The sequence below is a fragment of the Argiope bruennichi genome, chromosome 9 (genome assembly GCF_947563725.1).
Source record: "Argiope bruennichi chromosome 9, qqArgBrue1.1, whole genome shotgun sequence".
Taxonomy (NCBI): domain Eukaryota; kingdom Metazoa; phylum Arthropoda; class Arachnida; order Araneae; family Araneidae; genus Argiope; species Argiope bruennichi.
In genome coordinates, this window is record NC_079159.1 from 118,972,940 (window position 1) to 119,117,118 (window position 144,179).

The 144,179-nt window shown below is 30.0% G+C and overlaps 6 protein-coding genes and 1 long non-coding RNA gene across 9 annotated transcripts; 2 read left to right on the plus strand and 5 right to left on the minus strand.

Annotated features, from left to right (window-relative positions):
* Positions 1-398: 398 nt before the first annotated feature.
* LOC129983674 (uncharacterized) lies at positions 399-1,910 on the minus strand. Its single transcript, XR_008785435.1, has 3 exons — positions 1,758-1,910; positions 560-783; positions 399-470 (listed from the first exon to the last, which is right to left on the minus strand). It is a non-coding gene; the product is annotated as an uncharacterized LOC129983674 (long non-coding RNA).
* A 10,514-nt stretch (positions 1,911-12,424) lies between these two features.
* Positions 12,425-19,750, plus strand: LOC129983578 (synaptic vesicle glycoprotein 2C-like). 3 transcript variants are annotated; one of them, XR_008785421.1, is made up of 4 exons: positions 12,425-12,643; positions 13,816-14,110; positions 17,675-17,886; positions 18,510-19,750. XR_008785421.1 is itself a non-coding variant. In XM_056093109.1 (4 exons), the coding sequence occupies exons 2-4, from the start codon at positions 14,019-14,021 to the stop codon at positions 18,688-18,690; spliced, it is 351 nt and encodes a 116-aa protein (XP_055949084.1). In that variant the 5' UTR covers positions 12,425-12,643; positions 13,816-14,018; the 3' UTR covers positions 18,691-19,750. The 3 variants fall into 3 exon arrangements, 1 of the variants encoding a protein (XP_055949084.1); XM_056093109.1 differs by having other exon boundaries at positions 13,816-14,031; positions 17,675-17,831; XR_008785422.1 differs by having other exon boundaries at positions 12,427-12,643; positions 13,816-13,929.
* Positions 19,751-22,381: 2,631 nt separating this feature from the next.
* On the minus strand, positions 22,382-23,590 carry LOC129985067 (glutamate receptor ionotropic, delta-1-like). The gene has a single exon (XM_056094988.1). The coding sequence runs from the start codon at positions 23,588-23,590 to the stop codon at positions 22,382-22,384; it is 1,209 nt and encodes a 402-aa protein (XP_055950963.1).
* A 20,481-nt stretch (positions 23,591-44,071) lies between these two features.
* LOC129985068 (abnormal spindle-like microcephaly-associated protein homolog) lies at positions 44,072-48,313 on the minus strand. The gene is made up of 3 exons (XM_056094989.1): positions 48,146-48,313; positions 46,500-46,652; positions 44,072-44,352 (listed from the first exon to the last, which is right to left on the minus strand). Exons 1-3 carry the CDS (start codon positions 48,311-48,313, stop codon positions 44,212-44,214), a joined length of 462 nt encoding a protein of 153 aa, XP_055950964.1. The 3' UTR covers positions 44,072-44,211.
* A 15,864-nt stretch (positions 48,314-64,177) lies between these two features.
* LOC129984019 (heat shock protein 70 B2-like) lies at positions 64,178-66,433 on the plus strand. The gene has a single exon (XM_056093772.1). The coding sequence runs from the start codon at positions 64,370-64,372 to the stop codon at positions 66,284-66,286; it is 1,917 nt and encodes a 638-aa protein (XP_055949747.1). The 5' UTR covers positions 64,178-64,369; the 3' UTR covers positions 66,287-66,433.
* A 2,173-nt stretch (positions 66,434-68,606) lies between these two features.
* On the minus strand, positions 68,607-114,818 carry LOC129984728 (structural maintenance of chromosomes protein 4-like). The gene is made up of 27 exons (XM_056094673.1): positions 114,685-114,818; positions 111,338-111,422; positions 109,841-109,983; positions 108,139-108,330; positions 104,811-104,984; positions 103,502-103,666; positions 99,331-99,458; positions 98,255-98,395; positions 96,062-96,212; positions 94,351-94,464; positions 94,128-94,235; positions 91,939-92,060; positions 90,274-90,382; positions 89,316-89,447; positions 87,091-87,252; positions 86,726-86,766; positions 84,415-84,602; positions 84,023-84,258; positions 83,280-83,406; positions 82,177-82,228; positions 80,591-80,728; positions 79,121-79,265; positions 78,668-78,841; positions 77,185-77,361; positions 73,485-73,717; positions 72,562-72,745; positions 68,607-70,925 (listed from the first exon to the last, which is right to left on the minus strand). The coding sequence occupies exons 2-27, from the start codon at positions 111,408-111,410 to the stop codon at positions 70,350-70,352; spliced, it is 4,185 nt and encodes a 1,394-aa protein (XP_055950648.1). The 5' UTR covers positions 111,411-111,422; positions 114,685-114,818; the 3' UTR covers positions 68,607-70,349.
* An 18,488-nt stretch (positions 114,819-133,306) lies between these two features.
* LOC129985069 (uncharacterized) lies at positions 133,307-136,889 on the minus strand. Its single transcript, XM_056094990.1, has 2 exons — positions 134,614-136,889; positions 133,307-134,528 (listed from the first exon to the last, which is right to left on the minus strand). Exons 1-2 carry the CDS (start codon positions 136,887-136,889, stop codon positions 133,307-133,309), a joined length of 3,498 nt encoding a protein of 1,165 aa, XP_055950965.1.
* Between the last annotated feature and the right edge of the window lie 7,290 nt (positions 136,890-144,179).

A 144,179-nucleotide genomic window follows, 5' to 3' on the forward strand; every position in this document is an offset into this window, starting at 1 on the left:
GGCTTCAATTTGCGTCATACCCTTGAAGAACTTATTTTCAAAGCTATAAAATTAAGCATACCATGTTTTGGTAATTGTTATTAAAATGCATTAGCTTACTGTATTTTTCTATTTCGGTTTCATCTGTAGCATTTCCTGTATCCAATATAAATCGTGTCAATTCATGAAGAATGAGTTGTAAATGTAGTCAGTCTTCTGGTTGTAGATGGCAAGCCTTTATTCAACAAAATAATTCAAGAACGTAAGACCTACAACATATGAATATGAATTTGAAGAATTTCCATTTCAAAATTTTCATAGCTTTATTATTAAAATTTTAGCAATTTCATTATTAAAAAGATTATACCCGATATTCATTGATTTATGACAGTTATAAAAATTATAGCAACTAACCGATTTCCCAAGTTGGTATCCAAGAGATTATATATGACAATCCAGATTGCTACTCTCCGTAGAATTTATGTCAGGAACTGAAATTAAAGAATGCATAAATGTCTAATCTCTTGTACTTAAAATCGAAATTCTCTGAGACGTATAGAAATCTAAAAATATTGCTTACCACACGGGTATAGAATTTGCACAGTTGAGAGGAATTTTATATTAATAATTCAGTTCTGTAGATCTTTATTCGTTATCAGACATTTTTAGCACGATATAAATCGATACAGATTGTCAGCTGTATCTGTGGGCTCTCCATCCATAATTGGAAAATATAATCCCAAAATGCGGTCGACGAGAGTTATTTCGCTGTCCTAATTTCGGTTAAGTCATATTAGCAGACATCTGAAAGAGTATTAAATATGTAAATGAACAAATTCGAATCCGTGAAACGCAATAGAATGAAAGAGCAAAAAATTATTTAAACTACACAGATAATTTGAAGTATTAAAAAGGAATTTTATTCCGATAACCTTATTTATGGAGCTAAATACTTATCCACGTTTCTAATTATGAAATGTTTTGAAAGCTCGGAACATCTGTTGGCAGTAAAAATATCGCAGTATTAAACACATTTGTAAAACGATTTGTCTAAACGTGCTATTTTAATATAGAGCCAGTACCTCCATTTTTCTACATTTATATGCAGATTTAAAATAATTTGCACTAATTAAGAGCCAGGAACTACTTAAGTTTAAAAATTCAAAATGTCCTCCAAATGGACACTGCCTTGCATACAAACGCAATATGAAGTTTCGTTAAAAACATTCAATTTTCATTTTGTAGCTTAGGGAAAATTAAGGATCGCCATGTTCAGATACGCGATTACATTTCAGTAGCTTCATTAATTTATGAATACGTTTACTACTACAATATTGAAGGAGTTGACAGAATATTTATCGATACCAATATTAATACAATTTGTTCGTTTCTCAGAAAATAACTTGCCTTCAGGCCGTACAGAAAAGCAAAACAAATTTACCCGAAACATTTTTTGTACTAACTGATTCAACTACCGAAGAGGTTCCCAATTGAACACATGGATGTCACATGCCGATTCCATTCTCAGGTTCTGGATTACTTCAGCCCTCTATATACATAGAACGTTCTCTGAAAATACGTACATTCTGTGCGTACATACGTGCTTGAATTCCTTCGTATTTGATGTGAAAGTAGAATGCACTGTAACTGAAAAAGTGTTTTCAGATCACAATGATTTGAATTTCTTTCCAGCATTTGGAAAATTTGCTTCCTAGAAGAACAAATAAAGCACTTTAAAAATGCCATGCAATTTAATATAATTTATAATAGTTGTTTACCTGATCTTGAATTTCTATTAGTACAAGTCATCTTAAAACTTTTTTGAATCCAGTAGAAGTGACAGTTCATAAATCATATGGAACTTAAAAAGCAGTCTTGCTCCTTGTGGTAGATGGCATGCCTTTATTCAGCAGAAAAGCAAAAATGCAGGTTCTAATTTTCCTAACCTATAAATACCAAATAACAACCTTTTGAAAAATTCTAATTATGTAACAATTGACGGAATTGTACATAATTGAAACAAAGTGTTCGGTATGAGAATTATAATTCGCGAAAACTTACCAATATCATTTCAGTATATCGTGAAATATGTTTTCTTTGCTATCCAGTTATCTGCTTTCAATAAAATGTTTGTCTCCAGGTAGAACAGCAGCATTCAAAGTGACATTGGATATTGTCACTTTCCCATTAAATAGTACCCATTTCAACTAACAATGAATCCAGATGAATCAATAGGAAAATGTTTGGTGTAAATAATACAGTACAAACTGAAGATAATATAAGTTGCTATTTTTTCCCAAAAGAAGTTGCCACATTCATATTTCTTCTTTCTTTCTTTCTTTTCTTTAATAGCAGATGACAATAGCAAAGATTCTCTCATCTACTACATTAGACAATACCAAATAATGACCACATAATTGTAGCAATCTAGCCGCTTAGAGGTCGCTTGCATAGGATATTCGAAGATTACGAAGATTACTTTCGCATTTTATGGAGGATATCAAATATTAATTAGAATGTATTCTGAAGGCTTTCACATCTTAAAGAGATAAACGAGAAAGTTATCAGAAGTGAATTTCCAATTGAGTAAGAAAACCTAATAGAATCTATTCGATACTGCACCACTGAGAAATTTTAAAGACACAATTTTTTAACTATTTAAAATAGGAATTCCATCATCTCGTAATTTTAAAATATTCATCCTAAAATCCACTGCCGATTTGAGCCGGACGAAACTTATTTCATGCCCTTCTCCACTTGAAGACCAAATTTGTTCAAGCAGCATAAATTATTTCATTTTAATCGGAACAAATTGTTTCCAGTTTCCTTTTAAATACCTGCCCTATTTTATAATGGTTACAGTATATATTTACATATGTAAACACATAGATAAAATGCAACACTAATTTTGTCCAAAACATTTTTGAAAATCCAGAATAGTTTCATGTTGGAACATTTTTTATTGAGACTGAAAGCATCGTCCAACAAAATAGCATTTGTTAAAATTTAAATTTAGTTTACTTCTGCCAATTTCGCTGTTTGAAGTATATTTTTTATTCAATATGTTTTCATTGTAACTTCTACTTACAAGTTGCCATATGAAAGTCTGAGTTTTTAAATTGGTGCGAAATTGCATTTGTTAGATTAGAAGTGTGAATATTACAGCAGTCTCCACTACTTTCCGAAAAGGCAAATGCAATTATTAATCCCCTTTGTTAGTTTGTTTTTAAAGTTTAATAATACGCACGACATAGACTAGAATTTGAGAGATCATGAATTATTTCGTTATTTAGAAACAATAAAGATGAAAACCAAAACAAAGACTTGCTAGATAATCTTGCTATATAGATAAAAGAATTTAATTCCGAGATTATGAAAAAAAAAAGAATTAAATCTACAAAATTTCAGAACATTTCAGATTATAATGAAGGTAAAATATACATCTTCAAAAAGGAGGGTATTGCATTTCTAGTTAATAAGTGGGATTAGGAATTTAAACTTTATTAAGGCGACAGTTTCTTTCATCAAATGTGCAGAAGTTTTAGAACAATCCATGATTAAATAAAATACTGCCATTTTTGAAAGCTACAATAAGGAAGGGGGAGGGGGTAAGATATTATAATCAGAAGAAACTAAAAGCTATTAGTCTTTTTTTTATCCGACTCCTTTACGAGATTGCAAATCAATGGATGCTTTTAGTTGGAGCACATGAATTTCAACAAAAATACTTGTTCTGTCAATCAAGGAAGAAAAATTCAAATACTATTGCTTATCGATTCTTCCTCAACAATAGCCTTTTCGATTATTGGTTTCGATCATTATGAATTACAATTGTTGTGGAAGTGTTGCAATTTCGAGGGTCTAAAATACCTTTGAAAGAGTTGCAGCAGTTGAGTTGATTTATTAATTTCGTCGCAACCTATCTACAACCCACCAATTAATTAGAGCAGTAGAATTCATTGAGGAAGGTTTTGAAAATAAACAAAAAACTGCAGCGGTATTCCTTGACATTCAGAAAGCTTTTGACAGAGTTTGGCAAGATGGCCTTATTTACAAGCTAATTAATTACAGCATACCCCCACACCTAATCAAAATTCTAATTTCTTACCTTAGTTACAGATCCTTCAAAATCAAAATAAACAATGAATTTTCTGAAGTAAAACCTATTCTTGCAGGTGTACCTCAAGGATCTAAACTAGGGCCAATTTTATTTTCCTTGTTTATTAATGATATCCCCAAGCAATTTAACACTATGTTGTGCATGTACGCTGATGACACTGCAATACTCGCTAGAAACAAAAATCAAAATTTCATTACCATAGCTTTAAACCGACATATTAAATCTCTTGAGGACTGGTTCGTCGAATTGAAAATTGAAATAAATGCTAGTAAAACTGAAGCTATAGTTTTTAATAAAAACAACTGTAAAAAGAATTTCTCCCCAGTTAAAATTAAAAATCAAATTATCCCGTGGTCTAAGGAATGCAAATATTTATTCGTTATTCTAGACAGTAAATTAACTTGGAAACCCCACTTTATTTACACAGCTAAAAAGTTTCGAGACCTAACTCGTAAATTTTATCCTTTCATTTCTCGAAACTCCAAAATGAGTAAACAAAATAAAATGCTTATTTACTCTGCCTACTTGCGTCCAGTATTAACTTATGCCTGCCCTGTGTGGGGATATGCTGCCAAGACTAATCTTAGACTTATTGAACGCCAGCAAAATAACTTAATTAGAAGTTTCTGCAATATGAAATACTACATGTCCATTACAAATATGTATTTACGCCTAGGCTATCCCCCTCTTAAAAAATTCATTAAAAATCTAGCCACTAACTTCTTTAAAAACTTGGATAAGAATGAAAATGAAGCAATAGCTAAAATCCCTAAATATAAACCATCTACAAACTCTAGAAGACCCCGGAATATACTACTTTAATTTATCTCAGCCCTTTAGTTTTTCTTCCTAACTTTTATTTTTTCAAACTCAAATTAAACAGTATCTCAATAGCCAATTCTAGCTCACAAGCAGTAAAAACTTACTAAGCCCAACGGCAGCGTACCCCTCCCCCCCCACCCTCACCCTAATATCAGACATTCACAATGAGTCCTGCCACTCGCCATCTCCAAATCTCTTCGAAGACGGCCACGGCAAAGTATAGACAGCAAAGAACTGTTAAGTCTCTCCTTACCGGGGATAAACCCCTGCCGGGGCTAGGCGCCCCGTCAACCCAACCATCAAGTTGATTTATTAATTCGATCTTGTATTCACTCAAATAAAAATACATCTGACGAATTTGTGGGATTTAAATTCAAACGAGCATTAATTTTTTTTTAAATTATCAACAGAATTCTCTTAAAATGTTAAATCCGGTCGGTATTAAAACTGATAATACGTTATAATCATTCCTTTATTTTCCTACTGAAACTGAATGCGCCAAACTCTTCACAGCATCGTTGCTCCGATATTATATGCTTCAAAAAATTGACTCAAAGAAGCAATCATTCAAGTCACATTACAAGCTAGTAAACCTTTGTACAGACATGCAGCAGCGATATTTTTTACTCATTTTGCTTAAATTACCCAGGCTTCCGAGCCGACCACAATTCCACAGCTCTCTCTCACACACATGCATTACCCAGGCTTCCGAGCCGACCACAATTCCACAGCTCTCTCTCACACACATGCATTACCCAGGCTTCCGAGCCGACCACAATTCCACAGCTCTCTCTCACACACATGCATTACCCAGGCTTCCGAGCCGACCACAATTCCACAGCTCTCACACACACATGCATTACCCAGGCTTCCGAGCCGACCACAATTCCACAGCTCTCACACACACATGCATTACCCAGGCTTCCGAGCCGACCACAATTCCACAGCTCTCTCTCACACACATGCATTACCCAGGCTTCCGAGCCGACCACAATTCCACAGCTCTCTCTCACACACATGCATTACCCAGGCTTCCGAGCCGACCACAATTCCACAGCTCTCTCTCACACACATGCATTACCCAGGCTTCCGAGCCGACCACAATTCCACAGCTCTCTCTCACACACATGCATTACCCAGGCTTCCGAGCCGACCACAATTCCACAGCTCTCTCTCACACACATGCATTACCCAGGCTTCCGAGCCGACCACAATTCCACAGCTCTCTCACACACACATGCATTACCCAGGCTTCCGAGCCGACCACAATTCCACAGCTCTCTCACACACATGCATTACCCAGGCTTCCGAGCCGACCACAATTCCACAGCTCTCTCACACACATGCATTACCCAGGCTTCCGAGCCGACCACAATTCCACAGCTCTCTCTCACACACATGCATTACCCAGGCTTCCGAGCCGACCACAATTCCACAGCTCTCTCACACACATGCATTACCCAGGCTTCCGAGCCGACCACAATTCCACAGCTCTCACACACATGCATTACCCAGGCTTCCGAGCCGACCACAATTCCACAGCTCTCACACACACATGCATTACCCAGGCTTCCGAGCCGACCACAATTCTACAGCTCTCTCTCACACACATGCATTACCCAGGCTTCCGAGCTGACCACAATTCCACAGCTCTCTCTCACACACATGCATTACCCACGCTTCCGAGCCGACCACAATTCCACAGCTCTCACACGCATTACCCGCGCCGCCAGCAAAAACGCAATTCCACTACTCATACATAGTGCCCATGTTTTCGACCCCACCAGGATTCCATAACTTTCACATACATTGCCTACGCCGCCAAAACCACAAATCCGCACTGCTAAACATTACATTCAACATCCAATTCACCATGAGGATGCATTTCTTTTCACTAACCCACAGCGGAAAATCGCTCAGTTTTAGAACACATACTGCCTACTTCCGCATTACTCTTATGCTGAAAATCCTATCCGTATACCGAGACACCGTACAGATTACGTTGCTCGCACAGCTACCAATTATTACTTCATACATCACATCGGATTTTTGTAATGCACATCAAAAGGTAGTTTCTCATTCGAATAATACATCTCTACCAGATAATAGAATTTATCCCACCGCCCAACTTCGCCAAATGGGCCAAATTATCAGCCTTGGTATGGATACATGAAGACTATTTTTAAAAAATACACATCCAGCACCGCTTATGCCACCTTTGATGAGCGAGAAGTCGAGTTAATGAAAGGTAATAAGTCAAGCATGCAAAGTTAATTAAACTTTGCAAATTCCATTAAAATATTTTCTATATTCGGTGCCATACAACAAGCTCGGCGCCAACTTTGTCATTCTGAAAGCAGTTAATCCTTTGTCATTTCTATTGTACCTTGCGACTGACTACTATCAAAACAAGTTATGAATGAAATCGTAGCTTCATATCAAATAGTGCGATTTAATTCTATTCAAATGTGGTATTTGAATGCAAGAATTGGTTTTAAGACGTATAGAATTATTGAAAGTTTTTCTATGACATTCTTACGGTTTGCATTTTAATTTGAAATTGGTTATCCGAGAGCTTTATACTACCTATAAAGAGGTGGATACAAAACTGTAGAAAATAAAGGACATTTTTTCTAAATTTCAACCAAAATTTCGAAAGTTAGTCAACTTGCGTCTATTTTAGGCTAGAATCAATTGGAATTAGGAATTTTTACTGTAGTAACATGTCCGACAATTTAGAATTTGGTCACGCTATGGAAATAGATATTAACTACAGAACTAATAAAATATACAATTACTACTTAAATTTACTCGGTTAATGAAGTTGAATACGAATGATCTTAACCCCTACGCATACAACGAGGTACCCGAGATGTGCATCGTATTAAGTGTGTATCTGCATTTAAGTGAAAGTAATCAAAAGTCGCAAGACCATCAATGCTTCAAATTCCTTGTATATTATAATTAAATTGGTATGCTATTTGGGATATTTATAGCTATCTAATTAGAAAGTCTAGGAATTAATATAAATAGGAAATGAAGACTAATTACACAAACTATTAATAAAAATCAATTATATTTTATTAGAGTTATACAAGAAAACATTTGCAAATTCAAACGAAAAGGGAATTTCTTTAGGATTTCGAAGCGTGATTTGAAGAGGCATAACGCATAAATTAGCGATACTGTCTAAATATAACAAACTTGAGTTTCGTTTAATATATAAAGCGGCTATTAAAATTGGTCAGAATTAGAATACTACTAACTTAAAATTAAGGTTACTTTAGTGAATAAATTAAATTAGAGAATCAGTTCTAAAATTTCTTAGTCGTCAGGGGGGAAAATATATGCATCATTCTTTAGCAAGTTATCACTAGTTTATTTCAAAAGTAATTCCCTCCCCCCAAAAATGCAAGTCTAACTTAAAATTAACTATCTTAAACGTAAATCTAGAAGATTTCATGCATATTTTAAACTTTATCCGAAATGTCGGAGTATTTACATAATCACTTATAGATGTATATATTTAAAAACTTTTTCAATCTAACGCAGAAGTTTAAAATGGTTTGTTATTTGAAAATAAATCCGCTTTTACTGCATTAAATATTTGTGATAATCGGATTTTCCAGATGCAATATCTGCAATCTGCCTTTCTAATTAACTGAACGCAGTCGGAATAAATTCCTTTTTGCAGATTTACAAATTTAATTTATATTCAGTAACCTGAAATTTACAGCATTATACAACATCACCAAGTAGCGATTTGTACCGAATCACTTACGATTAAATGTACCTAATTGAACAAAAGCCAGGCACCAGTAATTTTAAATACGTTGGATGGAGAATCCGAATGTAATAAGACATCCCAAAATGAAGGAATTAAAAAAAAACGTTTAGGTCAAAGTTTGAATCGATATCTAATGAACTGATTATGTTAAGCCTCAAAAATTCACAGACTTTTCTACAACAAGCTTGAAAGTCATTTTCAACTTTTTATTTGGATTCAATTTTGAAAATTCATTTACCTAGAGCTTACATCAGAAGTATTCTTTCCAACTCCGAGGAAATTCACTGCCGCATTAATCGCAATTCGCCATTAACTTTTGAGAGAAAACTTGCCATTTTAAAAATGGAACTATTAATCTTAGGATTAGAAATAGATTAAAATCCGAAGCTACTTTCCTGAATGAATATTAAACAATATTAATAATCACCGAATATTCCACACAAGCAGCCTCTGAGGAGCTAGGGTACCGCAATTATGTAGACATACCTATATCGTCCGATGCAACAGAAGGCAATCTACATGAAAATACTTCCCATTAACCATAAGCGACTCAAATGGCATGGCAAGGTGTACTTTGTGGTGATCCAGATGGTGTTCTCGAGCCAAAAGGAAACGAGTACTGGATTTTGTCAAACTGGAAAAATGCCACTCGCAGCGATAATACCATCAGCGCATTCTTTCGCATAAACAAGCATGAAAGTGAAGCTGCCCACTTAATTCCAGAGCATCTTCTGAATGTGATCTGTAAGAAAATTGCAATCAGTTATGGTGCAGATTATGAATGGTTATTAGCCTTTCATGAAACATGAAATTTTATATAATGGTTTGATAGAAAATTTAACAGTTTGCACCATACACAAGTATAATAAGAAAATATGCAATAAGTTCCAAATATTAAAATACAAATTGTTTTGAATGTTTGAATGAAATATGTTGGTATTTTAACGATAAAGAACATTTCTCATTTTCTAATTCTTTACACGTCATAATATTTCATGGCTTTTGCCAAGAGCCTTAAATGGTAACCATTTGGAATATTGATATTCTGTTTCGCGAGAAGAGCCACTTCAAGATGGACTGATTTTGTACCACGATCAGAAAAAATGAACGACAACCGATACAGCACACCTTCCCTTTTCCAAAATAGCTTCCGCATGAGAGAGAGGAATACTAAATAATTAAAACTAAGTCTGGTAAAATATCATCTCATTAATTTAGGCAATACAACCTTGTTAATGGAACTGGAACACTCAATGAAAATTCTATACAGGATTCAATATAGCGATACAATCATGTTGAAAATGTAAAATCATTAAAAAACTTTGAAAAGGTAGGGTATAACAATGCGTGTGCATTTTCTACATTTTAATTTGTAGCACCACATTCTATTTTTTTAATAGCATTTTCTTAAAAATATATTTTATTAATTTTTTAGCTATGAAAATACAAAAAAGAAAATAGTGCAAAAGGTTTTTCCAAACTTCAATTTAACAATCCGGAACTATGAAAAGATAACCATTCGAAATTTGAAGGAGTGCTTTATGTCCTACATTACAGCGGATTAAATATTACGCATACTCTCCATACATTGCGAGATGTAATGCAACTCGTTATCTACAAAATTCAACGCTAATAGGCAAGTAGAATTGCCAAATTTGCCCTATAATGGCCTTTGGAGGAAAAAGTAATCATGATGGAAGTCTTAAAGGCTAAATTTTTAATAAAAAAATTCGTTGGATAAATTTTTGGATGTAAATATAAAATCTTTTTAGATATATTTTCCAGTCGGTTAAAGAATAGAAATTAAAATTTCATTAACAGTTCTAATCAAGAATAGCATGAATATATTTCTTGCACTCTTTAACAGTAGAGATGTTGCACTGTCTAAAAGTTAACACAAAATTTGTATACATTTCTTCAGCATATCACTTTATGTAGAATGAGAATTCTAAATGTGTAACTCTTGCGATGTAGAAATATACATAAAATTATCGCTAAAGGTTAAACAATTTTGAAACTTTTCTCAGAACACGTCTTGCATAGTAGAACTGAAAGGCCAAACAAGTTTTACTTCAATATTATAATTCTGCTCATTTTTTGAAATGAATTTGACACAAAAATAAAATTTCTCAGCATATATTAAGTTTTATATTCTTGTGTTTTAGAAATAATTTCCACATTTAAAATCAACCTTTTCACTTAACAAACGACATGCAATTCATAAAGAAGGAGTCGTCATCAATAACATAAATGAGGAAATGCATTTGGTTGTCTAAGAAAACCTTGTTTAAGATAACATTAAAAGCTTTAGGAAGAAGAATTTATTGTTAATAGATATTTCATGCAAAAAATTTTCTAACTTACAATAAATATTAAGCGAAAGAATCGAATCGTAAATGAATGAGAGACTTTTAAAAAATGCAAATGAACTTACCCAATATTAATTAAAATTATAACATAACTATATATCAACGTTTATCCTCTCTACGTCATTACTCAATCACAAAAAGAAACTACTAAATTTTAATATCTATCGATTTCAGCTGTACCGAGGTTATTTAAGCTCATACTATAATCATAAAAAAAAAAAAAATTACCAATCTTTAGAGCTTTTATAAGGTAACAAGAAGATGGGCGTTGATATAAATCGTCCTCTTCTTCCAAATATTTGTACAAGGTGGTTGATCAGCAAGCACAAGGATTTTAAGGCGTTAAAAAACTACTTATTCAAATTCGAATCCTAAAGAAGCATGTATAAGATATATAAATGATGTTAAATAAACCGCAATTAATGCGATAAATATAAAAATAATTTTTCCACTGTTGGAAAACGTGAAATAAAGGTGGTCAATCATCAATTTAGCAGACATGATGATCAGTTTAGATACTATCTACCGGGATTTTATCTGAATAACCAAAATAATGCTCCGAAATCATAAATGATAGTGAAGGGAAAAAGAATTAAATATTTGGATGCGAATCGTGGCTAATCTTTACAGAAATATTCGAACACGATGTCGTTCAAAAAAGCCAATTATGTGGTTCGAAATTTACTTTTAATGGCGTCTCTTTTTCATATACAACAAACGGGACATAAAAAGAGAAAGTAATTTAATCATCATAAAACTCAATAAATCTTTCGGTTTATATATGTTCATATGTATGCTGCTGAACCATTACTTTTGAATGGTCGTAAAATAAAAATCATTTTGATAGAGTTTAAACTAATTAGTATGCTTGTTGAATGAATGCTAGGTTACCTTTCTTCACTTTTTACGAAAACTGGCAGATTTCATTTTTAATTTATCGCAATTATTCTTGTTTAGTTAAGAATATTTATATTCCCATTCCTTTATTAATATCTAGGCTGCTGGGCCATTACCTACTGTTTGTTCCTGAAATAAAAATCTCACAAATAGTATTTGAAGACATCACTATGTTTGCAGAATGAATGGAAGCCACGTTTTTTATAACCTTGTCCAATTTTTTTAGGAATGCTGGCAGATTTATTGTTTCATTTATGAAATATTTGTTGTTTATTCAACATCATTTATAAATTTTATGCATGTCTTTTACGGATTCAAACTTCGAAACTACTTTTGTACTATTTATATCTCAATGCTTGTTGAACGACCACTTCGTATGGATCTTTGGAAGAAGAGGACTTGCTAATACTAATTTATTTACAACTTTATAAAGGCTCAAAAAGTTATTCATTTTCCATTATGCATCCATAGTTCTTCATAAGACATGGTAGGTTTCTATTAAGGAAATTTTAAGACGCCTGTTTTTAAGTATAACTGAATTAGACTTTTTTTTTTTTAACCGCTTAGAAGTTTCTTTAATGAAGCTGAATTACAGTTTAGTTATCTGTTGGTATTAGATACAATATTGCCTCCAGAACTGCTTTCTATTGATATTCTGGTTAATAATGGGTAAGCTGCACTTTTTTTTTTCTTCGCATAAATCCGAAAGTCGACTATGAATACTTAATTCGTTTTTTATCTATCTAAAATAAGTAGGCTTTTTTCACTGAAATATATCTTTTCAATAAGTTTATTTCGGAAAGGCTTATAATATTTTGAACCGGAATTTTTTTCGAAAATCGATACCTTTTATAATCTAAATTACCGTTTGAACAAGATTATTGCGCGAGTGAGTGCATTAATTTTGATTTCAGTAATCGTCTTTTTTTATTTATCATGGAAATTTGTTAGTTTAAATGAACGAGAAATCCAACTTTGTACAAATATTATATCATTGAAAATCGCTGGAAATTATTTATATTTTAAATCTGTTTCTATGTATTGCATGAAGGCAAAATAAATCTAGTTTTTTCAGTTACGATGCATAAAATTTTATCGACAGCGGAATCTTACCAGAATTGAAGAATAGTTCATGAGATTTTATAAGCATGTCCGCATCAAAGAGAAATAGTATAGTCATTTAATAGTTATTAAACATAAAATGTTATACTTGGAATAAGTCCAAAATTTATGAATGTTTTGTTTGCATAATGATGTTACTCCAACGGTTTGGAGAATACATAAAACGCGTATTCGAGTGCATTTTTAATAAAGCTGTTATTGAAACTGTTGCATATTCCCACATCTACGAGATAGTCTGCTTCATTTTTTAAAACTTTCATTTATTTTCTTTGGTTTAGAATGGCATTTCTATCAAAAATCTACATATTATAGTAATCTGTCATTGCAGCTAGCCGTTTGACTATACGTTCGTTGTTCTTATTTCATTCATTTATATTTGATTCACGAGTTAATTTCTACTGTCAATGCAATTCATTTTAGTGCTAAAGAATAGCTTTATAGTGTTGAAAATAGTCTATAATGTATCAAAATTTGCAGCACTATGTTCTTAAATTTTTACTTGAATTATATTCGCCTTTCGGTTCCAGTGTCTTTGCACTTTCCTTCAACGTCTGAGAATAAAATTTTATATTTATGAAGACTTCGAAAAGAGAAGAATAGAGGATACTTCTCTATTCTGTGCATACAGTTTCGTATTTTATGAAACAATTTCTTAATTTTGTAATATTCTACATACCCGGATACTATTACTTAAAATTAATAATCCATTTTTTTTTCAGATCGCAATTTCGCAGAAGATCATCTGGAATATAAAGTGGCATTTGCACCTTTATGAACAACCTGCCTTGTTTGATGGAATGTGCGCATGTTGGCAGAAAGTCGTAGCAAGTGACGTACGTTGCTTGGTTAAAACCCAATGCTAGTTCCCTCGATGACTCGACAAAACACAATCACACCATGTTAGGTTGTTTAAGGATAACGGATGAAACTTTTAGGTATTCTCTTCTGTAGCACTGGATTTCGCTGGATAATTTTGGTTCCTTAGCTGCTGGGAGACTTCTTCTGCAGATATTCGTAAACTATGAATATTTCTTCCCTGTTCATTCAAAATACTCGAGTTCCAGTTTTAATGCGTTCAAATCTTTCGTTTAGTTCAAAATGCCATATAATTCATACATTCACTCTCGGATAGGGGTAAGAATCGTAAAATTTGCAGTAAGAGAAATTCTCTAAAACTAAAAAAGAGAATTATTTCCCTATTTGAAATTATCTCTCAATATGAATAAAGATAATTTTCCAAAAGGAATCTTATTTAAAAAATAAAATTTAATTTTATTCTTAACGATGAATTCTAAAGTATTTGATAGTTGAGTGAAAAGTTCCATTAAATATTGTTTTACTTTGTTCAAATTATTTCATTTAATTTCGCGTATAATTTCATCTCGCGCCACTCTTGACGCATCCCGAATGCTTCAATTTATTTAAATTTTTTGTGTTTAGAGTTTAGCTTTCCCCGCGCTTAGTTTCTACAAATGAAATAGAAACCTTCAGTGCACGTCGCTATTCAAAATTTCATTTATGAGCCGATCTAGCAAATTTCAGGTTACTTAATGAAAACTATATTGAATTCGCAACCTGTTTAAGTTTATCATCAGTTTATTCAGTTATTTTATTAAAATGCGATATAAATTATTGTATTCTAAGAATTTCTATAATTTCAAACTACTTTATTGAACGCATTTGTAGCTGCATATAATTATCATATTAATTAAGCAAGTTACAGAATGCTGTTAGAAATGCTCAGTAAGCTTGCCTTGCCACCAAGAACTCCAATCAGTCAATGAAAAATATCACGATAGAAATAACTTCAAAGCTTAATCCAACATGAAATTTTAACCGTTATTAAATAGTTAATCGGTATATCTTGCTTTGTTAAAACATGAAATTCTTTATTTCGTACAATACAAACTATTTTATAAAGTAACTATTAATCTTAATTTAACTATTATACCTTTTAACAGAAAATAGGCATTTTAATTTGTCTGAGCAGTAATTTGCAATACATGGATTCCATTTAATTCATAATTTTCATGCCATAAATGTGTAATCTTAATGTATTCCATATGAATAGTTTAATGGTCGGAAAAATCAATATTAAATAGAGAAAGGTGTTTGTCAATGGCGACCAGATAGTTGAATAAAGGAAAATATCAAAATTTTGACCTTTACCTTTCATAGGATGTTAAATGAAGTTGCCTAATGCTTATATATTCTATGTAGATTTATAGTATACTTGTATAGTATGCATTTGAATTAATCCCGCTAATTCACCTGTGCAATTCCTTGTGCATCTTATCACCGCTCGGAAAATTTAGGAAATTACTTTTGCTGTTCGAAATAATTCGTTATGGTTTTAGGATTTTTAGTAGCATAAAAACTCATTCCTTTTTACTAGTAGTTTGTGTTCAGCTTTCAACTTCCTATTTATGTCAATTCTTTGATCAATAAATATAACTTTCTAATTGGATAACACCTTTTTACTATTTTAATTCCTATTATGAGTGGTATTTGAGATATTCTAGTATCTGATATTTTAATTTAAAAAATACTTAATCGATTCACTTAATTGCGGAGTTAAAATTAAAATATTACTAATTCGATGCGCGTGTTAGACTCCTTTTGCGTGAAGGGGTTTGATATCATCCGTATTTTCATTAATTGATTTATATTAACATTCTATATTTTTTGAGTGCCGCTTTCATTACGAACGTAAATCAGGAATTCTGATATGCTATTACATAACACTTCAGTCGAAGTGTATTGCATTATAACAAATTTATTTTTGAAATTTAGAAAAGTATATTTGAGCTTGCATCAATTTTTTTTGTCGCAATTTAACACCAAATCAAAGAAATGAAGGATACGGTATGTGTTAAGCCAGACTCGTGAATTCAAATATAGCTTTCAAATTTATTACGTTGAATAAAATCACTCGTACATATAATTGATACAAATTATACTTAATCCTACTTATATTCATAATGCATTTTTATTTAAATCAACCTAACTATCATGACGGGGAGTTTACAGCTGTCGCTACTTGCGCAACTATGGGAAAACTTCTTAAATTGATACATTGAAGTTACCCAGAATGCAAGTCTTTATATGGAAATTGCATAACTATGGCTTTTGAGCAAATCGTACGTCCTGAATTACTATTAACCTCCTTTAACTCGACGTACCGGTCATCGAAACTATAATTATCGGCGCTCTGGGTTTTTGAACATTTTCAATTGTAAATGTGGACATAAAATGCTCATCGTTTCGAATTTGGGTAGTAAGGTTCATTTTATTCTATTGAGAAATGCATAGTTAATGGGGAAATTACACTGCATTATGCATTAAGAAAGCTGTCATGCGGTCTTGCGCATGGATGCGATGTATGGAATTAAATCAAAATACTTACTTGATATTTGTTTATGAAACGATATCCGTGAGATAACACGCTGTGAAAGTACAGACTCCACATACTATATATAACGTGGAGCGAAAGAACTATGGATTACTTGGACGCACTCAAAAGTGGTGGGGTAAGTCTGGTATGGGTGGATGGATTTAAGTGTGGTAAGGATCTGGAATTAAAAATGTGGCTGTGAAAATCACTTACTCCGGAATTTTATATTGCATGCAACTAGGAGTGAGTTATTGTGGAGTGGGAAATGTCTGAGCTAAGGATTCGTTATGGTGGTGGTAGAGACGGCTTGGGTAATATGAGAACTGGAGAATCGTATCGGGATAAGCTGCATGGTAAATGTGTGTGCGAGTTGGGGAGTCGTCATGGTGGCTGTGGCGTGGGGAATGTGTGTGTGCAAATTGGAAATAAAATAAAATTAATGTAATTTAATAAAATGAAATTAATTTTTTAATCCACAAAAGAGCACGATTAATAAATAGGGATACAGGCGGAACACATCTATTCAACCCAGAACATAAGAACGTAAGAGTGCGAATTTTCCCTCAATGCTTTTACTAAGAGATTCTCTAAAATTTAATTTCTTTGACACGTGTCGAATGAGGAAAGGGAATCTTGAGTATCTCTGGAAGTTATGCCATGGACGTTAGGTACTTTCATCCCTTCGCTTGTAGCCCGAGATTTACAGACTCGGCCATTTTTTAGAGCTCGTGTTAGAAATAATTAAACAAAAAAAGGATTTGAATCGGGAAATAACAGAATATTTTAAAATAAAGTAATATGGGCTAATTTAAGATACAAATTAGGAAATTAACTAAAATGTAAATTAGGTTAAGATACATCATTATACATACATATGTGACAATTTTGCAAATGATCTTTTTTCTGATTCTTATAAAATGATATGTTTAAGTTTTATTAGCGAACTATTTTTCATTGTTAAATATTATTTGGCATCAAGATTTCACTAATCACAACCTGTTTGTCTTTTAATTATCATAAAAACAAAATGAGGATTTGACATGAAAGAATCTTTTCACTAAAGCAGTCTTCCGTTAAGGAATTTTTTTTTTTTTTTTTGTCTACGTCTCGTGACATTTAGCTAGAATTCAGGAAGAATCTAATCTTTTCAAACACTAAAGTTTGTCTTCTTTTTCTTCGTGCAGTGACGTCTCTATTTCTGACAAGCGCGAGCGCCTTTATATGGTTCTTGGACACCCGGACGACTGTGATTGCTTTCGAGGCGCTCTTCCACTTCATCTCCATTTCCGGTTGGAACGCCGTTGACGTCATCACTACAGAGTCCTATCCGGCAACACTCGGGTAACACTTATGGGATAGGATTATATATTACTAACAGAGTGCTAGAATTATTAATGTGAGTAAGACAATTTATAGTTATACCCACGCGACTTTTTACTGATAAGGGAGACTACAATTAACCTAGCAATTGAAGAGTTATATAGATATATAAATATAGCGAGAACATAAATCTTCAAACTTTTTAATGTTTTTAAGACTTGTTCATATTAAGTCAAGAAATCTTCCATCACTGAGAAACTTCATTCTAATTTTTTCATACACATTGCCATCTTTTAACGTCTGACAGATATATGGGCAATGTCCCCCCCACCCCAAATTCCAGCACTTGTACAAAGGCATCACTGTTTTCTTGCTAGTAGACTGTCATCTAACTTCTATTAAAGTTTGTTTTCCAATCATTACTGCGGATTTTCGTATGTCAAGTTAAAAATAATCAAGAGTAAAGATTTTCTTTGCCATTAATTGGCAAACATTCCTGAAAAACAAGAATGAAAAACATAGCAAAAGAAATTAATCAAGCAGTGACGTTATTAAATGCAGCAATCAACTGTGTAAAAAGTTACCTCAGATTTAAATTCATTATGACGCTTAACTTCTTTGAATAAATATAAATGCTCTAAAAATGCCCTGCTCTAAAAAATACTAATCTCGCCTTTTTTTTTCCCTTCTATCCTCCAGGAGTACTGGTTACGGTTTTCTGAGCGCCGTAAGTCGTCTAGCAGCCATCCTCGGCAACCTGACCTTCGCCCACTACATCAGTGTTTCCAAAGCCCTTCCCGTCCTGACCACAGCCACCGTCCTCATGGTGGGAGCTCTGGCCGCCCTCAAACTTAAGGAAACAAAGGACAACCTCATGTGAGAGTCGTGACAACATACGCAACATACGTGAGACCATACAACATGCGCAAGATGTGTTGAGTGGAAGCACCGCTTTTGTATATTTGTGTGAGCCAGTTTTGGCTAAAGGACATCGGTGTACGCGAGACAAAAAGGGATCTTTGGATCACAAAGGACTTAGTTTGTCTTCAAAGAATCGTTGTGTTGCAAATCTATGTGAAAAATCCGAAATACAGAGAGATTCACCCTTGCTTTAGCTAAAATTCATCTGCAGGTGCCAGTCGTAGTAAATAAGATGTCTCGTTGCTTTTTCCGGATCATGCAATGAAGCTGTATGACATATCCTCCAAACAAAATAGCTTCTGGTTTTGAGTTTGAAAAAAAGGAAAATGGTCAAGAAAGGTTTATTTGTCAGATAATAACTGTGGAAGTATCCAATGGAGATGTAAAAAAAGAAGAGCGAATCTCTAGCGGCTTCAAACGAAGATTCAAATCCTTCTCCCGTAGTCTCAGATAATGTAAAGAAATCATTCTTGTGTAGAAATAATCAGAAATGAAGGTGAAAATTTCTGATGTATGAGCTGATGTTTGGTGCCCCAGAGACTTAAAAAAAATAAAAAAAAATCTTGAAAGGTTTATATATGGAATTTAAATTAGAATTCCATTAATAAATCTTTAATATTATCGTATTGATCAAAGTAGAGAAAAATGAGGGATAGTGCGCAAATGAAGGAATTGGAAACAATGAACGGTCTGTCACGTGTCTTCAGACTACGAAAGCCTGCAGATGGAAACGAGAGAGCTTTCCGAAATCCTTTGTTACATAAACGTGACAGCGTAGCAGTCCTTCCATATGAAACTATCGAAAGTGAAGCGCACACAGATTTATAAATATGGGAAATAAAGAGCAGTAAATATTTTCGTTGAATCTGACGTTCCAGTTTTGAAAAAAGATTCTATTTGTAATATTGTCTATAACCTATCTATATAATAGAGAAAATAACATTTTATGTCGCTTGTGAGATTGGAAAATGTACGATGTATCAAAGTGTGTATTAAATGTTATGCACTTGAAAACTTCATTTCTGAATGTCTCATTTCTTACCACGATTTCAACTATTAGAAAATGATTGGGATATTTGGATTCATAACAGGTTTCATCAATTAAATATAACTATTACAAAACAATACAGTAAGAGAGCTTACAGTTGAAACGAACAGAGAGAATAAATTCAAATTCCACATGATAATGTTCTGACAATAAATTTCTCCAAATCATGAACGATGCACCTTGGCATAGGAAAAGTAATATTATTCATCATGAATTAAAAATGGGAAAATTTGAAGATTTAATCCAGAAGTGTCGAGTTATTATTTTAATCCACTCAAGGATAATTCAAACCAAATCCTCATCTCTTCACCCGCAATAAAGAGAAACATACACCAATAGACAAAAAGCGAATATAAAATAGTCCCTTCTTCATTGCCTAGTTTAAATTTTGTTTAAAGTTTTATACAGCAAATTCGAAAATATTAAATATTTCTTCATAATAAATCGTTTCCCAACTTACTAATTAGATTGCCTAGATTACTGATTTTTTAATTTAATATGGAATATATTTTTAAATTATTTTTGTTTGATAAAATTGAAAAACTTGAATTCAGTTGAATTATTTTGCTGCAAATTAAAAAATGATGTATACGAAATAAAATCGGTTGTGAAAATTCTATTACGATGTTAATAATTGGCAATCACGCGACTGAATGTTTTGATGGTTGAATTTGAATACCTCCATATTATATCAAAATAGATTGTATATTAAATTTAATTAAAAAATATTAAAATTAAGGGGAAATTGTACGGACATGAAATTGATATTATTAAATAGTTAATTTTTTTAGTCTTAAGATAATACAAACATCCTTTAAATATAGACCCCTTTTGACACGAAAATATGAACATCAATCTCCAAGTGCAAGTTATAGAAGATTACGCATTTGACGACGATTAAGCCTATTTTCATACTCAATTAAACTTTCTACCTGAAGCCTGTTTCTTGATTTCTTTTATATCTTCTTTCCTCAGACTGAATGGAATCTTTAGTGAACAGCAAATCCTTTCCAGAACATTTCTAATAATATTTTGTAGTGCCATTTCTTCAGTAAATAAGGAGTTAGATTCAACGCAATTGTAAAAACATTCAATGAAGAAGTCTGTAATTCGTACGACGGTTTGTTTACATCTGATTTTTGCCCTTAGTTACTTCCATTCTGTTGCTGAGTGGGAAGAATGGATGCATAAGTCGTGCCGTAATGTGAAGTAATTTTGCATTTATCATTCATTTACTTTCACTTTCATCATTTTGCATTCATTTCGGAGCAACTCGGTTATTCAGACTAACATATGCCACAGCACGGCTGAGGTAGCTACTTTGTAGTTATTATTATTATATAATCTGGAACCTCTCTTAACAAGAACAATTCGTTTCTAAATAGTACTCGTATTGCGAAACATTTGTTAAATGAAGCATTTTTAAATAAGTAAATAAATAATAAATTTTAAATAATAAATTAAAAAAATACATTCTCATAAAATATTTTTGTGAGACACTAATTTTAGAAGATATCAAAGAAAGAAGCTAAAATCTTCATTAATTTTTAATTGATTTAAATACTATTGAACTTTTAAAAATTGAATTTCTATTTGGTTCTTGTTTTGAATAATATATTAGTGCAAATTTTTAATAAGATAAATTTTTAAAAAATGTAGAATTATATATGAAACAAATAGTATTCATCTTTTTTTATATTGATACCAATAAAAATTTTATGCTGAATTAATAACAAACAAGTCAAATAAGATTTTGAATTTGATTTAGTCGTATTCCAATTCTTATGCAACAAATTCTAACATGAAATACTAGTACCACTTTCTTGTCTTGCTTCTAAGATTAAGTAACAAATTTCTATTCATGATAAAAGAAAAGGATGTAGAGATAGATGACTGTGTGGTGATGTTCGGCCAGACAGACCGTTCAATCAGTAGAACATACTATGAAGAATGTAACATATTCCTCAATACCACATATCTGGATGGATAACCTTATATTTCACCTCGACGATTTTCTTACAAGTTTTGGTCTCTATAACTAAAAGGGCCTCTATCTATTCAGACGAAACCCATTAAAATTTTATATGCATGCATTTGATGATAAACCCCAAGCATTTAATACATGCCGCATAAAACTGTCTAATAAATTAAAGCAAATAGAGGATAGTCAATACTTAGAAAAGCACATTTCAATAGCATGTAAACGTTTTCATATTACTTTACAAGAAAATAAATTTGTAGAAATGTTCAATAGGTCTAATCAAAACACTGTTGAAGTTGGTTTTAATTATTTCATACCAGAAAAATAATACTCATTAAACAAAAGTTTGCTTTGAGTTAATTTCATGCATGGGAGACTACATATGCTGGAGAATAAATATAAAACTAAACTGACTATAATCATAAAGATTTTATTTAAGAAAATAAAATTGTATAACATAATTGCAGCATATAATATTACTTGATAGAAAAGTTAATATAAATACAAGAACGATATTTTAATTTCTTCAGGAAAATAAGAAAATGCAAATAAATAAAATAAAATAAATCGACTTCCTTAAAAACAAATTTTATATTGCATTACAACATAATTTCATTTCCATTACGGTTGCATTTCCTCTCTGGTGCATCGGTTATAAATTCGCTCTATTATTAATATCAAAAATGATATAATGTAGCCTAACATGAGCAAGAAGAAACTCCCTGACAATTCTTCTAGCCCTAATTTTCTAACACCTGAATCAGGTAATTTTCTCGAAAAAAGCTTATACTGCTGCTGAAAAGCTTCGTCATCTAATATTTTCTGGTAGAGTCCGCCATTATTGATTCTCAATATTGCCGTGTTAATATTCTCCAAACAACAAAATCCTTTTCTTATCACTACCCCTGCGCTCCAAATTCCAAACGAATCGTCGGCAACAGAAACAGTAGAAAAGGGTGGTTTCCCATATTTTATGTGAAAAATGGCGCGAGCTTCTTCAATGGCTTTTCCTTCTCCAATTTTCTCGTTTCTGTACTCGAGAACTTCCATCCAATTATTTTTCTGTATCGCCAATCCAATTGTTCGGAAGTCTTCGGAGTCGCTCTGTGCCAAGAATTCGGCATTGAGGCTTCCCGCAGGAACATAGAATCTGAAAGTTCCTTTTCGGACAGCCTCGGCAAGTTCTGGGATCGTCTTAATTCCTTTCGGCATTGGACGAACAGTCAGGAAAGACAAAACTACCGATGTATAAACGAATCGCGCGATGGTCTGGAACATCAGCCAAGATCCATACAAAATTCTACGCTTTACAGAATTTCTCATTTCTGGTGGTGCTCTTTTAAACAGGTTGGTAAAGGGCTTTGAAAGTTGCTGTCTTTGGAAAACCCCTTTATCTAAAATTATTGGGAGAATTAGAAATGTCGCAAGTGCTATCCAAACATCTGGTTGGAATGGCCTTAACAGGACTGTATAATTAGGCTGAGAGTGAGGAAGGTCTGTGGCAAATGTTTTTTCAAGTGTATAGTAAGGAAGGCTAAAATCTAACACAGGCATTCGCTCCTCTATTATCGGCGAGTAAAGTGTTGATATGTCCACTTCACCTCTTTGCAGCATCCCCGTGACACCAGTCCAAGATCCATTTTCGTAAAGTATTCCATACCTGCCGTCATCCTTTGGCAGAAAAATAGTATATTCGAAATTAAGTTTTTCAGTCAAAAGTTGGAGCAGCTTGATGTCGATTCCTGTAGCTATATAGCCATTTTCTGTTTCTATCACTTTTGAAGATCCAGCTGTGGTGGTAGCAACTTTCAGATACTTTGGAAATTTCATGTTCGGGTTCGGATCTGTGATTAGTGTCTTCGTGAAAGTAATTATGTTTATGCTTCAAACTGGAGAAACTTTATCTCCTGATAAACTTTTGAAATAGATGAAAAAGTGATAAAGTCAAATGAATGGATGTGTATTGGTTCACAGCTATTAGTTAAGAATTTTCGAATCTGCTTTTTTGCTGTAACATTTTCTTCACCTATCAGTATGCTTTTTCGGCACTGGAAAGAAAAAAAAAATAACCCTTAGAAATATATTTATATGACTCTATAATAACTGTATTATAATAATCTCTTAAAAATACAAAATTCTAAAAACAATACTGTCATTGTAATGTAATTTTAGCTGCTAATTAATTATGTTGGCCACCATTAATTTTCTATTAACAAGAAAATCACTGTTGACTTTTCATAAAATAAATAATTCCAAAAAATAAATTCAGTTTATTAAAAATTAAGCAAAGCTTAGTTTTTTTTTTGATAATTACCTGAAAAATTATCCCACAAAAATAATTTTTACACTGTTTTAAAATTCAAATATTTTTTAATAATACCAATTTCGTTTGGTACAAAAAAAATCTTAAATTGCCATCTTGTACCGTTTTTACGCTAATTTTAATAAATTTTTAATGATTTTATTTATTAGTTATAATATTTTTCATCCGATAAAAATCAAATCAGTTTCATAGTTTGATAATGAAGCATCAGCCTTGTTTGATTCGCCGGATTGTTTTATGATTCATTCATGTTGCAAGGCGATACTTTATTTTCCGTAATGATTGTTGTACATGAACCCATGTATTGTTGTTGGCGTTACCAATTATGATAATTACATGAATTTATTTTGGTTTCGATTGTTTAGTTAATAAATATTTTTCATCAAAGCACTTTTTCTATTCTAAAAATTACAAAATAAATAAATTAGAAAACAGTTTACTTCTTTTGATACTTCATCGAATTACAGGAACTCCAAAGTAGATTTTCATTTACTTGTAATTTGTTATATTCTTTTTAAAATGTATATCTCTAACTCAAGTTCATTGAACAATGCGATTTTTATTTCATTTGATCAGCTTAAACATAACATAAGCATGACATAATGAAATATATTCTTGCACCAAATAAAAGTTTACACTTTCATCAATAAAAGGCAAATAATAGCCATCGTTGTCATTTATCGCCTAATCTTTCACGTCTTTATAATATCAAACATCAGAAAAAAAATGATTGAAATTATTGCAGGAATGGCAGGACATTTTCTTATCTCATGCTTTCTGTTACTCTTCCATCAGGAACTAATTATCTCGCCTTTTCTACTCTTTTGAATGTTGTCATCGGTTGTATATTTGTCTCTGTAGCACCTCTTTTCCCCTTTGAGCAAAGAGCTCCCCCTTGTGGCGTTTTACAGAAGACAAGCAGTTGAATGGCAGATCTGCATCCTGAGGTCGACTTTTTCCCCATGCGCAACCCTTGTGCTAACGCCGAATGCTTTCGGCAGGAAACTGTGGAATCCCTCCACCATACTGTTCTTCAACTTAATTTTCTATGTGTGTCTATTGTAATAAGTGTTTGTGAATTTTGTAGTGTAGCTGTGTTTGTGTAGATTAATAATAGTATATTTAAAACCGGGCAGTTCCTTTGAAAACCACAACAATCTCTAAAATTCACCTTCGCCTCATGTGATGTTGCTAATTTTTGTGGCACTGGTGTCTTTTAATACAATCAATACCTTTGCATTGAACTGTTTATGCTTGAAGTTAAGTCAATTCAGGAGTTTTGCATCAATCAATGACTTTCTCTAAAATTAAATCTGACTCTCTTAACGTCCTTTCTTATAGAAACATGTCGCTAATTACTTAAGGTGTACGTACACACTTGAAGATTTTTTGAAAAATTTTAACTTTAAAAATCCAGTTTTTTTACAGTAGGTTATTAATATATGTTTAAACTCATTTCAAGTGAGAAAAAACCATATTACACTAATTATTAATTAATTAAATAATATTTAATGAGCTAATTAGCCTATTTTTTTTAACATGATATCTTAAATTCTAATTTGTACAGACACACAATTCTAGTTGGAAATGATGCCTAATATTAGTCTTCATGTTGCCTGCCTCAAACAAGTTATAAAAATGTATAGTTTTTTTTAAAAACAATTTTTTCATCAAAGATGAATAGAAAAAGCGAGATTTTTTCTGTCATTTTAACTTTTAAGCAGTTATTAAAAATTTATTTCTATAAATATAACTTTGATTGAGACACAAAACATCCGCTATTTCATACAGATTATTTTGATATATAAATAACTGTATTTGGTCAATTTCTTGTTGAGTTATGATTGTTTGAATGAAGCAACATAGTGGAAAAGTATCATTCTTCATAAAATGAGTTTTAAAAACACCGCAAATAGAATTTTTAATGAAAGCACCTCGAGAAATATAATTATAACTCGAGAAATATTTCGAATATTGACATCTTGGTATCGTTTGAAAGCTAAAGGATCAGAAAACATTATTAAGCAATAAAAAAAAATATTCGATATTTTGAACGATTTTCGAAGCTTCAAGTGTGTACCTTAAGTAATTCTGCAATAAAGGATGAAATTGGACTGATCTCAAAATTCACAGGATTTCACCGGTTTCTTTAAATCTGTAATGTCTTGCCTTCTTCTTGATGATGCTTAGATCAGTCAAATAATATTTTTACATGGAAAAATACACAACAACAATTTTATCGGTTAAAATGTTAGTTATCCAAAGTAAACCATTATATTTGCACCCAAATAAAGGGAGAAAAGAGGAGTTGAAATACTGTTTGAATAAAAAGCTATTAATCTAAGAGAAAATTTTTAAGTTAAAAGGTTATAAATATTAAAAAAATATCCTAGGAGATTAGCTGTTAAACTTTATAATAGCTTAATCAGTTAAAGATTAAAATGTGCAAATTAAGAACGATAGCCATGATCTCACATTTTAGTTTGAATGGATTTAATGTAGTGAGTTTTGACTTAAAAAATGTTCCTGCAATATTTTAATGATTTCTATATGAGGTTCTCAGAGGAATGGATTTTGTTTTTACTTTTTCAAACAATATACCTTATTTTATTCAGCAGCAAGGAAGAACACAAAATTCGCTTTAAATTAGTTCAAGAATGATTGTATTTTTTGGCTTAAGAATCGATATTTCGAAATCTGCATTTGCTATTCAAGAAAAGAAATTTTTTGGATATATAAATATGCCCCGGTGTTCCAGTCCTTTGCCAGGAAAGAGTTCAAATTAACAGTAACAACAAACAATTCGGAAATATTCAAACACTAGACACTTTCAAGGAATTTGTATCGCCATTATGTATCACTAAGAATCAAATATTGTTACATGAATATCTGAAAGTTTCAAAAGAGAAAGATTGGAGAAAAAGACAGGGAACTGAAGGAGTTGAAAAACAAATTGCAAAAACGTAAAACGGCATAAGAGAATAAGCCTAAAGGTCTTAGACAGATATCTAGAAGGAAATCCGCTACTAAATGTGAAGGAGCTTGTTCTTATAATAACGCTTGAATGCAGTTTTGTAAATATCATATTATTTTTATTTGCCAATTATCATAGCTTTAATATTTTCATCATTTTTCAATGTTATTGATTAAGCGAAAATCATTGGATTGACGAAAATTATCTTCAGTTGACAAAAGTAATAAGAAAAAGAATCAATATAATAAAGAAATACTTACTCAAACCGTTCTTGTTTTCATCTACCAATTACTTTTAGCTCTTTAAAGTACTAATTATCTAATAAATAAAGCAAAACTTAGATTTATTAAAGTGTATGAAAGTCCGACCACGGTGCAAATGCATTTGAAATTGGTTACCTCCTTATTTTGTTTTCGTGGTTCAACTAGAATGCAAATTTAGAAATGACAGTTCTTAGTGTCCACACAGAAAACATCAAAAAATAATGCTTTTTGATACTTTTTGTCCTCATTTATTATTCATCTTGAAGAAACTGACTTTTGCTATAATGTTTCGATTCCTTTTACTTTAAATAAGCCGAAAAAATACGCGTCTTGTATTTCAACTTTTACCACACAACAAATATCCATTAAGGCAGTCATTTTCAACCACCGCACACTGACTCGTATACTTTTCAAAATCGGCATTTTGAGTTTCATATAAAAATAAAAGCGTTGGAAATCGCACTTGTTTAGGAAATGTTCCATAAAAATGTTTTGAAAGTTTTCAGTTTTACAACAATAAAGGCATCCATTAAATCAGTTCTCCAGTCGGTTCGGTTATTGGGGGCGTATTTTTCTGAGGTTTTTTTTTTTTTCTGTTACATTTAAAAATCGAAAGAGACGGAAATCACACCCGGTTTGGTCACACGATTCCCTATTAAAATGTGGCCAAAAGTTTCAAGTTTTAACATTCCGAACAACTCACGCAAAATAGCAAGAATTTCGAGTTTGTATATCGTTATCGTAAGAATATGTTTAAATACCGCTAAATAAAACGTTTATGCAAATCTCTTTTCATTTAAACTAGACTATGAATCTTTTTTATTGTAAAGACAAAAACGCGCAAAATCAGATTTGTTGAATAAACAGCAAATAAATTAAGAGAACATTTATTTAGAAATTCTATTACAAATAAGTTGTTAAAGCAAAGTGCAAAAATTACATAAACTAGGGAGAAAAGCTAGCAGCCATGGAAACTAATTATTTAGCCATTCGGATACAAACCAATGGACATTGAAGTGTTGACTAACTACCGGCATTTAATATATTCAGAGTTAACTAAACTGTTTATTTAAGAAACTGTGAAATGCATTTGCATAAGCTGACTTGTCTTTTATCTAATCATTGCACGATTTTAAAATTCTTTTGAACTACGTTACTATCAAAGAAAAAGGAATTTGTTTTAATGAGATATACAAAGATTCTGCGGATTAAGAATTCTTTTCAATTCTGGATAAAACAGACGTTGTCTCTACAAATATGCGTATATCATACTAAATAACAGGTTTAATTCAATTCTGGTCATTTCTTTTTACGAAGTATTTTCGTATATATTATTCACTGTCAATCATTTTTTTAACTCTCTAGCAACCAGCAGAAGTGGTTGCACAAAAACTTTCTCGCATATACTCTCTAATAAATGTACTTTTGTATTATTAATTGCTTTCAACGAATAATAGTTACAAAGGAGGCTATAAACGTGCGATCTTCGGCGATTAATCACTGATATGCGGTAAATTTACCAGGATACCGAAGGACCAGAATACCGAATGTGTATTTGAGCGCCTTTTATCTGACCAATTAAAACCAAATTTGACATTTATAGCCCCAAAATTTCATACCTTTAATCGCGTTTTGAGTTATCGCGTTTTTGAGTTATCTCGTTTCTGGACTTGTGAAAGAAATGACGCACATGTCCTAGAAGGGTTTGGTCTCAAATTCCATAAGTATCCCTAATTTATATTTTTAATGTGTAGCAAATATTATCCAACTGGCTTTTTTCATTGTGTAGTTATCGTATAAACTAATACTCGGTAGCCAGACTTCTTCTGAATGGATTTCGTTCCAAAATTTGATAGAGGTTTGCAAATTCGGTGTAAAGACCATATACCAAATTTCATTCATCTAGATCAAATCGTTTTTGAGTTATCCACAGATAGATACATATCATCCCTAAAATGTGGAATTAAGTCCCAAATTTTCTGTCTCGGGAGGTCTGAAATGCTGAGTTCGTCAAAATTTCGACTTTTTGGTGATTACAATAGTTGTATGCGAGAAAGTAAAAACATTACGCGTATATACAAAGGATAGTTTGTTTTGTGATTTCTTGAAACCAAATGGACATTTTCCCGCAAAGTAAGTTTTGGTAATGTTATGGATGTAGTTCTCTAGATATCAAACCTACGATGCACTCCCTCATTGTATTCCTAAATAGTTCCTTGTTTTATGGGTGAAAAATTCCCCATCAGATAATTTGAAAGGAATGGATTAGAGCAATAATTTTGCATTTTCTTAATACGAATACTTTATATTTACCTTTTAATATAACATCATGAAAAGGAATTTTTGACACACCAGTTTTTAATTTCGAGAAAATGAAACTTAAAATAACAGATACTGTATCTACTATCCTGTATTGGATATTAGACAATACGTAATGAAACTTAAAATACTGTATTACATTTTTCAACCTACGAGAATGAAAACAATGGTATTTTTAGTTGCAATTGGTCTTATTATAGATTCCATAGTAAGCTTTCTCGAATTAACATTATAAATGTATTAAAAGCTCTGATAAATAATGTTTGGATGTCATCATCTGAATACCAGTATTCTTCCTAGTTTGTTTTCATGGTTTTATTTGTATTCGAATTACAGAGCTCTAAGAAAATATCCTTGCATGAATCCATAATTTATAATTTCTTTGTTTATTAATATTATTTTTAAAAAATAATTTTTCTTTTATTTTGCCAATTCTTCTGAGTTCTTTTTGATGTTGAATAGTGCCAATCATTAATCCTTTGAAAGCTCTAGTGGCCTGTTCGGTAGCATAATCAGAAAGCCATGGGATCTGACAGTGGCTAAAAATGCCCTCATCTGTTAAAAATGGGCATTTGTCAAAGATAAACATAGAGCAAAATTTTTCTTCTTCGGCTTTATGCTAATACTAACATTTAATTCGCCAGAAAATATTAGAAACTGGACTTCGTATCTTTTTTCAGTAGACCACAAGGAAGAAAAAAGAATGAATAAAACGGAGAAAAACTGCACCAGAGCTATCTAATTATTACGAGCAATCCGTGTAAATTATATTTCGTAATTAGAAGTTTCTCTTCTGAAGTAATCAATAGGGTATATAATTTTTAATTTCATTTTCTATAAAAAGAAGAGGATGCATAAAGTTTTTCAGACATTTGTGCTTTTTTCAGCTAAGCAGAAGCATATAAAAAAAGTTATTCGATTCCAATGAACAAATGAATATCATGAAGAATATGGTTTATGAAATAAACAGAGAAAAATTTTAAGCTGATTTTTATCGTTGTACTAGCAGTACCCGTACAGCGTTGCCCGTGGCATAACATCCAAGAGGAAAAATTAACTTTAAACTTAAGTCTAGCTTCCACCCGATATGGGCATGTCATGCAACATCAAACAAACATAAAAATATATTTAAATATCATCAAAAATAACTACAATATAATTTTTATAGCAAATGATTAGAAATATTTAGACTGTTGAAAAGGCAAAAATATGATATATTCATAGACAAAGCAGTTCAGCGAATAATATACAATAAAAATATACAATAGAAAAGATGTTTTAGAATTTAAAAATATACAAATAAATCATTGCACCCACTGTTCTACACTTTATTAACTCAATATAATCTGATATGAAAATAAAATTTAGGTTGCTTTATAATATTTCTTTGTAAACTATACTGGTTGGGCGATCACTTAGCTCCTCATGAGATTCATTCTGTTTCTGTAATTCAATTGCAGTGCGATTCAAAGAAAGATGGTTACTTCGCTCAACAGAAGACCCTCCTTCCCTAAGTGTGGACATTCTTTCTCTGACATTCGCTAACCAAAAGTTTGTTTCCTCTACATTTTCCTTATCGAGCAACAAACGAAGCGTTTTGGCATTTAATGCGCATCGGCCAAGATTGGATTTCCTTTTTTGGGGGTATAATAAGTTTTGAATCTCTGTTTAAAATCAGACGTAAACAAAGAAATGTATCGCATATGCATATCACAGCTTTTGCTGTTTGCACATGCGCAGTTTGAGATTTCCGCATATGCGAGGATAAGTGCATGCGTAAAACAGATACTGCTGTTTTACGCATGCTCGAATCGTAGTAGGAAAATAATTAAAATGTCAATTATAAAACTCCTTTTTTATTTTGATATGACTTCAATATACTAAAACCTTCCCCAATAAATTCTCTATAAAATGGTACAAATATCTCCAAAATCAGTTAAGTATTTCTCGAATTTTTTTCTTTCAAACATACAGACGCTTTGAGGAGACTTTATTTTATAATATGTATAGATTAAAAGGTTGACACAATTCTTATTTAAATTATTTTCTGCTTTCTTAGTCTTTATTTTTTAACTCCTTATCATAAATATTAAAAAAATTTGTAATCTTTTTTTTTAATTCGTTACAAGATGATGCCACTCGTAGGAAATCAAAATTTATTGATTTATTGATATGAATCAATTATCTAATAATTAAATTCTAAAAATTTTAAAGCAGAGTATTGTCATCATGAATAAAACTGTAAACAAAATTTTAAAACTTTAACAAATGAGTAAGTAAGTGAGGCATCATTAGAAAGCTCTTTAGAAAGGTGAAACGAGCTGAGTTGAATTAAAGTGAGCTTATTCCACTATTTATGTTATTTTTTCCCGTTATTTACAGCAGTCTTTCTTTTGAAGCGGTTATCAGTTTTCAGGGAAAATTCGTTTGTACTTTTGAGAATAGCAAAAGCACACCAACAGCTAAAGTGAGTCGTGATTCTGCAAACGTGTACACGTAGTGCATTTTAAAATCAAAACGCTTAAGCCAATATGTTAAAAATTTCACTTTGGGATGATAATCATTAAATTTGCGTTTAAATACTTTTGTAACAATTGAGGATTTAAGCGCTTTGAGGCCTTTCTCTTGATAAAATAGTCAATTTAGTTTCATATTTTAGCACATTTATTTTAATCAACATGTTAATTATATAGTTAGATTATTTTTTATTTGTTTATAAGATTCATTATTGCATAACATCTAAGCCCTCACACAATTTATATTATAGGTAGAAGTTTGATGTTTATAAATACTGTAAATAATTAAGAGAGCAGAATGATATATCCATACATAACTACTACGATCCACCCTGATGCACATAAAAAAATCAGAATAACCGGAGCTGCGACAGCATTGATGAGAGATAAGGTTGAGTCCTGAGGGCCGGTACCGGCAAAGGTACAACCCCTCCAGTAGGAGGCAATACAACATACAAGCAAACGTTTATAGTCCTTCTATATAATCATCAGTGATGTGGAATGTGTAGAATGCTACTATTCTATTCTTAGTGAGTAGAATACCAAATTCTAAGCATATAGTGCGAATATCATATCCATCATAGACATATGATAAGCAGGATATTACGCCATTACTATTTTCATTCTCCTCTTTGTGCGTAGTACATAGGGATTGCAATACCGGACCAAAATTTCAATACCGGTATTCTTTTATTTTTTAAATCTTAATACCGGGATACCGGTTTTAATACCGGTATTAGAAATTTTAGAAAAAGAAAGAAAACACAGGGGGGGGGGGGTTGTGTTTTATTTGCCAGTTTGATTAGAAAGGGTAAATATCACAAAAAATAATTTGTAATTTATAAATTATAACAGTATATAAAGAATTCCAAAAAAGTAAAGGAACAACTTATTTATTTAAATCACAAAAAATTGTTAATATCACTATTCAGTCTGTGGTACTAATACAAATTTTTGAAATGTGATCTTAAAAAACATAATGCATCAATTGTACTGTCATTGAGCCTGGAAAGTATTTTTGTGCAAAAATTACTAGCTGTCGAAAACGCTCTTTCGGCATCTATGATAGTTAGTGGTACTGTTAGCAATGCACGATATACTTTTTCCAAGTATTTACCTCTAAATCCCTCATCTTCAAATAAATCGATTTCTTATCGGGTGGTTTTGGATATAGCTGATTTCTGTATTGTATTTTGGTTCGTTGAAATTTTCTTATTTATCGCTAATTCTAATTTTTGTTCAAGAGACAATTCCTTTTCACTATCAGCATTAGTGTCATCATAATCTTAGATAACTGAACCGAATACTTTTGAATGTGAATAGGTTTGAGGGCAAAAAATTTTAAGAAAATTTACTATAAACTTAATCAGATTTGAATTGGTTATTTTCTTTTCTTCTTTTTTATTTTCATTTTTTAAATCATTATAATTATGTAAATACCATAACACATTTTCTATTTCGATATGTCTTTCTTCTGTGCGATTTTTCAATGTAATATATAATCTTCAGATAGTGATGTGTGCTGGTCTAGTGTGATGTGTGCTGTTAGAAGTAAACGGTTCCAACGTGTTTTAAAATCTATTATTAACATATATTCTGTTTTATTTTCAGTTAGTATGTTGTTTGTTTGTTTGTTGTTTGTTTCTTATGGCACTTGCCACTGACAAGCCCGCTGTTACGAAGACAGCGATTTAAGCCTGAGGGGGACGTCTCTTATTTTTTTTTTATAGCAGCGCCAACTAGGGCCAAGAGTACGACTTTGCCACTCACGCATCATTCATTCGCTTGCACAACCCCTTTTTACAGGAGGGCACATTCACACATCTCACAGATAGAACAACAGAAGAACAACCATGCCCAAACCGGGACTCGAACCCGGGACGCCCAGATCACGGGGAAGACGCGAGTTAGTATGTATTTTAGTAATATGTCATCTTTTATAGGGGAACGTTTAAATATCTAAACAATTTTTCGAACTTTATAAATTATAAGAGGTTAATATTTCCTCCTCAATAGCAATATCTTCTTCAACAATTAGATAATTTATATTTAAGCAATTAAGCCATTAATTAGTTAATTAAGTTCGCTAGTTAGGGAGACATAAAAACAAAAACGTTTACTATTTTGCTATGTTGGCAATTCCTGAATATATAGTGGAGACAATTTTAAAAATTTCTAGTAAATACCGATATTTAAACTTGTGAATACCGGTATTACAAAACTGCACAAATGGCTCAAAATACCGGTATTCGGTATCCCGGTATACCGGTATTTCAATCCCTAGTAGTACACCATATTCTATGCATCTAGTATGAATATCATATATATCATACGTACATGGTACGTAGAATACTATACCACAACTACTGTTTTTATTGAAGCAGTTCCAATTCTGCTAATGGTTAAGAATCTCTCTAGAACAGAAGTGTAGTAAGCGGCGTGAATGAATTCCTTTTTCAGAATCAAATCATAATCATACGGGCTTAAATTCGATTAGATGAATTCTCACCCTCAGAGAATACAAAAAATCGTGAAGGCTTACCGAATTATTCTACGAATTCCTAATGAGATAGACAGCTTCATCTGACCTTCAACGAAACTAATTGGTTTTATATCAGAGATTCTACAATTTCCTTTTCATTGAAAACAAGTTATACGAAAAGTTATCGATTCCATTGAAGAGTTATAAGCCTTTTACTAACATCAACATTATATTAACGGAATTTATAATATTGTCATTGTCGAAGTTTTAACTCTTATATTTTAAAATTTATTTCTTTAACTCCTTTACATAAAATGGCGATTCTGATACACGCACCGAATAACTGAATTGTAGATCTGCAATGAAGAGAAAGTATTAAGTAATTTAAAGTGCAAATTCACTTATATGCCATTATATCATCATAGGAGAAATAATTAATAAATGTCTCAAATAGAATGTATCATCTAATTAGATGAAGATAAGTAAAATCGTAGATCAAGATGTTAAGGAACACTATTCCACTGAATATTTCATTTAAAATAATCAATAATCTTAGTTATATTAAATGTCAAACAAATAACCATTTTTGAAAAAACTTTGAAAAACTAAAACAATGGTAGTGCATAAAATATTTTACTTACTTATGTCGGAAAAGTTGCATCCTATGCGTGAAATCTACTATGAATGCATCTCCGCACTTTTGAAGGTCTTCTTTCTTAATGGAAACTTTCTGGCATTAGCTAACAGAATGTCTCTAATTAAGAAATAACGTTTTTAAGTAAGGTTGTGATGATTATCGATTAATCGGGGAAGAAAATCGATTTTCTTTAAACCACATCTTATTCGCTTACTTTGAAGATGACATCAAATTCGAGCGCGGTTCCGAACGATATTCATTTTCTATAATTTCATACTTAAATAGACTTATCTCACCTCCACTTGAAGATTTTCTATTACAATTTATATATTCTATCTCCCCTATAGAAGTATATCTCTAGGGGAGATAGGGGGTACTTGTAATATTGTTTAGATAAATGTTTATATTTTTAGATGTATTTACAATTCCTGATTATAAATCTTTTTTTAATAGCATAACTATTAGTTTATTATATGCATTGAAAAAGCGTTCAACTATTTTGTTGATTTTAGCTCCAGAAATCTTTTTTTCCGTACTTATAGACTAGTCCTACTTTTTAAACTTACAAATTGCTCCAAAGATGTGGGAAACGTATAATGATAAAAACAACAATATTTAAAATCATTTTCTCTTCACTATTATTTTATTAATTAAAATGCACATATTTGGCATATTTAGTAATTACCATATTTGACATATATTACCTTTTTGAATAATTATTGACATTCAGCATAGTGATAATAAGTGTTATCAAATGATTTACAGTAAAACATAGAGAAAAAAAATTATTTAACTAATCAACATAAAAATCTGTCTGCATTAGACAAAAACAACCAAATGATAGATTACATCCTATCCTTTCAACTATTATTAATTTTTTCAAAAAAAATTAAATGCATTAAAATTAATGTTAATATTGAATTAAGACTGTTTTTAAAATTTCTGTTTTATCTTTTCTTTCACATAACATGTTCGCAAGCTTTCATTCTTTTCAATATATTTATTTAATAACGCACTCAAATATCACTTAATGAATACCTCGCATAACGAGTTATTCACGAAACGAGCAAAACAAAATTTTGAAAAGTGACTCGCTTAACGATCGATGTTTCGCAGAACATGTGGCAAGGGGAACCGTGACGTCACATGCCGGATTGGTCTGTATCAGTCTCAGTTGAGCGATTATTCGAAGAGAGTCCTTACATTTATATAGAAGTTTTGGCTGGATAGCGTTGTCAAACGTAATTCCGAGGAGTTTGAGCAACTATCCGTGGAGCCTTACTCGACGAGATTTTATCTCTGGCCAATATTATGGCGCTAGAGGTAGCAACGAAATCGATGAACTGATGAAAGAACATAGCCAGAACTACCGGAGAGTTATACATTTTGTGTCACAGTAGAAAGCTGCGGAGAAGATTTGTCAGAAGAGGAGGAGATAAAAGCCACAACAATCTACTTTCAGTGATATATAGGACATGCTGCAAACATGGGAAATTATTCCATCGTGTATGGAGAACCATTACTGTAATAAGGCAATAGCTATGCGCATTAGAATTCATTTAATAATAATGTCGTCTCTCGTTTTCGCTAAACTTTGAAATGTAACCAGAGACAAATGTATCTAGACATTTTCTTGTAAAAAAAAAAAGCATGCATTTAAAAATAATTATAAATTTGAGGGGTTATTTTTCACCCCGAAATGGGACGTATTGTACTATTTTACATGGATTCCTATGGAAAAAATTGTTTTGCCTAATAAGGAATTCGGGAACAAATTATGTTTGTTAAAAGTTACCAGCTCAGCTTAAAAGTGAGTATAAATCAATTGCTTTAACGACGGCAAAACCCTTCTGAGGAAATGAACCAGATGTAAGACAATAGTAGCCTCCTCAGGCTGTGAGAAATTAGTCACTATTTTGTCTTTCTTCCACAAAAACTTCGGAGGAAACTGTGATTTAAATTTATAAAAATTCTTACAGCATTATAAAATTAAAATTTTTACCTTTCCAAAAATCCGAATTTCATTTTCCTGCGATTTTTCTTTCAGTTGTTATTGATTCTTTAAAAAATTTAAGGCAGATAATTTTGCAATAAAAAAATTTGAAGGTAGGTTTTCCTTTGTTGGTCAACGTTAAGATTTTGAATTATTTTAATTCTATTTTTTTAATTTCAATGCATAGTCATTCAATACATTTTTTTTAAAGAATTCAAATGCCCATATCATACTTCATTTAAAAGGAATTTCTATATTATAAACATTTTACATGAAAAAATTAAATTTGGTGCAATACCAGGCAAACCAGTATTATATAAAGAAATTATATCCGTATTGTTATCAGTAATATATAAAGAAAGAATAATAATCATACGAATTGACGATCGTCATAGATTCGAATCTCTGTCTTTCACTTTCTTCGAACTGTAAAATGTCCTCCCGCTGGTGTGGTGTGGAAGTTTGGAGAGGTGGTTCAGCTGAGGTGTTGTCCTCATCATCCGACCGCGATTCAAAAGTACGAGGTCCGTCCTACAATAACCCTAATGTTGCTTTAAAACGTGACGTTAATATAACTAAACTAAATTAATCGGACTGTAAAAAGAAATCAAAATTATGTTTGTCCAATTGTATGAACTTGATATCTTCTAATAATCTTATCATTTGCTTGGCGCAGCATGGCCATATATGGCCCTTGCGAAAATAAACATAACACAAACAAACATATGAACTCGATAACTCAATCAGCCGGATATTTTCCTTTCTCGTATATTAAAACAATTGGGACGTTTAATGTTTCATAATACGGTGAAACTGATTATGAAAGCCTTCCTTGTTGGAAAGGAATTTAATTCACATCTACGGAGTTGCTAAAGAGATCATATACCAAATTTTGCGTTTTTGAATTATAGAGTTCACATATTCCCATACATCGAGAAAATAGATTTGATGACTCAGTTCTGTTGTGAATTGGGTCTGAAATTTGAAACAATTCTAGACATAAATCTATACACTTTATTTCATACATTCCATATTTACTTTTTTGTATACGAAGTGTAGAGAAAGTATTGTAATCGTCAAAAAATTCGAACTCGAGATTCAGACAAATCTCGATGTTTTAGACTTCCCTGAGTTCGAAAAAACACATTTTGGGAAAAAGTCTATCGGTTTGTCTGACTTTGACAAAAATAAATTAAAAATAGTTTGAGGTAAACAGATGAAATTTGGTTTGCAGTTTTGGAAAAAGTGAATTTTAGTGTGCCCCTTGTTGCACATCCCTATATTTCCCTTACTTAAATCGACATGTGTAAAGAAATTCCTATCAAAATCTCACATTATAGAATCATGGGGATAAATACTTCATCAGCTTTTCCTCTTGTGTCGTTCTGTGTTGATGTGCCTCGTCGCTTCCGCTTCCATAAATTATACCTCCCGGGATGGAATAAAGCGAAGTTTTAAAATTCGAACTTGTCTTTTCTCTCTCCGGTCACGACAATCCTTAAAACCCTCTCGATTCCAGCGGGGCGGTTTGGGGCGGTTTGAGAATTTACCCTATAATATCCACGTGGGTCGGTTTGGGGCGGCTGTTAGCCGTTTTAGGGGAGATGGGTATTAAAAGAGGCTCCTCTACTGAACACTCCAGGAGGTCCTCGTTATCTTCGACAATCGCGGCTTTTTCACAGTAGTTTCCCCTGTGCCTTAGGGCGGTAGGGGTTGAGGAGGAATTCAGTAAATAGGTTGTTGGCGTACATTTTGTATTTTGAAAGAGTTTTAGTTTCTATTTTCACGTGTTGTTAGCTCAAAATTGGAAAGATTTTATGGCCATTTATAAAAGAAATTTTCCACTGAAGTTCTCTGGTAACGATGAATGATATATAAGGATACCGACACTTCGTTTATTTTTCGGACAAGCATCAAAAGCCCTTTTCAGTAGTAAGACTATTGTAATGATATAAAGACAAACCATTGCATTGACACTGATGCCTATTCACATCGCAGTTTTCTCACAAAATGGGTAGCGACAGTTGTTACTATGGAAGGAAGTCGTTTTACACTCCAAGCATCTTATTCTTTCATCAAAGGACTGTCGGAAATTCTGAGGCCGTGTACAAACTACCGATTTTAAAATAGAATTAAAAGACAAAAAAAAAGACACACAAAAAAGATTGGGAGTATTCTTTATCGCCCTCTTTAAAGAATGAGATAAGTTATATAAATACTGAGTTCCTTTTTAGAATGCCATTCTGAAAATTTCTCTTCAGTTGTGAATTGCTACTCTTTATTTTATGTACTGTGAATCGGGTGTTTGGATTATCAGAGTAATTTTTCTATTGAAACGCTTATTATTTCTTCATTATGAGTAAAAGAAATCGTGAACATACTGAAGAAGAAATTAAAGCAATTTTACTTGATTCTGATGAAAGTGACAGTGATCTATCAGATGATGGTTGGCCAAAAAATGATACTTTAGCTGATCTCTCGTTTATTCTAAGCAAAGAAGCAGGAGATGAAACTAACGTCGGTCAGATGAACGAGAGAGAGATGAGGAGTCAAAAAATGTTATATAATGTACATATTATCAAAAATTTGCAAATGATTCCCTCGTGTGTAAATTTGTGGAAATTTAACATGAAGCTTTCGTTCAAAAATTTATCTTGTCTTAACAATATTATAGAAAACTTCACATAACATTTTAAAATCAGAAATTCAGCTTGAAAAATTCAACATGACAGTTCATACTAAAAAAGTAATATTTATGATTAATGTAATTTTAAATGTGTTAAATCTTCATATTTAGTTTATGAAGAATGTAATGTTTTAGTAAAATGTTCAGGCTGAAAACTGAAGGAATGTATTTTCGAAATATATTTCGCTGAGTAATTTTCCCCCCGAATTTTATTTCGTAAATGTTTGTATTTCATTATTAAATGAAGTTTTAAAAATATGTTAATTCATCTATCGAAACAATTCGATAGATGAGATATATAAGATTTGACGTAATACATTCCCTTGGTTAGAAAAAAATTTTAATAGTTATATTTTAAAAGATTAGTAAAAATGAGTGGCAAAATAAAGATATTTTTGGAATTTATATTTACCCTACATTCTTTTTCGATTATTTAATGTAAAAGCAAGAATGCGTAAGGTTTTGGGGAAAAAAATGTGAAAACTTCTTTAAAAATTTTTCTAAAACTTTTCTCTTAGTATCACTATCGTAAATGCAAAATAATATTTTATATTTAAAAATTCAATAAAGATAATCGTTTATATTGAAAAAAAAATGCTAAAGACAATAAAAAAAAATCTTAGCTGAGTGTTGAAAGAACATATTATTTTCGAAACATCTTTCAAAAAGAGCAATAACATTTTTTTATCCAACGATTGTTTTTATTTTGGTATTAAATGAAGATTTAATACATTATCTTGTTTATCACTGAAAAGCATTAACATCTATACTATGTTAAAAAATGAACTAATTGCATTGATATGTGCACAATGTATGTTTTACATTACTATGCAAAAAAAATTTACATGGTAATATATGACATATTATTTAATTTTGGCAACAAAAAAATGTAAAAGTCTATTGAGAATCAAATGAAACATAAAAATGTTTTTGAAATTGCTAGTAAAGCAAGTTTTTATTTAAATGGTTTGTAAGCCTAACATAAAACTTACAAAAAAAAACAACCTATTTTCTAAATTATAGAATAAATTTCAAATTTTTTGTAAAAAAAATACCCCACAAAGATGATGAGCGAAACACTTCACACTAAAAAATATCAATACATTAGAATAAAACTCTTAAGCTGATGGAAAATGAATATCGTTGTCGAAAACCGCAAGGCAATTATTCAAGGTAGAGCGTCGACAGTTTTATTACCTCAGAGTGCGGGGGGTAACTGCCCCTCAGCTAGGAAGAGTCCATGTCTTTCAGAGACACGCTGAAAAAGTCTAGATGTTAAAGGGAGTGCCACTTGAAAAGTGCTTGGATGTTAAAGAGTTAAAACTTGTTATATATATATATATAGGGAGAGAGAGAGAGAGATGAACTTTTTGAAATTTAGCAACAATATGAAAAGGGCGAATCAGCTGCCGTATAGTTAAAATCAATGCTATTGACTTCTGAATTACCTTATATTAATTAATAAATTTAAATAATTTAAAATATGATACAAAATTTATTAAAACTTAATTTTTCGAGCCCGAGATTCTGACGACATTCTATGTTTCAGATTTACCCGAGTCCGAAAAAAAAAAAAAATTTGGATTTACGTTTATCTATTTTTGAACATAATAATTTAAAAACACTTTAAGCGAGGCAGATGAAATTTTATGCCATTTTAACTCCAAATTTGTAGATTTTTACCGAATTTTGAACGACAACAAATGGGATTCGGTAAATAATTTTATTAATAAAGCTTTAGTTCTGTGTCAAATTTTAATTAGTTTTAGCGAAAAAAGTGTATAAAATGCATACTCGGTTTCATTGCTATACAAAAAATTCATGTGCATAAATTTGAAAATAAATACGAACAATTTTTACATCGAGAGGACCACATCTTTATTAAGTGTGTGTGAAATATTTCAGGGGATCTTTCTTGCTGGTTAATGTTTATAAGTAAAAATTATATAAAAATGACATTTCCGAACTGAAACTTTTTATAATAAATGAAGAGTTTACAAGAATTCTATGCATATATACTAAGTCAATAAACCAAATCTAAAAGCATCAGGTTCCCTAAAAAATTCTTATTCTATTTAAATCTTATGTCAATCTATATATGGAGGACCTCAATGTTGATGTCCTATCACCATCAGAGCAGGGGTTTTTTTCCCCCGCTTTTGTTAATGAGTTTTAGTTGAATAATGTACTGAAACTTCAACACTTCATTTCTTTTTTGTGTATGAAACATTTTTATTTGTCCCTCAATGTACTGAATTTTTTCGTTTGTCATATCAGATATTTCATATACAAAGAGGATGCAGATAGTCTGCAGAATCTTGTACAAATCCTCACTCATTTGGGGATTTTCTTCAATGCATTCGTCGCCGCTAGAATCTTCTATATTTATTTGCTGGTTCTGGCTCAGTAAAAGCTAACGATTTATCAAAATTTTACAAAGATTCTGTCAGATTTTGAAATGAGCCGAAGTGTGCCGACTATTTTAGGTTAGTGTATATGTCTATTAGGAATTTCAGTTTTGTCTTTAACACTCAAATCATGTTTAATATCCAATCGTAAGTAGTGGTGGCTTATGGTTCAGATTTCAAAACACAGCTGGCAACCCTTTTTCGTAGAATGCAAAAATATATTTGTATTTTAAATAAATTGTATTTTTTAGAATGTTTAGGCACCATATTATATTTGTAAATACCTAATATATATTTGTATTTTTGTAAATGCAAATATTTTTTAAATAAAAGCTTTATCATACCTTCGTTTTCTTACTTTATTTAAATGGCATTGGTCATTCTATATAGATCCCAGAGAAAGTATATAATATATTTTTTAAAAATTCCAATTTTTTCATGTATTGCCAAAAAATGCTTAGGTATCATATAGAATTGTTAGAAACTTCATTATATTTAAAAGAAAATATTTTCTGTGAATTCAACCTTTAAAAACTCAATTGAGCACCTTTGTATTGATTCCCAGCAAAAAAGAGCTTACTTTAATAGGAAAGTGCAGAAAATTCATGAATGCATTGTTATTCTAGAAAAAATTTGCAAGCTTTTGTTTCCAATTATTGATAGATCTTTCAAATTTAACATACACTTCCATTAATTTTCAATCAAATTCATTTCAGGCAATTTTAAAAATACAGGTATTTAATTTCTGTTATAATAATGTAATTGCAGGAAAAGAAAAAAAAAATTCTGACAAACCAATTTTTTTTAATGCAGCTTTTTGAAAATTAATAGCAGGGCAGTTCACATGAACTCATTTCTTGTTTTACTTGGAACAAGTTTGCAATTAATAATATCTATTTATTTTCAATAGGTAAAAAGTTAAAGTATTTTTCAACATTTTTAGAATACTCTGTATATTGTCAATTCATAATATAGGTAGAACATATCATATGCATAATCTGTTTTATTGCTACAGGAATGTTATTTTGAACAATTAATACATATTAAGTTTTTTCTTCCCCTTTATTATTTAATCACTTTTAGCTGTATACCAATGACATGCCCGATGCTCTCAAGATGCCCCCCCCCCCAAGAATTTCAGTTTTCTAGACTTCTAGTAAGCTTAATATGCCCTTGCCAGATCTTTATATATGATTTTTCCTATCTTAAAAATGATATAATTAAAACTAGTGTATCGTTATTTCTACAATTTAAATATTATATTTCAGAATTCTTTTAATTCCTAAATATTAATTTATAGCTCTTGAACTATCTTAAATTGATCTTTGTCATCTGAAAAGTATTCGAAAATAATAGGAAAATTAGAATAGGAAAATTATTGTTGCATTAAAACTGTTAAAATAACCCAGAAAAAATATTTCAAAAAATTACTTTATTAAGAAAATGAAATTTAAAACAGTTACAAACTTGCATTTAAAATTGGATGTTGTCAGATGTTAAAATTGGAATATACATAATCAAAATTAAATATAAAAATATCTCTCATATAAATATACATGCATGAACATTAAATTGCATTAAAAAATGAAGAATCATGATCTTTCAAGCTTGATAAATGATTAAAGCGGGAAGAGTAAAAAGGAAAATCAGCGTAAAAATTTAAATTTCTACAAATACAATAAAAGTCAAACTGTCTACATATACAATAAAAAAAAAATTGGTAAACTTCTGATGATTAAGTTGTTAATCCAAGAGACTGCATGAGAGCTGATATTGCAGTGAAAGAATCTTTAAATTCCCTCATTTTCCTTCGCCCCAATATCCAATCAGGTTCAATGCTGTCCCTAGTATCAACAGTGGAGAATTTTTTCAACCTCAGAGAACAGCTTGCTGCTGTAGCCTTTTTTCTTTTCTTCATTCAATTTCCTTTTCAATAGCAAATTGTAGAATCTTTTAACTAGATCAATAAATTCTGAATTCTTCTTCAGCATCTGCAAATAAAAATTAAAAACAATTCATAACATTTGAAAATGAGCTAATAAATTAAATCATTTTCACAAAATTTATTAGAGATCCAGAGTGTGTTTTTTTTTCTAAGCAAAACATCATAAAAATTAACGTTTAAAATATCAGCATACTCAAAAATGACCACAACTATGTGATGAATAATCACAATTCTAAATTAGCATAGTTTCTGATAAATACTTCACAACCTAATACCAGAAAATATTTATATATCATTTTATTACAACATAATCAATTATGTCAATTATGGTTTTCTCTCTCTCACTTTAAAAAATATTTTGCATTAAAAAAATTAATTATACCCACAATTTAATATATAAGCAAATAAATTTGCAAAATATATTTAATAAACAGATTGATAATGCAAATTAAAAATATCACTATAAATCTACCCCCTGCATAATTTCAAAGTACACAAAGTCAGCATTTTTAGAAAAGGGCCTCCATTTAGGATTTGATGTGAATACACAAACTTATAACACACAACACAACCTATAATTTTAGTGTGAGAACATACTACATATCTAACTTTTTATATTCATATTATCTTGTCCATTAATAAATGGGCCAATAGACAAAACACAAAAATGTAAGACGCCAGAGAAGTCTATAAAGTTAAAATTTATCAAAATCTTGAAGATCCGCTTTTGAAAAATTCTGGATAGAGAATGCCCCAAAAATGTGGAACAAGCAATTAATTCTTCACATGTTGCATCTAAATGCATATTTCTTATTACAAAGTTTTTTAAAATAAAGTGGGCAACTGTATAAATGCATTTTAATTTTTGTGCAGATTTATAATTTATTACATATATTATATTTATTACATTTTGGAATGTATATTATTATGCATGAATAATATGTCTTCCAAAATGTAAAAAAGTTAATTAGAAAAACGTTTCTTTTGCATTTATTTATACATTCAGAAAGTTTCATCTACAAAAATTGCAGACATATAGTCAGCAAAAAGACGTTCAAAATACTTATTTGCATGATAGACTCAGTAAAAATGTTAGATCCATATTTCATAATATTGTTCACTAATGCCATGCAAGGCATTTGCATTCTCAACCAAGGTGTATAATTTTATAGGCGTGGTGATATAAGACCTGAATCGGAGAGTATGCGAGAAACTCTCAAGCAGACCACTTCTACTAATTTCATACACGAGTCTTTTCTTGTATATTTCAGGGATAATACACGTACTATATGTTATTACATTATCAGAATGAAGAAATAATGCAGGCATTAAATTTTAAGAAATGGTTAAATAACATAGTAATTGAAATTTGCGCAAAATAAATATCTTTGACATATATGTACAGTTTCATTCTTTTAACAATACTTACATATACAAACGACTTTAAATATTCCTTGTTACTGAATAGATAATTTTTTAACTTAATATTATGCATACAACTGTAAACGAATAAATTTATTTTCTTATCCAAATTTCCAATATTTTTCCGAAATATCTTAAATATTCAATTTCTCTCTCCTACTTTATAAAGTTGCAACAATCAACTTGAACAAAGCATGATTAATGTGCAGCTTCCAAGTCATGATGATTGAATGGTGAATTCATGAATGAATATTTACATAAGACAGATTTTCAGCATTGAATAAATTTGTCTTTCTGAAATAAATGTTTCCATCTAAATTAAAAATAAGCATATCTGTAAATTTTGTAAATAAAAAAAAAACATTAACTTTGTATGTGTACAAATGTAAAAGAAAAAATGTAAAGAATGTAAAAGAAACATTTGAATAATTGACACTTTTACACTACGAGGGATCAAATAAAATGTTTAATTTCTTGAACTTTTTATTAACAACCTTCACAAAAGATGAAGTGTTCAAATGCCTATCTTATTTTATGAAACTTTGTAATTCAGAGCAAATGCAATACTTAGAGCAAATGCAAACAGTTATTCTATTCTTTTGGAACATTCTGCATAATTTTGTATACAAGTATACTAGAATAAAATACATTTATAAAAAACATGTTATAAAATTTTAATTCAAATAAATTTTCTGCCTGATACGATTTGCAGATTTATCAAAAAGGCAAAATATTAAAAGTATCTTTTGATTAAAAAAATTCATTAATTACTTCAGCTTTTTCTGGGTCTTGGCAAAATATCCAAAAAAGAGTTGTACACTTTGTAAAGATGGGCAAGCCTTTTTCTAGATAAATATTCATCAGATCAAGTATAATAATCATGGAGCCTTTCTCACTCCAAACAGAATCTACTGTTTTCTTGTACTAAAAAATAAAATAAAAATTTAAACATAAAAATCTACAATATATCAAGATTGTCATGAAAAATGTAAAATAATGTCACTGCCTTAAAACATATGCTAAAACATTCTTTAATTATATTTTAATAATTTACTTTATTCATATATGTGCATGTGGTAATAGGATCATTTTTACTAATTTTTTGAAATTAAAATATACAAAACAAATGTTAAATTTTCAGCGAAAAAGCTAGATGCTAAATAATACCAAATCAGATAATATTTATAACTTTTGTTCATTTAAAGAACTGTACAAACTAATTTATTGAACTAACAAACATATGATATGAAATAATTTCATCATTTCATATAAATAAAACTTATCCTTTATTTATGTAGTTGCATTTCAAAATTTATAATTTTTAAAGAATTTTTCCTAAAATTTTTCATTAAATTGCAATTAAACTATAGTGGGAATTAAATTTATTAAAAAACACTGATGAAACAGCTTTTTTTTTCACTATCAATTTAAACATTTTTAATTTTACCCTTACCCTACTACAAAACCAACATTTCAGTAAATGCAATGTATCAGCATACAATTTTGCAATTAAAATTTAATTTCTGATGCTTCCAACAATTTATCGCATATTAGGTAACAAGATAAAAACAAGTTATAAAAATTTTTTCAATATACTTAAACATAATGAAAATTATCTTATCATTTTAAGAAGTGTTGAATATAAAATCTATTTTTAAGAGATATTTATTTTCCTTAGTGGATTATTTACTAATTCATTCTCTTTATTTAAATATTTCACAGTATAGATAAACTTTTATAAATTAATAAGCTTTCGAAGCATTTTATATATTCTATTAAATGTTTTAATAAGTTTGTCTTTATTAAATGCACTTTTTGTCACATTTAACTTTTAAACTGAGGACTAAAAGAAACCTCAAATATCCTCTGGAAATGCAACTTTTGATGATTCATAAAAAAGTTTTCATGACTTCTCAATAACTAAGAGAAAAGATTAAAAGTTCTTTATAACTATATTAATTCGAAGAGAAATTGATTTTGCTAGGGAAGTAAGAATCTAACCATTTAATGATATAACTGATGCACCATTCCATTTAGCAGAAAGAACAAAAGGTTCTGAATTCCTTAATATCATTTTACTTTCTTGCTTGAACTATTCATAACTTCAACAATTTTCATGCCAAGAATATTTTAAAATGATCTGTATATATTTATTAAAATAAGACACTTATATAGTATTGATGTTACATAAGAAAGTATTGTTCATCACTTTCAAAAATTTAGTTTCACAACTGTTTACATGTTAAGAGTTGTTTGCAATTTTATTAAATTATATCAAGAAACCAAAAGTATAAACTTGGTTTCATTTTAAAACTATTCAAAAACAAGTTTATAAGAAGAATACTTGATACACTGACATTTAAATTAGAGGGTAGAAATTATTAGACTAAAAAAATTTCAATTTTCAAAATAATTACCTTGCAAAGATTCAATAAAATATCAGTTGAAAATTTTATGATTTCTTGATGAGGAACTCTTCGATTGCACGAGCGAAGCAAGTGTATGATAACTGCTAAGCCTCCAGATTGTTGAAGACGCTCACAGCAAACAGCAGACAACCGCGTGCACACCTCTAAAAAATTCATCATTAAAAAAGTTATGATAATGCTAAAGTATATCTAAATACTGAACAAATTATCTAAAAATAGTTGTACAGTAATTTAAGTTTAACGATAATGCTTACTCTTATAAACTACTATAATATTTCTCTATCAAACAATGCTTTTTATTTCATTACACAGAAGTGAACAAAACAATTCATAAGCTTTATTTTGTAAGTCCATGTAAAGAATACTGTTTTGCATTAAACATATTATTTTGAGAGGAAAACTGGTTAAGTCGGAGGGATATTGATGTTAACATACCCAACAAATTAAACACATATTGTATAATATAAAAGAAGTTACAGCCAAATTTTTTTGAAGGTAAAAAAATTCCACATATTTGTAATGAATTTCCGTTTTTTGATGTAGCAATTTCAAGTTCTTATCCTATGGGAAATTTAAACCAACAATATTCAAAAATTGCACTTCATTAAATATTACATGATTAACATGGCAATCCTAGACCTTATTATAAGCAGCTTCTGTCCAGACTTGAAACACTTGTTGATTAAATTTCTTAGATTTTCATAAGATCTAATTTCGCACTCAGATTGAAGAAAATTCCAAAAGTGTTAGCTTTCAAATAAATATTAAAATTAAACGATCCTTTACACTTTCCCCTTTAATTTCAAATATAAGCACGAAATTAATAGTGCTGAAAATTAATAGCTGCTAAAAAGATGGTGCTTGAAAGTTTTAATAAGTATCTTACTCCTCTTCCCCTCCCACTTCCACTTCTGCAATATAAAAACTCTTTCACAACAGGTTCATTTGTTTATCTATCAGCATAAGAAAATAGATAGGAAAATCTTAACAATAATGTGAAAAATGAGAATTTATTTTTTAATACAGCGAAAATAAGAAATAATCATAATAGTATTTATAATATAGTATCATAATAGTATTAATAGTATAAATTGATGAAAATAATCATTTAAAGTGAATAAAACTAAATTTATGTAATATTCATGCATGCAAAAGTCAAAAAATATCTAAATTATAAATAAGAAAATAAAAAAAGTTAAACACAATTAAATTGGATTACTGGCTACTGTAAATCTAGAGTTAAATAGATTTTAAAAACTGTTGTTTAAAAAGTAAAAAGTAGGGTTAATGTCAAAATTTTGTTCCCCAAAAATGATTCAATTTATTTAAAATTCATTTATTATTGTTTTTATTTTCTCTGTTATCCTTTAAAAATTTATATTAAAAACATTGATGATTTCCAAGAGATCAATTTTAAGAGCTTCATGCTGTTTACTTTTTCTAACTAATCTAAAAATGTTTATTTAAGAATAATTTAGAATTAATCATTTTAATCCTAAATATTGATTCAAAAATATTGAATTATAAAATTAAATTTTATAATTGGCATTTAAAAAAAATTTTGTGATCTTTATCCTTATATGATTTATCTCTTCAATATCTTTGACAATTAAACCATTTCTCAAGAAATTAGTAAAAATTCTAATATTTTTTACGCAAACATTTGAGTTTCTCTACATTCATAGTTATGTCAGATACAATGAATCACACTGAATAGCTCAAACTCCTAAAAAATAGACTAAAATATAACCATTTAATATAAATTCCATGATAAAAATTCACTGAATATAATGTTTTACTCCTTTTTCTATATAAAAGCAAAACAAATTTAAAAACATCAGAAAGTGGACAAATCTCTCACCTAAAGTTTGCAAAGCAGTAAGAATGTTTCTTATATTCTGATCTGTCAGAAGCACTTTCAAAGCTCTTTGTGTTTTGCATCCAAGAGTATTATATTCCTCTGAAGGAGCTGCTTTGATGTTCTGTCTTGCACAGATAATTTTCTTGTCTGTCACAGAACGTCTTACTACATAAGCACGCCAGGAAGTCTATTAAAAAGAATATAATATCACTTACTTTCATATTTAGGCCATTCAATCACTACACAAGGCAGTAAATGCCCAGCCCAGATGTAATTAATTAAATTGCAGAGTTTTCCCTCCCCTTCAGTTTACTGATGAACTTTTGTATAAATACCTCAATCTAACTGAAGAATAGGTTGAACCAAATCTGATGCTTTTCTCAAGAGCAATGAGAGCTTTGCTCAAACTTAGAGAAAATTAGGGGACCTTCAGTCACATAACCAGCAAAAAAAAAAAATGCTAAGTAAGGTGAGCAAAAATGACCTTTTTTTTTTAGATTTCAGTTTGGTAATAGTGCAGAAAAGCTGCTTCTTAGGTTCAAAAACAATTTTTTAAAATTTGGGTGCAATATTACTTTATCTTGAGATGCCACAAAAAAACTTGAAATTTGTAAAAAAAAAAAAAAAAAAAAAAAGGAAATTTTTAAAATGAGCCTTTAGAAATTTTTCTTAGATTTTAGTTTGGTACTAGTGTGGAGAAGTTGCCTTTTAGGTTCAAAAACAAATTTTAAAAATTTGGTTACAATATTACATTATTTTAAGTTGCCGCAAAAAGCTTGCAATTTGTTAAAAAAATTGGGAAAAAAAAAGGGGGGGGGACTTTTAAAAAGGGTATTTAAAAAATTTTCTTAGATTTTAGTTTAGTAATAGTGGAGAAAAGTTAGCTTTTAGGTTCAAAAAGAATTTTAAAAAATTCTGTTTTCAATACAATGTCTCGAGGTGCCAAACTTTAAAAAGCTTAAAGTTTGAAAAAAATGAAAAATTATAAACTTTGATAAAATATTTTTTGTTCCTATAATGTTATAAAAGATGATTTTACATACATGTACATATTTTTTATGTTAAATTTTGCGTTTCTTCCTTCTGTATCTTCAATGATTAGAAATGTTACAGCTGCAAAATGTTTGTTTCTACTTCAATGCCACAATAAGCTTTTTTAAAATTAAATTTTGGAATATTCACACGTGAGTCAATTTTTACTATTATGTATCCTTTTCTTGCGACTGAACCACAGACATTTTGAACTGATTCGGCCACCAGTTTCATAGCTCTTTCTTCTGTTTGCATGTGACAAGAAAGCTGTGGAAAGTCGATAACCGAGTCCCCTATACTATTTGGTTCAGTTTCACAAGCCATCTGTATAAAGTTTTTGAGAGAGTCACTGGAAACATGTTTTAGCAAGGGGGGTTCATGATTTGCATAGAAGTTTATCTTTGGAACTTTAAACTTCCTGACTCTATCTTTACTTTCTGTTCTTGCTGTTAAAACACATCTAAACCAAGTTCTCTTTGAATTTTACATTCATCACTTAGCATGGACAAAAGGATATTTTCTGAAGCAGCAAAGTACCCATTTCTTTGAATAATCTGGTCTATAACATTCTTGAGATCGTCAGAGATATAAAGTGAATGTGAGAAAAGGTTAAAAAGATGTTTGGAACCATAAGTATGTGAAAGTTTTAACTTAATATTAAACCACACAGGCACCTGGTAGTTTTATCTCTTCTTATCTATTTGATGGATCTGGTTGGTTTGCCTCTTTTTGTAAAGTACGCAGTTATTCTTTAACGTCGTCATTGTTGCAGTAATCATTTCTAATACACTAGTATTTTTTGTCTGTTCTTGATTAAGCTTAACTATTCTCTGTAGTTCTTTACTTTTCCTTGCTTCTTTCTTCCTCAAAGTGCTTGTGGAAGCAATATAAATATAACCTATAACCATTTTCTTGTTAGAGCGCTAATCGTTTAAAACCTTTTATTCCATAACAGTCACTTTTTTTTCTTCTTTTATATGTCAGAAATATCAAATAAACATCTATCTTCTTTAAATTCTGTGAGGTCAGAATCAAACTTATTTGAACATTTTCTGCTTTTAGATTTTAACAAATTCCTGTATTTAGCATGATAAGCTTTTATCATTTGTGAAATTCTTATGTTAGAAGTAACAGGAATAGAAGTTCTTGACCATATTTGTTCTATTATAGGAACTAAAGTGTCACATATTTCGCTTACAAAAGGATCCTTCTCTGAAGCAATTTTGTGGTTATGTCTAATGTAACAGTAGCACTAGATTCGTAAATAGTGAGTTTGAACAAATCACTAAATTTCCCAAAAATAGAACACTCCGATATTTGTCTTATATTCACTATTTAGACTGAGCCCTTTTTACACATAGCAAAGCACACAAGCCCACAAACTAACAAATCAGTTACACAATAGATGAAGCGAAGCCACCATTTCAACTGTACTCGGCAAAGCTACTGATTTAAAACCAGCTCTTTCCTTATTACCGGACATAGACAAATCTCCACCTTACCGTTGCAGCCGTTTGGAGAGAGTGAAGATCCGAAGATTCTCTCTCCTGCTGAATTCTGTCTGGACGCTTTATGTGCTATGGCTGTTATTACTACCGATTATGACTCATGGGCTACTGTTTGTTGTAGTGTGCTGCTGTGTGTTGGCTGTCTTCGTCTTGGCCGTATATATTTTTTGTTTGTGTATTCGTGTCCTTTGTGTTAATAAATGTCATCGTAGTTTTCTACTAAAGGACTGTTTATTTCAGCATTGACCAACAAAAGAACTGGCTGACGGAAGAAGAAATCCATAACAACATGTCTAATAGATGGTCCACATTTTTTCAAAGCAGGTTGCAACCAAATGATTCAAAACAGAATGCAGCCACGAAACATTGAGTAGTATCCTTTCATTAAATAATATGAGGAATATTTATATAAAAAAGATTTCTTTATATCCTCTCCCCACCCTTTTTTTGAAAGAGGTAAAAATGCAACAAAGTCTGAGAGAGAGCCCATTTATGCGACAATAATTATTACCTCATTTGATAACCTACCACCTAAGATACATTAGCAATAAACCAGTAGAAAGATTAGATGAGTACAGCATTCTATGTTTCAGCTTGTATGGAAAAAAAGGTCTGGAGCTATAAAGAATGGTATGATAGCTTTTCTGAAGAATATACAATGTCCCCAAAAAATATTAAACAAGCATTTACTTACCCAAATACTGCACATATAAAAATACAGACAATTAGGAAATTTCATTAAGTAAGGTAGGCATTTATATGAAAATACAAGGGGTAATTGCTATGCCTCATAAAAAAAAATTAATAAACTTATTTTTATATTCATTTGTATGTATTTTGAAAGTTTTTCTCCCATCGTTGTTTATAAAGAAAATATAATTATTTATAATCAGTGCAGTTGATCTGATTAACTCTGTTTTACGATATTAAATAATTTACCCAATGCTTTTTTGTTATCCCTTGCAGATCGTGAATCTCTGTAATGAAGCAGCTTTTCAGCTTCTTGCCGAGGATATGGAGTGTCAGTCTCCTGTATTTACATTACAGCATATGGAGAAAGCACTAAAGACAATAATTCCGAGGACAACTAAAGAGATGCTTGATTTTTATGAAACTTTTAATACAAAGTTCATTTCAAGGTGTGTTTGAAAAATTTGCTGTCCGTCAATGTGTTTATTTTTTATATTTTAATTTTGTGATACATTTAAAACACATTATAAAATTTATTTATTTCATATCCCAGCTCATGGATAGAATTGTTACACCATGTCATCAAAAATATCCACACAATTACAATTTTAGAGGGCCGGGATAGCGTTGATGGTAGGGCGTTAGATTCGTGTCCCTTGGGTTGCGAGTTCGAACCCAGATTGGCGAAGATTCCCCGCGTGCTTGGTGGCTGACACGCGTATAAATCTGTCGTGGTCACAAAGTCCTCCATGTCGAGAGTAATACCACTGGGGGTACTGGATCAGGGGTGATCGTTCTCTGATTCAGGTCTAAATTACGATTTGTGGATAGGTGAATGAAATGCAGGAATGAAGTCCGCCCCGTAAAAAGGTTGTGACGTGTATGTAGTTAAGTGGTACTCTTGGCATAAGATAGCGCTACTGAAAAACAAGACACACATCCTTGGCTTAAAATCACTGACTTCTGAAGTCAGTGGTCTTGTCTACAACAACAACATTTTTTTTTTTTTCCAAATCTTTCCTGAGAAGCTGAATGAACTGCCCTGTGATTGAAAAAAATGTGCTTGGATTCATATTTTATTGTGAAGATTTGGTTAGAGGCCTTCCAGAAATGAGTGGAAAAGAAAAGGCTTCGCTGTATTTCACAGAAAACTGATAATGTTTTGGAAGTGTCATCAATTTTTTTACTTACTGTCTGCAATACTTATAGAGATTTGTGTTATAATAGCGCGTGTGTTAGGGAAAATATAAATATATATATTTTTTTTCAAATTCCCAGATTATTTCTCTTGTCTTTTGCTTCTTATAACATGCAGTTTTTAACTTACTTATACGAAACTTTTAGAATTTGTGACAACATACCATTATTGCGTTACATTAAAATTTGAAATAAATATTTTGAATATACCTAAAAATATGAATATTTATAGTAAATAATTTTTAACTGTTGCATGTGCTAATCATAGCATTATTCTTTTTCTTGCATAATTTTGAAGCCATCATATAGGACGATATAGATAAAGTACTACTTGCAAATCATAAAAATTCAGATAGGAAGTGACTTTACTGTAAGCTGACTTGCAATTGCTCACTAAAAAAAATGTCAAGGGATTTTCCTCAAATTGATAATATTATGTGCATGATTTTAATTAAATCAAATTAAGCATAATAAAAACAATGAATTTGGGCAGTTTCATATTGCTTATAGCAATTGTTTAGGAAGAGTCAATTTATGTTTAAACATGATTATACTCTTGTTTACAAGCATAAATTGTGCAAAGTTGATTTGATGACATAGATATTGAGAAATTGGCCTATACTGTTCAGAGTATGACTGTTAATACTACAGAGCATGTTAAAGTCTGAAATGTGGTCAATAAAGTCAAAATCTCTAGTTAAACTTTTTTTGATGATTACAACAATCTAATTTTTTTTTAACTTCAACAGCTGAAATTTTATTTATCTGCATCATTCTTGTCCATATGCTTTAAAATGCCTGCTTCCAAAATTTCGTTTCATTTCTTAAGTTCTATGATTTTTGGGGCTCCTATATATTAGTAGTTTTTTTTTTATTGTCACCTTTTATTTTTTAGATTTGTATAGAAGATGTATTGATTTCTTTCTATAATTTCTGTTGCAGGTGATATTTCTTGCTGGATCATGACTTTTATTTATATGTATGTACATAAAACAATATGTATTATAAGTAATAATTTTTAAAATAAAGATTTTATTTAAATTTTAGTTTTGCATTGTTTGCTTCTTGTAGCTGTTCTGTAAATGTTCAAAATAAAACTTCTGTCAAAAAGCACTATAGATAAAAACTGATTTATAAGTTAAAATTTTTAATTTATAAGTGCAACAGATAAAAAAAAAACTAACAATATATGATGTTGAGCTAATGCTAACCCATTATAACTCAGTCTCCTGAAAAAGCCAACATGCCAGATGTTTTGATAATTTTCCGCAAATAGTTTTACTTTCTCGTATGCAAAACGAAGGTATTGTGGAAAATTTCGAGATTTTGGCTAATTATATCCTTTTAGACCTTTTTTTATTACGTCTGTCTGTCTATTATCTTGTTGACTTAGAAAGAGTTTGAGCTAGACAGGAGAAATTTGGTATATTACATTTATTTTATATTTGTGGTTTTATATCAAATTCTGAATGAAATCCATGCTCAGGAAGTCTATCTGTTCAAGTACAAGTGAAAACGATAACTTCGTTTGTAGAATATTTTTTTTTTTGTTGTTGTTTGTTTGTTTTGCGTTTAAAAATTGATCATTTATCATAGATAAATTCCAACATTTTTTGCTCTTTGTTCTTTTTAATAAGAGGGGTTTTCTTTTTTTATAGTTTTCCAAATTTAGATATGTTGACCTACTTTTTTTTTTATTTAATCATGGTTCCTTGTGTAAATATCCATCGTTTTAATACGATACACAGTGTAAAAGAAAAACGCAGGGACGCTAAAACGGTAATTTATAGCAAAGCATGGAATGCCTGAATTTATCTTATGACAAACATTGTGGCAAACATAAATCAGTCCCTTTCTACGCATGCGCTGCCTATTGGCCGCCTTATAACTGGTCTAATGCAAACCTGGTATGAGAAAAAATTTAATATTCACTCTGTTTTCTTGAAGTACGAATGGATTAACTTTTGAAAAATAAAAAAGAGTTGCTTTTCATCGCTCATTCAATTTCTGAAGATAATACAAAATTGATTCAGTATTAGAACTCTGAATCCTTATTTTCATAAAAGTTAGACATTATTCACTTTCAAAATAGTTTATAAGTGACTGTGCGAAATAATGTAGTCATTTCTAATTCGCCGGTGACGTAATATAAGGAAAATAACATGTGGTAAAAGCAGATGATTTGCAATCACATCGATTAATTTAAATTTTTCATTAGAAATTAATGTCTATGTTAATAATCTCAACATCGTTTTAACCTGTCGAATCAACCAAATTGCGAAACATACCACTCTTTGAATAATTTGGATCATATCTTACTGCACTGCCAAAAGCACTCCCTCAAGCATCAGACATTGCCTCTGGTCGAAGTTGGGCCTCAACTCTCTTTCAACCTGTAATTTTAAACAATTCACGAGCAAAGTATTTGCAGATAAACTGTCTCTCCATATTTTCTTTCATCACTTGGAATTTCTTGACATTTATTAATTGGAGATATTGTTGAAAGCTGGGATGACAGCCTTTGTAGCTAAAAATCCCTTAATCCTCCTCATTCAAACAAGCAAAACTAAATCTCAACATTGTGATAAGAATTTTATCAAATATGATTAAATGATCACCTCCTTCAAAGTTGTGAAACAATTTTTGAACATCGCAAAAGATTTTGTGAAAAATGCGATTTATACCTGTGGTGAAGTTTTACTGAAGGTAAATATTAGGTGGTGTGCCGCCATATGCCAGTATTCTATGAAGAGGATAATGATAAAATATTGATACTTTTTGCGGTTACCATATTCTTTAGTTTCCTGTCAATTCCTTTGGGTATTACAATGAAGACTTTACATTATTCAAGTCGGTATGTTACAATGTCTATGCAATATGACCTTCAAGCCGATGACATTGGAATTTTTCTTCTTGGTTTCGGAACTGGTCTTATCATGATTTCATGCATTGCTTACACATATGTAAGTCGTGAAAGTATCATAGGTTCTATATAAAGTGACGGAACGAGAAATAATTATTCTGTAATATAGATAATATAAGAGAAACTATCGATAATAAGAGTATGGTTTTTGTATATACGTGTGTAATGATGATAAATAAGTTGGATCAAACAACGGCATGTTTTGTTTTTTTTTTTTTTTTCAACTAATAAGGATACAATGGTATGGATTTTTAAGAAATTCTCCTCTGAAATGCATTGTTCATAATAATAAACGTTAAAAGATCCAAAAAATGGCCAAATGGAGTCGCGCAATCATCATCATTCAATCATTGACGACAACGAATTATCGCCAATCCCACACAGTCAATTGCTGTTGTTTCTAATGGCACTTGTCCTAGACAAGCCCATTGACTTTAAATCCTTTGCGGATAAAGCCAACAACTTAGCTACACACGTGTCACAACCCTATTTTACGGGCGGACTTCATTCATTCACCACAGATCGTAATTTAGACCTGAATCAGAGAACGATCACCCCTGATCCAGTACCCCCAGTGGTATTACTCTCGACATGGAGGACTTTGTGACCACGACAGATTTAACGCGCGTCAGCCACCAAGCACGCGGGGAGTCTTTGGCCGGCGGGGTTCGAACTCGCAACCCAAGAGATGCGAATCCAATGCCCTACCAACCAGGCTATCCCGGCCACACAGTTGCTGAATAAGTACCAATATAAGATTCAAAATCAATTTTTTTTTAATAATTATATACAATTCTCATTTGCCCTATTTAAATATTGTCATTTTAATTAATTATTAGTGTGCAAAGTGTACTAAGAATAAAAGATGACAATGTGCTCTCTAATAGCAGAAAAAAAAATAGAGTAATACTTCAGATTAGTATTCAATTTCTCACCAAACACAATAGAATCGTGCCAATCTACCAAAAACTTGCCAAACTTCGGATTGATGGTAATAGTTACAATACATGGCCAGAAATATATAGTTTAGGATTGCATTAAAAATTATCAAAATTACATATTTGGCGAAAAATTGTCCTCAAAAGTTCGACATTGGTATTAATTCAAAGGGCATTAAGTCGGACTTCTCCTTTGGTGTTTTTGACTTTCTAAAGTAAACTATATTTGAAATCTAATTCATTCAAAGATCATTTGACTATTCTTACTTCCGTTGGCAAAATTTATATAAGTAATATGTAAAATTTATATAATGTAGTAAAATTTATATAATTTATATAAGTAATATTTTGTAAAGTAATATATATTTAAAAATTGCTTCAAAAGCCTCTGTGAATTTTTATACAATAATTCGTGAGTATAATGATTGTTTTGATGTGATGAGCATGCAGGTTGTTTTATTTTGGATACAGGTATTAAAGCTACTTGAGTGAATATTCGAAACCAAATCTGGATTATAAATGGTTGAACATACTTTGAAAAAGGTTATTAAAAATGCATTAATTGTCTTATGGTAGGTGCAAAAGGTAAAAACCAAACTGGTATTTTCCCGTTAGCCGGCGCCAGCGAAAAATCGCCGAATAATGTAGAATTCCGCCAAATTCGCATTTGGTTCACAATTGGCGACATTTGCGTTCGGCTAACGGAAAAGTACCAAACTAAACAATGGCAAGAATAATCATTTCTAGAGTGTTTGTGACCCATTTAATGTCAAATTAATGTCTGGTAGAATTAAAAATATATACAAATGTTATGTTTTTGTCTTTATATGTTTCGTAATCATCATTTAGAAATAGTCAATAGTTTAAGTACAAATACTTTTATTGGTGCATTGAAACGATTTATCTCTTAGAGATAGACCAACTGACATTTTCAATGATAACGGAACAAATTTTGTAGGATTCACCAATGAATGACCCAAAATTTTAAAGACTTCATTTAATAAAAAAATGTAGAAAAAGTAGAGGAATTTCTTGGTCCAGAGAATATTAAAGGGCATTTTAACCCTCTGGTAGCACCTGAATTTGGTGGTTTATGGGAAGCAGGGGTTAAATCGTTGAAGTTTCATCTTAAGAGGGTCGTAGGAAATAATATCCTTACTCATGAGGCATTTTATACCCTGATTTCTTAGGTAGAAACTTTGCTAAATTCACGTCTTCTGTGCCGTGACCGAATGATGATTTGGCACTTAAACCATAACATTTTTTGGCTATCTCATTATTAACATCTTTGCTTGAATATGATTTGGTAGAAATTCCAATGAGTAGATTTAATAGGTGGTAATGAGTGAAAAAACTCGCACAAACATTTTGGAGATAATGGTCGTCAGATTATTTGAATCATCTCCAATCGAACCCAAAATGGTATGTAACGGTGAAAGAGTGAGGAAATTCAAAGTGAATGAAATAGTTTTGGTAGAGGATTATCATAATTTAAAATTAAAATGGAATCTTGCAAAAATTATCTACATAAAAAGTTGGTTTAAATGTTTCCACTTTATATTGAACGTACGGAAGTTATCTATATTACCTTAGTGCATTAAAAAAAAATTAGATATTATGCATTGTTTGTTGTAAATAAAATCAACTAAAATTTATAATTGTGTACTAATATTAGTACGTTGAAAAATTTATAAATTTGTCGGGCAGTCGGTATGGTAAGTGTTATGTCTGGCCACCATTATTTTCAAAGTTTTGCAGTCGCTGACGGATCTTTGTATATGTGATGTCAGGAAAAAAGTGTAAAGTTGGAAGGAGAGAGCAGCTTGGAGGTAAACAAATGTGAAGAAATTACCATCTCTTTGCTGTGTATTTATTATTAATTATGACTATGAAGTTCCATACAGAGTTTTGACAAAGGTGAAAAATCTCAGCGACCTGTGTTTCAACCAAAACAGTATTCAATTCCGAGAATACAATCTAAGAGAATGCACTGTTGGGCAAGAAGAATATGACCCTATAAATATTGATGGTGCAATAAAAGATATGCTCTTGGAAAATGCAGATGAAAAAAATTTTAGTTCAAGCTTGAAGTTTTATTTTTTAATCACACACACACACACACACACACACACGCGCGCGCGCGCGCGCGCGCACGCACCGCACATCGTAACTATACCATTCTATTTCTAATTGGAAGTTGATTTGTGTTTTACATTCTGTTCGCTGTTATTCTTAATTTTATATAAGAATAACTTAGACTTGTGGATGCATATCATATTTGTTGTTGTGTGTATATATATATATATATATATATGTAATGATATGTCTTAATCTAATTTAAATCTTAATTTTTATCCATTTTAACTTCATTCTAAAAAGATCTCTTATTTTCTGAATCAATTCCAGCTTTTTTTTATTTAATTAATGCTACACGTATTCTATAAAAATGATCACTTTTGCATTTTCTTACGCTCCGAGTGAAGAAATAAAAATCCTTAATGATTACCATATTCTTTTAAAGATACTTAAATTCCCTTATCTAACGTATCAAAGAAATTCCTATCACAATCTCATATTATAAAATCACTGAGGAAGAAATATCACTCTTTTTGCACTTGTATCGCTATGTGAACGAAAGTCGCTTTTATCATCGCTTCTTGTACATAATATATATATGTGTGTGTGTGTGTGTGTGTGTGTGTGTGTGTAAGAACTTTGTAAAATAAATGTTTATTTTATTGTAAAACTTACATACACAGCCTCTTTATTTGTACCGTGCACAATATACAATAACAAATTTATTCTTACAAAAAAGAAGTTCTTCAGTATTTCTTTAAATTTTTAAACTTTTTGAGTTTAAGTATCTAAATAAGGAAGTAGCAAATTTGGCTTAGACCACGGGAGGCTTAAATCCACTCTACGCCATTCCCTGATATTTGTGATGTCCTGACTGAAAACAGTTTTAACTCGTTTCTATATTAGATAGATTCCATATTCAAATTTACGTGCGGATCGCGGTCTCGACTTCTGAACCAGATTGTTTCTGGTTCGAGACCCGATTCCACCGAATCCTGTCGTGTAGGCGGATCTGGTGCACGCTAAATCCGTCGTTACCAAACATCCTCCCGGTCGTGTGGTGTGGAAGTTTGGAGAGGGGAAGGTGCTGACTCAGGTGTCGACCTCATTTTTTGACCGCGGTTCAAAATTACGAGATCTGTTCCAAAATAGCCCTAGTGTTGCTTGAAAATGGGACGTTAATACAACTAAACTAAACTAATTCAAATTTATGTCTTTTCGTCTTCAAGATTTGAACTTTACACATATTTTTTTTTTTTTTTAAATTTGAAATAGGAACTTAACCTACATTTTTCATCAAAGGGACAATTCGTAACTCTCTATTAAAGCAATTGTGATTTACAAGGATTTCGTGAATTTTCATGATGCCCTTTAGAGATGTTAAACTTTGGATCAAGATTTGATGGATAAAATCGTGTTCCTTCAATCTAAATTGCTTTTAATTTAATGTTTTCTTGAAATCCATTTTATCCTGACTAAAGACTACAAGTTTATATACTTTTCGTTTTAAAATAGTTACTACTCTAGCAATTGCATCTTTATAACTGCAAGTCTAAAAAAAATTTCGTTTTGTTTATGTAAAGTCATTGTAATATCATTGGTTATTTAATAAATAAAAATTATGATTTTATCGATACTGGATAGTTAGACCAACCAAAAATAAACGCATAACTTTAGCTGATAGTACAATTTACTTAATCATTTTGAAGATATGCTATTATAAATATGAAGGAATCCTGAATATAAATTTATTTATCCTCTCAAATTGACCTTTATGTGAAATGTAATTTAAATATTTTTCATTTAAAAATGTGTAAAGAACATGTATTATTAATTCACTGTATTACATGAATTTAACATGAAGGCAATAGAAATTATTAAAAGAAGACACACTGGCATACATTTTAGAATATGTTAAATTTATATCAGGTTATATGTGCATATGCATAACAAAATGGCTATTATTCTTACCTATTTAACTGTACTGCTGATTAAAGTTCAGAGTATTTATAATTAATTTAAAATGTCTGTATTTCTTTAAGTTAGGTTTTTCAATCTCAAAAAAATAACATAATTGAATTATACAGACAGTAAGGAGCAGAGGCAAAATGTCTGTAAAGGTTTGAAACTAGCAGTATTTCCCTGAAAGTTACATGTCAAACAAGACAGCTTATTTAAGCAAGTAAAAGATAAATAAATTTAAAAAAAAATCTTATTAAAAAATTTTAAATTTTATATGTTTTGTTTTTATATGTAATGTTTATAATGTTTTTATAATTTTATTCATGATGTCTATTCAATAATTTAAGATAAAAAATATATAGACACGTGTTTCCCATAAAGGAGGGGGGGAAAAAATTTGGACATAAAAAGAAAATTTTTTTTTTTTTTTAATCATACTCCACTTGTTTTATTTCTTTAGGTTAAATGCTGCTTCAAATTGTTTTTTTTTTTAAAGAAGCATTTAACGAAAAAAAAAAAAAAACTTTAAGTTAATAGTAAAATGTCACTTTCTATTTAAGTACTTGCTTTATAAATTCCTAAAATGAGTGAATACATATTTAACTATCCTATACAAAATAGACAGAAAAAGACTGAATTTTTATTCATATTCTTTAAATGAGTTCTATTTACTGTAATGATTCCCAGGCTACAACTTTTGTTGGATCTTAACCGATCATGAGAACCCAAAATACATAAAGAGAATAATTTAGTAAGGATTTGAAATGGAATGTGATATATTGCGATAATTTAGTGATTATGTATAATTACCGGTGATTATTATAATTACCGGTGATTATTATAATCACCGGTGATTATTATAATCACCAATAAATTTAGTGAATAATCACTAGTAATTATACATAATCATTAGATTAATTTCATTTACCTTAATATAAGAAGAGTGGGAAATGATGCCGCTTTCGTAGATGAGCCATCGAGCAGAAAGTAGTTACGAAATTTCAATCTTCCATATCTAACTTGTGAATGAATATAGAAAGATAATTCACGTTAGGTGAATTGTCATTTCATCATGGCAATTTTTTTTTCTCTAAAGTTAATTAGTTTTCAACCATTAACTCGTACTCCTTTTTAATTAAATTCATGTTAATTATCATCAGTTGACTTTATTTCATTGCTTTCATCCTCATAGTTCCAACTCTTTTGAAATTAGAAGAGGACATGACGTAAATAGGGGGAGGAGTCCTTAAATCACCGGATGCATTGAATCTGCCTTTGCTTTCCTGAGAGGAATTTTTTTTAATGGCTTTAAAAAAATAACGTTAAATAACAATTATAGAAAGTATACAATTAACGCAATTAAAATTAACAAAATATAAAATTTTTAAAGATAAATGGTGATCTTTTGTGATTTTCAACATTTTTTTCCTCCTAGAAAATGTGGATCCTCTATGAAATACAATCAAGCGTGGTTTTCCACTGTATTTTTGTACGGAAGAGCATTTTCTGCTCAATTAATTTTGAAATGAATAATGAAATTTAGCTTTTTATTGTTTTTATTTTACAAAAATTTTATTACTCGTACTTAATATTTTTTCTTAGTAAATAAAAATAACATGTAACTTCTAATATTTGTCAAGCTTACTAATGTTTATTAATTTACTCTATAGATGGCAGCACAAATGATATTCATGAAAAAAATATTAAAATTCGTTTCGCGGTTATTCGTGAAATTTTTCACCCAGATGGCAGCACAACCGAAATTAAGTCATTTTTCTAGATAAATCTAGAGTATTCATTGGACGCTATAAATAGGGGAAAGGAGTGATGTCGTCATGATTTGTTAGTAAACAAGCCAGTGGAAAAAGCGAAAGCCAAAGCGAGGGACATTCGACTTCATCTACGACTTGTTATTCATATCAACTGCGTTTTCTTAGTTCTGTGCGATATTAATATCCGTGTTTTCTGAAATTACTGCTGAGAGCTTGCTTTCTACTTGTGGGAAAAGAGACAGCTAAGTTAAAAATGGGAAAAGCGCCGGCAATCGGCATTGATTTAGGAACAACGTATTCGTGTGTGGGAGTCTTCCAGCATGGAAATGTTGAAATAATTGCCAACGACCAAGGCAATCGAACAACTCCAAGCTATGTGGCTTTTACTGATACTGAGCGACTCATTGGAGATGCAGCAAAATCGCAAGTTGCCCTGAATCCAGAAAATACCATTTTTGATGCAAAAAGATTAATTGGAAGGAGGTATGATGATCCCAAGATTCAACAAGACCTGAAGAACTGGCCCTTCAAAGTCATAAACCATGGAGGAAAGCCAAAAATCTCTGTCGAGTTCAAGGGTGAGCACAAGCTCTTTAATGCTGAAGAAATTAGTGCCATGGTATTAACTAAGATGAAAGAGACTGCTGAAATGTATCTGGGACAAAAAGTGACCGATGCTGTCATCACAGTTCCAGCATATTTCAATGATTCCCAGAGGCAAGCTACAAAAGATGCTGGTAAGATTGCTGGATTGAATGTGTTGAGAATCATTAATGAGCCTACAGCTGCTGCTCTAGCCTATGGACTAGATAAGAATTTAAGTGGAGAGAAAAATGTCCTTATCTTTGATTTAGGTGGAGGAACATTTGATGTTTCTATTCTTACTATTGATGAAGGATCTCTTTTCGAAGTAAAATCAACAGCAGGAGATACCCATTTAGGAGGCGAGGATTTTGATAATAGAATGGTTAATCATTTTGTAGAAGAATTTAAACGTAAGCATCGTAAAGATCTTGGATCTAGCCCAAGAGCATTAAGGAGACTGAGGACTGCTTGTGAAAGAGCTAAAAGGACTTTATCTAGCAGTGCGGAAGCCAGCATTGAAATTGATGCTCTGTTTGATGGTATTGATTTCTATGCCAAGATAAGTCGAGCTAGGTTTGAAGAACTGTGCATGGACCTTTTCCGCTCAACTCTAGAGCCTGTGGAACGTGCTCTTTCGGATGCTAAGCTTGATAAGAGCTGTATTCATGATGTTGTTTTGGTTGGTGGCTCTACACGCATTCCTAAGATTCAAAAATTGCTTCGGGATTTCTTCAATGGTAAAGAACTATGCATGTCTATTAATCCAGATGAAGCTGTTGCTTATGGTGCTGCTGTTCAAGCTGCAATTTTGACTGGAAGCAAGGATGATAAAATTAAAGATGTTCTTCTAGTGGATGTTGCACCTCTTTCTTTAGGTATTGAAACAGCCGGTGGTGTTATGACTAAGATTATAGAAAGAAACTCGCGTATACCATGCAAAACTTCACAAACCTTCACTACTTACTCTGACAACCAACCTGGTGTAGATATCCAAGTTTATGAAGGAGAACGAGCCATGACAAAAGATAATCATCTTCTTGGTAAGTTCCTGCTCGCTGGAATACCACCTGCACCAAGAGGAGTACCACAGATAGAAGTTACATTTAATCTTGATGCTAATGGAATCTTGAATGTGTCGGCTACTGACAAGTGTTCTGGAAATACTCGAAGCATCACAATCACAAATGATAAAGGTAGGCTTTCCAAAGCTGAAATTGAAAGGATGTTAGCTGAAGCTAAACAGTATGAGCGAGAAGATAAAGAACAATGTCAAAAGGTGCAAACAAGGAATTATCTTGAGAGTTACATATATTCTGTAAAGCAAACGGCCGAATCAGCACCTGATGATCGTCTATCTTCTTCTGATAAGGCAAAAGTCAAAGAAATTTGTGAAGAAGTTATCCAATGGCTAGACAATAACACTCTTGCTGAGAAGGATGAAATAGATCATAAAATGAAAGAAGCTCAATCACAGCTTTCCCCTATCATGACTAAATTACATCAAGGAGGAACACCAAATACTGGCCAGGGAGCAAAGGCTACTAATGCTGGTGGTGATGGGCCAGTAATTGAAGAAGTTGATTGAATTTTGGTAATCTAATATTAATATATAACAAATTTGTTTTTATTAAGCTTAACTACTTAAATTTTTTATTTCTAAAGGTACAGCTGTATAGAAAATTTTCTATAGTTCCTATTGTTTATAGAATATTATATTTGTATATTTTAATGGCTTTATTATAGTGCCATGATTTGTAATGCTTGTATTATTTGTGATATAAATAAAGAATATTAAGTCTGTATTATATAGTGTCTTTATTTAAACTTCAAACTACAGTTTTATTTGAGTAAATTTAGAAAACAAAATCTTTATATTAAGAAATTGAAATCTGTAATAGATAAAAACCCTAATCAGATTTATAATTAACTAAGAAAATCAAGGAATAAATTTCTAGAATTTGATATAGTATTTTAAAATAGATGTTGCATGTTTATATATATCATTCAAAATAATGACAATCGCCTCATTTTTAACATGAATCTTATTTCTACCCACCCCAAAAAATAACTATTAAATTATTTTATATGACCAAACATGTTATTAATGTTTATACTAAGTCCCAAAATATAAAAACTTAATTTTCTGGGGGAAAATGTAACAATAATCAAAGCTAATTTGTAAAATTAGCTAGTTTAATAAAAGTATATATGTATTATTCACTTTATTTTGTATGTTTTATTAGCTCCTTAATAAGAGATTAAGGGCATTAGCCTGAAAGAGAATTAAATACTTCAGGATTTATTTTTGAAATTTGTTCGCACATCTAATTAAAATAAGACATTTTGAATATTATTTTTTGTGTCTGAATATAAACATAATATTGTCAGATATAACTAAGGAAAAGTACTGTCTTATATTGAAAGCAAGTCCTAAAACAGGGTAGTAGTTAAAAAGTACTTTTATTTAGAGAAAAAAAAATAATATTTACTTTATAAAATACCACCTTGGTATTGTATGTACTTTTCATTTAAATAACTGACTCTTAATTTTGTCAAAAATAAATCTTAGTGGCAGTTAATTATTTAATTTTTTTTATGATGTATATATAAAATGTTATCTTTTCTGGGTGCATGTTGTTAAATAGATAACATTATTCTTTTGCAATTTTAAATAAGTATAATAGACAATTATAACTTAGTTTTAAGTAAAAATATAATCATATTATATATATTCAAAATTGGAACATAAATTGTTAAAGAAATTCATGCTTATTTGATATTTAATTCTTTATCACTTATAATAAATAAAATTACATTTGATCATTAATAGTTTCTATATTTTCCCAATTCTCTTGCTCTTTTTATAATAATATAACTTGGGTGAGAATTTAAATTTACACAGTGCATCTATATTTGTGAATAATTCATATTTATTTATAATGTTTAAAAGATACAGGGAAGATATTCACATTAGCTGAGAAAAATTTTATTTTGAATAATACATGGCAAAATCATGACAACGTTTTAGATAATGGAAACTATACGCATGTTTTTAAAAGTATATTCACCCTTAGGCTGAATTAAATACAGAAGTCGGTTTTATATAAAATTATTTAACTGGTAATTGTTTTATGCAGCTTTTTTCTTCCTTATACTTTCTTGTGAAAATAATAATAAAAGAATTGGTTGTAATAAAAATAAAAAAATTTAAGAATAAAGATTATAGTATTCCTTTCATTATTCTTGAATTGCTGAAATGTTTGAAATGATTTTAGCAAATAACTGGTTTGCAAAGATTATCTTTTAAGTGTAATACAGTTTTAATAAAACTCTCAACGAACATTTAGAAATTTCAGTGTTCTATTTTAGAAATCTAATAGCTGTTCTATTCACTGTTATGTACTTGCTAATTCTTTCTTGTTATCTCATTTAAAATCCAAGCTAAATCTAAAACAAGAAATCATTAAATTTCAACTAACTCAGTAACTTAATAACTGAATTGAAATATTTTCATAAAATATACAAAGATAATGGATGAAATCTTGGAACATCAGAGTAGGGTTTTTTTTTTAATTATTATTTAAAACAAAATGTTTTGTTATTTTTAAAACTATTTTTTACCAAGAATGTTTATGCATTGACCATAAAAAATAATTAACGATCCACAATAAGAATTCCAAACTTCTAACTTGAAGAGTAATAATATATTTTTATAAATCCAATTATATTGCAGAAAAGAAGAATAATGTTTAGATATACAGAAACAACAATATTTTTTTTTATGTAATTGTATACTTTTAAAATAAGCATCCATTATAATAATCACAAATCTAAAAATTCATTCAAACTATGCTTTAAAAATGAAAAAAATATTTAATATGCAAACTTAAATCAAAAACCCAGGATAAATTTATCATTGTCTCATACATTATATTATTAATACATACAGCATATGTAATGTAATATATAATACTATACATGTAATAACAATGGGAATGATCAGAATTTCATTACAGCAATGAAGATTTTTGTTGCAAAATTGTTTGGCATAGAAATTGATATGGTAGAAAAGATAATTTTTCTAATTTTCATATGGTATAAAAATCTTTAATGAGGCTATTATAGAAAAGCCCAGGTGTTTCTTTTTTATTATTAACTACATTTTTAAAAAAAAATAGCTCCAAGATGTACATTCTCACAATCCAAAACATATTTCGGTGAAATTTAGTAATTCTTGGTTCAATGATCTACCTAATATATTGTATATATACATTCTCTTTTGCTAATAGTTGAGACTAAATAATTAAGCATTCTCCCTTATTGAAATTTGCATTATTTATAAGTTAAATTCACCTAATTTATTTTCAATAAATTAAAATGCAAGACAATAATATGAGTAATGAGGTGAAAAATTGAATATTGGGTAAATTTCTAATTCAGTTTTATGGGTATCATATTTCTATAAGATATGAAGCATTTATCACCTTCCTCTTCCCTAAAAAAATGAAAATTTTTAAAGAATTTAATTGAATAAATTTGAAATGAAGATATTTCTTTTCTACAAAGTAATGGTAGTTATCATAATACCCATTAACTCCTAAACATCCCAAATTTTCAAACAATATTAATAAAAATATACATAGAATGTTCTACAATAAGCTGCAATTTTGCAAAATGAAATGATGTATAATATTATTGGAAAGTTCATATATTTGTTTTCTCGAGAAAAATGGAGAGAAAAAAATATCTATCTTAAATTTAAAAAGTGCTCGTTTCTTTTATAGTGTATAAATTTTCAGTAAACTCAGATTTGACACATGCTTGAAGGAAGGAAAAACAAAAACATCATGAAATTTATATAATGTAATTAATTATGCCAAACATAAGCACTGTGAGGTACAAGTATGATTTATTGACTAATAAAATGAATAACTTTATATTTATATATTAGTATTTAAGATGTTAAAAATACTATAGAATTATTATAGAAAAAAATCAATTTCAAGAATTATAAAATTTGATTCCAAAAATACTGAACTCAGCAGAAATGTGTTCATATCAGGTAAACTGTATTCTTTTTCATTTTTTTATAAACCACAGTAAATTTACTATTATTGTTAAGAAATGAAATTTTTCATTGTCATGATTTTTTTTTTTTAATTTTAAAAGAATTTTGTTTAAAAAATGGTAGAAAAATCATAAAAATTGGCACCACAATTAATTTATAGAAATTTTTGCTGTACATTTAGATCTAATATATTTATTTCCTCTAACATAATTGATTAGTTTACTTCAATAAATTATTAATTAAACCAAATTCTAGAATAGTAGTATATGTAGCGCTATATAACAATAAATGAAAATAATCACTGAAATACTTTTAAATTGGGTGGTGACTGATAGAAATATTATAATTTTATACTTTTACCATAGTGTTTATATATGAAATATGACCAAATACCAATGAATTTCAGGTTATTTCCTTAAACTAACTTTCAAAGTTTTATGGGTATTTAATATAACTTAAATAATAGGTAGCAATATTTTTGAACAATAATTAATACTTTTAAATGAGAAAAAGCATATAAAATAGCTTTGTAAAAATGCTGCAAATGATCATAATAAGATACAGTACACCTGTTCAATAGTTATTCTTTGCAATTTTTTTGTCTTGGAATATTAATGACAAAATCATCGTCATCAGACCACACACTGTCATTTTCCACTTCGACAATTTTCCGTTTTGGTGTTTGTAACTTAGAGAGGTTGGACCTAGTGGATCTGCTGAGATTCTCTTTATCTTTACTCACATTTTCAATAAGAGAAGTTTCAGTTTTACTTCTATTAATTTCTTTATCTTTTGTATCATCACTTGGAATAGAAATCTTCTTGGTAATCACATTTCCTTGTTCAACCAAGGTTTCCTTGGAAGAATAATCAACTAGCTCATTTTGCCTGTGACTGTCATCAGTTTTCTTGAGTGATGTTTCTGAAAATTCCTTACTACTCTCATAGTGATAAGGAATAGGCTTAATAGTTCTCAGTTTATCAAAATCTGCATTCTCAGCCCTTTCCCTATTTGCAATAGTTTCTTCAGGTGGTGGGTGAAAATGAACATCTTTGGTACAGTTGTTTGTTTTATAAATACCAATAAGATGATCAGCAAGCATGAACATGTTCTCACGAAGAGAAATAACAATGAATTGAGCATTTTTGGTGCAGTCCTGCAAGAAAGAATAAAATATAACTGTAAGAAATAAAAAAAAATTTTAAAAAGCCAATGCAGTCTTTTTTATTAATTAGTCAATGAAGTCAATTCATACTAATTTGTTAGGTAAATTATGCATCTCACTGTCTTAGAATTAAATTAGTATCTAGTATTCTGATTTTAAGAGCAATTCTTTAGTTTCTTAAGTGTTTATATTTTGCTTAAGTGTTTTCATTTGGAAGTAATTCTAGTTCCTACATTATACTTTAATTAAAGTAAGCAGATTTTAATTAGTTTTTAAACTTTGTTTAGTTTGAGAGTATCTTTTCTTTATAGCTAACTTATTCATGCTCATAAAAATTATTAGAGTTCATCTAATCTAAATTGCATAGAGTTTATTTTTAAAATATCGAATTACTTCAATCGTGTGAAAGATTATTTTTATTATTTAAATTATTTTATAATCAGCTAAATTCTCTAAATATATCAAAGTGCAGGCTAACTTAATTAAGTTAAGCTCTTAAAATAGCAATACATAGCCTAATACAAGTTTTGAAAAATTCCCATTAAATTATCAGCTTATACTTTTAACAACTGAAATTGCTAAAACTTGAAAAATACCTTTTTGATATTAAATGTTTATAAATATCCTTCAGTTTTGCATTAAAACAACCAAACACTATTTATAAAACATGCTCTTTACTAAAAGATTTTTTTACAAAATGTAAAAACAGTGTGAGATGTTAGATGACATACAAAATTATATTTGTCATTAGACTGATTTTGCAAGTATCAACTATATTAATTATGTTTTTCCTTGGATGTTTTTGACTGTATCTTTTTCTTTAATCCAGTTGTTGAAATTCAAAAGTTTAATCAACTATTTGCAATGAGAAAACTCATTAAATTATTTTAAAGATAAGAAAAGAAAAAAAAACTATTTTCTGGCAATTGATTTATTTTAAATTTATGTTCGTAGTCACTTCTAAAAGCACTATGATATTTTCCCTGAAACAAAATTTATCAACTATTACATTTCAGAATAACTTCAAACTTCAGAAAACATGGGGGGGGGGGGAATCAAGGATAATTATTTACATTCCGTTTTCATAAATCTATTAATGATTCAAATGCAGAAATCCAAATATGGTTATATTTGATAAATTAAAGCATGTACACAGATTTCAGTCTATTCAAGTAAAAGTAATAAACAATTCTGAAACAGCTAAAAAACAAAACTATTAATATATATATAATATTTTAAGCTGTCCCATTATTAAATAAAAAGAATACAAATAACATTTTTTATTGCAATGCAAAAAGTAATAATTCGTGAAGTCCAAAGTTAAATGTTATAAATGATTTAGTTGTTCCAGATAGATGCAAATTGCACAAAAGACTAATCATCAAATGGCTGCTCATCTTAATTAGTAAGAATAAACAGCCAGAATTTTAGCTAAAAACCACTAATTTCCGTTTTTAGGGTTGTAGTTGAAACAGTCTGAATTGTCAAATTTGGAGTCATCAATTGAGGGGAGAAAAAATTATTGATCATAAAGACCAATAATTTTTCGGACCTGACAAAATTTAGACAAGTCAGTGAACCTGTAACATAAAAAAAAGGAATCATAAGAAAAAGGGCTTAGAAATACCTTTATATAAGAACCAATGATGGAGACATTTCTAAAATCAAGAGCAGCATCTATTTCATCCATCACAAAAAAAGGTGTACTTCTATAATAATGTAAAGCAAACACCAGAGACAAGGAGCTCAATGTTTTTTCACCTCCAGAAAGATTGCGAATGCTCTTCCATGACTTTCTCAAAGGTCTCACACTACAAACAAAAGAGAGAGAGAGAGAGAAGAAACTGGTTATCATATGTATGTTTACATTAATTTTTTTTTTTTTTAATTAATCATATTTCATTTTTTGAAGAGCTGACTTTACACTGCTCTATTGCATCTTTAACTAAATAATAGATACAAATATATAGAAACACACTGTAATTTTGCAATTAAATATTTACCATTAAAAATTTACATTAATTTACACATTATACTCAATTACTCGAACGTATAATAAATTTCCCTGACTTTTCCCGCCCTCCCAGAATTTCCAGACGATTCCTGGTCGGATGACTATACATATACCATGGCCATTAATGTCGATAATTTTCTGAGGAATAAGTATGCTATTCTTATACAATGCATTCATAGATACTGGAACTTCTTAAAAATTAATTTTGAAAAAAAAAAAAAATCTTTTAAAATTCTAAAGCAAAAAAAAAAAAGTATTAAACTTTGAAATTTGCATTCCATTAAAAACATTGACCTAATTATTTATGTTTTATCAAGTAGTTTATGGCTTCATTATTTATAAATTCAACATATCCCTGAATAGAATGAATACACTAAACAATATCTTAGTAGTATTTAGTCAGCACTACTAAATGGATGATTCCTTTTTCAAAACTAATATGTAATTAATTTTCCTTAGATATGTGTTTTGAATACATTTTAACTAGCTCTTAAATGCTTTAGAACAATTTCACTTTAAAAAAAAACAACCCTTACCTGAATTCAATGCCTTCAGAAAATGGATCAATCGAATCTACAAGTTCCAGTTCAGCATCACCTCCCAAGGTCAACATCTGATACAGTTCTTTGACTTTAAGAGTTATGATGTTGAATCCTCTCATGAATTCTTCCAATCTGTGTTTACGAAAATTTTCATAGTGGTTACGATAGTGATCTCGCTCTAATACTGTTTCTTCCAAATCTTGAAGTTTCATTTTATATATTTCTTCCTAAAATCAAAATGCAACAAGTTTGAAATGTCCAGAATATATTTTTTAAATTGTGGATGCATAATCTACAATAACAAGTGTGAGATATTGCTGCAAGAACTAGTCACCTTACTTACACACACACACACACGCGTGCGCACGCACACAAAAAAAAACTTTTTACATCATGCATACATAAACAAGTGTATTTTCAAATTTATAATAATGCATTGTTTTTATTAATAAATGTTTAAATTTTAATATTGATTTCTGTAACACTGCAAAAGAACAAAGTCTTCTGCTTTGAAACAAATTTTTGGTTTTGACAACTTAAAAACATTATTAATCTCAAAATTAAGCTATCCTTTGTAAAGTTAACAATAAAAATGTGATATATTTTTCAACATTTGTTAAAATTAACAAGCTAGTAGTTAATTTGGATGGATATGCCATTTCTGAAAATGTTGACATTGATATAGAAGCACATGAATTAACAAACTTTGACTAAAAAACATATGATCAAAAATTTTGTATTTTATTTTTTATATCTGCAGCAATAAATATTCAACATGGCTGAGATGGAAAGTATAAATTTCCTCCAATGCTAACTCGCAATATTTAGCAATTTAGAACATTTTATTTGCAGCCTTTTAAAGCATTCCAGGATGGATACCATCATAAGTTGGCAAAACTGCCAAAGATTGATGGCAGAACAATGCTATGTTCAAAATAAATTTTTTAGACCATTTTTTTTAACAGAAAAGAGTAATAGCACTTAGAATTGTTCAGCCTATAAAAAAAATTATTGCTTTATACTTCTGAGATTTAGCAAAGGGCTTTTATAAACATTTCACATTTTGAAAAATTGATAAAAACCTGCTTTTGAATCTATATGCAAAAATAAATAATTTTTTAAACATTAGCTTTAAAAAAATTACAGAAAAATGTTATATATTTTACAAAATAAATAAATAAATGGAGATGATTTCACAATTTATAGTTTTTATAAGTAATGGAAACAAATTCAAGGAATTAAAAAGGCATCAGCTCTGTACTTAGAAGTAAAACAAAAATACAAAATGACAGTTAATGCATTTTTTAAAATTAGCATAAGATCATATATCTCATTATCTTAAAATTTAACAGCACTCAACAAGTGGAGAATCTTATGTAATGAATTGCTTTAAAGTTTTGAATTTTATATACAGCAAAGAATTTTTTTTTTTTTTTTTTGTCACAATGTTAATACGTTTAACATGATTTAACTATTCAATGAAGCAGTGCCATTTGCTAAAATTTGATTACAATTAAAATAATTGTTGTAAATTGCATCTAAAAGTAATTTTCCAAAAATTAGTTAAATGTTTAAAAAAATGTATTTATTTTTTTAAAAAAATGGTAAATTAAAAAGTCACCTTTTTAAACCGTGTGAAAATAATTTTTTTGTGCGATAATAAGCCTTGATGTTATGGCAGAAACATGTTAAAATTCTGTTTTTATTTTTTAATTAAACTTCTAATCAAATTTTTGAAAAATCCATTCTTAGTAGGCCTCTAATATCTGAGAGGTAAGTTTCTGCCAAATTTCATGTTTCTAATTTCAATAGTTTGTGCTTCGTACTGCTCTGTCAATCAAGACGATTCTCTATTAGGTATAGAAAAATTTTATTGGGAAACGAAAGGAAAAAAAAAGGGGGGGGGGGGGAGTTTCTCGCTACACATATATATATAAATATTTTCCCTGGAAGTTTTTGTCTGCTGTTTTCCAGAACATTAATTTATCGACATAAATAGCTGGGAAAAGACAGCCTAACTAAAGCTCAACTACTGTTACTATTATGATTTTATGGTTTAACAAGTCTCTTATTTAAAAGGACATATATATACATAGTGATTAATCTTTCTTTTCCATTCAAGCATTAATTTAAACGCTTTTACAGTACCTAAACTGTTTTGGCTAAAGCTAAACCTACCTCCATTGCGATTCGATATAAAAACGATGAATTAACAAATTATAATACCATCAAATTATCATTGCAATAATTCATATATAATGTAAAAAATGGGGTAAAAAATAATTTTTAGATAAATATATAGAATACAAAAGTAAAATAATAATAATAGACATTAATACACACAAAATGGCAGCACAATTTGAATGAGAATCCATTATAAACTAGATGCATGAAAGTTGTCCTTCAGATTTGAAGGAATTTGCCAAAGAGAGCATTAACAATACTACATGGTCAAAATTTCAATTTCCCAGAAATGTAAATATAAATCTTCCACAGCCTGGTGCATGGGCCGAAACACAGATGGTCTCTATTTAAGACAACCAGTAAATCCTCAGTTGCCAACAATGTTTCATTCTACTTATGAAAAAATATCAAAGAATTATCTTATTCGATAAAAACTACCACTTTATTAAAAAAAATTCAGTTTTATAATAAACTTCCTGGAATTTTCCCAATCTCCCAGATTTTCCCGATGATTCCCAGTTTCCTGGTCAGCTGGACATTTTGTTTTTACAAAATTAAGTAATTTTAAGGCATATAAAAAATGGTTTCTAAATTTAAGCACTTTTCATGATGCTACACACCTTGAAGAAATTAATTTTCTAAAATTTCAATGCAAACACTTAAAAGGTAAAAACAAAATGACTCAAATAAGATTTCCAAATTTAGTTCTTTTAATTCCTTTCATGGTTCACAGATTGGTCAACAGGAAACTAATATGCTCATTTACTAAATATCATATATTTAAGTAATGATTCTATAAAAGTGAAATTTATAGCTGCTTAACTAGTGTTAAGAATTACTAACAAACACTCAATAGCATTCATATATATAAAAAATTTCATTAGTTAAGCATAAAAATTTCATGCTGAGAATTATATAAATATTACTTAGAAATTACTTAAAGTATATCTTTGATAATGTGACAATTTGGATGCAAATTTAAAAATTTTAAATTTTGATGCCAATTTGCGAGCAAATGTAATTTTCAATTTTAAAGCAGAAATCAAAATCCAATTCCATTTTTCAACTCCATTATCATGCAGAAAAGTACATATATGATGACTGTAATACCAGAAATGATGTTTTTAGTATTATAGATAAGTTTAATTCATTTCTTTGAATTTCTATAATAGTTTTTTAATTATTCCAGCAAAGATTTTGGAATTATCATTAAATGTATACGAACTCGATTCTCTTAGTCTAATATGTGTGTGTGTGTGTGTGTGTCACAATTTAACTGACAAAATATTCATTACTAGCTGCTTTTGGCAACAAATTCATTTATTACGAATATAAACTATTCTGGTTGTCAATCTATTAATATGGGATGCAATTTTCTTCTTTGTTACCTGATAAAACTGAAAAGTAATAAATCTATTCCTCATGTATTATATATTTGTATAAGATGGAAAATATATTAAAAAATCAAAATGCAATATAATACCCATGAAATATTAGATCAAAGACTTACCTTACGTTTAAATTCAGCAATGGCACCAAGATCAGGATTCATGCCTTTTATTTGGTTTTGAATTTCACCAATTTCATAATGCAAAGAATTGATTGATATTTTATTGATTTCTTTTTCTGTGAGAACTGGGAGTTCAGTAGGTCCTTCTTCAACATCATTTAATTCCAGTTTAGACAACTATAATCAAAATAAAATGTATAATTAACATTTAAGGTATATTATTGTGGATTTCTAAATAGTTCCAAAGTAAAAAAAAATTCCGGAAAATTTTGAAAAAATACATTGCTTATGTTCAAATGCATTGTTTTCTTAATGTGATGAAATACAATCATTAACAAATAAGAAATTATTAAATGAATGAAAATACAAACTACACACAGAGATGACAATTTTAAAATACATGAATTTATTTTACTATATTCCAAATATATATTATTCTTTAATACATTTTATTAAATCTCAAATGCTTATTATCTTTTCATATATTTAAATCTCATATGCTTATTATTTTTTCATGAATGTTATTATATTCAGAAAAATGTGCAACCATGAAAAATGTTATTAAATCCATAAAGACGTATGTTCTGTATACTTATTCAAAAACAAGCACTAAACTTAACAAGCTGCAATTTTTTTAAAAAACAAAAATAGAGAAAATATTTATGATATAGAAACATAAATATGGTTTCAGAAAAACATAATAAATAAAATACAAAAGATAAATGTCACTAAAAAATATTTTAAGAAGTTTTAAAGGTAATATAAAGATAATTATTGTACTTTAAAAATTGAAAAATATAATATATATATATATATAAAAGTCTTAAATTGAAAATATTATTTATTGATAACAAAAGCAAATTATAGTATAAAATTCCAAATAAAATTTAATTTTTATTGTCTTCTAAGCAATCTGATACTGAGATGCAGGTATACGTTTCAGCTTCAAAGGACACTTCTGATGGAAAATTTTTGTGTTCAGCTTCTAAATAACCAGTGCCTTCTCAACTTTGTTTAATATAACTATTTAAATTGGGTAATTTATCATAAATAAATATTGCAGGATAATATTTGATAGCTTGTGTCCTTTGTTAGTTTTTTTTTATAAAAAATATTCTACAGTTATTTTTGCAATAATAGTGAAAAATCACTTGAAATAAACAAGACCAATTACATCACAAGGATAAATGGAGTGCAGAAGTGGGAAGGGGAAAAGTATGTGGCTTTGAAAGGATAAAACTAAATATTTCATCTATGCAAATTCTTTGTCATGATTGGCAGCCAAAACATCTATACCTTCTAGCTCTTCATCAATAGGTAAATGTCAATAAAATTTAATTTAATCTTATTTTGATAAAAAGAGAAAATATTAGAATCAATATTTTTAAATCAAAACACTAATAAGAACAATCAATAAAATAATACATATATTCTGGTTTACACAATCACTTCACAACTGGTTTTATGAATTACAAATTCTCACCTGGTTTTTCAGTGTTTTGAGTTGACTCTGCTTGCTTCTTATTTCTACATCCAGTAGTTTTAATTTATTTTTATATTCGATCATCTCACTTTTAATCTCATTCACTTTTGAAGACAAGCCTTTAATTTCACCAGAAACAGCAGCTTTCTGAACTTGGCACAGCATTAGGGCATCCTATTAAAATGAATAATTAACAAATTTGAAATAAATGACATATTCTTAATTTACACATCACATTTAATCAAAAGTTAATGAATTATTTAATAAATAAATAAAACAATTAGCTTGTTTTGTTTTTAAATTTTGATAACCATCAACTTTAAGAAATATTCCTGCCCTAATGCAGCAATACTACAAGAACTATTAAAGTAGAGAAAAACTAAGATTTTTCATAACATCTTAATTATAAATAAACAAAATATATATAGGAGTCATTGCATACAACTATTATACCTCAGCTTCTTTCTTTTTATTAGAAACTTCTAACCCTCTACTTTCAAGATTTTTAAATTCTTCTTTGAATGCTTCCATGGCTTTCTGACAGCTCTCCAACTCAGCTTTTAAAGATTCAATTTTATCCTCAGATTTCTTAAGATTTCTGCAATAATAATAATAATAAATATAAAACAGTATACATTGAATTCAAACTGTTTATTCATTTTTCTAATCATTTTCTTAAAATAGTACAATTGGCTATAAGTTACAACAATTAGATTTGAACAGGATTCTTACATTTACAAGGGGGGGGGATTTCAAGTATCTGTTTTAGAACATTAATATTCCGGTAGGTCATTACCTTCTTTCCAATTGCTTTTCAATAATAAATGAAGAGCACTGAAGATGGCTCTTTCATCTTGCAGTTAATAAGGTAAAACTTACAACTTAAAGTGAATTTTGAGAATGTCATTGCTAATATCTTTATATAAAACTTATTAAATACAAAAATTGATTAATACCTAATGTGGATATTGTTTTGCAATATCTAAATGAATTGTTTATAATCAGCTAATTACCAATACTGAAAATTCTTCCTATATATCATCATTAAATAAATAAAAACTTCCACGTTACAAATAGACTATCCATTGAGGCAGAAACAAGATTTTTAAGTAAAGTTTTATGTAGAATAACAAAATTATCCCCCCCTTACACTCTCTTTCTTCAAGGTTCATAAATGTACATATATTGTCTATTTTTAAAGGATTTTTTTAAGACCCCCCCCCCCAAAAAAAAATCAAGCTTTTTTTCTGGGCTCCCAAGAACAGCACAATAAAATTCAAAGCATTTTCAAAGATTGTGGGAGTTCTGATTGCAATTTATAAATTATTATTATAAAAATGTAAAATAAATAACAACCAATAATATATTATAAAGATTATTAGAAGAAAAATAATTGATTTCAATCTATTGCGGGTAAATTGCAGCAAGAATAAATAATAAACACCTTTGAAAGTTCAATGTGAATTATACTGAAAACTCTATAATAAATTACCTAAATATATGATCTCTCTTTCTTTTTTCCAATTGACAAAAACTTTACTTCCTCTTTCTTTTTTTTAAAATTAACTTTCTTTTAAATTCAAAATACATCGAAAAATAATTATTCAATATTTTAAAAATAGAATAGCTTTTGTTAGAAGGATAATCTATACATTGTAAAATAATATATATAAATGACAAAACTGAATCAATTCAATGAATCCATAATTGCTATAATTCATCTTGTCAAACAAATTTTTAAAAATGATTCACTATTGATATTAGATTTCACATAACTACTATAAGTGTAACTTAAAATTAATAAACCTGCAATAACATAACAAATATTGACATTTTTAATACTACATAAAAATGATACATATCATCATTCATGATTATATATAAATATATTATTGAGGTTATAAGAAATAAAATCCTGTTTACTTCTCAGTATTTTTTAGAGCTGCCTTATTCTTAGTGATATTTTGAGATGCTTGATCAATTTCTTTGATTATTTTGTCAATTTTTTTCTGAGCTGTACCATATTTTCCTTTTGTAATAGCCATTATTTTTTCTTGCAAACTGAAAAGGGGGGAAAAAATCTAAATTATTGATTTATAAGAGATGTATTATAAATATAAAGAAGTTCCACATTATATTGATATTCAAATGGTGAAAAATAAGATGGATTTCTGCTATATTGTTGAAGCAAAAGGTGACAAAAACTGTTTTTCTCTTTAAACATGTAATTAGGAATATTTAAATGAGAAATTTATTTAATAACACGTATTATTTTATATTATTAGGTTATATGAGTAATGATATTTATAATTTATGCGTACCTACATAATACAAACTGGAATATTATGAGGAAATTGAATATCAAAATTGAGGAAAATTAGATCAAAAATAAAGAAAATGGAAAGTATTTCTTGACATTCTAATGTGGAATCAGTTTAAATTTAGCCCAGTTTTCAAATAAAACAAAGGTCATCTTTGGATGGATCTTATATTTTCAATAGTACACAGATAAATAGAACAATCAAGCCATCCATGAAGAGATTTAATTCCTGAAGGCAAACCCAATAAGCACAAAGCCTCAACATAGGAAATCTTTAGTGAAATCGGGTCTCAAAGCCATGATACTGAATACAAAATTTTACTATTCTGCAACATGGATATTCTAATATTATGACTTCATAGATCCTATGACAAGAGCAGTAAATCCAAAAGTGTTCATTTCAATGGGGGAGGAGACCCATTGTCGATCAAATATTTGTGATTACAATACTGGAAAACAAGATAACTTTAAGTTCAGAAAAAGTACGGAAAACACAGAATATCAAACATGAAGCTGAGAAAAAAAATGGCCATGAAAAATTTAGAGCATTTCAAAGTCAAAGAAAATTTTCTATATTATAAAGCTTAATTTGCTGTTAATGACTAATGATAGTAAACCTACTATGATGACAAATAATATTTGGAAATAAATTTATTTATAAATGGAACATAATCAGCTAATTCTTTTTTTTAAAGTAAGTTTCATATTAAATATATGCAAAATTTCTTATTTTATAAAAAAGTGAAGAAAAAATTTTTTTGTATTAAAAGCACGTTAACGTTTAACTAACGACTTTGCAATGAAAAGTTTAAAATAGAAAATGCAAGTAGTAAACTGGAGCACTAAATTACTTCAATAATTTTATGAAATTACTTCATAAAATAATTTTGCATGATTTATTAGTAATATGTTTTTTTTCCTCCTTAGTATAAATGTGTTATGTAATTAATCTGTGTTAATAAAAGCCAGTACCATCCTTCAGCAATTTGTTTCTTTAACTCATAAGATGCAAAATACAAATTTAAAACAGTACAAAATGCTGACAAAATATATGTTTGATTCAGAACATTCATATCTTGCAGCAAAAGTCAAGAAGAAATAACGAATTAGTATTAATTAGTTCATTTCCATTTTTGTCATTTTAGTTGAATCCCAGAATTAATTTCAAGATCTGATTCTGTTTACTTACTCTTTAGCTTTATTTTCAACTACAGCTACTTCATTTGTTGCAGTAGTATAATCTGAAATGAAAATTAAAAAGGTTATATAATGGACAAAAAATAATCACGAATTAATATAAATACTTTTTTCCCCCTTCTTTTACATCCAATTATACACAACAGCTTTATTTAAAATATAAAAGCATTTGATATGAAAATCTCAATTTTATATAAGAAAATATTATATAAAATTATTCTAAATATTTAATATAAGAGAACTGCAAAAAACATTAAGCTCTAAAAGGCAAAATAAATATCTCAATACAGTCTTAAAAATAAAAGTGAGGGCTAAAACATTACTTAATGTAGATGTAAATATATATTAATAGATTCAAAGGATTTCTAATACTTATCAACTAGTGCAATCATTACATATACTAATGATAACTTTTAATTTAAATTATCTTATGGTTGTTCTTATATCAAATTTTTTCATCTCTCTTTCATCTTTTAAATTCTTTTCTGGCAAATTATAAAATCAACTTGTATTCTAAAGTGAAATTGCAAATAAAAAACCCAATTCTCTCAGAGTGGAAACTCGAATTTATCACTATCACAATTAAATTGAAATTCAATATGGATTATTTTGCTCCTTTTTATTCAGATTTTAATTATAGAAAAATACTTCAATAGTGATTAGAATATATCTTTATTTTAAATTTTAAATGAAATCATGAATAATTCAGTTTTTATTTAAAACAAAAGTATAATCTTGAACTCAACTCTAACTGAAAAGTGAAGTAACTTTTCAAAAATATTCATTTGATAACAATGATATATTTAATTATTGCCAGAATGAGAAGAATTGTTTTTTTAATTCACAATATCAGTTCAAAGAATAGGAACAATTTATCTTTTGGCAGAAAAGGTAGAAAAAAATGCAGCTATATATGGATAAAATTTAATAAAAAAATTAACAGTGCATAGATTCATTGATTTCATTCAACACTAATATCGATCACTTTCAATGCTTCACTATTTTTAAAAAATTGCGAATCATTCATTGCTCTTTTTATAGAATGAATTAAAACATGAATTATTCAGCCTAAAACAAAGGTCTATGAAAAATTACTTTTCTGATGTTGATCTATTTTTTGTTGTATTTCAGAGATTTCTTCTTGGTCAGGAGCAGCTGCTTTCACTTTCTTCTTTTGCAGTGTTATCTGTTCAGTTAGCATTTTTTCTCTTTCCACAAAATCCTTTCAGTGAAACATAAAAATAGCAAATTAAATAAAAGGTTCAGCTACAAGCATGCTAGCAATAATAACATAAGTTCTGTTCGATTTTAAAGTAATGAAGAACAGACTTTGTAAACTTGCCTCCACCCCAACTCTGCATTATACCAATGAGATAACATTTGATTCATTCTGCTCCATAAAAACAACAACTATAGATATATCAATAATAGAAATGGGGGGGGGCATCAAATTCAATACAATTATATTTATTTCAACTTTGTTATTTCTCAAACAACTGCTTCCTGTTTTATAATTTTAATTTCTCTCATGAAACTAATCTGTCTAAGGTAGAAGGTCAGCTTCAACTTATCAGAATCCCTTATTCTTCTAAAGAGAATTAATATCTATATTAAATAAATAAAAAGAAAAAAATAAACCATATTAAAAAAAAAAACTTAAAAATCTCTACTAGCAACTTAATATAAAAATATGAAGTGCAATAAAAATTATGTATGAGATATAAAAATTATAAACAAGGATGAAATATATTTAAAAATTTCAAAAGTGAAAAACTACACAAAAAAAATCATAGCTATCATTTATAAAGAGAGAGAGAGAGAAAACAGAAGATACATACCTCATAATTGTGTTTATACATTTTTACTGAATGTTGCAATGAAGCTAACTCTTTTTTGTTGACTTCATTCATTTCCTTTAGTTTTAATTTAGAATGTTTTAATTCTGCTAATTCATTAGCAAGATTTTCAGTGTCTTCTGCAAGCTTATCTATTTCTTCTTGGGAAAAACTGTTGTCTGACACAGACTGTCCCATTCGTCCCTTGAAACATCTGCCTCCACCACCACTCATAGTGCCTTGAAAGAGAAGGGAGGAGAAATGATATCTTTGGAACCACAAAATTTAATTTCTATTTTTCTTTTGAAAATTTCACTATTATTTTCTTGAAAATGAAAGAAAAATTATTTCATATTACGATATTTAAAAATAGCATTTAAATTTGAGATACTGACCAGATAAATCAATTAGCTCTCCTTTAAGAGTTACAACTCTATGTCTAGTAGATCCTTTTAAACCAACCCTAGTGGCTTGATCCAGATCATTTGCAACTAAAGTATTCCTTAATGCATAATAAAAAGCAGGCAACACATTTTTGTCTTTCACGGATATCAAATCAAAAAGACGAGGAACATTTTCTGGACTGCAAGTAAAAGTAAAGTAAACAATTAGTATGTAAGACAATCAAAATCTCAGTATCCTAAATTTTCCAAAAGTGACAAATTTCATAAATTAAATGAATTTCATGTTTTCCCCATTGATAAATTCCATGACAGTGAGTAAACTAGAATTGTACCATAATATGTATCAAGATATTAATTAGGAAATTTTAGAATGCAAGTTGTTCAAATATTAATGTCAGAATACAAGATAATTTTAATTAAAAATGGTTCAGTTAACTTATGAAGATTCCTGAAATTAATTTTTACAATCATACATTTTTATATCTGGAGCATTTGATTATATATATATATTACCTTATCATTTGTAATTATATAATATTTAAAACAATAAAATTGTGTTGTCTGCATTAACCTTTTTTTATAACAAATCAAAAGGTAGGGTATGGATAGAAAAACCCATTCAAAATGATAAAAATAAGTCTTATTAATAAAAATAATTAAGAAATATTAAAAAGTGCTTTGCAGCTTCAAAAATCGACAAAGATCAAATTTGGATTCAGCAGCAAATAAAGAGGGAAAAAAAAGTTAAAAATCAAAAAGGTATAATACCAGATATAATTTTAGGAACGACATCCTACTATTATGATATAGAAAAAATGGGTGGCTATGCAGATCTACAAAGATTAGTATAACGTTCATAAAACCAATACAGCATAAATCTGAATCAGGGTGCATAGTGTAAAATGATGCAAAAGTTAAGCACCTTTGCAAAAAAAATTAAGCACTTTCATACATGCATGAATATATACACACAAGAATTTTCTACTCATAAAATTTCTTTGCCTTATAATAAATTATAGTTTTTATAGAAAATTTTAAAAAATATATTTATTTTTAAATTTTAATCTTTGATTAAAAAACAACTTTTCAAATTTTAATCGATGTTTAGATGTTGAATCCAACCTCATTTCTTATTTAAACTGGCAACATTATCTTCAGCTTTGAAAAATTGAATTAAAAGCAAATCGAATAGAATCAATATATATTAAACATTAAAAATAAATGGTAAAATCGATAAAAATGGGGTTACAAAATTATTTTCACAAGACACTGGACAAAAAAAATTTATGCTAATTATGCAAAAAAAAAAACTAATTAATTATGGATTAGTTCAGAAAAATTAATTTATTAATACTAGACAATGCTAACAGATTTTATTATCAGAATAATTTTAAATTTAAGTTTAAAATGTTTTTAAAAAATCAAAAAAAGATATAATTAAATAATTCCTACGCCTTAATAATTTTCATTTTTTTATGTGTACAATTTTAAAAAAATTTACACATAGAAAGTAACTGATTGTTTCACTAACGTAATTTTTAAAATACTCAACTCAAATTTTAGCATTAAAATGACAAACATCTGACAGTATTATTTTGTGTCACTTGATGTAAACAAGCAAAACAATCTACTAAAATGTCCAAGTCAAGGAGTATAAATAAATTATGAACAAGAGTGATAAAGAAAGCTAATATTACTTTAAAATCTAAAACAATGGTCTTTATAATGCCTTTTTAAATTTCTAAAAAAATTTAAAAAATTAAAATACAAAAAAATAATAAAAAATGGGAAATAAAAAAGAATTTGATTTCTGATCAGACTAACTAAAAGAATATAAACATAAATATATAAACATATATGTATGATTGGTATGTAATGCAATTCACCATAATGGTGAGAAAGCTAAATGAAGAACTATTTTCAGATGACAACAAAACTGTCAAAAAAAAAAAAAGCTATGTCTATGTTGGAAGTAGAAGGATATAAAAAGCAGAAATCGAAGATTTTAACAATAAACTGAATAAATCATTACTACTTATTAAATAAGTTTTGAATTATTTCACTTCATTAATGGGACTTTTTTTTTTATTACTTGTATGAGTTACTACAGAAAATTAATAAAAAAAAATTTTTTTAAACATAGCAGTCTAACTATATTTCTTTATGAAAACTATAATTATTATTATACACCTGTTTAGATCTAAATATGTAACAATACATTATAAATCATACTATTTTCAATAATTAATCAGATACATTTCAGATTATTCCACCACTAAAACAAAATTTTTAGAAAACTTACGTTGCAATTTTTTCTTTTATATATGGTTCCCATTTCTTCATCTAAATAATAATAATAATAATAATCATACAAAGCAAAAGAAAGAAACAGCAAAAAAACTTTAAATCATATATGCATATATATATATAATGTACAATTATAGTTGTTTAAAGAATTCTATTAATAATACATCAAATGAGATGACTATATTTTGAATGGAGAAAATTTAACTCAAATATTCATCATAAGATATTTTCTAGAATAATGTAATAGTAAACATTTTTGCATTGTTCTAAATATTATAATTTTTTAATATATGCAAATTTTTATGGTGAAAAAATGTTATTAAGAAGCATTACCAATCAATTTCATTAAACATGGGTTACCTGATCAAGAGCAATAAATGTAGCATAACCAATATTTTCTTGTTTTAATAATTCCACACATTCTCTAGCAGTATTCATGGTATCTGTAACTATGTTATCTAGAGGGCCACAAGCAGTAGAAATGGCAACATCATATTTAACATCAATGGCACCAAGGTCACCCTAAAAGAACAACAAAATTATTCAGAAAAAAATTTTAATGTATTGCCCTTGTCAATGCAATATATTGCAAATGAAATATCATTTCATAAGCAAAAAATACAAGTCCTTTCTAAGTTAATGCCTAAATTTACTTTGCTTTGGAATAGTCTTGCATCAAGCTCTCCATTTTAAATAATCTTTTAACATATTTTTTTGTCTTATTTTTGATTTTACCATTCAAAACATAAGTCTGCTTTTGTTTTGATGCCAGTTATCTAGACAGTTAAATTTTTTAATAAATTAGTTAATTTTTTAAAGATGGATATCAAATGAAAGTCCAACACATATCTTGTCTCATTAAGTTTGAAAGAGTTAAGACAAACTGAGAACATAGCTCTAATATAAAATTGAAGTTACTTTTATATAGCATTAAAAAAGAGATATACATCCAAAGATACAGAAATAAAAATTAAAAATTCTGATTTTATCAAACATTTTCAAATCATAATGGGAAAAAAAGTAGTGCAGGGAAGTTTGAATGGCTTGAAATAAATAAAATTGAAAACCAATTTACATTTTGCATTGTAATGTTACAGTTTTACAATAGTAAATTCGCAGTCTTCCAAATTATATTTTAGTTTTGAACGTTAATAAGCAAATCAAAAGCAAAGAAAATTTATATAAACAAATCAAACAGCATAAATCAATCTACAACATTTTGCTAAACAAATCAAGTAGCATAGATCAATCTACAACAATTTGCTAAACAAATCAAGCAGCATAAATTTGGGATTTGTTTCCTAATGAATTTAAATAAACAAAAAATGCCTAAAAGTATTGCAAGAAAAACATTCTTCGTTTTTATTTAAAGACACAGCTAAAAATCTAACTAGAAAATATGTTTCTTTCCACAGTGAAGAATATGTATAAGAATAAAATATATTTTTAAGCATTTTTATTTTTTAGATAAAGAAGAAAGCTTCTTTAAATCACTGAATTCTATAAAGCAAATAATAACTGTGGTTGAATCACATTACAATTGGATCATAATACAATAATAAATTATAAAATAGAATTTCTCAAAACTATTAGCACATATTAAATATTTCAATACAATTAAGACAACATAGAAAATAAAAATTTAAAACTTATATCAAATTATTTCATATTAACTTCTCTTAAATGGATAAATGTTTTAAAAATTCCAAATAAATGACTTTTATAGCTTGTTATTAATGGCTTCCTCAGCAAATTATTTTTAAACTTCAAATTTTGAGAGACACATAACTCATTTTATTTTAGAAACTTTATGCTGCTCAGTTTATAATGCATTTTCCTAATTTTCCCTCTATATCTCCACATATTTAATTATGCCACAGAAAAAATCTTTAGAATTTCAAAAATTTTCATCATTGTTTGATTCTAAAGTTATATCTTGATTGTGAGTACAAATCTTTTTTTTAATTATTAAATACAAGCCTTAAATCCCTCAGCATAGAATATATATATATATATATATATATATATATATATATATATATATATATATATATATATATATATAAAGTTATATGCAAAAATAATTGGCATCAGAAAAAGGATAATTTTTTGAAATTTTTAAATGATGTAAAAATAATTTTAGTGCTGTTTTCTGAAGTTACCATGAGAAGAATGCCAAATTTTTGCCAATTTTTTATTGAATGAAATTATGCATAAAAAATTTAATTGTTCTGAGACACATATTACCCCACTAGAAAGTATAAATATGCCAAATTTGGCATTTCTAAATTAAATGGTCATGATAATAAAGCACCATCTTTATTATTAGTAGAGATAAAATTTTCTTATAAAAATCACGAACAATCATATTGATTAAGAGAAAATATTACTGCATTCTCTAAGTCTTCAGAAAATTATTGAATAAATATGAAAGATTTCTTATGAAAGATTCTAAAGCGAAGAAAGGTTTAGAGCAACGTTCTTAAAGATGTAATAATAAAGGCAAAATGTATGAAGAAAAACTGACTAGAGAAAATTCCAGTCCTATGCATAATTCAGTAAAATAGTTTTTAACAAAGACTCACCAAGCGACCCAAAACTCCAGTAAGTTTCCCCTTCTTTTTCTGTTCCATTAATGCCTTAACAATAGTGTTACGAGTCTTAGAAGCATTTGAAGAACTTTTGGCTTCATCAAGTTGAATCCGCTTATTTTTCAGCTGAAAGAATCAGAAAGAAAACAGTTATATAAATCTAAAAAACTGGTTGCAAATATGTAAAAAATTTAATACAGAATCCATTGAATGGAAAGCTTTACCTTTATTTTCATTAAATTGCTTTTTAAATATTTTTTAGAGAAGAATTAAATAAAGGCATTTATTGTATATCATTTTATATGAAGCCAATATAAATTAAAATTTCTTTATTACTGCCTTAAAGACAAAATATTCAAAATTTAATGCTTATTATGTGCATTTTAAAAAGTTAAGTAAAATATGATACAATATAAAGTACATTAAAGAATAAGGAATATTTCATATGGCAGTCAGTATAAAAGGTAAAATAATTATACTATATTACAATGATTTGAAATTCAAGACTAACAAAAAAAAAAAAAAAAAAAGACTGAAATTGGAAAGAGAGGAAAAGTACATTACCATATATCAGTACATTTTTTCAGTCGCACAATAAAGTAATTTATAATAAAGGTGTATATTCGATATTCAATCAACTTATCTAAGCATTTTTGAAATTCTTGATATATATATATATGTTTAAGAAATGTGAAATCAGTATCGTTACTTTCTTATGTATTATTTCTACTGTCAACATAACTCCTTTTCAGTTAGTTCAATGTCATCAGTAATGAATAAGATAAATAAATAATTTCTTTTATTATTTTTTTTATGAATTCTGACGCAGCATGTTCAAGTTAAATTAAAATGCACCCAATATATTTTTATACATTTCTGAACAAGAGGGATAGTTTAAATTCTGTAATAAATTCAGTTTTATTTAATAATAATTAAGAAAATATTGCATTACCTCTTCAATAAGAAAAACCTCTTTTCTCTCTTTTTCATTTAATTCTTTTTCTGCAGACGATATTTCAGCTATAAGTTCAGGAATACGATCATTTGCCTTGCAGAGTTTCCTGTTAAATAAATTTTCCATTTATCTTTTATAAATAATTAGATATCAAGAATAAAAAGAAAAGAACAATTGATTTGTTATACAATAAAAATTGTTTTTCATAAAAATAAATGTTTACACAAAAATTCAATTCTTGAACAGGATGACCAGCATTTTGGCTGTTTGAATTTCCCAGATATTTCCAGGTTTTTTCAGAAATTTCCTTGACATTTTTTGTATGTTCTAATATCTTCAAAACAATGTCATTTTATATTATTCTCTTTAATTATTGCACAATATGTTCTTAATTTTATTTGAAAAATTGTTCTACTCTTAATTACAATCAATATAAAATAAAATTTAATTCTCAGAAAAAAAAAACCCCGCATCATTTTCCCTTATTGAATTTTAGATAAATTTTAATTATATAATTTTTTTTTTTGAAAATATATTAAAAAACACTAGAATATACATGCCTATTTATACCGACTTTTAGCTAACTAGTCATATCTCGAACTGTTTGTCAAATTTACTCACGAAAAATGCAGTACAAAAATATATGCACATTGGCAGACTGCTTAAAAATGAAATGATTTGTTTCCTTCCAGTAGGATCTCCACTATCCATATTGTATATCAATACACCAACTAGAATTGAACAATAATTTTACTAACAGAAGAAAAATCATTTACAAATACATAATGAAATATCTGCATCAAAATAAGAAAAATTCTTCAATGAAATCAAAATTGCATTGACTTTTAGTTCACAAAATATAGTAAAAAAATCCCTTGCATGCTGGTTCAATGCTCAAATCATATAATATAGAAAAATTGAACCTTAAAATTTTTTTTTTTATTTAGTGGTATACATTTCAAAAAAGATTATATGAATGAATTTTGTAAATTTTTGTGGCAAACAGTTTCATATACATGAAACCACATAATAAAAATGCTGCCCTTCTCTTTTTAAAAAAATTACAAAAGGCAAGTGTACCTATAATGTATCAAACAAATTAATTTCTTTGATTAACATTATTTTAAAAATTTAGAGGATTTTTTGAATGTAAAGACTGTTTTTAACAAACATGCACAAAAAAAAAAAAAAGGAGTTAAAAGAAAATATTATCAGTAATGTCCATTTCATGTCATTCATAGCATCCATTCATATGAAGAATTTAGTAATCTCTGTTCATATCGTTTATAAAAAATATATAAAGTGTTACGGTAATTTATAGCAATAACGTCCGAGAATTCATAATTGAACAAAAAAGTCTCTGAGAAAAAATTATTATTGTAAAATAAATTAATTTAGAATTACAATAATGGATAAATATTTTACAACCATTTTGAATATTCATACTTTCACACTCGTAACACGCGATATGGATGATTTGACTTTCGAAGGAAAAAGGGGGTGGGGGAAGAATAGTCCATATATATATCTTTTTAAATAAAAGAAACCATTTAAGCTGAAAATCATAACAGGAACTTTAGGAAACTAAAAAAAATGCAGAGTCAAAGAAAAATGATTTTACTTCAAAATCAGAGTGCGAGAGAAGGAAAAAATATTGCATACATTTCTTCTTCCTTGATTAAGGAAACTGTTTTCTCATATTCCATTTCAAGAGATTTTAAATTTTCCTGTTCTTTCTTCTCATTACTCAAAAGGAGATCCAGTTCTGATTGGGCTAAATTTAACTGAAAAATAACAAAAGATTATAAGCATTGACTTTCAAAATATTCAATATTCAACAGAAATATTAGAAGAATTAACAGGAATGATGGATACCACTATATATTTTGCAAAAGACAGTATTTTAAAATGTTTTGGAACTAAAAGCATAAAGTTCTTATATTGACATATTTATAAAACTATAATAATGAAATATAATCAAGCAGTTTTGCAATATATAGCCAGAATTTAATGTGGAATATTAGATTTTAATTACAGATTTCAAGATAAAATCACGTGAATTGTTTTTTACGAGATTCTCTCAATATGCTCAAATTTTATGGTACAATCCAAACATCTCTTAAGGAGTGGCAGAAAGATAAGTTAGGAGTGGATCTTATATTTATCCTATATTTTTCCAATCCACTTTAATGGATGCAACAGTAAATAAATCAAAATTCATTTTTGAAACAAAAATAAAATTTTGTAATTACACAGCAGGGTTGCTACTCAAATCGGGGGGGGGGGGGGCTCTATTTCTCTGTACATATATTGAAGACACGAGGAAATGTGTGAATAGTACTCATGTGCTAGTTATAATGGAATATGGTCTTAAGGAATAGAAAAAGGAAGGAAATGAAGCAACAATCAAATATTATTCGAAATAATAGTATATTAAAAGAAGGTTTATATTTACATGCAAAAAAAAAAAAAAAATATTTACAATCTAGAATTTAGCAAAACAAAATTTATATATTAAGGGGGAGGGATGTATTACTTCTCATGTTCTTTAATTGTAGGTCACACAAAATTAAGTTACAATTTAACAAATAAAATTAAACAATTTTTGTTATCATGTCACAAATAATTTAAAGATTATTTAACAAAAAGCATTACAAAGCAAGTTTTTTAAACTTATTTTTCTTTTTTGCCAATTCAAGTATTTCAGAATTCAATATTTGCAGATTTTTCAGCCATCATTTTTATGGAGATAATGGACCAAATCCATAACAAATAAGGTACAACATTACTGTATGGTGTAATGTACATTTTTTAGCCATTTCACTTTTCGTGAACACATGTGAAAAAATTTCTTATATATCACTAATGAATTTGATGCAACAAATTTTAATGCCCATAAAAATTCAGCTTTAAATTATTGTTCTTGAATTTAAAAAGTTCAAAATCGTTTTTTTTTTTTTTTTTTTTTTTTTTTTGGATATTATTATTGACGTTGTTGAATTTGACATGTCATTCCTTTTAGAAGTCCAGCATCAATTATTACTCTTTTGAACTGGTATGCAATTTTGACTAGTGAGTGCCTGTTTTCCCATATTGCTTAAGCTTTTTATCTTTTTTCAAAGCAACAAATTGATTTTGAGGAATCTCTCAAAGATTTTTTTTTTTTTTTTTTTTTGTATCTGTCCAATTTACACCACATACGAATTTTAAGCAGCTCATTGATTTAAAAATATTATCTGATCTATTTGATTAAGCTCTCAAATGATAAACAAACCATTCAATAAACTCATGTAAAACTAAATACCATCTCACTGCTTCTGCAGATTGAATGTTGCTAATCCTGTCAGAGAAATGCATTTTCTTCTTTCGTGCAGTTGCTGACATTAGCTGCAGTTCATAGAAAAAGAATAACTGTGTGGCAAATTGAAACTGGAATTATCTATACAGAAAAAGGGGGAGTTAGAGAAGGGACGAGTCACTGTGCCACACAATCAGGAACGGTATCGTTTCGTTTTTGGAAGCTATAACTACCATCTTTTATCTTGCAATCTTTAGAGATCGGCATTATTTGGATGGCAAAAATTAACTTAAAATTCCCTGTTTTTTATGAAAATTTTCAAACTTCAGTGCATTTTCCCGGTTCTTTAAAAAACAGTTTCTAAATTCTCTGTGTTTTCTTGATTTTTGCTGTTCACACAGTGGCATGGCAACCCTGCACAGAACAGAATCTAACAAATACTAAGTGAGCAAATGTTCAATTGCAGTTTTATTCTGAAACAAAAAAAATATTTAATTAAAAATTAAACAAAAATATAGACATATTAGTAATACATGTATAAGAGCAATCTTACTTCGGATTTTTTATCATTCAAAACATTCTTCAAACTGACTAATGCTTCTTCATACTTATCTTTCTCTTCTTGAAATTCCTGGATTTCATCTTTAACAGAATCCATTAACTGCATTAAAAAATGACAAAAAAAAATCAAAATGGAATAATAAAAAAATTCATTTTGAAAGTAACTCATAAGAAAATGAAGCGAATGTAATTTCACTATGCACATTCTTCTTTACCTCATTCAATTTTTTTTCTTCTACGGCTTTTGTGGTTTCCAACTTTATTTTTTTCCCTTCTAGTTCACAAATTTCTCCCTGTAAAACTTCAGGCTTTTTTCGAATATTTGTCATCTGAAAGAACAATTTCCTTTATTTTCTAAAATGAAGCAAAGAATATGCCTTTCAGATTTCATTTCTGAATACCTTTCAAAATTATTTTATGTAAAAAATACAACTATTTCAGTGCCCTTTTATAAGTTTTTTTTTAAAAAGTAAATTACTGATTTCACAATATTACAATGGACTTTGTTTAAAACAGGAAATAATAAAATATCAATTCCACACACCTTAGGAATTATTTTTGTACTATCCATACAGATAATTTACAGCAGAGAATTAAAATAATCTACATGTTAAAATTTAATTTCAATAAGTAGGGAAAGAATTGCTGCAGAAATAATTGTAACCATAAAGAATATGCAGACATAACACAGGTTTGAAACAAAGGAGAATTAATAAAAAGTGCTCAAGATATTAAAAATATAGAAAGATCATTATTAAGTAAAAATTATTCATCTTAACAATAATAAAATTTGAATATAAAAATACTGAAATCTGCTTTTCGGTATAAATGAATTATGTTTCAATAGCCACCTTCTGATTAAAAACAATCTAGACTTAGAGGCAAATTATAGCTTGTGTAACAGTAAGATTCCTCTTTTTATCATTTCAGCAGGAAAGTTACTAGCATTCAGCAGGAACTAGTGGTTAACTTCACATAATTTATGGTTTGAGAATACTTTCTCGATAATGCTTCAATATTTGTCTCCAAAATTCGGCATAAGGTACCAATTCTCAGTCTACTAATTGCTTGAGCTCAACCCAACATTTGTGCTTTGCTGGACTAATTCAATTAATTCATTGTTCATTCATTAGATGACTTTCTCTGGTCTGGGCTGCTGACCTTTTACAGTTTGCAGAGCAGGGTAGAGAAGGTTCTCGAATAATCAAGCATACTCGACTCCTATCGGTCTTATCATCAAAATTCTTGAAGATTCTAGTATCATCCATTTTAACTAAATTCTTCACCAAGCCCATGGAGTTATTGATCTGGCATTCGATCAGCATCCAATAGAGCTGATCATAAAATAGCCTTTCCTCTGATAGAACTGTTTTGGAAAGTAACACTACAGATTCGTAACAATATATATCAAATTCATATACGTGACATCTTTCATAAAATAAAGTTTCAAATTATAACTTTTCAGTTCAGAAGCTAAGATTCCCCCACAAGGTTTAAACATTTGAAATTCAGTCTCAAAATCAACCATTTTTTGACTCTATAACACTGGATTGCATGCTTTTAAACCAACAATTCTAAAAGAAATCTTAAGGAATAACTCATGCTTTAACAGATAGCTACACATTACAAATCCCTATTCAAAAGAGTATATTAAGAAATTTATTTATTGATTTCAGATCAGCTTTTGCGGAATGTATACTACAAATTTCGTTGGTATTAGAATTATAATTATTTCACAAGTAGCAGAAATAGTTATAATTATCGCATAGTTTTGATTATCACACCTTGTTTCAGCAATAAATGTAAATTTCAACTTTTTTCAAATTCAACCCTCTTTATCTATTTTACTTAATTAATAGGGATTCAAATTAGATTCATATAATTGAAAAAATATTTTAGAGGAGAAATGTTATACAAATGCCTTACTTTTAGTTCTTCAGTTTCTAAGGTTTTTGTAAGTTTCTTGCATTTTTCCTTATTATTTTTAATATTTTCTCTGCATGCAGCATCTTGTTTTTCTAAAGTAGTAAACTGATGCTTGAATTCTTCTACAGATTTTGCACATGCTTCACATTCACTGAAAATAAACAGAAAATAGATCCATCTATCCAATCGTAATAATAATAATAAACAATAAAAAGAAATGAAATGAAATAATAATGAAAATAAAAAAAAGAAACATTAATATATTAATTCCTCACCTTTCTTTATTTACAAAATATTTACAATGATAATGACAGTGATGTTGGTAACAGTTGATGTCAGGATAAAAAATTTTCATGGTTATTTTACATGTACTATTCTCCCTCAGAGGTATATACCACAAGTACTTAGATGAGAATGGCTGAATAATTTCCAATGGGGCTTCCATTTGGCGACTGTACTCATATTAATGTTATGATGGTTCAGTTATTCAATTAATTAACTTTGGCAATACAAGGAATGGAAATAGATATATTATGCAGTAGTAGAATGTCAATTCAGAATCCAGAAGTGATGCAAAATTCTTGTAGGTTTATTTTCTCAGCAATTCTGATTAGCCAGCAGGAAGATTATGTCCATAATATTTTCATGTACTTCTTGCATGCGACATGTTTTGTGCTTAGCTTCAGAATTAAATATGCAATTTGAACACCTCTTTTTGAAATTTACTGTTTTGATGTAAAGATAACATGTACACAGATAATTTATTCAATGATGGATGCAATTTTTGATATCCGGTCCAATATCTAATTTAGATCTTATATTCTAGTAAAAAATAAAATTGTATGCCAAATTTCATCAATTAAGCTTGATGTGTTTTTGAATTACTAAGCTCATGTATTCTGGTAGATTTCTTTTTGATTAAGAATTTTCTGAAAATCTATAAATTGGTATAAATAATATATACAAAATTTAATCTGCCTCCCATGAAGTATTCAGAATGCTATCTATGTTCAGAAAACAGACAGACATGCATAATTCCAAGAATGATTCATCAAATCTCAAACATTAATAAAATGTAAATGTTCATCAAAATCTAAAGATCAGTTTTTTTCTCCCAATCACAATTCTTTTTCTTAGTAAACAAGAAAATAGAAACCGTTATTAACTTTTATCAAACAAAAGCTTTTTAAATTCAGTTTAAATGTTGGAATCTGCACTTCATCAGAATTAATTATTTATTGCCCTTTCAACCAAGCTGAATTACAATGAGTATGTAAATAAGTTAACAGCAATATACTTTCACAAAATATGTAAATCATTATCGCAATTTAAAAAATAATTGCAAAACGAGTTTTCTTTTTCCAGCTATGTAAAGCAATTTGGTTGGAATAGCAATTTATTAAACACAAACAATTTAGAACAATTGATGCTGAAAAGGAAGCATTAGGCATTTCCTTTGACCAAATATTGAATCAAATAAATCAAAGTAAGAGAAATAAGATAGGTAGAGAGAAGGAGAAAATTGTGCTAAACTGATTTACTCTCAGGAGTAGGCACACGCCAAAGCAACTCTAAGATTATCATTTTTTCCTTAATTTTGTGGCTCTTTGCAATGTGTGCTAAGTACATTGGATAGAAATTCTTCCATGGTTCATGGTTTTAATTACCTCTCTTGGGAGAGTGAAAAACACTCATTTTAAATGTACTTGCAGAATGTAATTATCAAATAGTTCAGTATGCATCTATATGCGATCATGAATTATCAATAAAAAGATATTTTTTAGAAAATAAGGTTTTGAAATAATACAGTAATTGCTCTATTATTTCAGAACCTTTATTTATTATTATGTCTTTTTGATTTTTATCACAACTTATATATATATTGTTTTGAGATTTCTTTGCATGCAAGCAAATGATGTTATAAAATCGAATTTAAATTATCATATTCATTATTTTAGAAATTTAATAGAAATCTCTTTTAGAAAATAGAAATCAAATTTAGTTTGGATTTTTATAGCCAAAGAGCAATAAAATTGCCAGAAAATCCTAATTTGGAGAAAACTAAATAAAATATATGAATATGTAAAACATTAATCCATAGTAATAAATGCATGAAAGTATACCAGAAAGGATTTAACCAAACTATGACAAAAAAAAAAGAAAAAAAAAAAAAAAAAAAAAACATTAGCATACTTTGAAATGGTTTTCAGTTCTTCTTCCTTGATCTGTTTATTTGACTGAAGTTCATTCAAAGAAGATGACAGAGAATCTATTTTTTCAGATAAAACACCTTTATCTTCATTTAGTTGCTTTTCATCCCTCATTGTGACTGCTCTAAATAGTTAATAAGAATTAAAAAAGATTATAATTTTTTTAAAGCATGCTTCAGAGCATGTATTATTTTTCTGTATTATTATCAGATTCAACACTTTTTACCAATCGATTTCTTTTTTCTCCCATCTTATAGATTGTGCTACACTAGTCTCATCATTTATGATTGTTTTCTATAATCAGTCAGTAGAGTTTGGATTAACTTTAATCATGTTAATAAGTCAGTTATTGTCATTCTTTATCAGAAACTTTTTATTTCTGTAAAAATAAGACTCATGAGTTTTTAATTTTTATATATGCTTTAGTTCTGGATCTGCTTGAAGCAGCAAAACTTATTCCATTACAATTTTTTAATGCATACATTCTAATGAAAAGAACAATAAAGTATTTGGGGAATCAATATAAAAAAAAAAATTGTATTGCTTTAAGATTATAAAGAAAAAGGTATGAGAATGCTACCATCTGATACAAGCAATAAAAGCATTTCTAAGTTTAAAATAAAAAATAAAATTGTTTTAAATAAATGCAGCAAAAAAAAAAAAGCAGTAATAACTGGAAACTTTACACTTCAGCATTAAAATAAAAAAAAAATACTAAACTATAATATACTATATTTTAGATTATTCATTTTTTTTTATACAGCCCTGTGTAACATCCACAACATCTATATTAAACTAAAGATTTTATCAATAGATTCAAAATGTTCCATTTTAGCATACTCAAGTACAAAATAATTCAATAAAAAAATGGCCATTATTTATGATATTAATAATTTCTATTTAAATTAGTAGTCCTCTTCAGCTCTCATAGTATTTTTTTTATTATTAAAATTACACAAATGCATTTTTGTATTAGCAAAATGTATCATTTTCAATTTTCTAGCAATATTTAGTGTTAAATTGCAAAAAGAAGCAAAAGTTGCATAAAAATGAACTTACATCTGAGCTTGCAAAGCAGAATTCTCTAACAAAGCCAATTTGTTAGATAATCTTAAATATTCCATAGCTTTGGCTCGTGGTTTCTCAGCATCAGCTCTCTCTTTCTCAACAATTTTTAATTGATTTCGCTGTAAATGAAAACCAAAAAAATTAATCCAATTTTTTAAAATATTTTTTATCCATAACCCTATTTTAATTGTAAAAATATTTTAACTAATAAATATTTCACTACCGGAGATAAACTTTGCTATAAAAATGTTTTAATCTCTACAAATAAAAATTTATTTTAAAACTTAATAATAATTAATTATAAACAAGATAAATTTAATTAGATAGAAATTTTAATGATATTTTTAAAATAAGAATGATTTTCTGGATAATCTTATTTATAACATAGACAGATAGATAAGCTTCATGTTCTTCATAACTCCTAAGTAGACACACATAGCTCTACTGGCAGAGGAACTCATAATTTAAGCAATCATATTTTAACCTTTTAAAAAGCATTTTTTTTTTTAGTAGTACATTAAAATATGTTTAGGATTGAGATAGATTTAAGAAAAGTGAATAATTTAGGTTATTAAATAGATCAATTTAATTTGATGTATTAATTAATAAGATAAATGAATAACTAAGTAATAAATTGAGATACAATTTGTGTGAAATAAGAAATTGAAACATCTAGGTTTGTATTATTCTGAAAAATTTGTAAGAAAATTCAACTGACATAACAGTGCACAAAGAATTTTTTTAATTTAGTGGTAAGTATACTTCCCAGAAAGGGTTAATTATTTTGAATGCATATTCTAATAGAGTTCCAACTCTTTTACTGCATAGAAATTTTAGGAATTTTTTTGGTAATTTGGGATAAAATAATTTGATGTACTATTAACAATTAATTTAATAAATTTGTTGCAAGAATAGTGAACAAAAAATTTTAATCTAGAATACAATAAATAATTTCCAATTTGCCTTTATAAATAATTAAATAAAACAAACAAAAATTCAAGAATATAACATTCTGAAAATTTATTGATTTTGAATAATGTTTAAAAACAATGAATATTCTTCATGTTTAACAACCACTGTACTCTTCATACAATATGAGGACCACAAAAATTAGATTTTTTTTTCAGGAGTTAGAAATTTTTACAATTTTAGGAGCAAGGTAACTTCCAAAATTTCATTCATCTAAGCTGCTGCGCTCCTTTATTATAGTGTTTACATATATTTGTGTATACAGACAGGCAGATGGTCAACTCGTTGACAGATATGGTTTAAAATTTTGATCTGGATCCACATTTTAGAAACTATGTTACTAATACAGTATTTCATTTTTAGAAGAGACCCTATACACTTGCACCGAGACAGACAAAAAATAAATAAATAAAAATAAAAAACTTTATGGGATTCGATTTCATTCAAAATTTCATAGAAATTTGCAAATTTGAAGTTAAGAAATTCTAGATCAAAGAATTTTTGAGTTAATGTTTTCGCAGGTAGACATAATTCCAAAAAATATGTTTTTCAGTGAGAATTCAATCATGGAGATTGAAAAAAAACTTTGAACTTGAATTTTCTGATGATTAGTTTTTTCTCTTTAATTACTTTGGATATGAAGAAGTAAAAAGTGTTGGCATTAATTTAATTTTGGTAAGAATATCAAATGTTCCACAAGTAACTTAATATCATGATTAACATTTTCATTTATTTTTATGTTTGGAAGCTTTGAATCATTCAGTATATTCACTTTTGAAAGTTCACAGTGAATGAAATACATGTTTTCGGGCATATTTTTAGAAGTTCTAAACGTTTGCAGAGAAATTAATTGAAGTAAAATTACTCTACAAACAAGTAAATGCACATAGAAAAGAAATGATGAGATAAAATTATTATCAAAAACTAAAACATATGGTTTTCCCTGAAATTATCTTTAAAAAAAGAGAGAGAGAGAAAATCCCCTTATGCAAGAAATAACAAAGGATCTGGAAGGAAAAATCAAGTAAATGAAAGCAATATATTTTCTGCTATCTGAAAGAGGCGAAAGAACAGTCAAATCAAATAAATTTTCACTATACTATCAGTTTTTCTCTAAACTGAGATAAAACCTTTTCCACAGACCTTTGGATTCATTGAGATCCATTAAACATAGAAAGATTTGATTTTGCAAAGAAAATACAGTCATAAAAATTGGGCAGATCTAATGTGGTGAAATGCCCCCCCCCCCCGCCCATAAAAAAAAATCAATAAGCATAAGGATAAATAAAATTAAATAAAAACTTTTTTTTTAGTAAACACTTTGTTTTTTATGGTGCCTGTGTAAGGACAATAAAATAACCAATTTTTAAGGATTTTTAATGATGTTATGCATCCTGTTTTTGTCTTCTGTAAAATAAAAACTGAAGTTAAATACCTTGTTTGAAATTTTTGAGCATTTGAGTTCCAAAATCTCACTAGTATGCCCATCTATTTACATTGTAGACACATTGTTTAATAATGTTAATTTATATTGATGAATAATGTTAATTTACACTGTTTAATAATTCATCAATTAACAAAGTATAATGAATTATGCAGCAATAAAGTAAAATATGGAGCAATTTCAAAGTGAATGAAATGTTTATTTTGCTGGTTCACAAATAAAATGTTTTACAATTTTATTGTCAGGAAATTAAAAAAATAAATAAATAAATTATTGAAGTCTATGCAAGAATTTCATGAATAATGTAAAGAAATACCTTTCAGTGCACCTTATATTTCAGTAAGCAAGGTAATTGTGGATACAGCTTGAGGATGATGGAATTATCTTGTCAGGAAATTGTTTTAAAGCATTATCCTGTTTCTGATACTGATGTTAAATATGCACTTGATTTAAGAATTTTCGATTTTATCCCATATATAAATCAATTTCATTTTCATAACTTTTCATACTGGGTCCTCAGAATTTTAAAAAAAGTGATTTTAAGGTCTTAAAACAAAAATTATGCCCTTTTTAGGGGCTTTAAAATGTTCTAAAGGTTCTGATATTTAGTGCTTCAAAATGGCCCATGAGGACTTTATCAATACATCTGAAAAACTTATTTAAATGCTCTTATGAATGTTGTTTTAAATTAAGGAGCTTAAAAAATGTTATTGCAATTTGTGATTAAAAGCTACAAAATGAGATTTAAATGCTTATTCATAGAATGGTCAGGTAAGACTAAAATAACCTTTAAATGGCATTTAATCTTTCTAAATATTACAATAAGAAATTAATAAAATTCAAATAAAAATAAACAAATCTATAAATATAGCTTAATTTCTATTCTAAGCCACCTAAAGTATTATCAAAGGCAGCTGAACTTAACAGCATGAAAAAGGATATAAAGCATATATAAGAATATTAATTAAATAATTGATATTAATTAATATCCAATTAAATAATTCTGAAAATAATATTAATGTATTTTAAAAGAATAAGAGATTTTGGTAAAATTTATTTTCAAACATCAATGATTTATATTACATTTATTTAAAACTTGACATTTCTTAAAATATGATTGATTCCTTTATATTTAGATGTTTTAATCAGTTAATTACTTTTCTGTAAATTAAATTACCAAGTGAAAATATAGATGAAAAAAGTATTAAAGCATAAAATAGTAATTTAAGAAACTGACCTAAAGCTTTGCACTCATAAATAAAGCAATTCAACAGATTGGCTTATCATCTTAGTTTCAGAATTGATACTTAGATGCTAAATTCTATAAACAGAAATTATGAAAATTCATTTATCTAACTTGCAAAAAAAAAAATTCAAATTCATAGCTTATTACATTAGTTATCATTTATTTTTTCTTAATTATGATGATAAAGCATTGTTACCAGTGTTAGGTTCAAGATATTTTGTTACAAATGGATTCTTTCTTTTAATATAATATCCCAAATGTTATATTGTTTTCTTAAAAATCTATTTTTTTTTAAATTCACTTTTATTTAAATTTTTTAAAGAAAATTATAGGAAAGGAACAAAGCTAACAGAAATATAGTGAAACTAATAACAATATTGAATATTAATAAAGATTTTTCTAGTTTTTTTTTAAAAACCAATTTACATAAATAACAGCTTTTTATATTATTGAAATTATTTTTGTTACAGATGCTTGAATAGTAAAACATTAATAAAATTTACCTTTTCAATTCTTTTTTCATTTGCTTCTTCTAATTTTGTATGGAAATGCTGAATAGCATTTATAAAGCGACTGGTACCAATAATATCTTCAATGTATTCCAGCATACCTGTCTCTTGATCAGTGAGACCTTTGGGTTTCATCATTGAAATTAACTCAATTTCTCCCTCAAAAAGATAAAATATTTGATATACCAGCTATTGTAAATTATTCAAAAAAAAAAAACTCTTTAAATTTTATGTGTCAAAGAATGTTTGAGAGGGATGTAGAAAAACACAATTTAATCTGAAAAAAATCAGATACTTCTAATTAAAAAAGTGTAAATTTATTCTAAACAAATTATATAAAATGAGCCTTGAATATTTTTAAAAACAATTTTTTATGTATTAGGAGGAAGAAGGCTTTTTATTTTAATTATTTCCTACTTGTTTAGTCTTTAATTGAAAAGGAACATAAGGAACATAAAGAATCAAGAATTTTTTTTTCTCAAATTCTCTGCTAGATAACACCACTAGTATTAAATCAAAATTAAATTAATTAACCAATAAATTATAGAAAACTGATAAGAAAGCATTAAAATACTGCAATATCGTCAAGAATACAAGTGTAAAAAATTTCAAAACTCAATCAAGGATTCCTACTCTTAAAGAAAAAGAAAATTAAGGATCCAATGATCATTTTAAGAAAATACAAGAACTATACAATTACACATTTTAGACATATTTACTTACAAATGCTCAAAGGAATTCAAAAGGAAAAGACTAAGTTAGTAAGTATGAAGAGAACATTTTTCTACAGAATTTTTATAAGGGTCATAATTAATTGTTTAAGATTCTGTACTATGAATTTAAAAATATTAATAGTGAAAATAATTATACAAGTAAAAATTAAACCAAAATTAAGCATTTTTAATTTAGAAAAGTTTGTTATGACTTCTTTCATTGCTCATGAATAGGAAAATTTTATTTTAAGAATAAAAAATTTTTAAAAAATTAAATAAAAACAGCTTAGATAGTCATTAACAAGGAATGAAATATACATATAATGAAGGTGCTATGAGACATTTTAAAAGATTAGAAAAAGTAGAATGAACCACTCAGTCAGGCATATATTTTATAATTGTTTTATCAAGGTCATTAGTTTAAAAAGAGGTAATGAAAAGAATTTTTTTATAAGCAGAAAACAAAACGAAATTTTATATTCTGTTGTTAGGTAATCAGAAATATATTTTATTTAATGAATTTAAAATAAAAATATTTATTTATATTAAGAAAAGAAGAGAACACTAATACTAGTTATAAAAATACTTACCTGCAAAACCATGAAACGGTTGAAATCTAAATCTACTCCATAGTTTCTTAATAAATTAGCTACTTCTTTATACTGCGCTCTTCTACCATTGATTTCATAAGTAGAGCTGTTATCTTTATACCCAGTCCTTGTCACATTAAATTGTGAACCTGGCAGAATAGTAAAATTTTCTCCCTAGAAATATGTATGCAAGAAATTTATTAAAATTTTAAAAGTAATTTCAACTTTGATGTAAAAGATATGATTCTTTTAAGAAATGCATACTTTTCAGAAGTCAAATAAATTGCAAAAATTTTTATTAAAATTTTGCAATGACAGAATAAGATATTAATAATACTTACTATTGGCACTACGAAAAAAAAAAAAGATAATTGTCACATAAAGTTATTTCCCTTAGAAGGAAAATACTTTAAAATAATCATCAATTTTCCATTTTAACAAAGTGAAAATATTGGATTCTCATCAATCTCTGTTAATTATATATTTCTATGTAAAGAGAAATGTAATTCAGAGCAGCTACTAATTTTTAAAATGAACTGATTGTTGTTGTTGTAAGAAATATCTTACTTAGGGATTGCAATACCGGACCAAAATTTCAATACCGGTATTCGGTATTTTTTAGATCTTAATACCGGGATACCGGTTTTAATACCAGTATTAGAAATTTTAGAAAAAGAAAACACAGGGGTTTTTTTTGTGTTTTATTTGCCAGTTTGATTAGAAAGGGTAAATATCACAAAAAGTAATTTGTAATTTATAAATTATAACAGTATATAAAGAATTCCAAAAAAGTAAAGGAACAACTTATTTATTTAAATCACAAAAAATTGTTAATATCACTATTCACTCTGTGGTACTAATACAAATTTTTGAAATGTGATCTTAAAAAACATAATGCATCAATTGTACTGTCATTGAGCCTGAAAAGTATTTTTGTGCAAAAATTACTAGCTGTCGAAAACGCTCTTTCGGCATCTATGATAGTTAGTGGTACTGTTAGCGTATGCGGGATATACTTTTTCCAAGTATTTACCTCTAAATCCCTCATCTTCAAATAAATCGATTTCTTATCGGATGGTTTTGGATATAGCTGATTTCTGTATTGTATTTTGGTTCATTGAAATTCTTATTTATCGCTAATTCTAATTTTTGTTCAAGAGACAATTCCTTTTCACTATCAGCATTAGTGTCATCATAATCAGATAACTGAACCGAATACTTTTGAATGTGAATAGGTTTGAGGGTAAAAATTTTTAAGAAAATTTACTATAAACTTAATCAGATTTGAATTGGTTCTTTTCTTTTCTTTTTCATTTTCATTTTTTAAATCATTATAATTATGTAAATACCATAACACATTTTCTATTTCGATATGCCTTTCTTCTGTGCGATTTTTCAATGTAATATATAATCTTCAGATAGTGATGTGTGCTGGTCTAGTGTGATGTGTGCTGTTAGGAGTAAACGGTTCCAACGTGTTTTAAAATCTATTATTAACATATATTCTGTTTTATTTTCAGTTAGTATGTATTTTAGTAATATGTCATCTCTTATAGGGGAACGTTTAAATATCTAAACAATTTTTCGAACTTTATAAATTATAAGAAGCAATTCTTGATGGGTTAATATTTCCTCCTCAATAGCAATATCTTCTTCAACAATTAGATTGTCATTATCTTCATTGTCAATATCACTCTCACTCTTACTCTCTTCAAAGTTGGAATCCGAAGTTTCTATACCCACAGTATTTGGATTCTTCTGTTCTTTATTTTTCTGGTATAACACATCTATTACCCCTAACTGAATTCCATGACCATAGCACAATTGCTTTCTTGCACCATTAAACTTTCCAACTTTTTTTTATAATTGTTGCTCCATCAGTCATTATGGATACAATTTCTTCTTTCAGGGATAATCCATGTTTTGCTAATTTATATTTAAGCAATTAAGCCATTAATTAGTTAATTAAGTTTGCTAGTTAGGGAGACATAAAAACAAAAACGTTTACTATTTTGCTATGTTGGCAATTCCTGAATATATAGTGGAGACAATTTTAAAAATTTCTAGTAAATACCGAAATACTGGTATTAAAACTTGTGAATACCGGTATTACAAAACTGCAAAAATGGCTCAAAATACCGGTATTCGGTATCCCGGTATTGCAATCCCTAATCTTACTGAGACCATTTTCCTCCTTTCTAATTCATTCCTATTAATTGTACACAAATATGTAATTAGAATAAATTGCCATTTTGTAGATTTTAGATTCATTATTCAAACTACTCCTAACTGTGTACAGTTTTTCATTCAATATCAAAGCAAGTGCAGTATTGCACAACAGACTATCAAGAATACAATATTACTTTTTGAGGTGGCATTTTGCAAAAGAACTTTAATCTATAGTGTTTCTCTTTGAGTTTATTTTTTATTACATGTTAATATTCAATTGCATTTTGGAAAATCAGGAGTCGGAAGATTTTAAGTAAAAATAAATAAATGCTAATTAAAAATTATAAAAAAAAATTGAAAGTAAAATTAAAAATTACAAAAATCGATGTATTTTGCATGGGGAAAAAATGCCACAAAATTATAAGATTCTTTTTAATATTATAATATATATTTTTTTTAAAAAAACTTACTCTTCAGAAATGTGTAAATAAACTTTTTCTACAATAAATAAATAAAAAAGTTAAGCTATGGAATCATTGTGTAAAATATCAACAAATTTACAGAAAATGTTTACACATAAAAAATAAATAAAAAAAAAATAAAAAAGAAAGGTAATTTACTTGAAAGAATCAAGTACTTTATTACCACAAGTGGTAATACATTGTACTGAAAATTAGATAGAATTTAGTATCTTTTTTTTCAAAATAAAATGGCTACTTAATTTACCGATTTCTATTAAATAAAAGGTAACACAACAATATATTGAATAATTTTCATTGACAGGAATCAATCGACTATAACTTTTACTTGCTTGTATAAACTAAACCAAATATATAAAATCTGACAAGACAAATGAAAGTATATTAATATTCCAGCAGATTATTTTGAAAGTATTTGTACATCATTCCTGTAAATATTCTTAATATCACTAATGTGAAGAAAATGTATTCTTTTATAATGCGGCAAATTTTTGAAGTCCTCTTTGTTAAAATAGAAGAGTACACTGAAACTATATATCGAAAAATCTTATTCATATTCAGTAGTTCTAAATGAACTACTGAATATAAAATAGTTTACCTAATTTATATTTTTAAAAACATACAAAACATGGAATTTTAATGGAACAAAAATGATTTCAAAGAAGATTAAAAGTTCTTACCTCGTCTTTTATTGTAGCAAAATTCACAGTCACCGAACAACTGTCAAGATCAGGATATTTTTCACTCTTATGAATAAGAACACTCACTTTCTTGGAGCGAATTTTTTGTGCTCTATATCCAAAAACAAAGAGCAAAGCATCAATGACATTGGATTTTCCACTTCCATTAGGGCCAACAATGCATGAAAAATTCTATCCAAGAGAAAAAAAATGACAATTGTTATTACCAAAAATAAAAGCTATAATAATCCTCAAGACCCCAAATATTACTAATATCAGTACTTCCCCAACTTGGAGACTGTCTGTATATAATCAAGTATGATTATTCAAAAACACAAAATGCATTAAAGAAATAAAACTTGCTTTGTGATCTTTTCATCAGAATTATGTATCTGAGTCAAACCTTGCATCAAACCTATTTATTCACATTATATATATATATATATATATATATATATATATATATATATATATATATATATATATATATATATATATATATATATATATATATATAACTTAAGCTTTGTCAACTCTACAAAATATTAGCTACACAGCATTTCATATATGCTTTTCATACAAAAACTAGATCTATAATTTTTAAGCATATCTATTAAAATAAAAACCAATCTCCTACAATACATACATATGACACACATTTCTTCACTATATATTGAAGTTGGCTGTTTTTTCAAAAATAAATAAATAATAATACTAGACTTTTCATTCTAATATGTACAGAAAATATAATATTGCACAATTTTAAATGTAATGTCCAATTTTAAGTATTATATATACTGTAATTCATGATTTAAAAGATATAATTTTCCACAATTTAACTAATAATAACAAAAAATTACTATTCCTATCCCATTTATATGTGAAAAATAGAATACCTTATATCACATTATATTTTATATCAATAATTTGTACATCATTCAAGTGCAAACACCTCAATAGAATTTCAATACTCAGGCGATATCAATATGTTGCTCTATATCCCATTCTTCAACAGATTTTCCTCACATTTTGGTCATAAATAATATGAAGCATAAGGAAAGTTTTTGGAAACACTATGTGACAATTGATAAAAAAATTAATTAAAGTCATTATAAGCTATGTTTTCATAAACATAAGATTAATTTACCTTTAATGCTTTACCTCAGTTTGTATATCAACTAGGATAAGATAGCATTCAGCTGATTTTTTAAAAGCATATCTATTTACAGAAAATTAATAAAAGTAAAAACAATACAGAATTTTTGACAAGTTATCTTATTAGCATTAGATACAGCAAACAAACAAAAATTATGAAGGCGGGGAAAATCAATTTAGTATATAATAATTGGTTTTCATTGGCAAAGATTTCATAGATTTAATCAGATAAATTACAAAAACTTGGGAGAATAATTTTGAAAACAAAGATTTTCACATTTCGTATTAATATATATCACACTTACATACTTAAAAAAGTGTAGATTATATGTAAAAACTTTCTCTTTTTTTCCCCCCTTTATATTCAAATTGAGAATTTTTCAAAAATTCAAACTGATTTCTTCAACATTATCACAATTGTATATAGTCATTTAAAAAATAAATTAGTAAAATTAATTTTAATGGAATTTTTTTTAATTTGCTAAAGTTTCCGAAGTAAACTTGATAACAAGACCAATATAATCCTTCATAATTTATATTTTTTTACCTTATCAAATGGACCAATCGTTCGACTTCCAGCATATGACTTGAAATTTCTCACATTCAACTCTCTAATTACCAATCTTTCCTTTGTGGCTTCAACAGACAAAGCAGGAGCAGGAGCAGCTGGTACAGTGATTTCATCAGCAGCTAGAAAAAAAAGTGATATTAATTTTTAATAATTAGCAGCAGTGAGGTCAAAAGTGGTTTATTCAATACAAGTTGATAATAAAGTACCTGAAATTCCATCCAATCTTATGCAGAAGAAAATTGATTATCAATTCTCCAATAAATGTAATTTATAACAAAATCTCTTAAATATTTTTAAAAACTAGAATAAAACATACTATTTGAATAAAGAAATCCCAATCAATTCAAACATGAATGTTAATGCAATCCTTTTATTACTAACATTCAAATTTTGATTTGGCAGAGAGAGATACTGATCAGATTTGTTTTTATTTGGGGTTCTGTTAATAGAGTAGTTAGATATCCTTGTGTTTTAATCATATGCTATTAGTGAGCTTTTGACTTAACTGTATGCCAATGGCAAATTTTAAGTATAATTGCATGTCACTGCCAAGCATAGTCAAATTTTAATTATAATCAACATAGCACTTTTGACGATTAATCATTACCATGTGTATAATACATAACTACCAATTTATTTTATTGTTATCTTGAGAATAATTAAAGTATATGTTAAATATATTGTATACAGTATTCCAATACATTGAAGTTTGGAAAATATTAAATTTTTCATAAAAAAAGGACATGGCATTTCATGCAAATTTTCAATGAAGCACTTATAGAAAAATATCCTGTTACGAAATACAATATTTTCAAATAAGTCATCATAAAATATCTTAAGTATATACACTTGTTATAAAAATTTCTATATCACTATGTAGAATCAATTAGTTTTAGACATAAATAACCACAGATAAATTGGAACCATTTTTTTATAATGTCGAACCAGCGACTACAGCTATTATGTAAATTCATCAGTTTAGGCTAAATATAAAGATTTGCTCTGTTATAATTAGATCAGATAGCATAACAGTGCAGATCTCATAATAGAAAAGTAGACTTGAATTTGTCAGGTCGAGCCCCCCCCCCCACCTGCAGATGACCGTTGCACAGATTTGTAAACAGATAATGCAATCTATTTTTATTTTATTAATTGCTAATAGAATGTTGTAACAGATACATAAAATTTGCCTCAATAAACCTTTTTCAATTGATTATTCAAAGATTTGCTGCATTCAGTTTCTGCTAACTTTAAAACTAACTATTAAAAAAGTTTTAAGCTAACTTTTATGCTTGGAAGAAACAAAAACTGCTACTACAGGTAGAAAAGTACAATAATATTTATATTTAGTAGCTAAATTTATAAATAAGTATCAATGACTAACAACTATGTGATAATCATAAAACAGACAATAAATAAAAATAGTGTAAATACAATAACTCGCTTTATGCTGAAAAAATAAGTTTTCCTTACTAATACTGCCATCAGGGTGGACAATGAAGTCTGTTTTCACTTTTCCAGATGAATCACAGGCTTCTTCCATCATTTGATATAAAGACTAGGAAAAGAATTGTTATTGGAATTTAAAAAAAATTATATGAAATACAATAAGAAATTAAAGCATTCCAAAATTTGCATTCCTTAGAATTGAGATACATTTTCTCAAAGATATTATTACAAAATATTGGAAGCAGCAGCAAAGTTTTTTTTAATGTAAATATAATTTATGTCAAAATTTAAATATTACTAAATAGAGCTAAGCTATATAATATCAATAAGATCCAAACATGTATGAATTTCAAAGTTGATTCATGCACTCATACTGATTCATTCTAAAGTATCTATAAGTATTTTTTTCTGTTACTATTTGAATTATCAAGATACATATGTTAAAAAAAAGGTGGTTTTGTGCCCTTTTGGAATATAATATACAGCAATTACATCATTTGTAAAGTAAAAACTTGAGCTTTACATCACTTTGTTATTTTCAAATGTTCCAATGCACTCTCTAAGTTTATATATTAGATCATTTACAGCTCAATGACTTGATTTATTTTCTAGTATCAACTCGCTTTCTTGTCCAGTAAATAAAGCACCTTTAGAAATAATAAAGTTTTACTATCAGATAAATGGAATATTTTAATTCCATATTTAGATGATTTATCCACGTTGCCCATGAAAAAGAAACAAATATTCATCAAATGTAACATTTTCGTATTAAAAAAAAAGTTTTAATTGAATTTCTAGCAATTTTTCTTTAAATTCTTGAATATGAGAAGATTTATCTATGCTACTTTTTTTTTATCTACAAATTGATTTATTACCAAAGAAATACTTAGCAGGAGCTCATTTTTATCCTTTCTAGTTGAATTAATAATATAGTCAACTTTGCTCGATGAGAAAACAAAATATAAAAAAGTAGCTCTCTTAATGACTCATGTATTGCAAAGTGGTGGGTGACACCATGACATCACAAGTGTGATTGGCTTGTATCAGTCTGTGTTGAGTACCTGTTTGAAGAGAACCTTTAGCATTGTTGAACAGAGCTCAGAGAAGTTTCACCAGGAGCCTGTGAAACCTTAATCAATTTTGTCACATACCAAGATTATAGGGTTAGAGATATATAGCAATAACATATCCTTAATCTGGTGAAAGAATATGGCGAGAACAACCGAAAAGCTTATGGAAAGCATTTTGTCTCATAGCAAAAAGCTGTAGAGGAGATTTAGTTAGAAGAAAAAATAATATATATAACAAAGCAACAACTTTTCAATGGAATATGGAAGACGATAAAAGCATGGGAAATTATTGCATTGCATGTTGAGAAGTATCATCCTGAAAAGGCAGTAGCAGAGCATGTTACAAAGTCATTTAACAATAATGCTGGATCAAATTTTGAAGCATAGCTAAAGACAAATGTCTTTAAACTACTTTCCTGGAGAAAATAAAAGTTATGCCTTATAAATAATAATTTACTTTATTATAAAATAGTTTATATTTTTGGACTGGAATGCATTGCCCTATTTTACATGGATTCCTACAGAAACAATGGTTTTCTTAATGAATGTTTTGCATTACGTAAGATTTGGGAACAAATTAATCTTGTTAAGCGAAGTTCCACTGCATACAGTGCAAGATATTAAGTACAGTTAGCAGAAAACCAAACTTCAATATATCGAGCAATACATTGATACAATTTGAAAAAAATTATAGAAATTATAAAAATAAATTCCTTTTTAGAAGTAAAAGAAAATCCTTTCCAAAGAAATAACATAACATCATTGACAGCAAAGTCACAAAATATCTATAAAATAACTTGATTCTATAAGCATTAAAAAATATTTTAAGTCAAATAAGCCCAAACAGAACAATAAAGGTAAAATTTGGCAATTCTGAACTATTTTTAACTTAAAATCATCAATCACATATTTATAATAAGTTTTATTTTAAATACATATTTCTCCCAACTATTAATTCAGATAACCAAGCAGATTTTGAATAGTTCATCATATCACATTCCTGAAGGTTATTAAAATATTCATTCTTCAGATGAGAAATAATGGTCTCAAATTTAAGGTGACCATTTTTTTTAACCTGAAACCAGGACAACATGAATTTTGACCAGTCACGCCCAAATTTTATAAATTTTTATCAAAAATTCACCCAACGGCCAACCTGTTTAACTAAGTAAATTAAAAAAACTTTTAGATATCAAAAAATGTTGCGTTTATTTAAACACAAGAAATGTGAAAACTAAAATTTGATTTTACAATATAAAAATAAAACATAATAAACATAAAACAACATGATAAGCCATACCTAATATAATAACATAATAAAACATAAGGAGTTATTTAATTTTGTTTGTTTTTTTATATTTTTCTGAGGAATGAATTGCTTTTAACAAATTTTTGTTTTCCTGTATATTTTCATAGAATTCCATACAGGTTGCATTTAAATTATTTTTGACAATCAACAAGGATTGCGACACCTGACGATATCACATGGAATTATCAGGGTTGCCAGTTCTAATTTTATTATTTTTATTTTATTACTTCTTTTGTTTTAATGTTTTCTAATCTAAAACCAGTACTTTTCGTGTACTGGTTTTGTTTAATGACTAACCAGGACTTATGCCCTGAAAACCAGTACTGTACTGGTAAAATCAGTACGAATGGTCACCTTACTCAAATTGCATTATTTCAATTCTATTTATAGGCCCAAGTTCATGAAATTCATAAGCTGTATATATAATTTGTTTTAAGCTATAGAGATTTTTAAATGAAAAAATAATAAAAAAGTAAGATTTTCATTCTCAAAAAATTCACGTCTCTACTATGCATAATTTCTCAATCACTACCTACATATTATGACAGTTCAAAAGTGTATGAATAAGCTATATATGATTATGAAAAAAACTCAATTTGAAAATAAATTAATTTATAAATCCAACTACAGTTGTAACTCAGTAGTTTTAATTAAATTAACAGTTACTGTGTCTGAAATTTGACATAATAATCAAGTATTTTATTTTTAAAATCTTTTGATTCAAGAACTCAATTAAGAATTGTAAAGCAGCATTTTGTATTAATAAAAGAAAGTATTTAATAAATATACTTATTTATATTTAAAGCATTTTTAATTAAGAAATAGAAATTTCCTCATCAAAATCTTTTTTTGTAATTAATAAACAAAATTGAAAATAAATCTACTTTCTACCAAAACAAATTTCAGTTAGAAGATTGTAATTAATTGCAGTTTGTAAATCGCTGATCAGTCCAAAACTTATTAAGCATTTTTAATAAATAAATGTAGCTCACCTATATTTTTACAAAAAGTTGAGCCAGGCAGTGTTTTTTTGAAAAATTTTTAATGAGAATTAATATCAATTACTTTATGACATCTGTTGTTGTTTTGTAGTAATAGAATTTGGCGGGAACGATCAACGAGCATGCGTATCAGTGTTGTGCATCAAGATGAAAAAAAAGAAAGAAAAACCACTAATTAAAGTTATTTGAAAATAATATGTATTAGTGAAAATTTATGGAAAATTAACTTCCTTCTGTTATTACTTTCTCTTCAACGAAAATTATCTTTAAGAAATTTTTAATTTTTAAAAGTTCACTTGGAAAATTTTAGTTATTAATCATAATCTATAAGTCAGAATCAAAGAAAAAGTTTTATATTAAAAATAAAAAATGGAAAGGATTTATAAATAAGGCATAAAGGTGTGGTGAAATTCATTTTAATTATACAACTAATTTTTTTTTCACAGCCATGATTTGAGAATTGCCTTCAGCAATATTACAACTCGATATTACACTAGCGCATGTTCTTTGTTTGGATCGATTGGACTAGCGTCTCAATCGCAACGTCTATCCCTATGGGATGGGCGAATCCATCCCAAACCATACTTTCGACAGGTAGGGACGTTGACCAAGAGGGGCAGCAGGGATAAACGTTGTCTTTTAAATGTTGAGTTGTAGCTCAACGTTTATCCCGCTTCAATTGAATCGTTTTTCACTGGAGTGGAAGGATGCGTTTTCCAAGCAAGCTGTCGACATATTAGCTTAAAACATATTTTTCAGTGACCTTCATCTTATTCAATGGATATTTAATACAAATACCATTTAATCAAATTTATAGCAGAAAAACAACAAACGTACAAAAGCAATGTTTCTGACAATTCATTTTCAGGTGGCTTTTGCTTGTTTTCTACTGTTTTTTTTATTATTATTACTAATTCTGTTTTTATAGGGTTCTGAATTTCCTGATATTAATGAATCTTGAAATCATTTAAAAATACTTTTGACCCGACGAATGTTTCCATTAATACATCATCTTCAAAACTGGTAATTTACTGATTTTGAAAAAAATGTAATTGTAATATGACAACATTCATTTACAGAAAAATTTCGGAATAATATGGAAACATATTTTTCATTTACATCTAACATGTACTATTTCTGCAATAAATAAAAAAGATGTGCCTATTATCTTAATATATATAAATTACGTGTCACGTTGTTTGTCCGCGATGGACTCCTAAACTACTTAACCTATTTTAATCAAATTTGCACACCGTGTGCAGTTTGATCTAACTTAAAAGATAGGCTAGCCCTTTTTTTGAATTTTTAATTAGAATTTTAATTATGAATTAAAAAGTAACTTTCCCGCCAACAAAATCTTTTCATTTTCCCCACCGCCAAATGAGTACGGCTTCAGTTTTTTTTCCCCCAGCAGTCATGAGGCTAGGCTTAAGATTTTTCGGCTGATTATTTGAAACGATTCTATTTATTTTCTTTATGTTTGATGCATTTAAAATTAAACATTGTTAATGAATCGATCTTCCAGATTCATTCTGAAGTACTTTTGAATTAAAATAAAACAGAATAAAGGAAATTAAAAATTTCTAATCTGCATAGCGATACCCCAACTGGCGTAGAAAAACTCACGCATTTGCGTTACCGTAACTGGCGTTGAAAATTCACGCATGCGCATTGTGTTCTGATTGTTGACATGACAACCATTATCAACGGATGATTTAAATTATTTTTGGTTAGTTGCATGTTTTTGTAATTAAATTGTATTTATGTTAGTTATATATTTTTTATATACGCTTATAGTTTTAAGTACATCGTTTTTTAAGTAGTTTTTTTAACCTGTTTTCGACCGATTATTTTAAACGATTCGTTTTATTTTCTTATTGTTTGATGCATTTAAAATTAAACATTGTTATTTAATCGTTCTGGTCATGATGAATCTGAGAATATTTTGTTGACAAATTCTTGAAATATTACGTAAATTAGGAAAGATATTCTTTAGTGCCCATAAAGTTTAAACGCTCAGTTACTGTTTTCAGTAATCATATTACAAAAAAATATTTTGTTTCAGTAAAAATTATTATATTAATTTCAGATTAATCCTTTCCACTTTAATTTATAGTATAAATTCTACGGGAACTAACAGAAAATGAGAGAGATACATATTACGTTATGACTGAAGGCGTTTATAAATATTATGAGTGAATTATATGACTATCAAAATTTGAAGTTTTAAAATATTTTGATGAAGAAGCTATTTAAGTAGGAATTGCATAAAATATTTAATTATTAAAATTTTAACGAACATTAAGATTGGCGAACCGGCTGGTCGCCAAAGGCGGCTAGTATGATTGTATGGATGTAATATAGTCTGAGAAAAAAATATTCTGCCAATGGTTATATTTGCCTTTACATTCCCAGAACAGTGTTATGTCTATTTTTTTATAATTCGTAAACTTCACATTTCTATTGGTCTTAATATTGTTACAAACTTGTAATTTGCTTCCCATCACGGCTAGTATCACCGTAAGAAATATCCTTTGTAAGATCTGTCCTGTGCGTCAATGACCTGTGAGCTTGGCGACCGTTTGGCGACTTGGCGACGAATTTGGCGAGTTTGGCGACTAAATGGATACTACTGGAAAGTTCGAGAACTTTCACGATCCATCCACTAAGACCCGAGATACAGCCAGGTACGCTCTGATTGGTCTGAATATTCTAGCCCCGCCTCCCGGAACTATAAAAGACGGGAACTCTGAAGCGACGAAGAATCATTTTTATTCTTTCAGTCTCCAGCTATGGATGGAGACGGACGCTCGGATGACTCCAGTAGTGTTCGTAGTGTTAGTCCATCTATCCACACAATAGTTTATCCGTTGCATGGACCCTCTTCAAGACCAAAATGCTCCTACTTCTCCCTCACCGGGCAACGGCAACGTCGTGATGTTTCGGAGTTCCGCGATGTGACAAAGTGGTCACGAGCACCTCCACATCATAATTTGGAATAGATACTTTAATTTGTTAGTTTAGGGAAAAGTTAAATTTAATTGAACTAGTTTGGACGAGCGCAATAAAGCTCTAACGTCATGAAATTTGGTATTTAATTCATATTATTATAATTTTTGATACAATTAATTAATTTAAAAATAATATTTAAATTATTTATGGGGTAAAATAGAACTTTAGTGGAATTACGTTGCACGTGCCTTAACTATTGGGGCTTTTTTGGAACTAAACTTTCTGAAGGAAAAATTTCAAGGAATTTCACGCGTGTAGCTCATCGTAGCTATCTGAGGCCAAAACAAATAATTTTGAAAAATTTAATCCACCAGATTGGTAACAGAGTTAATTAATTCTCAGTTTTTTAACTGAGGGGAAATTTACATAGACATTGTCTATTGCAGCTCTAGGTCTTTTCCTAGAGCTGGGTACTGCAGGATCATAAGCAGGTAGATTAAGTAACTTGTTACGAATCTGGGGCAGTTTTTCGAAGAAATTTATTGATGTTCTTCTAATAAATTCCGAAACAGGTTCAATTTTGAGATCGTCATGTAAGATCTTTCTCCTGATATACCAGGGGGCGTCAACAATCTTCATCAGATGCCTATTTTGAAAAACTTGCAACCTCTTAATGTTTGTGGCTGATGTCGCCCCCCATATTTGGGAGCCGTACATCATTATTGGTCTTAAAACAGCTTTGTAGAGCAGAAGCTTGAGCCTAATCGATAGCTTACTCCTAGGAGAAATTAAGCTGTTGAGTTTAACACTCGTTCTAGTAGCTTTGGTGAGGGCTGCTTTAATATGACTATTAAAGCTTAATTTTGCGTCTAAAATTAACCCTAAGTATTTGTATTCATTTACAAAGGGGACGGGTTGGCCAAAAATTTGGATAGGGGCTAGGTCAGGCATATTTACTTTTTTAGTAAACAGGAGGCACGCGCATTTACTTGGGTTGACTTTTATTTTCCAGCCGATGAGCCAGCACTGCAAAATGGTCATGTACTGTTGAATGTTTGATATGACTATGTTTGGATCCCTATGCTGTGTAAGAATGGCGGTATCGTCTGCAAAAATTGCTAAGTGACAATTGCTAGCTCTAGGTAGATCGTTAACATAAATGTTAAAAAGAGTTGGAGAGAGTAAACTTCCTTGCGCACAACCGCTTCGGATTGGTCTGGGGGAAGAAATTACATCGTTAACTCGTACCCGAAAATTACGAGAAAGTAGGTACGAGCGTAAAATTTTGACAAATTGCGCCGAAAATCCAAGTCGCATGCACTTGAATAAAAGCCCTTCGTGCCAAATTTTGTCAAAGGCTTTGGCTACGTCCAGAAAAAGTGCACCTGTGGTTTGGGACTTCTCAAAGCCACTGTGAATCAATTCTGTAACACGAATTAGCTGGTGATTCGTCGACAGGTTTTTACGAAATCCGAATTGCTCGGAAATTAAAATATTTTTGTCGCTGAGAAATTGATTCATGCGTTTGAGGAGCACAGATTCGTACACTTTGCTCAAGCTACTAAGTAGCGAGATGGGACGGAAATTTTGAGGTAAAGTCAAATCAGAGTTTGGTTTTGGAATAGGGACAACCACAGCTGTTTTCCAGCAGTCGGGAAAATAACACAATTCCATTAATTTATTTATTAAAAAAGTTAAGTATAAAATAAATCTAAAAGGGAGGTTTTTAATCATGCGATTTGTAATTAAATCCAATCCTGGCGATTTATTCGGCTTAAGGTTATTCATGAATTCCATGATTTCCGTGGGCCGAACGGGCTGCAGGTTGTTTACGTGTTGTTGCGATAAGAAGCTCTCCAGCTGATCTGTGACGAATTGAGTCAGTGGGGGGTTCGCCAGCCACGCGTCCGCGTGGGGGGCAAACTGGTCCTGTAGGCTATCTGCCAAAGTTTCCGCCTTTTCAATGGGAGCTAGAGCGAGTTCCCCCGTCCCCCCTCTGAGGGGGGGAATCGGGGAGAATGGTTTTCTGATAAAGGAGGAGCGGCGCCAGAGGCCTTTTGTGTCTAGGTTCTCTAATTGACTAGCTCGCTGTTGCTCGAAGTGACCTACTTTTAACCCTTTGATCTCATCCTGGGTTCTGCGAAGTTCCGTTCTCACTTGAGGGTCGCGAGAACGTTGCCAAATTCTTCGCAGGTAATTTCGCAGTTTAATTTTGGTTTGGATTTCGAAAGGAAGCTTTTCTGGAGGTTTATTAAATTTTGGTTTTGAGGCTTCTGCGAGCGCCTCCGTTAGAGTTTTTCCTAGACTTCCAACTGCAATTTCTGCGTCATCATTGCTATGAATTTTGAAGGGAGGGAGGGGTTTTAAATTTAAAATATGCCGAAAGTTCTCCCAGTTGGTGGAGAAATGTGCTGGTGAATTTAGAGAAAAGGTTCCAGTATCAAAAGTCAAAACTACTGGAAGATGATCAGAATCTAAACAATTTAGCACTCTAATTTGAGAGTGGAAAGGAATTCGCTTTAATATTGCGAAATCTATGACGGAGTCATTTGAGCTAACTTGATTAATGTGGGTTGGAGAGTGGGGCGCCAAAACATTGACTCCGTCCTGCGTTGCAAGAAAATTAAACAACTGCATTCCATACCTAGTTGATTTATAGTTATTCCAGGCGATATGACCTGCGTTCATATCGCCCGCAATGATGACGTTTGGGCCTAAATTTAAAAGTTTTTCTAAATCCTCCAGAGGGAACATGTACGAACTCCCAGATCGTACATATGCTGACACAATTTTGAGAGGGGGGAGATTTCCTAATTTAACCTCAATAATTGTCGCGTCTATCCTCTCTAAAACGGGAGTGGGGATGACGTGATGTTCAATTATTGATTTCACATAAATACAAGTACCTCCATGATTGCCTGGCCGATTATTATTATTTCCGGATCTATCTGTTTTATAGATCCGGTAATTAGCGATTAGGGGTGTGAACTCCGGGGGGAGTCGGGTCTCTTGTACCAAAAACACATCAAGATTTTGCTCTGAAACAAAGTCTCTTACTTCCGCGATCTTGTTACTCAAGCTATTTGCGTTCCAAGTGCAGACCTTAAGATTATGCAAGTTTATTATGTTGTTACGATTGAATGTTAACGTTGGGGACCGTAACTAAGACTGACGTATTCTTGGAAGAGAAAATACGCCATATCAGCACCGTGGGATGCAGCACGAATTGCTGGTAATGCCTTTCTAAAGGCTTCGAGTAGAAGAGGTGGTTCACACCAATCTTCTCTCATTACTGTTGCTAGGCCAGAAAAAATGTCGGTGAATATTTTAGAATTTTTAGCATCCACTGGGACCGACTGTTTTGGAATAGAGGTTTTAGCAACTGATGGAGTTGTTTCGCTCTCCACTGGGGTCTCTAATGGAGGAAATTCTGACTCTGAATTTGTCAGAATTTGAGCGAATGACACATTTCCTTCCACTTTCCTGAAATTTTTAGGAGGTCGATGCGTCCTGGGTACATCCCATATGGATTTTTTGGAGGGGTGATTTTTAAGGAAATTAGTAGTGGTGTTATTTCTACCACTTTGTCTAGGGAAGCGGGGACATTGGCGCCAGTTCGCTGCATGCTCACCTGCACAATTTGCACACGTAAGTTTATCCTCATAGGCTAAAGTACATTCCTTAGCCCTGTGAGGTCCTGCACACTTGACACATTTAATTGGTAATTTGCATGCTTCAGAGCTGTGGAAGAAGCCCTGACACCGCCAGCATTGAGATGGCCCCTTCCTTCCTCTGTATCGCTCCACTGAAATTTTCGTGCCAAACATTTCAGTGAGAGTGTAGACCGTCTCAGACAGAGGTCCGTTTGCTACTTGAACGTAGAATAACGGCATCGGTGATTTTGTTTGGAATTTGGTCAGTTGAGTTATGCTAACAACTGAGAAGCCTTCCTTATGAAATTCCGATTTAATGTCCTCAATAGGAGTGCAGGATGGAAGTCCTCGAATAACTACTTTTATGGGCCTATCTTGTTTCAGCATAAAAGTTTTAAACTCAGCACCCTGAGATTCGAGGAGGTGGGATAGGCTTCGGTGCTCTTCCTCAGTTTCGACAGTTAATTTTAGAAATTTATTGCTCATTACTGAGCGTAGGGAAGGAGCCTCTAATTTTAAGATGTTAAGCATAGTTCTAAAATCTGCTCTGGGGGTAACAAAAAAGGGCGGCACTCTTTTTTGTTTTGGTTGTGCAGGTGAGGGATCGGCATCGACCTCGTTGTCTAGCGCAACCTCTTCTATTCCTTCAGGAACTTTTTTAGTTTCAATTTCTTTATTTTTGTCACTATTAGTTTTTAGGTTTTTAGCTTTTCTGACGAGGTGGGCAGCCGGGGCTATAAACCCATCCTCATCAGCAACACGTTTTTTCCTTTCCTTAACAGGGCTGCCTTTTGGCGAAGTTTGATTTTTATTAATCACATTTCCACTCAGATTAATTTTCTTTTTAGGAGTGGTTTTAACTTTACAACTAGCATTATTTTTACTATCATTAGAGGTTGTGCTAGGGGCGTTTTTTAGCCTAACTTTTTCGCAAATTACATTTAACTTCCTGACATTTTCGGGTAATTTAAAGAGGGGGATCCCTAGTTTAATCAATAATTGGTTCAAACAGCCGCTTACCTGCTGTATCTCCTTCTTGACTTGGGTGTGCTGGTCTTCAGAAGTAGCAGCTGCCAGCGCTTGCGCCCAATTTCCCAGGTTTTCCTTGAGGGAAATGGCCTGTGTGAACTCGAGGCTATGTTCAGCGATGAACTCGTCTGTAACTTGGATGGAAGTTGGGGATATTGGTCTTGGGACCGTCACGCTCACTTCATTTCTTGCAATTTCTTCGCTGGGGTTTCCTTGGCCCTGCTGTATTTCCATATTGCTTACATCATCCGCTAGTGAGCTCATCTCCCCCTTTCCGCTCCGGTTCTGATAAGAACCAGTCCGGGGGGTCTGCGCTCCAGGCATCGTCCGCTTTGTCGGCGTAATCACCCGCAAAAGCAGCTCCTGCTCCGTCGGAGACGGAGCTCTCTCCACAAACGACCTCTCCATTTGGAGTCCAAATCGAGAATCTTCTCCCTCACCTACTCCCTTGACCGTCTGCTTTGCTATTGGCTGAGACATCTCACCCTCTCTCCCTCACCTGTCATGCGACTTTTCATCCGTCGACTTTGCTTCATTTCCTCTACTACCATCGCAGGAGACGTTACAGTCCATGTCAACTTATCTCAAGCTAGGTCACCTCAATTTTGCTATGTTGGAGGTAGCCCACATCGGGCGGGTACTCCTTTAATCTGTGCTATTTTCAGCGACGAAGAAGTGTGTGTATCGGCGGAAGTTGTGTGACCGCCCACCTGCAAGTAGAAAGTCTCTGATTGGCCGCCCAGATACAATAGTTTATCCGTTGCATGGACCCTCTTCAAGACCAAAATGCTCCTACTTCTCCCTCACCTACTCCCTTGACCGTCTGCTTTGCTATTGGCTGAGACATCTCACCCTCTCTCCCTCACCTGCCATGCGACTTTTCATCCGTCGATTTTTTCTCGACTTGGTATCCGAATGGATAGGACGTGTGTGGAAGCTGCTCCGTCATCGGCGGAGCAGGAGCTGCTTACGGGTGTTAAGCCGAGTAAAGACAGAAGACGAAGGAGGAGAGGAGCGGATTCCCGGACTAGCCCTTGTCAGGGCCAAAGTGGAACGGAGCAATCCGGCTCATCATGCTCTTCCTCTGAGGAGGAAATGGAGATCCATGAAGAGAAGAGCGATGCGGATCCACAGGAAAAGAAAGAGAAAAGTCTACCGCCAGCTACGGAGAAACCCCCAAGGCCAGTCTCACCCTCATCGGTGCAGATCTCAGAAGAGTTCATCTTCACCCATCATGTGGATATTATACAAGCGATAACCACAAGAAATACTATGGGAAGCTGGGCGCAGGCCCTAAGATGCCATAAGGAAGACTCAGAGGAGTCCAAGCAAATGCGGGCTGAAGTTGCCAGGGTGAGTGGTATTTTAAATACCTTGTTGTTAAAATTAGGAATCCCCCTCTTTAAGCTCCCTCCTAGTATTAAGGAGGTAAACAAGATCTGCGAAAAATTCAGAGAGGCTAATGCAACCTCTGAAAATAAAACTAAAGTGGATAAAGAAATAGCCAATGATAAAAAATTAAATATAAATCAAACCCCAAAAAGGAAAATAGACCTTGTAAAAATTAATCAAAAGGAACTTAAAGTTAACAAAAAGAGAACCGCTGACGAGGATGGATTCATTGCTCCTGCAGCCCACCTCGTCAGGAAAGTGAAGAACTTAAAATTAAATGAAAATTGTGAAATAAAAATTAATAAACAACCAGAAGGCATCGAAGAGGTTGCATTAGACGAGGTCGATGCTGAGCAGGCACCTGCACAACCAAAACGGAGAAGAGTCCCGCCCTTCTTCGTTACTCCTAAAGCAGACTTTAAAGTCATGCTTAATATCTGTAGATTAGAGGCCCCTTCATTAAAGTCCAGCATGAGTAGCAAGTTTTTAAAATTAACAGTAGATACAGATGAGGAGCACCGACGCCTCTCTAGACTTCTCGAAGCTCAGGGTGCTGAGTTTAAGACCTTCATGTTAAGAACTGACAGGCCCATAAAGGTCGTTATTCGAGGTCTTCCCTCCTGCACACCTATTGAGGAAATTAAAGAGGATTTAGAAAGAGAAGGCTTTACAGTTGTCAGTATTACTCAACTGTCAAAATTTCAAACTAAATCTCCGATGCCGTTGTTTTATGCGCAAATCGCAAACGGCCCTCTGTCAGAAACGGTGTACACTCTGACTGAAATGTTTGGCACCAAAATTTCAGTGGAGCGTTACAGAGGTAGAAAGGGGCCCTCTCAATGCTGGCGGTGTCAGGGATTTTTTCACAGTTCCGAAGCATGCAAGCTTCCTGTGAAATGCGTTAAATGTGCAGGACCTCATCGAGCTAAAGATTGTCCTTTAGCCTTTGAGGATAAACTAAAATGTGCTAACTGTGCAGGTGACCATGCGGCGAACTGGCGCCAGTGTCCACGATTCCCTAAATCAGGTGGACGAAATCCCGCCACCAGTAATTTCCTTAAAAACCACCCTACCAATCGATCCATCTGGGATCCCCCCAGGACGCATCGACCTCTAAAAAATTACAGAAAAGTCGATGAAAAAGTGTCGTTCTCAAATATATTAACAAACCAAGAAGATTTTCCCTCTTTAGATGTATCAGTGGAGCGAGAACCCGCTTCCCCAGTTGTCGTAGAGCCTATTCAAAAACAGTCGGTCCCAGCGGATGCAAATAAATCCAAAATTTTTACCGACATCTTTTCTGGCCTAGCTACTGTAATGAGAGAAGAATGGTGTGAACCACCTCTTCTACTCGAAGCCTTTAGAAAGGCATTACCAGCAATTCGTGCTGCATCCCACGGTGCTGATATGGCGTATTTTCTCTTCCAAGAATACGTCAGTCTTAGTTGCGGTCCCCAAAAATAAAATTCAATCGTTACAACTCAGTAAACTTGCATAATCTTAAGGTCTGCACTTGGAACGCAAATAGCTTGCGTAACAAGATCGCTGAAGTTAGAGACTTTGTTCTAGAGCAAAATCTTGATGTGTTGTTGGTACAAGAGACCCAACTCCCACCGGAGTGCACACCCCTAATCGCTAATTACCGGATTTATAAAACAAATAGATCCGGAGATAGTATTAATCGTCAGCGCATATACGGAGGCACCTGTATTTATGTGAAATCAATAATTGAACATCACGTCATCCCCACTCCCGTTTTAGAGAGGATGGACGCGACAATTATTGAGGTTAAGTTAGGAAATCTCCCCCCTCTCAAAATTGTGTCAGCATATGTACGATCTGGGAGTTCGTACAGATTCCCTCTGGAGGATTTGAAAAAACTTTTAAATTTAGGCCCTAACGTCATCATTGCGGGCGATATGAACGCAGGTCATATCGCTTGGAACAACTATAAATCAACTAGATATGGTATGCAGTTGTATAATTATCTTGCAACGCAGGACGGAATCAATGTTTTGGCGCCCCACTCTCCAACCCACATTAATCAAGTTAGCTCTAATGATTCCGTCATAGATTTCGCAATATTAAAGCGAATTCCTTTCCACTCTCAAATTAGAGTGCTAAATTGCTTAGAATCAGATCATCTTCCAGTAGTTTTGACTTTTAATACTGGAACCTTTTCTCTAAATTCACCAGCACAATTCTCCACCAACTGGGAGAACTTTCGGCATATTTTAAATTCAAAACCCCTTCCCCCCTTCAAAATTGAGAGCAATGATGACGCTGAATTTGCAGTTGGAAGTCTAGGAAAAATTCTCACGGAGGCGCTCGCAGAAGCCTCAAAACCAAAATTTAACAAACCTCCAGAAAAGCTTCCTTTCGAAATCCAAACCAAAATTAAACTGCGAAATTACCTGCGAAGAATTTGGCAACGTTCTCGCGATCCTCAAGTGAGAACGGAACTTTGCAGAATCCAGGATGAGATCAAAGGGTTAAAAGTAGGTCACTTCGAGCAACTGCGAGCGAGTCAATTAGAAGACCTTGACACACGCGGCCTCTGGCGTCGCTCTTCCTTCCTTAGAAAACCATTCTCCCCGATCCCCCCCCTAAGAGGGGGGACGGGGGAACTCGCACTTGCTCCCATTGAGAAGGCGGAAACTTTGGCAGATAGCCTCCAGGACCAGTTCGCCCCCCACGCGGACGCGTGGCTGGCGAACCCCCCACTGACTCAATTCGTCACAGATCAGCTGGAGAGTTTCTTATCGCAACAACACGTAAACGACCTTCACCCCGTTCGGCCCACGGAAATCATGGAATTCATGAATAACCTCAAGCCGAATAAATCGCCAGGATTGGATTTAATTACAAATCGCATGATTAAAAACCTCCCTTTTAGATTTATTTTATATTTAACTTTTTTAATAAATAAATTAATGGAACTTTGTTATTTCCCCGATTGCTGGAAAACAGCTGTGGTTGTCCCTATTCCAAAACCAAACTCTGATTTGACTTTACCTCAAAATTTCCGTCCCATCTCGCTACTTAGTAGCTTGAGCAAAGTGTACGAATCTGTGCTTCTCAAACGCCTGAATCAATTTCTCAGCGACAATAATATCTTAATTTCCGAGCAATTCGGATTTCGTAAAAACCTGTCGACGAATTACCAGCTAATTCGTGTTACAGAATTGATTCACAGTGGCTTTGTGAAGTCCCAAACCACAGGTGCACTTTTTCTGGACGTAGCCAAGGCCTTTGATAAAATTTGGCACGAAGGGCTTTTATTCAAGTGCATGCGGCTTGGATTTTCGGCGCAATTTGTCAAAATTTTACGCTCGTACCTACTTTCTCGTAATTTTCGGGTACGAGTTAATGATGTAATTTCTTCCCCCAGACCAATCCGAAGCGGTTGTGCGCAAGGAAGTTTACTCTCTCCAACTCTTTTTAACATTTACGTTAACGATCTACCTAGAGCTAGCAATTGTCACTTAGCAATTTTTGCAGACGATACCGCCATTCTTACACAGCATAGAGATCCAAACATAGTCATAGCAAACATTCAACAGTACATGACCATTTTGCAGTGCTGGCTCATCGGCTGGAAAATAAAAGTCAACCCAAGTAAATGCGCGTGCCTCCTATTTACTAAAAAAGTGAATATGCCTGACCTAGCCCCAATCCAAATATTCGGCCAACCCGTCCCCTTTGTAAATGAATACAAATACTTAGGGTTAGTTTTAGACGCAAAATTAAGCTTTAATAGTCATATTAAAGCAGCCCTCTCCAAAGCTACCAAAATGAGTTGTAAACTCAACAGCTTAATTACTCCATGGAGCCAGCTATCGATTAGGCTCAAGCTTCTGCTCTACAAAGCCATTTTAAGACCAATATTGATGTACGGCTCCCAAATATGGGGGGCGACATCAGCCACTAACATCAAGAGGTTGCAAGTTTTTCAAAACAGACAACTGAGGAAAATAGTTAACGCACCCTGGTACGTCAGAGGAAAAATAATACATAACGACCTCAAAATTGAACCTGTTTCGGAATTTATTAAAAGAACGTCAATTAAGTTCTTTGAAAAATTACCCCAGATTCGCAACGAGTTACTAAACCTACCTGCATACGATCCTGCTTTACCCAGCTCTAGGAAAAGACCTAGAGCTGCAATTGACAATGTTTACATTAATTTCCCAGCCGTAAAAAAGCTGAGGACATCGTAACTCTGTTGCCAATTTGGTGGCTTAAAATTCTCAAAATTATTACTGTTTAGGCCCTAGATAGCTACGATGTGCTACACGCGTGAAAATTTTCTGTAATTTTTATTCAGCCCAGTTATGATCAGTCCCCCATAGAAAAAAGGCACGTGCAACGTAAATCCATTAAAATTATCTATTTACCCCATAAATAATCTTTTTTATTATTTTAATTAATTAAATTAGATCAAATATTGAAAAATATGTATAAATTAAATTAATTACCAAATTTCATGACGTTAGAGCTTTACTGCGCTCGTCTAAACTAGTTCAATTAAATTTAACTTTCCCTAAACTAACAAATTAAAGTATCTATTCCAAATTATGATGTGGAGGTGCTCGTGACCACTTTGTCACATCGCGGAACTCCGAAACATCACGACGTTGCCGTTGCCGTCGACTTTGCTTCATTTCCTCTACTACCATCGCAGGAGACGTTACAGTCCATGTCAACTTATCTCAAGCTAGGTCACCTCAATTTTGCTATGTTGGAGGTAGCCCACATCGGGCGGGTACTCCTTTAATCTGTGCTATTTTCAGCGACGAAGAAGTGTGTGTATCGGCGGAAGTTGTGTGAGAGAGAGTCGGAGTCGCCGACACGTAGAGGTCTTGGAGGATTAGACAGCAAGAAAGCTGCTGAACTATAGCAATTAAATGTGCTGCGCTATTGCAATTGATTAGCGGTATTTGTTGTAGAAGAAAAAATTTTTAACAATATGTTACTATGAACTGAAAAAAAAAAATGTATACTTCTATTTTTAAATTTAAAATATGACATGAGAACATTTCAATTTTGTAATATAAACTAAAAGTTGGATTTTTAAACCATAGATAGTCACAAAAGGCATTGATAAATTGAAGCATCTGAAATATATATACTTTAAATAGAATATGCTTCCTGATATAATCTTTCTGTAGAAGTATTTTCTATAATATGATTAGAACGTTGTTAATTCAGAATATAAACTCAAACAGAATACATTTGGAATGGATTTAGAATGTTTTCTGATATTTTGCATTTTCTGCAGTCCCAATTTAAAGATATAGCTGGCCAATTTTTTTCTGAAATAAAAATTTTATTCCCAAAACTGTATCATGTTCTCATGTCATAAAAACACAATTTAAGACATTATTTGGGAACTTCATATGCTTTACATTTATTTTCCATTAGCCAGTTCCAGTTATAGTTTCTAAAAATAATTATGCTATGATAAATTCTTTTTAAAAAGAAAAAATCCAAGTAAAATATTGCATACATAGATTCATAGTGTCTCTTTTAGAGTGTACTAAGTATTCAAAAATTGATTATTCAAAATCATTTGTAGTATTGGCAATTTGAATCTTGAAACGTTTTTTAACGATAAAATGCGACACATCACATGATTTGTGAGAAGATATATTAGTGTTTAAAATACTTAGGTAAATTTTTCCTTCATGTCGCTTTCTTTACTTTATTGATCCTGAAATTGTAATTATGATAGCTATGTTTTTCAGTTGTAATATTTTGTTTTTATATTATGCGTTGTTCTCATTCTTAATAAAGTTTACACATTTTGCTTAGCATTTTATATGTAGTTTATGCATTTAATATGTGCCTATTCATTGCAAAACCCTCTTGATGTTAATTCCTTTCATTAAAATTTTACATTGTAAATTAGAGCCAAATATATCAATTCAATAGACAGAAAAAAATTTCATATCAGTATTTCAATTTAATTACATGCTAAATAATTTGTTGTTTTTATTATTTGATTTTTGAAAGTTATATAGTAAAATATTCTACATCCAAAGTGTAGCCTTCTGTAACCAATCTGTAAATATTTTTACTATATTCTTTAACACTGTAACATTTCTTTATTTTAAGTGAATAAATATGTTTCCTATACCTATAGCACATTTATGAGAATTACATATATAATTCACAATATGCAGGCAAAATGGTTCCAATGCTAATTGGGAGTATATTATCTATGCTTATCAGCCATTCATATTTTGGTTTCCTTAATGATTTCGAAGAAAACTTAATGAAAACAAATATATCATTTTCTTAACTGTCTCACAAAAATGAACTGTTAAGTAAATATTTAAAACAAGTTTTAATCAAATTACTTTCATTCTGTTTACTTTGTTTCCTTGACTTTTCAGACTTGCTATAACTTTGTTTCTTGAGTGTCTATCCAACTTTATTTTGTGTTTTTTATTATTTTTATTGTAAAACGATAAAATAAATAATATAAAATTATAGAAATATAATATTTCTTCTCATAGAAAAGAACATATTTTTATATAAATACTAATAAAAAAAATGGAAATAACTATTTTCATTAAATTTTTTTAATTTGTGTTAAGTTTTTTTTTTCTGCCTCTTAAAGTCAAATAGCACAAGTTCTTCAAATGATGAAATATATTGTATGCTTTTGAAAAATTCTTTGTTTCTAACAAAACTACAATGCTATATTTTTTAATAAATAGATACAATATACCAATGGAGAAACTAAATTGCATTTGAAATTTTTAAAAAATCTACCTCATTGATATGAAGTTTTATCTAAACAGTTTATCTAAAAACAAATCCAACCAATATTCCTGGTGAACAAACTGGTCACCTGATGTGACAAATATAAATATATATATACTATGAAATGCATAACAGAATGATGGAACAGACTATAACAAATATGAAAACAATGTCATGTTTTAATATTGCATAGTATTCCCTTGTCCTTTATTAATCCATTTTCTGTTTGTTTCATTACACAATGTTTTCTTATTAAATATATATTGCTTTTTTTATTATATTTAACTTTATTACATACTAAACATTTTACCATTTGTGAGCAATGTCAGTTAGATTACATCTCAAAAAACAGTTTGCTTCTGTAGGCTCTTCTAAATTTATCTTTTAGTTTTCCTTGTTGTGATTCAAATGAACTTGCTAATCATTATTTAATTCTTTTTATCATGATTTCATATCTGGTAAGGATATCTTTGTATTTTATTTGATAAACAGTAAGATGAGAATCTCATTTTGTCATTGTTTTGTTGTTAAAATAGTAGAAACTTTAGTAATGTGTAAACTTGTACTATCATTTTAATAAGATAAGCATTAAGATTTAGATGAGAAATTTTGACAAATCAAATAAAACCTTTCTCATGATAAGGATTATATATATATTATAACTATTTCTTTTTATGACTCTTATAATGAAACCAACCAAGATTTTTCAAATAAATTAATAAGTATTGCAATTATTCACAAAAGGAAGATAACACGATTACTTCATTCCCAAACACTGTAAATATGATTTTATGTCACAGAACAAAAATCTGAAAAAAATTACCATGAACACATTTACATTTTATAGCTGTATATTATTTTTCATCACTCTAAAAACTGCCTAGTTATGACATTAACTTATTAAAGTTAAGTCAAAAAATGGTGTAATACAGTGCTATATATTATTTATTTTCTTTAGTTTTTATTTCATATTTTGATTAATTTGTTTATATTATACTGTTAAACCAATTAGAATTTGATATTTGACTATATTTCCATTTTTCCAAGTGTTATTGCTTAATTCAAAATTAGCTTGTTATTTAATTATAGAATTTTCAGGATATTATATTCATACACCTAAACATGAAAAAAATAACTGCTGCATGATTTAGCAGGTAACATTAATTCTTTCCTAACTATAATTTTTTTGCTCTAATTTTTACTTTTCTTAAATGAATTCTTAAAACTTCATTTTGCCATATTTCAAAAATTTTGTGTAATTAAACTACAGGGTGACCATAAAATAACTTTCCCTATTTGGAGGCATCTACAACTAAATAGAATGAAGCCAAATTCCACTAACCCTCTTTAAAAAAGTTTTCACATGGAAACATATTGGTGCCTCTAGAAATAGAACATGTGACGTGCTGAACATTCAGGCTTTCTATATTTATATAATATATTAGTTCAATATCATTTCTGTTTCAGTTATTAACTGGAAAATTTAGTGGTTTCATTTTTTTAAAAATAGAGATTTATTCCTTTCCTATATTCAGAATGTCAATAACAGGCTGCAATATTGTGAATATTCTGAACATCTTTTAAAAGACCATTATATTAAACTTTCAAGAATATACTGAGGAAGCTGCAAGTATGAACATGAAACTCTATATAACATGTTTTCTTAATAACTAGAAAAACAAACCCTAATTTAAAGAAAAAAACTTATATCCACCGAAACATTCGCAGGGAGTTACATTTTAATACTTTTATGTAATTGAATATAATCTTATACTTGTCATAAGAAAATTGAATTTAAATAGTACTATGTTAAAAAAAATCACTATAAAATACAATTCTTTGCTAACAGACATTATTAAAATGTTATTTTTCAAATAATACTAATTGAACTAATAAAATAACGGTAAAAATTTACTGTACGGTCTCCCTTGGCGCCTTTTTCAAAAAGTCGCCAAAATGGCGATTTTTTGTATGAACGAGATTTAAAGAAAACAGCGTAGTGAAGATGTTAGCTGCCGAAAAAAATGAAATGGCGGCCAAATCGCTGAAATCGTTAATAATGAACAATAAACATGTATAACGAGTTTGTATAAACGAGAAACAAATCGCTGAAATCGTTAATAATGAACAATAAACATTACCCTATTGTAATTAGTTGTCGGTCGGATGGGGGTTGCCATATAGAAAGATTTATCGCCAATCTAAAAAAATCGCGCCAAGGGTGACCGTACAGTAAACCTGATCCTAATTAAATATATAGTATATGGATAAAAATGAATTTAAAGAAATAATTTAACAGTGAATGCTATAGTTGACATGACAGCCAAATTTAGTACAAATACTAATACCGATATTCAGAGTAATGAATAAGATGAAATGTATTGCGGATTTGATGTTCTTTAATTTCTATTGATCAACAAAAAAGAATCCACATACCTTTCTGCTGATCAAAGTTCGAGCCAAAATGTCCGGGATAGAGCTTGCCTACCCTAAAAATATCCAATAACTTCTCCACATGACAAAAGCAGCGAGTACGTTTTGTTTAACATTTTTAATGCAGTTTTATAAATTACAAGCACTCCTTAGGGAGTTCTAACCGACAACTCTTAAATTACAAAAAACCCAATATAAATAATAATCCCTTCTGGCGCCACCAGACCGGAAATGAACAGATGCATCATATATATATAAAAAAAACAAATAATAATAAAAAAAGGAATTACAGGAAACTACGAAAACGAATAAAGTTTGTTCGTTTCCCGTTGCAACACTCCCCACTTTGAGTTTATAAGCTGTTCATAAACTCAAATAAAAGTTCATAGTCTTTGGACAGGTCTCAGCAATCGTCCATAACGGGATCGCCTTGGTTCCAATTTTTCAGTTCCGTCAGGTAAGACAGGATGAGAAGTTTCATTCGGAAGGAGAGGCGAAGAATCCATCGTCGGCTCCATGTCGGTTCCACAGTCAGATTCTTCAGAAGGAAGTGGAAGACCATCAGGGGGCTCTATCAGGGAAGTCTTCCTATCTAAAGAGATGGGAAAAGTCTCTCGTCTATTAGCACCTGAAATTAGAAGAGAATTAGTATTGTGTTCAACAGGTTTATCATTTTCGCTCACTTCAAGTGGATATAATTTCTGCACAGGACGCAGAAAAGAACCAAACTTGGTTTTAACTAGAGCTACTCTAGCTCTATTGTCTTTTCCTTGAAACAGTTTCAAAATCCTCCCCAAATTCCAGTTCAATCTTTTGGTATTATCTTCAACCAAAACGATGTCTCCAATACATAAAGCAGTTTCTCTTTTTACCTTTTGTATTTCTCGCAATTGTCCCAAGTATTCCGATCGAAAACGTTTCCTTAGATCCTTTTGGATTCTGTTTCGGTAAGCCAATCTTTTATTAAACTTAGTTTCTTCAATTAGGTCTAAATCAGGCACACCGGTTTCTCTAATATTGTGCAGGAACATTGCTGGAGTAAGGGGTTCCAAATCTTCGGCATCTTCCGAAACATAAGTAAGTGGTTTTGAATTCATTACTCTTTCACAGTCACAAAGAACTGTGTTCATTTCTTCATGATTTAAAGATGTCTTTCTTAAAGTTCTTCTTAAAATCCGCTTCATAAGGCCGATAAGTCTCTCCCAAAATCCTCCCCACCAGGGGGCATTTGGAGGTATAAAAGTCCAAGAAATAGGACTTAGTTCTTCAATATTCTTCAGTTTTTCGAAATCAACTTCCTTCAGTAGACGATGAGCACTTTTCAAATTTGTACCATTATCTGAATCGATGACAGATGGTCGACCTCTTCGTGCAATAAATCTCCTCAAACCTAGTAGGAAATTTTCAGTTGATACTGAAGTTAAAAGTTCGAGGTGGACTGCACGGTAAACCGCGCAAGTTAGGATCAAAATCCAAGCCTTTCTTTCTTCTTTAAAGATGACAGGTCCAGCTAGATCTAATCCTACGATTTCGAAAGTTTCAGCATCTCTCACACGGTCTTGAGGCAATAGGCCCTCTTGAACAAAAACCGGTTTTGCATCAAATCTATTGCAAATGATGCAGGACTTTTATAACTTTTTTAATAGCTTTTCTTGACTTCAAAATCCAGTAATTTTCCCTAAGAAGGTACATAAGCATTTGAACTCCAGAATGTCCATGATGTTCGTGTTCATACATTATGAGAGTCATGACAACAGGATGATCGGAAGGAAGAATTATGGGTAGACGAAAATCTCTATGGTCTTCCCTAAAAAATATTCTGGTTTTCACTCTTAGAATTCCCTCAGAGTCTTTGATAACTTGTAAAGATTTTAACCTTTTGTCGTTCTCATCATAAAAGGCTTCTAACTGCACTTGTTTCAGCAAAATACGTTCAGCCTTCTTGATTTCATCATAATTCAATGGACCTACTGTTCTTCGATTTCTCCCATTCTTCAGATTCTTAAGAAACCTTAAAAGCCAAGCTGTAATTCGGACAATTTTAACATACGATGAAAATCGATGATAATACTTTTCCTCAAGTTGTAAAACAGAAGCGGTTACAATAGTCTTCTTTTCTGAATTAACCACTTCCATATTTGGAAAATGAGCAGATTTTGGCCAATCTTCTTTCGACCTTTTGATCCAATCAGGTCCTTCCCACCAATGACTTTTGATGAGGGTCCTCACTGTACATCCTCTCGATGGGAGATCAGCTGGGTTAGAAATACCAGGTACATGTCTCCAATTTTCCACAGAAGATAGTTTTCTTATCTCCTCCACTCTATTAGCAACAAAGGTAGCCCATGGGCCTTCTCTTTTTATCCAATGTAGAACATCCATTGAATCAGACCAGAAAGTGCTTTCAATATCTTCCAAATGCAAATCTCTCTTTATCGCATCAGCTAACCTTGCTCCGATCATGCAAGATAAAAGTTCCAATCTTGGGATAGAAATACCTTTCAAAGGAGCAACCTTTGATCGTGCTTGGATTAATTGGCAGGTCACCTTGCCATCTTTCTCAACTCGAAGAAATGCGCACGTAGCGTAAGCCAATTTTGAAGCGTCGCAAAATACCTCTAGTGACAAGCTGGCGTCTTTAAGATCGAGGTGTGACAGCCTCCGTGAAATTTCTAATTCTTTCAAGTCTTTAAGTTGACGCTGCCAAATTTCAAATTTTTTCTCGATGTCTTCAGGCAATGGAGAATCCCAAGACGCTTCCATCTTCCAGCACTCTTGCAGAATCAGTTTGGGAATTAGAGTGACAGGGCAGGTGACTCCAATTGGGTCAAAAATTCGATGAGTAATGGAAAGTATTTTTCTTTTCGAAACGGGTCCTTCTTCAAGAACGGGCTCTTTGAAAGAGATGGACAAAGTATCTCTTTCCACATTCCACAAAAGACCAAGAACTTGTACCTCGGGCGAATAGAGATCATGTTGATCAATGCTTTCCTCCAAAATAGGTGAATGCATGTTACTATGTCTCCAACCACGTAAGTCGAAATTTCCTAATGCCAACAATTCTCTAGAGTCTCGTTGAAAAGACAAGTATTCTTCGAATGTTTCCACACTCGTTACGCAATTGTCAACGTACATAGAGTCTAGTAGCTTTTCAGCTGCAGCTTTCAAATGCTCAGGTGCCCGTTTTAGATGAAAATTTAATACTGCAGCTAGCAGGAAGGGACTGCATGATACTCCAAAGACTACTCGACAATGTCTATAAATAATAACCTTTTCATGATCGCCACCTTCCCACCACAAAAAACGTAGAAAGTTCCTATCGTTTTCGTGTAAAGCGATTTGCAAGAATGCTTTACGAATATCCGATATTACTCCTATCTTTCTTAAACGAAACCTATTCAAGATTGCAGGTATTATTTCAATTAAATTAGGTCCTGGTTCAATGCAAGAGTTCAGAGAACAAAAGTGTCCATGACGAGCGGACCCATCAAATACAGGGCGGATTTTGGTTGTCGAGTTTTCTTTGAACACAGGTCTGTGTGGTAGGTAATGAATTTTCTTATTTTTGTCATGATCATTTTCATTAACCCTTTCAATAATCCCCTCATTTTCCCATTCAAAAAACACTTGCTCATAATCTAATAGTCTACCATTACCTTTTAGAGATCTTACAGTATTTTTCAACCTTCTTTCGGCTAGTTGAAAATTATCACTAAGTTTATCATGTCCATCGATCCAAGGAATGTATACATAATATCTACCATCTTCATTTTGCGAGACCGTATTCTCAAAATGTTTTAAAGTAAGACCTTGCAACTCAAGTTTCGTTTTCTTTTCACTTGGGTCCTTAATTCCCAAAGAATCTAATTCCCATAGGTCCGAAATTTTTGTCTGATTTGTAAGCAAAGAATGCACCAGTAATGAATTTTTGGATTCAAAAGTGGATTTAGAGTTCGATTTTCCCATAACAGTCCATCCCAATTTTGTATTTACTGCTGTGAGACCTTTAGATACTTGTTTAATCTCACCCGTAAATAGTTTTCCTATTATGTCCGCTTCTAACAAAATATGAATTTCATCAACGTTTTTATCAAAAATGCAATGCTTGTTATTCACAGTAGAATCACTTATAAAAATATCAAGTTGCTCTAATTTCTTTAAAATACGATAGTCAGTAATTCTAGATATTCCTAAACATATATTCTTCTGATCGTTAACTTCCAAAGTAAAATCAAAATTTCTATCCAGACTACATAATTTAATAGAATATCTATCATGCACTTCAGTCATTTGTTGACCGCCAAAAAGTCCATGCGTTACCTTGTGTTTTCCTAGGCTCTTCAAACCCAAAGTTTTAGCAATGTATTGCGAAACATAACTCTTCTAACTTCCGGTATCTAAAATTGCCCTTACTAGCCTTTCACAATTACCATTTTTGATGTAAACAACCAAAGTTTGTAAAAAAACTTCTTCACTCTGATTACCTAGATCTGTCGACCCAGTCTGAACCAGATTTTTTCTTTCTATGTGTTGCTGTCTAAAACATAAAAATTTGTGATGTAATCCTGAACAAAATTCACATTTCGTTTTATTTATGGGACAATTCCTACTAAGATGCCGATCTATTTTAAGGCAATTGAAACAGCAACCGTTTCGCAATAAAATATTCTTTCTTTCCTGTAGAGAAAGATCTGTCATCGCACGTCCACAGCTATTCGTAGTATGAGTCATCGATTCACAAAAGACACAGCTATTCTTCGTTTTGTTTCTATTTTCATTGAGAGGAGTCGCTAACAGTTCATTAGCAGTAGCAGTAGAGATACCTTTTTGATTTATTCTTTTATTTTCGCGATCCTGGTATTTAAACTCCATACGTCGATTACGCAATTCAATACACGATTTATTTGTTTTGTTAATAGACTGCGTTTTTTCTCTGGCAGCTAAGGCATGAGTAATGAAGGATAACAGTTCCTCAATTTTAGAACCTGAATTTTGTTTTTCTGATTTATTGTATTCTAAAAGTAAATCAGCCGGAATAAGTTTCATGATTATTGGACACAAGATACTTCCATATTGTGAGGTTGAAATACCTAAAGACTCCAAACTTCTCAATTGAATATTACGGTTATCAACATATTGTCGGAAGGACCGAATGTCGTTAGAATCTTTTAATGGTGGTAAAGATAATATTTTATTCATATGGGCTTGAACCAATACTTCAGTACTTGCAAATCGTTCTTTCAATAATTGAACTGCTTCATCGTACCACGACCTCCGTAATACAAGGCCTCACAACTAGTTTGTGACGTCACACAATTAGGATGATTGCCTGCCGTGAGCAGAATCCTGCTTTCTTCCTTGATGTGTAGGTATATTTTAAATTCACTTAAAAATAACTTACTATTCCTAATATTAAGACATGAATCTTGCATAAAATTCAAGATTTATTTTTTCCCGTGTGAATAAAAGAAACGGCATGATAGAAAATCTTAAAAGTCCTCTATAGCGTATTGACCATTTAATAACATTCAAACTTTCGAAGATGTGAATTTATTAGATATATACATTGAGGTATTGTTAGTTTTCTTGTTTTAATAGTTTTTTTTATTTTATTAAAAGCTGTTAAAAATTGTTTTATTTTTTCCTTGAAAATATTTTTTAAAGCTTGAAATTAAATTAATCATTAAGACTTTTTAAAGCTTAATTATTTTAAAGCTTTCAAATAAAACATTAATGTATTTAATATCAGATTTAAATTTTACACCAACTAATTCTGTTGATAAAAAAGAATTACTTTCACACCTTGTTTTTTCACATTAACAATTGTTTTCATTTAATATATTAGTAATTGATACAATTTAATAAACTAGCTTTTATTACATCTTTCACATTTCAATGCACTTATACTTAATCTGAAGTAACAGTAAAGGATAACACAAATAAAAAATCACACACTATTTGATTCATAACATTTTATTTTCAGAGACAATAACAAAATGCATTTTGTTTCTTAACTTTATTATAAATTTCACACAGACAAATGAAAATAATTATAATATTAAATAAAGTTAAAATACAAATTTATAAATAAAAGTTAATAACAATATTAAAAGAAACAATTGTGATAAAAGTCAATTAACAATTTATACTGATATTACTTGTTATGCTTGAAAATTTAATATTAAATATTTTTATCATCCCTCCTCTTTTTCAAGTTAGTAATTTTTAATTTTTTTTCCTTTCTTTTTTCTGCTTTCTTTACAGCTAGGTTTTTTTTCTGAACTAAAGCTTTAGCTAAATTATCATTTTTTTTCTTAACATAATTATTTAATAATATATTTGTGGAGCACCAAACTTTCCAGATAATGGAATTAAACTGATGACCTTCATCACATGCTCCACTATCACAGAATTCATTTTCTTCTAGAATAGAATATGTAAGGCAAGAAACTATTTTTCTTTGATCGTGAAGTTTTAGGAATTCAGACTCATATTCGTCGCATATTTTTTTAAATACTGTAAAATTATAGAGCACTGCATTTAAAATATGTTCTTGCGAGAAAGAAAGTTTACCCCCATTTTCTAAACCTATATGAGCATGCAATTCATATTGTTTTACAACTATATCTAACTTTTTTACATAATATTTTAGAACAAAATATAAATTTAATTTGCTACAATCTATAGTCATGATATATATAATAAAAAATTAAGTTTTATTATTCATTAGATGATTTTAAACTTTTTTATAAGAGTATAATAACAGTAAATCACTTAAGTACTTTGTAAGATTTTGGTGATAATTATTACATATTTCTAAAAAAAACTTACCTTTTATACTCCATTGGTACTTGAATACTGGTATTAAACGCTTCTCTAACAGTTAAAAACTGATTTTCTGGAAAATGTTTAGCACAGACCTACATATATGAAACAAATATTAGGCTTAAGTCAAATTTTAAAAAAATATATATGAAGTATAATTAAAAAGATACAGAAACAAAACATTTTAAATATTAAGAACACATTAAAAAAAAGACTATGAGAAGTAACAATAAAACAAAGAAATTTTATATTTAGCTCAAGCAAACAATACCAAAGTAATTGGAAGCATAAGCAACTAAATGTAGAGAAAACAAAATGACAGAAATGGAAGTTATACATAATTTTAAATGTTTCACAGTTCAAGAGAATTAATTAACTAAAAATTGTACAAAAAAGAATGAAACTTACCTTACTATATTTGGTTGGCACGAAATTGTCCCGCTTTATTGCAGAGATCCATGCTCTTCTAGTGTTTTCATTTCTTGGAAACGAAAGTACTGAAATATTGGGGCTATTTTTCGTGTAATTACTTTTACAATTAGGAACACAGCACGCACTAGGCATCTTTATTACAATAAATTAAAATTAATATGAAAAAAAGATCAGAAAACTTTTAAATAAAACCAGTAACACAATACCCGCACTTCGCTACGCCAACATCTGCCGTGACTAACCGCACTTTTTTACACCAGCTGCCTTTAGAATTTTCCTGAAAATTCATCCTAACTCGTGACGTCACGGGCTGAACGCGTTGGGAGTTGTGAGGCCTTGTATTACGGAGGTCGTGATCGTACGCAGCTGCTGAAATAGGGAACCCTTCTACGGTATTTAATGCAGATCCTCCAAGATGAGCCTTTAAATAATTAAATTTGTCGACTTTATTTAATGACTCATCGTTATGTACAGCCGTTTCAAAACTGTTCCAAAATGTCAGCCACTTAGAGGCATCATCGCCAAAAAATCTGGCTATATGATATTTGGGGATTTTAATTTTGATACTTTCAACATTCTGGGGAAGAAAGTTTTCTGTTGGAATAGTCGAAGCCGTGTTTTCTACTAATGACGAATTATCCAAGTTCAACTTAGCAACATGATTAATTTTCTTTTTAGTGCGGAACAGACAAAGTAAAACTTTATCTCTATATTCTTGCGCCGTTTCAAATTCTTCCTCAAAATTATCTGTATTAAAAAGAGGCTCAAATTGTTGATCAACTATAGACAATTGTTCGAATTTACAATTAAGAATTTCCGAAAATTCCTCTAACTTTTCAGAATTTAATTGTTCATTAGCCAATTCAGTTTCTAAATCGTTTACAGCTTTCGTTACCGCGGTGCGTAAAGACTTCCGTTTTCGTTTTAACAAATCAAATTGCTGTTGTTCCGACATTTTAAATACTCAAAAAATACTTCAATTTTTACACATTTCAATTTCAAAAACAAATATTCAAAATTTCAAATAGAAAGCACATTTAAAATTCAGTTTCTATAAATATACAAAAGCATAAATTCACAAGATTTCAAATATTAGAAACTCCTAAATTCAAATTTCATAAAAATTTAAATATTCTAAATTCAAGTTTCATAAAAATTCAAATATTCTAAAATTCTAAATTGAAGTTTCATAAAAATTCAGTTTCGTTTCTAAAAATATTCCTGATGCTAGAGTCAGAAATCCAACCATTCATAAATATTTCAAAAGTTCTATTTATTTCTTCAAGTTGCAAGTAATTCTAAAAGGAAATCTAATTTTCTAAGCACCAAATTCAGTTGGTTAGAAAAAGTTCTAATATTTCAAAATTGAAACCGAAATTGTTCTTGAGTTCTAAAATGTTCTAATTTTCAAATCTAAATAAAGTTCTAAACATGTTCGAAAATGTTCCAATAAATCGAAGTTTCGATTTTCAAATGCTTATTCATAAAATTCTATCAAAAACTTATCAAGCTCTGATCCCGGCAGGGATGCCATATTGCGGATTTGATGTTCTTTAATTTCTATTGATCAACAAAAAAGAATCCACATACCTTTCTGCTGATCAAAGTTCGAGCCAAAATGTCCGGGATAGAGCTTGCCTACCCTAAAAATATCCAATAACTTCTCCACATGACAAAAGCAGTGAGTACGTTTTGTTTAACATTTTTAATGCAGTTTTATAAATTACAAGCACTCCTTAGGGAGTTCTAACCGACAACTCTTAAATTACAAAAAACCCAATATAAATAATAATCCCTTCTGGCGCCACCAGACCGGAAATGAACAGATGCATCATATATATATATAAAAAAAACAAATAATAAAAAAAGGAATTACAAGAAACTACGAAAACGAATAAAGTTTGTTCGTTTCCCGTTGCAACAAAATGGTTGATCTTTGTCAGAAGATTTGCGCCGACATTTCATTAAAAAATGCAATTTGCATACGAATTCTGCACCACGTTTCTATTGAATTAACTCTGAACTTAACCATTTTGACTTCATTGGGATTCCATACATTAAGTGGAGCAATATTTGAGCAAGAGCTTAGAGTTTCGGACTGAATTCATTAAATAAATGAAAAATGGACAGTTTAATCTACTTTTCAGAAAAATTTAATAGCTTTTACATTTTCATGTACTTTTAAGGAAATGAACTATTGCAATTTAAAACTTTTGACCCATCTCTAAAGTTTTACCTTACTCAAAGATGAACAATTAAAAATAAAATATCCCATTATATTATTATATCCCATCAATATAAATATTAACAAAATTAAAATATAAATTTTAATCATGTAAACAACCAAGGACCACCTGTTATATTGAAGACCGTCCTCAGTTGTAGAATCATTGTTAACAGAATATCAAGTCATATAACATGAAGAACGAATTTCAATGTGCACATCCTGGCCACGACCTCCGTAATACAAGGCCTCACAACTCCCAACGCGTTCAGCCCGTGACGTCACGAGTTAGGATGAATTTTCAGGAAAATTCTAAAGGCAGCTGGTGTAAAAAAGTGCGGTTAGTCACGGCAGATGTTGGCGTAGCGAAGTGCGGGTATTGTGTTACTGGTTTTATTTAAAAGTTTTCTGATCTTTTTTTCATATTAATTTTAATTTATTGTAATAAAGATGCCTAGTGCGTGCTGTGTTCCTAATTGTAAAAGTAATTACACGAAAAATAGCCCCAATATTTCAGTACTTTCGTTTCCAAGAAATGAAAACACTAGAAGAGCATGGATCTCTGCAATAAAGCGGGACAATTTCGTGCCAACCAAATATAGTAAGGTAAGTTTCATTCTTTTTTGTACAATTTTTAGTTAATTAATTCTCTTGAACTGTGAAACATTTAAAATTATGTATAACTTCCATTTCTGTCATTTTGTTTTCTCTACATTTAGTTGCTTATGCTTCCAATTACTTTGGTATTGTTTGCTTGAGCTAAATATAAAATTTCTTTGTTTTATTGTTACTTCTCATAGTCTTTTTTTTAATGTGTTCTTAATATTTAAAATGTTTTGTTTCTGTATCTTTTTAATTATACTTCATATATATTTTTTTAAAATTTGACTTAAGCCTAATATTTGTTTCATATATGTAGGTCTGTGCTAAACATTTTCCAGAAAATCAGTTTTTAACTGTTAGAGAAGCGTTTAATACCAGTATTCAAGTACCAATGGAGTATAAAAGGTAAGTTTTTTTTAGAAATATGTAATAATTATCACCAAAATCTTACAAAGTACTTAAGTGATTTACTGTTATTATACTCTTATAAAAAAGTTTAAAATCATCTAATGAATAATAAAACTTAATTTTTTATTATATATATCATGACTATAGATTGTAGCAAATTAAATTTATATTTTGTTCTAAAATATTATGTAAAAAAGTTAGATATAGTTGTAAAACAATATGAATTGCATGCTCATATAGGTTTAGAAAATGGGGGTAAACTTTCTTTCTCGCAAGAACATATTTTAAATGCAGTGCTCTATAATTTTACAGTATTTAAAAAAATATGCGACGAATATGAGTCTGAATTCCTAAAACTTCACGATCAAAGAAAAATAGTTTCTTGCCTTACATATTCTATTCTAGAAGAAAATGAATTCTGTGATAGTGGAGCATGTGATGAAGGTCATCAGTTTAATTCCATTATCTGGAAAGTTTGGTGCTCCACAAATATATTATTAAATAATTATGTTAAGAAAAAAAATGATAATTTAGCTAAAGCTTTAGTTCAGAAAAAAAACCTAGCTGTAAAGAAAGCAGAAAAAAGAAAGGAAAAAAAATTAAAAATTACTAACTTGAAAAAGAGGAGGGATGATAAAAATATTTAATATTAAATTTTCAAGCATAACAAGTAATATCAGTATAAATTGTTAATTGACTTTTATCACAATTGTTTCTTTTAATATTGTTATTAACTTTTATTTATAAATTTGTATTTTAACTTT

What these genes read in the sequence shown, in the direction of transcription:
- LOC129985068 (XM_056094989.1), bottom strand. Translation starts at nt 48,313, where the DNA reads ATGAATTTTTTAGAGGTGTGCACGCGGTTGTCTGCTGTTTGCTGTGAG. An exon ending in TTTTATTGAATCTTTGCAAG is followed by an intron (nt 46,653 to 48,145) that starts GTAATTATTTTG and finishes TTTATTTTTTAG; the next exon opens with TACAAGAAAACAGTAGATTC. An exon ending in AAGACCCAGAAAAAGCTGAA is followed by an intron (nt 44,353 to 46,499) that starts GTAATTAATGAA and finishes TTTTATTTGCAG; the next exon opens with ATGCTGAAGAAGAATTCAGA.
- LOC129985067 (XM_056094988.1), bottom strand. Translation starts at nt 23,590, where the DNA reads ATGAAATTTCCAAAGTATCTGAAAGTTGCTACCACCACAGCTGGATCT.
- LOC129984728 (XM_056094673.1), bottom strand. Translation starts at nt 111,410, where the DNA reads ATGATGGAAGAAGCCTGTGATTCATCTGGAAAAGTGAAAACAGACTTC. An exon ending in TTAATCAAGGAAGAAGAAAT is followed by an intron (nt 90,383 to 91,938) that starts GTATGCAATATT and finishes TTTATTTAACAG; the next exon opens with GAAACTCTGCAAGGCAAATG. An exon ending in GCTCTAAAAAATACTGAGAA is followed by an intron (nt 79,266 to 80,590) that starts GTAAACAGGATT and finishes TTATTATTGCAG; the next exon opens with AAATCTTAAGAAATCTGAGG.
- LOC129983578 (XM_056093109.1), top strand. An exon ending in TCCTATCCGGCAACACTCGG is followed by an intron (nt 17,832 to 18,509) that starts GTAACACTTATG and finishes TCTATCCTCCAG; the next exon opens with GAGTACTGGTTACGGTTTTC.
- LOC129984019 (XM_056093772.1), top strand. Translation starts at nt 64,370, where the DNA reads ATGGGAAAAGCGCCGGCAATCGGCATTGATTTAGGAACAACGTATTCG.
- LOC129985069 (XM_056094990.1), bottom strand. Translation starts at nt 136,889, where the DNA reads ATGGGAAAATCGAACTCTAAATCCACTTTTGAATCCAAAAATTCATTA. An exon ending in TCTGGAGTTCAAATGCTTAT is followed by an intron (nt 134,529 to 134,613) that starts GTACCTTCTTAG and finishes CATTTGCAATAG; the next exon opens with ATTTGATGCAAAACCGGTTT.